At 42.3% G+C, this 144,179-nt stretch overlaps 4 protein-coding genes across 6 annotated transcripts; all 4 read left to right on the top strand.

Annotated features, from left to right (window-relative positions):
• The first annotated feature begins 1,426 nt into the window (after positions 1–1,426).
• Positions 1,427–65,395, top strand: LOC149340421 (uncharacterized). The gene is made up of 4 exons (XM_089551124.1): positions 1,427–1,558; positions 6,850–6,945; positions 64,218–64,313; positions 65,304–65,395. The coding sequence occupies exons 1-4, from the start codon at positions 1,471–1,473 to the stop codon at positions 65,393–65,395; spliced, it is 372 nt and encodes a 123-aa protein (XP_089407250.1). The 5' UTR covers positions 1,427–1,470.
• Positions 21,771–25,794, top strand: LOC149340422 (uncharacterized). The gene is made up of 3 exons (XM_089550025.1): positions 21,771–22,550; positions 24,055–24,150; positions 25,652–25,794. Exons 1-3 carry the CDS (start codon positions 22,442–22,444, stop codon positions 25,792–25,794), a joined length of 348 nt encoding a protein of 115 aa, XP_089406151.1. The 5' UTR covers positions 21,771–22,441.
• Positions 41,550–56,836, top strand: LOC149340423 (uncharacterized). Of its 2 annotated transcripts, none has more exons than XM_089551246.1 (3): positions 41,550–42,275; positions 45,375–45,470; positions 56,570–56,836. In XM_089551246.1, exons 1-3 carry the CDS (start codon positions 42,167–42,169, stop codon positions 56,734–56,736), a joined length of 372 nt encoding a protein of 123 aa, XP_089407372.1. In that variant the 5' UTR covers positions 41,550–42,166; the 3' UTR covers positions 56,737–56,836. The 2 variants fall into 2 exon arrangements, with proteins under 2 accessions (XP_089407372.1, XP_089407371.1); XM_089551245.1 differs by lacking the exon at positions 41,550–42,275 and adding an exon at positions 42,997–43,873.
• A 31,025-nt stretch (positions 65,396–96,420) lies between the features above and the next one.
• On the top strand, positions 96,421–132,288 carry LOC149340424 (uncharacterized). 2 transcript variants are annotated; one of them, XM_089549193.1, is made up of 16 exons: positions 96,421–96,544; positions 99,397–99,492; positions 102,420–102,515; positions 105,918–106,007; positions 109,052–109,141; positions 114,888–115,013; positions 115,742–115,848; positions 118,614–118,660; positions 120,499–120,641; positions 121,504–121,668; positions 124,850–124,960; positions 125,402–125,483; positions 127,411–127,466; positions 129,098–129,185; positions 130,172–130,211; positions 131,869–132,288. In XM_089549193.1, exons 1-16 carry the CDS (start codon positions 96,436–96,438, stop codon positions 131,968–131,970), a joined length of 1,548 nt encoding a protein of 515 aa, XP_089405319.1. In that variant the 5' UTR covers positions 96,421–96,435; the 3' UTR covers positions 131,971–132,288. The 2 variants fall into 2 exon arrangements, with proteins under 2 accessions (XP_089405319.1, XP_089405320.1); XM_089549194.1 differs by lacking the exon at positions 102,420–102,515.
• The last annotated feature ends 11,891 nt before the right edge of the window (positions 132,289–144,179 follow it).

Genomic DNA, 144,179 nt, shown 5'->3' on the forward strand with positions numbered 1-144,179 from the left:
TGTCTTGAAGCGGGCGTAAGCAGGCTGATGAAGAACAGTTATACAATACTTTAAATTAAGATATTTCTATGGCTACTGTTAGAATTGATACACAGCATATTCATCAAGCTACAATATCGAAAAAACAGCGCAAAGGTGCCCTATAGTTTCAACGTTTTGAGCTCAAGCCTTGAAAGTGAAGAAATTTTGCAATCAAACGAAAATAACTAGTCTCTGCTTTTCCGGTGGCACATTACGTTTTTGGTATTATCTCTCGTGCAATGAACCCACACGTCCTTCCCAAAAGCTGGCATAATATGATATGGCATAGTATGGTACGGTATGGTGTGGTATGGTATGGTTGGTATAGTATGGTATGGTATGGTATGGTATGGTATGGTATGGTATGGTATGGTATGGTATGGTATGGTATGGTATGGTAAAGTATGGTATGATATGGTGTGGTAAGGTATGGTAAGGTATGGTAAGGTATGGTATGATATGATATGGTGTGGTACATAGGGTTCAGCGTGTCAAGTGGCACTCGGGTTAGACGCCATAATGAAGGGCTGGGCATTAATTTTGTACCGCCTGGGGTTCTTTAACTGTGCGCTGACGTCTCATAGCACACAGGTGTTTTTGTCTCATGCTTCCGTCGATATGAGGCCTCCACAGCCGAGAGTCAGTCCACTGTCCTTGGAATCTACTTGAGAGTGGGTACCAAGCCTTGGGAGTGACTAATACACCACGGCAGGTTCGTAAAATAAAGATGGCTGGTGTTACACTAACTATACAGGGTGATCGTAACTTTGGTGAACGAGAACCGCGTGTCCTTCAGATGCTTCATAATTTCGGTAAATAGTTGAGTCGGATCTCATGAAGTATGGGCTTGTAAGTGCGATGACAAAAATAGCCGCCCAAATTCTCTGATTATTTGAGAACACTCCTCAGAATATAGTAAACTGGTGGCGAAGTCTATCGCCTTAGGTACAGACTATATTCATGAATAGTGGACTCCTGGAAAACAAGACGTTCTAAATTTTCAACTCAAGAGAAGATATCTTCCAGTCCCATCACTAAATTACAAGTTATAGTCAAGAGGGCACATAAAAAAATCGCACAAAAAATTCCAATTTGCGCCCCCACCTCCCTTCCAAGAGATTTGAAGGTATTTATGCAGAACAGCAACTTTGCTGAAATAGCCATTTAAGGATCCATTAATAATTTACAAACAAATTTATTCAGTGCTTCGTGGTTATACATCTAAACATTAAATATTTAAGGCTACCTTACCCCCTTATGTGCATTAAAAGCACTGATGTGAAGACCGCGGTTATTTCTGATAAGAATGTGCTTCCCGAGAACCTATATAATGCTAGCAGCCTCGGTCGCTTAACGCACGACACAGATAAGGAATCTTCGGTGATATCAGCTGGACTTCGCCTATATGTGAGTGGTGCGGGCGGCAGTCGACCGCTCGTAGCCTACGCGATGGGACCGCTGTGTCGCTGCGCGCTTTTCTGCGCGCTTGTGCTGCTGATCGCGAAAGCACAGTGTAGTGCTCCACTACTACCAAATGGTAAGTCACATATCTTCCCAAGATCTCGATAGGCTAACAGATGCTTTGTATTTGTGAGCATCCTGACGATTTTTTTGTGCTACAATTTTAGCGCATCTCATTGGTCTCAAATGTGACTTCACACTTAGTGAAGTGCGCGGAACTCAAAAACTGAAGTTGTGAAGGTGTAGGTTGCGCAACCACGGGACAAACCACGAAGAAAAGACACAGAGACACAGACAAGCGCAACATCATGTACCAATTAGGCCCAACCCAAGTTTTACCAAAAACTGAAGTTGCATGCCAAAAAACCACATCGGATAAGCTGTAGCATAACATGAACAACACAGCGAACAGCTCTCTCTAGGGTGGCGTTCCTGCTGCTCTTCGACTATGTGAGCGCGCGGTTCATAGCCACCGCTATTAGCAGCCGGTGGCTGTGAGCAGGTGGCGGCTACGTGGACGGAGCGGGCACGGCCGAGGGGGCAGCCAGGCCCCATGTTTCCTCCCACTTCTGTGATGCTACCGAACATATGCTGCGTTCATCTGACGACAATGTTTGGGTCACCGCGTGGCCTAGTGGCTTCGCTTTTTTGCATCACGTACGCTTGGATTTTAGCGTGCTCGACGGTTTTTTTTAATGCTCTCGAACAAGCCAAATCTCGGCTGCTAACTACGGCTGATCCTATGATCCCGCGTCTGTCATGGCGAAGGGCTTACGCCTTATGCGCGACTGCCGTTCTGAGCCGCAAAGACGACAAAAGTGCCCCCGGCATGTGAACGACGACGCGTAGCTCGCTATTTCATGCATCTAGCTATCCTGTGACGGATGGCGTGATGTCCATTGCGGGTGGCCTCTCTAAACAGCATTTTCGTTGTAAAACAAACGTCATTCCCGGATGAAGACAGAACACAACATGACTAGAGGCCGCAAGGCTATGTAACACTGACGCGCGTTCATAATTAATGAAAATAAATATTGCCGTGCGATGGCACTTCTGAAGCGCTCTGAATTTGATGATAATTTTACGTCTACCCATTCAACCGCAGCGGTAGCTGAGTGGTTAGCGTGCTCGGCTGCTGACCTGAAGGACGCGAATTCGATCCTAGCCGCGGCGGTCGCATTTCGATGGAGGCGAAGTTCTAAAGGCCTGTGTAATGTGCGATATCAGTGCGGTTAAAAAACATGCGGCGTCCACTGCGGCGTCCCTCATAGCCTCAGTCACTTTTATACGTTAAACCCGGTAAACCAAACCGTAAACCAAATCATGTCTACCCATCCCTTCTTGATCATTGCCAATACTTTTAGGAAAACGCGCGCTGATGTGAATAATAAAACATTTCCCTTCCTGTTCCGACATACGAGTACTTGCACAGCTTCACTTCGCTTAATTATAAGAACAAGGCAAGTCCCCTTTCGTTCTGATGCCGCTGCGTTTCAAGAGCCACGAGCCTCGCCAGGGATTTTGTCTGTTGACGTGAGTAAATACGTCTGACGTACCAAAGTATTGGTTATTTGTACAGGAGTGCTGCAGGCGCGTGGCGCAGTATGGGTGACAGCAGAATTAAACCAACGCTTAACCGTCGGCGTCCTGTTCGAGAAGGTCCCTCGCGCTTCACCGTGGGAGCCTTGTTCCTGTGTCCGCGGAACACTTTTTGTAGTCAGCTTCAATTACTTCCCCACAGCTCTTCACCACAAATCAACTCCTAGGCGAGGCATTCGTGTTGAAATCCTCGCCAGTTGTCTCCTCTGAGTCGCCAACTAATCCTGTACACACTTGTTCTCCGCTTGTTCTCCTGGGAGACATTCTATCTCAGACCGCAAAATCCCCAGGACGAGGTGACAGTGGTCAAGGCACCGCTCCAGCAATACCACAAGTGCGTTGCTGTCTCCACGGAGGAACAAGCTGCATGGCAGCATCACATGGACACGGAAAGCTGGGAACGCATTCAGAACTAGCCTCGTCGAGTGGCGGCATCGGAACGCAGAGCAATCCAAAAACATATGTTGGATATGCAGCAGAACCGCATTGGTTCTCCATTTCGTTGCCCTTGGTCTTCGCCCGTCGTATCGTAAAAAAGAAGACTAATTGCTATATTTTCGGTCGCTACCGACGACTGAACAACACAACTGGTCGTTAATCGTACCCGTTGCCTCGCCGTGAAGGTGCCTTGCGCGACCCTATAGGGAAGCATTATTTCACAATGCTGTGCCCAATATATCGGTACTAGCAAGTGTCAGTGGACCCTCCCAACGAAAAGATGAACGCGTTCGTCACACCTGACCACATATTCCAGTTCAAACTCCACCCGTTTTGCCTCTGAAATGCTTTGGCCACGTTTCAGCGCCTAGTGGATCGGGTGTCTGGGCATCTAAACCAGTAAGATACTGATTCTTGATGTGCTGGATTTTGCATGCGTACGCTTTAAACCGATGAGGTTTGTTGGCTTTGATGAAGCGACCTGCCTTGGTCACGTTGTCAACACGAACTCATACGTTCTAACCCAGACAAACAGTGTGCTCAGCCTGAATACGGCGCTCCCAGCACGGCGAAGGCTCGCGTCGTTATTTCACCGTTTTGCTTCAGGCTTCGCCACACGCAGTACACGGTTGACCATTATCCTAAGAAGGATACCTCGTGAGTACAGGGAACGAACCAGCAATTATCCTTCGCTTATATAAAAGGAGCGTTTTCACAGCTGCCGGTGGTGGCTCACGTTGACGATGATTTCTTTCAAGAAGAGTTCTCGGTGCCACGCTATTGCACGAATATTCCTCTCCGCGAGCAGCGTGTTCCCTCCTATGTCCTTCGTCAGCTTTCCTAAACTAATAAACACTACCATTCACGGAACTAGAGTGCTGGCGGTGGTCTAGTTTCGTACCTACATGTACCGCCGCTCTCTCATGTCTATTTGTCCCGCACCAAACTCCGCCGTTTCACCGCTGACGCTGCTATCGCTATCAACACGGCCAAGCAAAACAGGACACAAGCGACACCTCTCTCTCGTCTACAGAGGCTCTCCATCCCCCCCCCCCCCCCTTTGGAGTGCCATCTGGCCTTTTGCGGCCACGCCCCGTCGACTCCCTGTACCTATTTGCCCAACGCTCGCTCATCGATGCCAGGCGTCACCCACTCTACGCCCAACCTCAGGCTGTGGCACCTTTTAATGTTCTTGCCAAATGGCTCCGAATCTCCAGCCTGGCGACCTTGTGCTGGTACGACGCACTGTGTAACCTATGTGACAGCTCAGGTAGAGCACTTGACAAATAAACCGGAGAAAGCCGAAGTTCATGAAACAAGCCCTGTCGTGCGCGTTGAAGGAAGGCAAGCTTATGGAGCGCACGGTTATCATACGTCTGACAAGATAAAACAGAGCGCCGCCTGGTTCCCGTTTAGCCTAAACCACAGAGTAAGCAAAATAGACAGAAGACCCATCTCCGTTAATAAGAGGGGATCAGTTCTGCTACATCGTAGAAAGCTCAGTGTGGCATATGATAGGTGGCGGCTGGAATTGCCTTTGACGCCGATAGAACGCTTGAGCCGCACCACCCCTAGTATTGTTAGGAGAAAGGGCCAATAGAGCCTACCCCGATCACCTCTCTGTAAACATTTATTGCACGATAAATGTTTTTCACCACCACCACCTCCAATAAACCAACTCTAGGGCGAAAGCGGCGGCGACGCTCGAATTTAAACCCTGTCTGCTTTTTATAACCGCGTGCGACAGCCACTATGGTACTCCGCTCATGGTGCCCGGCATTCCCCAAACGCCATAATCCATATTTAGCGTCAATTACAGAGAACTGACCTGCGAACTTGGACCAGCAAGGCCACTCCGTGGCCGCGCATAGTATGTACCAAAGCAATCCGTGTAGTTCTGCTGCTGCGTGATTACTTTATGAGGCGTGTTGGATTTTTTCGGCAGCCGAATGGGCGCCTTGTTCGCAATCAAAAACGTATTGTTTTTATTTTAGCGCGGCATTTACACTTTGACGTTATTATGATTTACTCCGACGAAAAGAGTGTTCGTCCAACGCTCGATTTCATTTAAAATATTCATAAGTACGACAGTAACTTTAAAATTTGATTACTTTCTGCTGATAAAGAATGCAGAAAGAGCAAAAATAACCAGAAACCTCTGTCATTTCATTTTTCATCGACGTCTACATTTGGCCGATATGATTTACCCCGCGCAGACGTTTTCGTTCAACTCTAGACTTTAATTAAAATATCTATAAGTGTGACACACAGTTTAAAATATAATACTTGCTGCAGATCAAAAGTGTTGAAAGAGCAAAAATAAGCATTCAGAAAATCGAACCACATGGGTCTCTGAATATTTTTGGTCGTAATCTTGGCTCATGCCAAAAATGATGCTTTTTTGTGACCACCATTCCTCAAGAATACCCGAATTACTTCTTGTTTTGTTTCTATGGAATTTTGCTTAGCTGAAGTTAAGTTCCGTTAACCTTGAATGTCTATAAACATCCTAGTCTAGAAAACAAATTTCTGATATAAAACTATTTTCCAAAAATTTAGCACCAACATTCATCTCAAATAAACAATGAAATTTCAAATAAATCATAAAATGTCCAATAGAATTTGTGTGCCTTTTGCAGTTTCTATTTCAAGATCCGTAGTAAAGCCTTCGGAAAAAACATGGATGCGCTCTGATCTGCTGTGTTAACTGCGGCATCAACCTCTACGAGGTGTCGAGCTCACTCCTCATTCTCAGCAATGCAAGATTGTACAATTAAGATTTCAGGAAACAAATATAAGTCCCCACGGCTCCCCGACCGCAGCGAGAATCTTATGAACAAATTGTCTTCCACCAAGAAAATACTAATCGAAAAATAACATGAATCGCGTCTGGTTCTAAAGAACTGACATACTGGAAATCACGTGCGTTTTAGCAACGATAATACTTCTAAGCAAACCCTACGATTCACGAGAAATGGTCATGCGTAAAGTTTACGGTTTAGGGGGGCTTAACGTCCGAACGCGAATTCGGTTATGTGGATCGCCATAGGGCTCCGTGAATTATGACCACCCGTGTTTCTTTAACCTGCACTGATATCGCATAGTAAACGGGCCTCTAGCATTTCGCTTCCAATGCAATTCTACCGCCGCATCCGCGATCCAACCCACCGTTTATAAAGCTATAAACGATGATCCAACCGGTGTCTTTCAGGTCAGCAGCCGCTCGTCAGAGCCGCTTAGCAACCGTGGCGGCTTTCATGCTCAAATTATCTTAAATATTTCGCAAAATTTCCAGCTGATTCATTCTTTCTTTTCCTATGCCTCAATTAGCTGCAGAGCTCCCCGAAACCAACTGCACCGAGCAACAGAAAACAGCCTGCACAAATAAAGGACAAGTGTGTGACGAAGCAACTGGACAATGCAAAGGTGAGCACTGTAGCTCACTGCCAATAGGGATTCACATTCCTCTCTTTTTCAGGCCGATTAGCCTTCCTTAACTTACTCAGTGCACTTCCTCAAATTAAAACTTCTTTATATCGAGAAATGGTTGGTTTATGGGGTTTAACGTCCCAAAGCGACTAAGGCTATGAGAGACGCCGTAGTGGAGGGCTCCGGAAATTTCGACCACCTGGGGTTCTTTAACGTGCACTGACATCGCACAGTACACGGGCCTCTAGAATTTCTCCTCCAAAGAAATTCGACCGCCGCGGCCGGGATCGAACCCGCGTCTTTCGGGTCAGCAGCCGAGCATCATAACCACTGAGCCACCGCGGCGGCTTATATCGAGAAATCGTAAACGTTGATGAAAACCAACGCGTTTCGGCAGCCGTATGGGCGCCTTGTTCACAATCAAAAACATATTGTTTTATGCGAAGCATATTAACGTAGGCTTCGGGCCTTCCCGCGACGCCCGGCGGTGGCCACTATTGACCTTGAAGTGAGATCACATGATGTGACGTCACGTGATGACGTCACACCGGCTGCAGATGGGGCCTCATATCGCGCCGTCGGACGTCGCCCGGCGGAGGCCTCCACGCTTCGGTTCGCGCCGTCGCGCGCGACGCGGCGGCGGCGCCACCATCGCTGCATCACGTGATATGTGACGTCACGCCAAGGATGAAGCGGCGCGCGCCCGCCGTCGCGTCAGTCTCTGTGCCCGCAACCGCGCCAGCGTCTTCGCGCTGGGCGTGTATGCGGTCAAGATGCCTCCAAACGCTAAGGACGTTAATAATAAGAATGCAAAACGAAGGCTGCTTCGCATCCACTGGGCTTAACCTTGATAAGCCTCCAACTTTTTTATTTTAGCGCGGCATTAACACTTTGACGTTATTATGATTTACCTCGACGAAACGAGTGTTCGTCCAACTCTCGAATTCATTTAAAATATTCATAAGTACGCAGTAACTTTAAAATTGGTTACTTGCTGCTGATAAAGATTGCAGAAAGAGGAAAAATAATTAGAAACCTCTGTCATTTTATATTTTCTCAACGTCTACATTTGCACGATATGATTTACCCTGCGCAGACGTTTTCGTTCAACTCTAGACTTTAATTAAAATATCTATAGGTCTGACACGAACTTGATAATATAATAATTGGTCAAAATCAAAATCGTTGAAAGAGAAAAAATAAAGATTCAGAAAACCGAACCACATGGGTCTCTGAATATTTTTGGTCGTAATTTTAGTTGCTGCCAAAAATGATGCTTTTTTGTGACCACCATTCCTCAAAAATACCGGAATTACTTCTTGTTTTGTGACTATGGAATTTTGCTTTGCTGAAGTTAAGTTCCGTTAACCTTGAATGTCTATAAACATCCTAGTCTAGAAAACAAATTTCTGATATAAAACTATTTTCCAAAAATTCAGCACCAACATTCATCTCAAATAATCATTGAAAATTTCGAATAAATCGAATAATAGCTCTCCTAGAACATTTGTGCCTTTTACAGTTTCTATTTCAAGATCCGTAGTGCAGCCATCGGCGAAAACATGGATGCATTCTAATCTCCTCTATTCACTGCGGCATCAATCTCTACGAGGTGTCGAGCTCACTCCTCATTCTCAGTAATGCAACATTGTGCAATTAAAATTTCAGGAAACAAATTTAAGTCCACGCGGCTCGGCGACCGCAGCGAGAATATTATGAACATTGTCTTACACCCAGCAAATACTCATCGAAAAATAACATGAATCGCGTCCATTTCTAAAGAACTGATATAGAGGAAAGCACGTGCATTTTAGCAACGATTATATTTCTATGCAAATCCTACGATTCACGAGAGATGGTCATGCGTAAAGCTCATGGTTTAGGGGGGCTTAACGTCCGAAAGCGACTTCGGTTATGAGGATCGTCGTAGGGCTCCGCGAATTTCGACCACCCGGGTTTCTTTTACCTGCACTTGACATCGCACAGTACACGGGCCACTAGAAACTCGCATCCATTGGAATTCGACCGCCCCATCCGCGATCCAACCGGCGTCTTTCAGGTCATCAGCTGCTCGTCAGAGCCGCTTTGCAACCGTGGCGGCTTTCAAGCTCAAATTATCTTAAATATTTCGCAAAATTTCCAGCTCATTCATTTTCTTTTTCTATGCCTGAATTAGCTGCAGAGCCCCCCGAAACCAAGTGCACCGAGCAACAGAAAACAGCCTGCACAAAGAAAGGACAAGTGTGTGACGAAGCAACTGGAAAATGCAAAGGTGAGCACTGTAGCTCACTGCCAATAGGGATTCCCATTCCTTCCTATTTCAGGCCGATTAGGCTTCCTTAAGTTACTCAATGCACTTCCTCAAATTAAAACTTCTTTATATCCAGAAATTGTAAACGTTGATGAAAAGCAATGCGTTTCGGCAGCTGTATGGGCGGCTTGTTCAAAATCAAAAACGTATTGTTTTTATTTTAGTTCGGCATTTACATATTGACGTTATTATGATTTACCCCGACGAAACGAGTGTTCGTCCAACTCTCGACTTCATTTAAAATATTGATAAGTACGACAGTAACTTTAAAATTGTTACTTACTGCTGATAAAGAATGCAGAAACAGCAAAAATAACCAGAAACCTCGGTCATTTTATCTTTTCTCAACGTCTACATTTACCCGTTATGATATACCCTGCGCAGACGTTTTCGTTCAACTCTAGACTAAAGGGTAAGCTGGTCTCAGGTTACCGTCTCCCCTGCTCAAAACAATACTAATACATGCCAGGATTGCAAACAGCTAGAAAATACTAACAAACAACTCACAGCAAAAATAGCGGAGCAAAACCAACGCATACAAAGGTTAGAGGAAAAGGTCAACCAACTTCTTAGCTCTCGCTCAGCAGCACCTAGCCCAGTACAAGCATTACCAGCCCCAGCAAGTATGGAAACTGAAGACCTTAGCAATCTACGGCCTCAGACGCAGAACACAACTCCCCAAGCCTCTGTTCAATGCCCTCCCCCTGACACAAATGTTGAAAAACCAACTCTCCAACAAATTATGGTCCAAATCCAGGCTCAGATGCAAGCTCTGCAACAACAAATGCAACAACAATCCCTCCAGATGCAACAGCAAATTTCCGCTGTGCAAGAAGAATTCAATTCTAAAATCCAAGTCGTCACGCAGGGAGTCAGGAAACGCGCAGGACTGACTGACAACCCCCGGGCCAAAGTCAACAGAAGACACACAAGCGTGGCTGACGTCAGCGATTGTGAATCCGTTGCTAGCAGTCAAGATGGCCCCTCCCCTAAACAAGCACAAAACCACTTAGAAATCTGGCAATGGCATTGTAGAACTTTCAAAAATAAGGACAGTTCCTTGCTTATGTTCATTCAAAAGTCTCCTATACCCCCGGATATAATCTGTCTCCAGGAAACCCGCGTGGCTCCTTATCTTCGTGGATATTATACAATGGCACCTACGGACTCGCTGAGAGTAGCTACTCTTGTGGCAAAATCAGTTACGAGAGTCCCACATCAACTCCCCTTCATAGATATTAACCATGTTCTAGTTGAAGTTCTGCCGCAAAAGAGGGGAAAGCAGAGCATCTTTATCCTAAATATCTACAGCCCTCCAAGCCGCAAGAAGGAAGATTTTCTGCCTATACTAACAGAATGCACCAGAATAGACCAGGACAACCCCTTGGTGGTTCTGGGAGACATGAATGCAAGACACAGCTCCTGGGACTACATAAGCTACTCTCAAAAAGGTGCTAATCTACTTGAAGCCGTGGAAATGCTAGGTTTAGGGCTCGTCACTGATATTACCTCTCCTACCAGAACAGGGAACAGTATTAGCCGAGATACCTGCCCAGACCTCACCTTCATTAAGAACATTAATCACGCAACCTGGACTAATCTAGGGGAATCCTTGGGCAGCGACCACAACATCATAAGTCTCTCTATAACAACTGCCAGAATCAGAAGAGCTCTGGGAAATGTACACATCACGGACTGGACAAAATTCAGAGACTGCCCGCCGCCAGAAGGAGGCATTAAAAATATTCAAGAGTGGACTCAACTAATCAAAAATGCCCACTCAAGCAACACTCGAACCATCCAACGGACCGTAGAAGCCCCGGACGTAGATCGCCACCTATTGCATCTATGGGAGGCTCGAAAAGGCCTCACTAAACGCTGGAAAAAGCGGCGTCTCAATAGAAAACTAAAACTACGAATTGCTAAGATTACACAGCAAGCGCAAGCATATGCTATACAACTATGTAGACAAAACTGGTCTGAGTTTTGTGCTTCCCTGAAAGACACTCTAAGCACAGCCCAGACATGGACCATCTTAAGATGCATGCTCGACCCGAATAAGGCCAAATCAGTTACCAGCCGAGCTCTCCAAGCAGTTGCCCATACGTTTCAAGGCACAGACCAAGGCCTCATAACAGCCATGCATCGCAAGTACATAGGAGACCACACCCCTCCATGCACCCTGACCTATGAAGGACAACAAAATCCAAGCTTAGACGCCTCCATAACGGTATCTGAAGTTTATGCTGCAGCAAGAATAGCTCAGCGGAACACAGCACCGGGCGGAGACAAGGTTACCAACTCTATAATTCGAAACCTCAGCAACGACCATCTGAAAGACCTAACAGAATACATTAACAAGAAATTATGGGAGAAAAGCCAGGTTCCAGCTAAGTGGCGCCATGCGGACATCATTATGATTCCAAAGGCCAGGAAACCCCCGGCAGTAGAGTCCCTCCGCCCAATCTCCTTAACCTCCTGTCTGAGCAAACTGTATGAAAGAATCATACACACCAGACTCCAGAACTATATCGAAGATAACAACTTTTACCCCTACCCTATGGTGGGATTCCGAAAAGGTCCCTGTACTTAAGATGCCTTCCTAAGGATTAGCGAAGAAGTGATTAATACAATACCCACCCACGGAGAAAACCTTCTTTTAGCCCTGGATTTAAAAGGAGCCTTTGACAACGTCTCCCATCAGGCTATCCTAGAGGAGCTGAGTGGTCTAAACTGTGGAGAGAGGATATTTAACTACATCAAGGCTTTCCTCTCCAACAGAACCGCCACCATAGGCATTGGTGAAGTCCGTTCTCATCCCTTCCCCATGCCTAACAAGGGTACTCCTCAAGGGGCTATAATATCCCCCCTCCTCTTCAATATTGCCATGCTAAAGCTAGAAAGAAAGCTTCAAACGCAGCCCGACATAGGCTACACGCTCTATGCCGATGATATAACTCTATGGGCCACACACGGCTCCTTAGCCCAAAAAGAAGAAGCCCTACAAGAAGCCATAATCAGGGTTGAAGAATTTGCTGCGGAAAGTGGTCTGGAGTGTGCCCCGGAGAAGTCTGAGGTCATTAGACTCCACAAACTCCCTTACACATCCCCAGGAGAAGTTGAGCTTTACCTGGGTGGACGCAAGATTAATGAAGTGGACAAGATCCGGATACTGGGGCTTTGGCTTCAAAGTAACCTCAGATCCGACCATATGATCAGAACCATCAAAACAACAGTTAATCAAATCTCAAGAATGATCCGCCGCATTACCTGGCACCGCAAGGGTATGAGAGAAGAGGACACCCTTAGACTCGCCCAGGCCCTAGTTCTGAGCAGGATAACATACGGCCTCCCTTACCAAAAACTGGGCACTGTGGAAACCAGAGCTATCGATACAATCATAAAAGGGGCTTACAAAACTGCCCTCAATCTTCCAATAGCCACTTCTACAGAACGACTCCTAGAGCTTGGTCTGCACAACACTTTTACCGAGCTCCAAGAAGCCCTCTTGGAAAGCCAAAAAGAAAGCCTTCTCAAAAACAAGTGCGGGAAGGACGATCCTGACTAAATTAGGGACATGGCCGGGGCTGGAGACAAGAGGCAGTAAAACCTCTCTTCCACTCCAAACCCGAAAAAAGATCACCGTTAGTCTAATCCCACGTCACATGCATCATGCTCATCAGCAAGGCAGACGACAAGCGCGAGCAAAGGCACTTCAGAAACACCTAGAAAGCGACCGTAAAACCGTTTACGTAGACATTGGGGCCTACCCCACGCCGGGAAAGTTCTCAGTCGCTGCGATTGACCACCAACTAAAACCGGCTCTCCAAGCTTCTATATATGCAGAAAACCCCTCCTCTGCAGAGGCTCTGGCAATAGCTATCGCCATCAAACATAAAGACCAAAGAGGAGAGTCCTCCCACGTTATAAAAGACTCCCAACAAGCCTGCCGAGACTTTCCTAATGGCAGGCTTCCCTCAAGAGCAACACAGCTACTTGGCAATCTCAACCAAACACACAGACTAACATGGACACCTGGTCACGAAGGACTAGCTGGAAATGAGGTAGCCAACGATCTAGCCCGAGATTTAACCAACCGGGCGGATCCTCATCCCTACCCCACGCCCATGCCTAGCACCTATGGTGACAGATTAGAACATATTCGGCTGGAGCGCAGAAAATACCCACCCCCTCACATAAAACTAGACTTCTCCGCAGCCATAGACAGGAGGAAAATTCAGACCAACACTTTCCCTAACTTGTTTATCCTACACAAGATTAGCCCCACTCAATATCAGAATACATGCCCTTGGTGTGGAGCTTGCCCTACGCTCTACCACATATCGTGGGAATGCACAACGAAACCAAAACACTTAACTGTATCCAACCCGATGTATGAGCAGTGGGAGGTGACCCTGACCAGCGAGACCCTGGATCAGCAACTTAAGTTGGTTCAGCAAGTCCGTCAGTCAGCTAAAGCGAGTGGCGCCTTGGACTAGGGGTGCCACCCAAGTTGCTCGAGCAACCTTCCTCATTTTCAATAAAAGTTTTCTCTCTCTCTCTCTCTCTCAATTAAAATATCTACAAGTATGACACGCAGTTTAAAATATAATACTTGCTGCAGATCAAAACTGTTGAAAGAGCAAAAATAAACATTCAGAAAACCGAACTACATGGTTCTCTGAATATTTTTGGTCGTAATCTTAGTTCATGCCAAAAATGATGCTTTTCTGTGTCCACCTTTCCTCTAGATTAACGGAATTACATCTTGTTTTGTGTGACATAGAATGTTACGTTGCTGAAATAACGTTGTGTTAACCTTGAAAGTTAATAGGCATCCTTGTCTAGAAAACAATGTTCTGATATTAAAACTATTTTCATAAAATTTAGCACCAACATTCATCTCGAATAATCATTAAAATTTCGAATAAATCCAATAATAAGTCTCCTAGAATTTTTGTGCCTTCTACAGTTTCTATTTCAAGATCCGTAGTGAAGCCATCGGCAAAAACATGGATGCAATCTAATCTCCTCTATTCACGGCGCTATCAATCTCTACGGGGTGTCGAGCTGACTCCGCATCCTCAGTAATGCAAGGATGATCAATTAAATTTCAGGACACAAATATAAGTCCCCACGGCTTGGAGACCGCAGCGAGAATCTTATGAACATTATGTCTTACGCCAAGCAAATACTCATCGAAAAATAACATGAATCGCGTCGGGTTCTAAATTACTGACATAGTGGAGATCACGTGCGTTTTAGCAACGATAAAATTTCTATGCAAACCATACGATTCGCGAGAAATGGTCATGCGTAAAGTTTATGGTTTAGGGGGGCTTAACGTCCGAATGCGACTTCGGTTATGTGGATCGTCGTAGGGCTCCGCTAATTTCGACCAACCGTGTTTCTTTAACCTGCACTGACATCGCACAGTACACGGGCCTCTAGAATTTCGCTTCAATTGCAATTCTACCGCCGCATCCGCGATCCAACCGGCCTCTTTCAGGTCAGCAGCCGCTCGTCAGCGCCGCTTAGCAACCGTGGCGGCTTTCAAGCTCAAATTATCTTAAATATTTCGCAAAATTTCTAGCTCGTTCATTCTTTCTTTTTCTACGCTTGAATTAGCTGCAGAGCCCCCCGAAACCAAGTGCATCTCCTCTATTCACTGCGGTATCAATCTCTACGAGGTGTCGCGCTCGCTCCTCATTCTCAGTAATGCAAGGATGATCAATTAAATTTCAGGACACAAATATAAGTCCCCACGGCTTGGAGACCGCAACGAGAATCTGATGAACATTATGTCTTACACCAAGCAAATACTCATCGAAAAATAACATGAATCGCGTCTGGTTCTGAATTACTGACATAGTGGAAATAACGTGCGTTTAAGACGCGATAAAATTTCTATGCAAACCCTCAGATTCGCGAGAAATGATCATGCGTAAAATTTATGGCTTAAGAGGGCTTAACGTCTAAACGCGACTTCGATTATGTGGATCGTCGTAGGGCTCCGCGAATTTCGACCACCCGTGTTTTTTTAACCTACACTGGCATCGCACAGTACACGGGCCTCTAAAATTTCGCTTCCATTGCAATTCAACCGCCGCATCCGTGATCCAACCGGCGTCTTTCATGCCAGCAGCCGCTCGTCAGAGCCGCTTAGCAACCGTGGCGGCTTTCAAGCTCAAATTATCTTAAATATTTCGCAAAATTTCCAGCTCATTCATTCTTTCTTTTTCTATGCCTCAATTAGCTGCAGAGCCCCCCGAAACCAAGTGCACCGAGCAACAGAAAACAGCCTGCACAAATAAAGGACAAGTCTGTGACGAAGCAACAGGAGAATGCAGAGGTGAGCACTGTAGCTCACTGCCAATAGGGAATCACTTTCCTTCCTATTTCAGGCCGATTAGGCTTCCTTAACTTACTCAATGCACTTCCTCAAATTAAAACTTCTTTATATCGAGAAATTGCAAACATTGATGAACAGCAATGCGTTTCGCCAGCTGTATGGGCGCCTTGTTCACAATCAAAAACATAATTTTTATTTTAGCGCGGCATTTACACTTTGACGTTATTATTATTTACCCCGACGAAACGAGTGTTCGTCCAACTATCGACTTCATTTAAAATATTGATGAGTACGACGGTAATTTTCAAAATTGGTTACTTGCTGCTGATATAAATGCAGAAAGAGCAAAAATAACCAGAAACCTCTGTCATTTTATCTTTTCTCAACGTCTACATTTGCTCGTTATGATTTACCCTGCGCAGATGTTTTCGTTCAACTCTACACTTTAATTAAAATATCTATAGGTGTGACACGAACTTGAAAATATAATAATTGGTGAAAATCAAACTCGTTGAAAGAGAAAAATAAAGATTCGGAAAACCGAACCACGTGGGTCTCTGAATATTTTAGGTCGTAATTTTAGTTCATGCCAAAAATGATGCTTTTTTGTGACCACCATTCCTTAAGAATACCGGAATTACTTCTTGTTTTGTTTCTATGGAATTTTGCTTAGCTGAACTTAAGTTCCGTTAACCTTGAATGTCTATAAACAACCTAGTCTAGAAATCAAATTTCTGGTATAAAACTATTTTCCAAAAATTTAGCACCAACATTCATCTCAAATAATCATTGAAATTTCGAATAAATCGAATAATAGCTCTCCTAGATCTTTTGTGCCTTTTACAGTTTCTATTTCAATATCCGTAGTGCAGCCATCGGCAAAAACATGGATGCATTCTAATCTCCTCTATTCACTGCGGCATCAATCTCTACGAGGTGTCGAGCTCACTCCTCATTCTATGTAATGCAACGTTCTGCAATTAAAATTTCAGGAAACAAATATAAATCCACGCGGCTCGCCGACCGCAGCGAGAATGTTATGAACATTATGTCTTACACCCAGCAAATACTCATCGAAAAATAACATGAATCGCGTCCATTTCTAAAGAACTGATATGGAGGAAAGCACGTGCATTTTAGCAACGATTATATTTCTATGCAAATCCTACGATTCACGAGAAATGGTCATGCGTAAAGTTCATGGTTTAGGGGGCTTAACGTCTGAACGCGACTTCGGTTATGTGGATTGTCATAGGGCTCCGCGAATTTCGACCACCCGGGTTTCTTTAACCTGCACTGGCATCGCACAGTACACGGGCCACTAGAATTTCGCTTCCATTGCAATTCGACCGCCGCATCCGCGATCCAATCGGCGTCTTTCAGGTCAGCAGCCGCTCGTCAGAGCCGCTTAGCAACCGTGGCGGCTTTCAAGCTCAAGTTATCTTAAATATTTCGCAGAATTTCCAGCCCGTTCATTCTTTCTTTTTCTATGCCTGAATTAGCTGCAGAGCCCCCCGAAACCAAGTGCACCGAGCAACAGAAAACAGCCTGCACAAAGAAAGGACAAGTCTGTGACGAAGCAACTGGAGAATGCAAAGGTGAGCACTGTAGCTCACTGCCAATAGGGATTCCCATTCCTCTCTATTTCAGGCCGATCAGGCTTCCTTAACTTACTCAATGCACTTCCTCCAATTAAAACTTCTTTATATCCAGAAATTGTAAACCTTGATGAAAAGCAATGCGTTTCGGCAGCTGTATGGGTGCCTTGTGCAGAGTCAAAAACGTATAGTGTTTATTTTAGCGCGGCATTTACACTTTGACGTTATTAAGATTTACCACGATGAAACGAGTGTTCGTCCAACTCTCGACTTCATTTAAAATATTGATAAGTACGACAGTAATTTTCAAATTGGTTACTTGCTGCTGATACAGAAGGCAGAAAGAGCAAAAATAACCAGAAACCTCTTTCATTTTATCTTTTCTCAACGTCTACATTTGCCCGTTATGATATACCCAGCGCAGACGTTTTCGTTCAACTCTAGACTTCAATTAAAATATCTATAAGTGTGACACGCACTTTAAAATATAATACTTGCTGTAGATCAAAAATGTTGAAAGAGCAAAAATAAACGTTCAGAAAACCGAACCACGTGGACCTCTGAATATTTTTGGTCGTAATCTTAGTTCATGCCAAAATTGATGCTTTTCTGTGTCCACCTTTCCTCTAGATTACCGGAATTACTTCTTGTTTTGTGTGACATAGAATTTTAATTTCCTAAAATAACGTTGCGTTAACCTTGAAAGTTAATAGGCATCCTTGTCTAGAAAACAATGTTCTGATATTAAAACTATTTTCATAAAAATTAGCACCAACATTCATCTCGAATAATCATTGAAATTTCGAATAAATCGAATAATAGCTCTCCTAGAACTTTTGTGCCTTTTACAGTTTCTATTTCAATATCCGTAGTGCAGCCATCGGCAAAAACATGGATACATTCTAATCTCCTCTATTCACTGCGGCATCAATCTCTACGAGGTCTCGAGCTCACTCCTCATTCTCAGTAATGCAACATTGTGCAATTAAAATTTCAGGAAACAAATATAAGTCCACGCCGCTCGGCGAACGCAGCGAGAATGTTATGAACATTATGTCTTACACCAAGCAAATACTCATCGAAAAATAACATGAATCGCGTCCATTTCTAAAGAACTGATATTGAGGAAAGCACGTGCATTTTAGCAACGATTATATTTCTATGCAAATCCTACGATTCACGAGAAAAGGTCATGCTTAAAGTTCATGGTTTAGGCGGCCTTAACGTCCGAAGGCGACTTCGGTTATGTGGATCGTCGTAGGGCTCCGCGAATTTCGACCACCCGGGTTTCTTTAACCTGTACTGACATCGCACACTACACTTGCCTCTAGAATTTCGCTTCCATTGCAACTCGACCGCCGCATCCGCGCTCCAACCGGTGTCTTTCAGGTCAGCAGCCGCTCGACAGAGCCGCTTTGCAACCGTGGCGGCTTTCAAGCTCAAATTATCTTAAATATTTCGCAAAATTTCCAGCTCATTCATTCTTTCTTTTTCTATGCCTGAATTAGCTGCAGAGCCCCCCGAAACCAAGTGCACCGAGCAACAGAAAACAGCCTGCACAAAGAAAGGACAAGTGTGTGACGAAGCAACTGGAAAATGCAAAGGTGAGCACTGTAGCTCACTGCCAATAGGGATTCCCATTCCTTCCTATTTCAGGCCGATTAGGCTTCCTTAAGTTACTCAATGCACTTCCTCAAATTAAAACTTCTTTATATTCAGAAATTGTAAACGTTGATGAAAAGCAATGCGTTTCGGCAGCCGTATGGGCGCCTTGTACAGAGTCAAAAACGTATAGCTTTTATTTTAGCGCGGCATTTACACTTTGACGTTGTTATCCTTTACCCCGACGAAACGAGTGTTCGTCCAACTCTCGACTTCATTTAAAATATTGACAAGTACGACAGTAACTTTAAAATTGGTTACTTACTGCTGATAAAAAATGCAGAAAGAAAAAAAAACCAGAAACCTCGGTCATTTTATCTTTTCTCAAAGTCTACATTTGCCCGTTAAGATTTACCCTGCGCAGACGTTTTCGTTCAACTGTAGTCTTTAATTAAAATATCTATAGGTGTGACACGAATTTGAAAATATAATAATTGGTGAAAATCAAGATCGTTGAAAGAGAAAAAATAAAGATTTGAAAAACCGAACCACGTGGGTCTCTGAATATTTTTGGTCGTAATTTTAGTTCATACCAAAAATGATCCTTTTGTGACCACCATTCCTCAAGAATAACGGAATTACTTCTTGTTTTGTTACTATGGAATTTTGCTTTGCTGAAGTTAAGTTCCGTTAACCTTGAATGTCTATAAACATCCTAGTCTAGAAAACAAATTTCTGATATGAAACTATTTTCCAAAAATTTAGCACCAAAATTCATCTCAAGTAACCATTGAAATTTCGAATAAATCGAATAATAGCTCTCCTAGAACTTTTGTGCCTTTTACAGTTTCTATTTCAATATCCGTAGTGCAGCCATTGGCAAAAACATGGATGCAATCTAATCTCCTCTATTCACTGCGGTATCAATCTCTACGATGTGTCGAGCTCACTCATCATTCTCAGTAATGCGAGGATGATCAATTAAATTTCAGGACACAAATATAAGTCCCCACGGCTTGGAGACCGCAACGAGAATCTGATGAACATTATGTCTTACACCAAGCAAATACTCATCGAAAAATAACATGAATCGCGTCTGGTTCTAAATTACTGACATAGTGGAAATAACGTGCGTTTAAGCAACGATAAAATTTATATGCAAACCCTAAGATTCGCGAGAAATGATCATGCGTAAAGTTTATGGTTTAGGAGGGCTTAACGTTTAAACGCGACTTCGATTATGTGGATCGTCGTAGGGCTCCGCGAATTTCGACCACCCGTGTTTCTTTAACCTGCACTGACATCGCACAGTACACGTGCCTCTAGAATTCCGCTTCCATTGGAATTCGACCGCCGCATCCGCGATCCAACCAGCGTCTTTCAGGTCAGCAGCCGGTCGTCACGGCCGCTTACCAACTGTGGCGGCTTTCAAGCTCAAATTATTTTAAATATTTCGCAAATATTCCAGCTCATTCATTCTTTCTTTTTCTTTGCCTGAATTAGCTGCAGAGCCCCCCGAAACCAAGTGCACCGAGCAACAGAAAACAGCCTGCACAAAGAAAGGACAAGTGTGTGACGAAGCAACTGGAGAATGCAAAGGTGAGCACTGTAGCTCACTGCCAATAGGGATTCACATTCCTCCATATTTAAGGCCGATTGGGCTTCCTTAACATGCTCAATGCACTTCCTCAAATTAAAACTTCTTTATATCGAGAAATTGTAAACGTTTATGAAAAGCAATGCGTTTCGGCAGCTGTATGGGCGCTTTGTTCACAGTCAAAACCGTTTTTTCTTTATTTTAGCGCGGCATTTACACTTTGACGTTATTATGATTTACCCCGACGAAACGAGTGTTCGTCCAACTCTTGACTTCATTTAAAATATTCATAAGTATGGCAGTAATTTTAAAATTGGTTACTTACTGCTGATAAAGAATGCAGAAAGAGGAAGAATAACCATAAATCTCTGTCTTTTTATTTTTATTTGACGTCTACATTTGGTCGATATGATTTACCCCGCGCAGACGTTTTATGCGAAGCATATTACTAGAGCTACACTACAGCCCGTCGAGCGCGGCGGCGGATCTACCATTGACCTTTAGCGTGAACACGTGACACCAAGTGACAACATGACGTCACAGCAGAGGAGAGATGGGCTCCCGGCTCGCGCGGTCGCCCGCGGCGGTGGAGGCTCCACATCAGAGGCGCGGCGGCTGACCACGTGACCACATGACGTCACAGCAGACAAGAGATGCGCTGCCGGCTCGCGCGGTCGGCCGCGGCGGTGGATGCTCTACATCAGAGGCGCTGCAGCTGACCACGTGACGCTACAGCAGCGGTATAAAGCTGAGCTTGCCTCGCTCTCCGGGCACTTACGAGGCGGCCAGGTGTTGGGATGCCGCCTAGAAGCAGTACTGATTTGAACGAGAAGCGAAAGCTTCAGCGTGCCACAGAGACCGATGAAGAGCGGGATGAACTTCAACCAAGGAAAGCCATGTATTACCAAGCCTAGCTATCAATATGCTTCGCATCTGACTAGGCTTAGCCTTAGCTAAGCCTCAGCCATTTTCGTTCAACTCTAGACTTCAATTAAAATATATATAAGTGTGACACGCACTTTAAAATATAATACTTCCTGCCGATCAAAAATGATGAAAGAGAAAAAATAAACATTCAAAAAACCGAACCACATGGGTCTCTGAATATTTTTGGTCGTAATCTTAGCTCATGCCAAAACTGATGCTTTTTTGTGTCAACCATTCCTCTAGAATACCGGAATTACTTCTTGTTTTGTGACTATGGAATTTCACTTTGCTGAAATAAAGTTGCGTTAACCTTGAAAGTTTATAGGCATCCTTGTGTAGAAAATATATTTCTGACATGAAATCTTTTTTCCTAAAATTTAGCACCAACATTCACCTCGTATAATCATTTAAATTTCGAATAAATCAAATAATATGTCTCCTAGAATTTTTGTGACTTTTACAGTTTCTATTCCAAGATCTGTAGTGAAGCCATCGGCAAAAACATGGATGCATTCTAATCTCCTCTATTCACGGCGCTATCAATCACTACGAGGTGTCGAGCGGACTCCGCATACTCAGTAATGCAATGCTGATCAATTAATTTTAAGGACACAAATTTAGGTCCCCACGGCTCGGCGACCGCAGCGAGAATCTTATGAATATTATGTCTTACGCCAAGCAAATACTCATCGAAAAATAACATGAATCGCGTCTGGTTCTAAATTACTGACATAGTGGAAATCACGTGCGTTTTAGCAACGATAAAATTTCTATGCAAACCCTACGATTCACGAGAAATGGTCATGCGTAAAGTTCATGGTTTAGGGGGGCTTAACATCCGAACGCGACTTCGGTTATGTGGATCGTCGTAGGGCTCCGCGAATTTCGACCACCCGTGTTTCTTTAACCTCCACTGGCATCGCACAGTACACGGGCCACTAGAATTTCGCTTCCATTGCAATTCGACCGCCGCATCCGCGATCCAAACGGTGTCTTTCAGGTCAGCAGCCGCTCGTCAGAGCCGCTTTGCAACCGTGGCGGCTTTCAACCTCAAATTATCTTAAATATTTCGCAAAATTTCCAGCTCATTCATTCTTTCTTTTTCTATGCCTGAATTAGCTGCAGAGCCCCCCGAAACCAAGTGCACCGAGCAACAGAAAACAGCCTGCACAAAGAAAGGACAAGTGTGTGACGAAGCAACTGGAGAATGCAAAGGTGAGCACTGTAGCTCACTGCCAATAGGGATTCCCATTCCTCCCTCTTTCAGGCCGATTAGGCTTCCTTAAGTTACTCAATGCACTTCCTCAAATTAAAACTTCTCTATATCCAGAAATTGTAAACGTTGATGAAAAGCAATGCGTTTTGGCAGCTGTATGGGCGGCTTGTCCAAAATCAAAAACGTATTGTTTTTATTTTAGCGCGGCATTTACATATTGACGTTAGTATGATTTACCCCGACGAAACGAGTGTTCGTCCAAATCTCGACTTCATTTAAAATATTGATAAGTACGACAGTAACTTTAAAATTCGTTACTTACTGCTGATAAAGAATGCAGAAACATCAAAAATAACCAGAAACCTCGCTCATTTCATCTTTTCTCAAATTCTACATTTGCCCGTTATGATATACCCTGCTCAGACGTTTTCGTTCAACTCTAGACTTCAATTAAATTATCTATAAGTATGACACGCAGTTTAAGATATAATACTTGCTGCAGATCAAAACTGTTCAAAGAGCAAAAATAAACATTCAGAAAACCGAACCAGTGGTTCTCTGAATATTTTTGGTCGTAATCTTAGTTCATGCCAAAAATGATGCTTTTTTGTGTCCACCTTTCCTCTAGATTAACGGAATTACATCTTGTTTTGTGTGACATAGAATTTTACTTTGCTGAAATAACGTTGTGTTAACCTTGAAAGTTTATAGGCATCCTTGTCTAGAAAACAATGTTCTGATATTAAAACTATTTTCATAAAATTTAGCACCACATTCATCTCGAATAATCATTGAAATTTCGAATAAATCCAATAACAAGTCTCCTAGAAATTTTGTGCATGTTACAGTTTCTATTTCAAGATCCGTAGTGAAGCCATCGGCAAAAACATGGATGCAATCTACTCTCCTCTATTCACGGCGCTATTAATCTCTACGAGGTGTCGAGCTGACTCCGCATTCTCAGTAATGCAAGGATACTCAATTAAATTTCAGGACACAAATATAAGTCCCCACGGCTCGGCGACCGCAGCGAGAATCTTATGAACATTATGTCTTACGCCAAGCGAATACTCATCGAAAAATAACATGAATCGCGTCTGGTTCTAAATTACTGACATAGTGGAAATCACGTGCGTTTTAGCAAAAATAAAATTTCTATGCAAACCCTTCGATTCGCGAGAAATGGTCATGCGTAAAGTTTATGGTTTAGGGGGCTTAACATCCGAACGCGACTTCGGTTATGTGGATCGTCGTAGGGCTCCGCTAATTTCGACCAACCCTGTTTATTTAACCTGCACTGACATCGCACAGTACTCGGGCCTCTTGAATTTTGCTTCAATTGCAATTTCACCGCCGCATCCGCGATCGAACCGGCCTCTTTCACGTCAGCAGCCAATCATCAGAGCCGCTTAGCAACTGTGCCGTCTTTCAAGTTCAAAGTATCTTAAATATTTCGCAAAATTTCCAGCTCATTCATTTTTTCTTTTTCTATGCCTGAATTAGCTTCAGAGCCCCCCGAAACCAAGTGCACCGAGCAACAGAAAACAGCCTGCACAAAGAAAGGACAAGTGTGTGACGAAGCAACTGGAGAATGCAACGGTGAGCACTGTAGCTCACTGCCAATAGGGATTCCCATTCCTCCATATTTAAGGCCGATTGGGCTTCCTTATTTTACTCAATGCTCTTCCTCAAATTAAAACTTCTTTATGTCGAGAAATTGTAAACGTTGATCAAATGCAATGCGTTTCGGCAGCCGTATGGGCGCCTTGTACAGAGTCAAAAACGAATAGTTTTTATTTTAGCGCGGCATTTACACTTTGACGTTACTATCATTTACTCCGACGAAACGAGTGTTCGTCCAACTCTCGACTTCATTTAAAATATTGACAAGTACGACAGTAACTTTAAAATTGGTTACTTACTGCTGATAAAAAATCCAGATAGAAAAAAAACAGAAATCTCTGTCATTTTATCTTTTCTCAACGTCTACATTTGTCCGTTATGATTTACCCTGCGCAGACGTTTTCGTTCAACTGTAGACTTTAATTAAAATATCTATATGTGTGACACGAACTTGAAAATATAATAATTGGTGAAAATCAAAACCGTTGAAAGAGAAAAAATAAAGATTTGGAAAACCGAACCACGTGGGTCTCTGAATAATTTTGGTCGTAATTTTAGTTCATGCCAAAAATGATGCTTTTTTGTGACCACCATTCCTCAAGAATAAAGGAATTACTTCTTGTTTTGTTACTATGGAATTTTCCTTCGCTGAAGTTACGTTCCGTTAACCTTGAATGTCTGTAAACATCCTAGTCTAGAAAACAAATTTCTGATACAAAACTATTTTCCAAAAATTTAGCACCAACATTCATCTCAAATAATCATTGAAATTTCGAATAAATCGAATAATACCTCTCCTAGAACTTTTGTGCCTTTTACAGTTTCTATTTCAATATCCGTTGTGCAGCCATCGGCAAAAACATGGATGCAATCTAATCTCCTCTATTCACAGCGCTATCAATCTCTACGGGGTGTCGAGCTGACTCCGCATCCTTAGTAATGCAAGGATGATCAATTAAATTTCAGGACACAAATATAAGTCCCCACGGCTTGGCGACCGCAACGAGAATCTGATGAACATTATGTCTTACACCAAGCAAATACTCATCGAAAAATAACATGAACCGCGTCTGGTTCTAAGTTACTGACATAGTGGAAATAACGTGCGTTTTAGCAACGATAAAATTTCTATGCAAACCCTAAGATTCGCGAGAAATGATCATGCGTAAAGTTTACGGTTTAGGAGGGCTTAACGTTTAAACGCGACTTCGATTATGTGGATCGTCGTAGGGCTCCGCGAATTTCGACCACCCGTGTTTCTTTAACCTGCACTGACATCGCACAGTACACGGGCCTCTAGAATTCCGCTTCCATTGGAATTCGACCGCCGCATCCGCGATCCAACCGGCGTCTTTCAGGTCAGCAGCCGGTCGTCAGGGCCGCTTAGCAACCGTGGCGGCTTTCAAGCTCAAATTATCCTAAATATTTCGCAAAACTTCCAGCTCATTCATTCTTTCTTTTTCTATGCCTGAATTAGCGGCAGAGCCACCCGAAACCAAGTGCACCGAGCAACTGAAAACAGAATGCACAAAGAAAGGACAAGTGTGTGACGAAGCAACTGGAGAATGCAAAGGTGAGCACTGTAGCTCACTGCCAATAGGGATTCACTTTCCTTCCTAATTCAGGCCGATTAGGCTTCCTTAACTTACTCAATGCACTTCCTCAAATTAAAGCTTCTTTATATCGAGAAATTGTAAACGTTGATGAAAAGCAATGCGTTTCGGCAGCCGTATGGGCGCCTTGTACAGAGTCAAAAACGTATAGTTTTTATTTTAGCGCGGCATTTACACTTTGACGTTACTATCATTTACTCCGACGAAACGAGTGTTCGTCCAACTCTTGACTTCATTTAAAATATTCATAAGTATGGCAGTAATTTTAAAATTGGTTACTTACTGCTGATAAAGAATGCAGAAAGAGGAAGAATAACCATAAATCTCTGTCTTTTTATTTTTATTTGACGTCTACATTTGGTCGATATGATTTACCCCGCGCAGACGTTTTATGCGAAGCATATTACTAGAGCTACACTACAGCCCGTCGAGCGCGGCGGCGGATCTACCATTGACCTTTAGCGTGAACACGTGACACCAAGTGACAACATGACGTCACAGCAGAGGAGAGATGGGCTCCCGGCTCGCGCGGTCGCCCGCGGCGGTGGAGGCTCCACATCAGAGGCGCGGCGGCTGACCACGTGACCACATGACGTCACAGCAGACAAGAGATGCGCTGCCGGCTCGCGCGGTCGGCCGCGGCGGTGGATGCTCTACATCAGAGGCGCTGCAGCTGACCACGTGACGCTACAGCAGCGGTATAAAGCTGAGCTTGCCTCGCTCTCCGGGCACTTACGAGGCGGCCAGGTGTTGGGATGCCGCCTAGAAGCAGTACTGATTTGAACGAGAAGCGAAAGCTTCAGCGTGCCACAGAGACCGATGAAGAGCGGGATGAACTTCAACCAAGGAAAGCCATGTATTACCAAGCCTAGCTATCAATATGCTTCGCATCTGACTAGGCTTAGCCTTAGCTAAGCCTCAGCCATTTTCGTTCAACTCTAGACTTCAATTAAAATATATATAAGTGTGACACGCACTTTAAAATATAATACTTCCTGCCGATCAAAAATGATGAAAGAGAAAAAATAAACATTCAAAAAACCGAACCACATGGGTCTCTGAATATTTTTGGTCGTAATCTTAGCTCATGCCAAAACTGATGCTTTTTTGTGTCAACCATTCCTCTAGAATACCGGAATTACTTCTTGTTTTGTGACTATGGAATTTCACTTTGCTGAAATAAAGTTGCGTTAACCTTGAAAGTTTATAGGCATCCTTGTGTAGAAAATATATTTCTGACATGAAATCTTTTTTCCTAAAATTTAGCACCAACATTCACCTCGTATAATCATTGAAATTTCGAATAAATCAAATAATATGTCTCCTAGAATTTTTGTGACTTTTACAGTTTCTATTCCAAGATCTGTAGTGAAGCCATCGGCAAAAACATGGATGCATTCTAATCTCCTCTATTCACGGCGCTATCAATCACTACGAGGTGTCGAGCGGACTCCGCATACTCAGTAATGCAATGCTGATCAATTAATTTTAAGGACACAAATTTAGGTCCCCACGGCTCGGCGACCGCAGCGAGAATCTTATGAATATTATGTCTTACGCCAAGCAAATACTCATCGAAAAATAACATGAATCGCGTCTGGTTCTAAATTACTGACATAGTGGAAATCACGTGCGTTTTAGCAACGATAAAATTTCTATGCAAACCCTACGATTCACGAGAAATGGTCATGCGTAAAGTTCATGGTTTAGGGGGGCTTAACATCCGAACGCGACTTCGGTTATGTGGATCGTCGTAGGGCTCCGCGAATTTCGACCACCCGTGTTTCTTTAACCTCCACTGGCATCGCACAGTACACGGGCCACTAGAATTTCGCTTCCATTGCAATTCGACCGCCGCATCCGCGATCCAAACGGTGTCTTTCAGGTCAGCAGCCGCTCGTCAGAGCCGCTTTGCAACCGTGGCGGCTTTCAACCTCAAATTATCTTAAATATTTCGCAAAATTTCCAGCTCATTCATTCTTTCTTTTTCTATGCCTGAATTAGCTGCAGAGCCCCCCGAAACCAAGTGCACCGAGCAACAGAAAACAGCCTGCACAAAGAAAGGACAAGTGTGTGACGAAGCAACTGGAGAATGCAAAGGTGAGCACTGTAGCTCACTGCCAATAGGGATTCCCATTCCTCCCTCTTTCAGGCCGATTAGGCTTCCTTAAGTTACTCAATGCACTTCCTCAAATTAAAACTTCTCTATATCCAGAAATTGTAAACGTTGATGAAAAGCAATGCGTTTTGGCAGCTGTATGGGCGGCTTGTCCAAAATCAAAAACGTATTGTTTTTATTTTAGCGCGGCATTTACATATTGACGTTAGTATGATTTACCCCGACGAAACGAGTGTTCGTCCAAATCTCGACTTCATTTAAAATATTGATAAGTACGACAGTAACTTTAAAATTCGTTACTTACTGCTGATAAAGAATGCAGAAACATCAAAAATAACCAGAAACCTCGCTCATTTCATCTTTTCTCAAATTCTACATTTGCCCGTTATGATATACCCTGCTCAGACGTTTTCGTTCAACTCTAGACTTCAATTAAATTATCTATAAGTATGACACGCAGTTTAAGATATAATACTTGCTGCAGATCAAAACTGTTCAAAGAGCAAAAATAAACATTCAGAAAACCGAACCAGTGGTTCTCTGAATATTTTTGGTCGTAATCTTAGTTCATGCCAAAAATGATGCTTTTTTGTGTCCACCTTTCCTCTAGATTAACGGAATTACATCTTGTTTTGTGTGACATAGAATTTTACTTTGCTGAAATAACGTTGTGTTAACCTTGAAAGTTTATAGGCATCCTTGTCTAGAAAACAATGTTCTGATATTAAAACTATTTTCATAAAATTTAGCACCACATTCATCTCGAATAATCATTGAAATTTCGAATAAATCCAATAACAAGTCTCCTAGAAATTTTGTGCATGTTACAGTTTCTATTTCAAGATCCGTAGTGAAGCCATCGGCAAAAACATGGATGCAATCTACTCTCCTCTATTCACGGCGCTATTAATCTCTACGAGGTGTCGAGCTGACTCCGCATTCTCAGTAATGCAAGGATACTCAATTAAATTTCAGGACACAAATATAAGTCCCCACGGCTCGGCGACCGCAGCGAGAATCTTATGAACATTATGTCTTACGCCAAGCGAATACTCATCGAAAAATAACATGAATCGCGTCTGGTTCTAAATTACTGACATAGTGGAAATCACGTGCGTTTTAGCAAAAATAAAATTTCTATGCAAACCCTTCGATTCGCGAGAAATGGTCATGCGTAAAGTTTATGGTTTAGGGGGCTTAACATCCGAACGCGACTTCGGTTATGTGGATCGTCGTAGGGCTCCGCTAATTTCGACCAACCCTGTTTATTTAACCTGCACTGACATCGCACAGTACTCGGGCCTCTTGAATTTTGCTTCAATTGCAATTTCACCGCCGCATCCGCGATCGAACCGGCCTCTTTCACGTCAGCAGCCAATCATCAGAGCCGCTTAGCAACTGTGCCGTCTTTCAAGTTCAAAGTATCTTAAATATTTCGCAAAATTTCCAGCTCATTCATTTTTTCTTTTTCTATGCCTGAATTAGCTTCAGAGCCCCCCGAAACCAAGTGCACCGAGCAACAGAAAACAGCCTGCACAAAGAAAGGACAAGTGTGTGACGAAGCAACTGGAGAATGCGACGGTGAGCACTGTAGCTCACTGCCAATAGGGATTCCCATTCCTCCATATTTAAGGCCGATTGGGCTTCCTTATTTTACTCAATGCTCTTCCTCAAATTAAAACTTCTTTATGTCGAGAAATTGTAAACGTTGATCAAATGCAATGCGTTTCGGCAGCCGTATGGGCGCCTTGTACAGAGTCAAAAACGAATAGTTTTTATTTTAGCGCGGCATTTACACTTTGACGTTACTATCATTTACTCCGACGAAACGAGTGTTCGTCCAACTCTCGACTTCATTTAAAATATTGACAAGTACGACAGTAACTTTAAAATTGGTTACTTACTGCTGATAAAAAATCCAGATAGAAAAAAAACAGAAATCTCTGTCATTTTATCTTTTCTCACCGTCTACATTTGTCCGTTATGATTTACCCTGCGCAGACGTTTTCGTTCAACTGTAGACTTTAATTAAAATATCTATATGTGTGACACGAACTTGAAAATATAATAATTGGTGAAAATCAAAACCGTTGAAAGAGAAAAAATAAAGATTTGGAAAACCGAACCACGTGGGTCTCTGAATAATTTTGGTCGTAATTTTAGTTCATGCCAAAAATGATGCTTTTTTGTGACCACCATTCCTCAAGAATAAAGGAATTACTTCTTGTTTTGTTACTATGGAATTTTCCTTTGCTGAAGTTACGTTCCGTTAACCTTGAATGTCTGTAAACATCCTAGTCTAGAAAACAAATTTCTGATACAAAACTATTTTCCAAAAATTTAGCACCAACATTCATCTCAAATAATCATTGAAATTTCGAATAAATCGAATAATACCTCTCCTAGAACTTTTGTGCCTTTTACAGTTTCTATTTCAATATCCGTTGTGCAGCCATCGGCAAAAACATGGATGCAATCTAATCTCCTCTATTCACAGCGCTATCAATCTCTACGGGGTGTCGAGCTGACTCCGCATCCTTAGTAATGCAAGGATGATCAATTAAATTTCAGGACACAAATATAAGTCCCCACGGCTTGGCGACCGCAACGAGAATCTGATGAACATTATGTCTTACACCAAGCAAATACTCATCGAAAAATAACATGAACCGCGTCTGGTTCTAAGTTACTGACATAGTGGAAATAACGTGCGTTTTAGCAACGATAAAATTTCTATGCAAACCCTAAGATTCGCGAGAAATGATCATGCGTAAAGTTTACGGTTTAGGAGGGCTTAACGTTTAAACGCGACTTCGATTATGTGGATCGTCGTAGGGCTCCGCGAATTTCGACCACCCGTGTTTCTTTAACCTGCACTGACATCGCACAGTACACGGGCCTCTAGAATTCCGCTTCCATTGGAATTCGACCGCCGCATCCGCGATCCAACCGGCGTCTTTCAGGTCAGCAGCCGGTCGTCAGGGCCGCTTAGCAACCGTGGCGGCTTTCAAGCTCAAATTATCCTAAATATTTCGCAAAACTTCCAGCTCATTCATTCTTTCTTTTTCTATGCCTGAATTAGCGGCAGAGCCACCCGAAACCAAGTGCACCGAGCAACTGAAAACAGAATGCACAAAGAAAGGACAAGTGTGTGACGAAGCAACTGGAGAATGCAAAGGTGAGCACTGTAGCTCACTGCCAATAGGGATTCACATTCCTCCATATTTAAGGCCGATTGGGCTTCCTTAACTTACTCAATGCACTTCCTCAAATTAAAACTTCTTTATATCGAGAAATTGTAAACGTTGATGAAAAGCAATGCGTTTTGGCAGCTGTATGGACGCCTTGTTCACAGTCAAAACCTTATTGTTTTTATTTTAGCGCGGCATTTACACTTTGACGTTACTATCATTTACTCCGACGAAACGAGAGTTCGTCCAACTCTCGACTTCATTTAAAATATTGACAAGTACGACAGTAACTTTAAAATTGGTTACTTACTGCTGATAAAAAATGCAGAAAGAAAAAAAACCAGAAATCTCTGTCATTTTATCTTTTCTAAACGTCTACATTTGCCCGTTATGATTTATCCTGCGCAGACGTTTTCGTTCAACTGCAGACTTTAATTAAAATATCTATAGGTGTGACACGAACTTGAAAATATAATAATTGGTGAGAATCAAAATCGTTGAAAGAGAAAAAATAAAGATTTGGAAAACCGAACCACGTGGGTCTCTGAATATTTTTGGTCGTAATTTTAGTTCATGCCAAAAATGATGCTTTTTTGTGACCACCATTCCTCAAGAATAACGGAATGACGTCTTGTTTTGTTACTATGGAATTTTGCTTAGCTGAAGTTAAGTTCCGTTAACCTTGAATGTCTATAAACATCCTAGTCTGGAAAACAAATTTCTGATAGAAAACTATTTTCCAAAAATTTAGCACCAACATTCATCTCCAATAATCATTGAAATCTCGAATAAATCGAATAATAGCTCTCCTAAAACTTTTGTGCCTTTTACAGTTTCTATTTCAATATCCGTAGTGCAGCCATCGGCCACAACATGGATGCAATCTAATCTCCTCTATTCACTGCGGTATCAATCTCTACGAGGTGTCGCGCTCACTCCTCATTCTCAGTAATGCAAGGATGATCAATTAAATTTCAGGACACAAATATAAGTCCCCACGGCATGGAGACCGCAACGAGAATCTGATGAACATTATGTCTTACACCAAGCAAATACTCATCGAAAAATAACATGAATCGCGTCTGGTTATAAATTACTGACATAGGGGAAATAACGTTCTTTTAAGACGCGATAAAATTTCTATGCAAACCCTAAGATTCGCGATAAATGATCATGCGTAAAATTTATGGTTTAAGAGGGCTTAACGTCTAAACGCGACTTCGATTATGTGGATCGTCGTAGGGCTCCGCGAATTTCGACCACCCGTGTTTTTTTAACCTACACTGGCATTGCACAGTACACGGGCCTCTAGAATTTCGCTTCCATTGCAATTAAACCGCCGCATCCGTGATCCAACCGGCGTCTTCAAGGTCAGCAGCCGCTCGTCAGAGCCGCTTAGCAACCGTGGCGGCTTTGAAGCTCAAATTATCTTAAATATTTCGCAAAATTTCCAGCTCATTCATTCTTTCTTTTTCTATGCCTCAATTAGCTGCAGAGCCCCCCGAAACCAAGTGCACCGAGCAACAGAAAACAGCCTGCACAAATAAAGGACAAGTCTGTGACGAAGCAACAGGAGAATGCAGAGGTGAGCACTGTAGCTCACTGCCAATAGGGATTCACTTTCCTTCCTAATTCAGGCCGATTAGGCTTCCTTAACTTACTCAATGCACTTCCTCAAATTAAAGCTTCTTTATATCGAGAAATTGTAAACGTTGATGAAAAGCAATGCGTTTCGGCAGCTGTATGGGCGCCTTGTTCACAGTCAAAACCGTATTGTTTTTATTTTAGCGCGGCATTTACACTTTGACGTTACTATCATTTACTCCGACGAAACGAGTGTTCGTCCAACTCTCGACTTCATTTAAAATATTGACAAGTACGACAGTAACTTTAAAATTGGTTACTTACTGCTGATGAAAAATGCAGAAAGAAAAAAAAAACCAGAAATCTCTGTCATTTTATCTTTTCTCAACGTCTACATTTGCCCGTTATGATTTACCCTGCACAGACGTTTTCGTTCAACTGTAGACTTTAATTAAAATATCTATAGGTGTGACACGAACTTGAAAATATATTAATTGGTGAGAATCAAAATCGTTGAAAGAGAAAAAATAAAGATTTGGAAAACCGAACCACGTGGGTCTCTGAATATTTTTGGTCGTAATTTTCGTTCATGCCTAAACTGATGCTTTTTTGTGACCACCATTCCTCAAGAATAACGGAATTACGTCTTGTTTTGTTACTATGGAATTTTGCTTAGCTGAAGTTAAGTTCCGTTAACCTTGAATGTCTATAAACATCCTAGTCTAGAAAACAAATTTCTGATAGAAAACTATTTTCCAAAAATTTAGCACCAACATTCCTCTCAAATAATCATTGAAATTTCGAATCAATCTAATAATAGCTCTCCTAAAACTTTTGTGCCTTTTACAGTTTCTATTTCAATATCCGTAGTGCAGCCATCGGCAAAAACATGGATGCAATCTAATCTCCTCTATTCACTGCGATATCAATCTCTACGAGGTGTCGCGCTCACTCCGCATTCTCAGTAATGCAAGGATGATCAATTCAATTTCAGGACACAAATATAAGTCCCCACGGCTTTGAGACCGCAACGAGAATCTGATGAACATTATGTCTTACACCAAGCAAATACTCATCGAAAAATAACATGAATCGCGTCTGGTTCTAAATTACTGACATAGGGGAAATAACGTGCTTTTAAGACGCGATAAAATTTCTATGCAAACCCTAAGATTCGCGATAAATGATCATGCGTAAAATTTATGGTTTAAGAGGGCTTAACGTCTAAACGCGACTTCGATTATGTGGATCGTCGTAGGGCTCCGCGAATTTCGACCACCCGTGTTTTTTTTAACCTACACTGGCATTGCACAGTACACGGGCCTCTAGAATTTCGCTTCCATTGCAATTCAACCGCCGCATCCGTGATCCAACCGGCGTCTTCAAGGTCAGCAGCCGCTCGTCAGAGCCGCTTAGCAACCGTGGCGGCTTTGAAGCTCAAATTATCTTAAATATTTCGCAAAATTTCCAGCTCATTCATTCTTTCTTTTTCTATGCCTCAATTAGCTGCAGAGCCCCCCGAAACCAAGTGCACCGAGCAACAGAAAACAGCCTGCACAAATAAAGGACAAGTCTGTGACGAAGCAACAGGAGAATGCAGAGGTGAGCACTGTAGCTCACTGCCAATAGGGATTCACTTTCCTTCCTAATTCAGGCCGATTAGGCTTCCTTAACTTACTCAATGCACTTCCTCAAATTAAAGCTTCTTTATATCGAGAAATTGTAAACGTTGATGAAAAGCAATGCGTTTCGGCAGCTGTATGGGCGCCTTGTTCACAGTCAAAACCGTATTGTTTTTATTTTAGCGCGGCATTTACACTTTGACGTTACTATCATTTACTCCGACGAAACGAGTGTTCGTCCAACTCTCGACTTCATTTAAAATATTGACAAGTACGACAGTAACTTTAAAATTGGTTACTTACTGCTGATGAAAAATGCAGAAAGAAAAAAAAACCAGAAATCTCTGTCATTTTATCTTTTCTCAACGTCTACATTTGCCCGTTATGATTTACCCTGCGCAGACGTTTTCGTTCAACTGTAGACTTTAATTAAAATATCTATAGGTGTGACACGAACTTGAAAATATATTAATTGGTGAGAATCAAAATCGTTGAAAGAGAAAAAATAAAGATTTGGAAAACCGAACCACGTGGGTCTCTGAATATTTTTGGTCGTAATTTTCGTTCATGCCTAAAATGATGCTTTTTTGTGACCACCATTCCTCAAGAATAACGGAATTACGTCTTGTTTTGTTACTATGGAATTTTGCTTAGCTGAAGTTAAGTTCCGTTAACCTTGAATGTCTATAAACATCCTAGTCTAGAAAACAAATTTCTGATAGAAAACTATTTTCCAAAAATTTAGCACCAATATTCATCTCAAATAATCATTGAAATTTCGAATAAATCGAATAATAGCTCTCCTAAAACTTTTGTGCCTTTTACAGTTTCTATTTCATATCCGTAGTGCAGCCATCGGCCACAACATGGATGCAATATAATCTCCTCTATTCACTGCGGTATCAATCTCTACGAGGTGTCGCGCTCACTCCTCATTCTCAGTAATGCAAGGATGATCAATTAAATTTCAGGACACAAATATAAGTCCTCACGGCTTGGCGACCGCAACGAGAATCTGATGAACATTATGCCTTACACCAAGCAAATACTCATCGAAAAATAACATGAACCGCGTCTGGTTCTAAGTTACTGACATAGTGGAAATAACGTGCGTTTTAGCAACGATAAAATTTCTATGCAAACCCTAAGATTCGCGAGAAATGATCATGCGTAAAGTTTATGGTTTAGGAGGGCTTAACGTTTAAACGAGACTTCGATTATGTGGATCGTCGTAGGGCTCCGCGAATTTTGACCACCCGTGTTTCTTTAACCTGCACTGACATCGCACAGTACACGGGCCTCTAGAATTCCGCTTCCATTGGAATTCGACCGCCGCATCCGCGATCCAACCGGCGTCTTCCAGGTCAGCAGCCGGTCGTCAGGGCCGCTTAGCAACTGTGGCGGCTTTCAAGCTCAAATTATCTTAAATATTTTGTAAAATTTCCAGCTCATTCATTCTTTCTTTTTCTATGCCTGAATTAGCTGCAGAGCCCCCCGAAACCAAGTGCACCGAGCAACAGAAAACAGCCTGCACAAAGAAAGGACAAGTGTGTGACGAAGCAACTGGAGAATGCAACGGTGAGCACTGTAGCTCACTGCCAATAGGGATTCCCATTCCTCCATATTTAAGGCCGATTGGGCTTCCTTATTTTACTCAATGCTCTTCCTCAAATTAAAACTTCTTTATGTCGAGAAATTGTAAACGTTGATCAAATGCAATGCGTTTCGGCAGCCGTATGGGCGCCTTGTACAGAGTCAAAAACGAATAGTTTTTATTTTAGCGCGGCATTTACACTTTGACGTTACTATCATTTACTCCGACGAAACGAGTGTTCGTCCAACTCTCGACTTCATTTAAAATATTGACAAGTACGACAGTAACTTTAAAATTGGTTACTTACTGCTGATAAAAAATCCAGATAGAAAAAAAACAGAAATCTCTGTCATTTTATCTTTTCTCAACGTCTACATTTGTCCGTTATGATTTACCCTGCGCAGACGTTTTCGTTCAACTGTAGACTTTAATTAAAATATCTATAGGTGTGACACGAACTTGAAAATATATTAATTGGTGAGAATCAAAATCGTTGAAAGAGAAAAAATAAAGATTTGGAAAACCGAACCACGTGGGTCTCTGAATATTTTTGGTCGTAATTTTCGTTCATGCCTAAAATGATGCTTTTTTGTGACCACCATTCCTCAAGAATAACGGAATTACGTCTTGTTTTGTTACTATGGAATTTTGCTTAGCTGAAGTTAAGTTCCGTTAACCTTGAATGTCTATAAACATCCTAGTCTGGAAAACAAATTTCTGATAGAAAACTATTTTCCAAAAATTTAGCACCAACATTCATCTCCAATAATCATTGAAATCTCGAATAAATCGAATAATAGCTCTCCTAAAACTTTTGTGCCTTTTACAGTTTCTATTTCAATATCCGTAGTGCAGCCATCGGCCACAACATGGATGCAATCTAATCTCCTCTATTCACTGCGGTATCAATCTCTACGAGGTGTCGCGCTCACTCCTCATTCTCAGTAATGCAAGGATGATCAATTAAATTTCAGGACACAAATATAAGTCCCCACGGCATGGAGACCGCAACGAGAATCTGATGAACATTATGTCTTACACCAAGCAAATACTCATCGAAAAATAACATGAATCGCGTCTGGTTATAAATTACTGACATAGGGGAAATAACGTTCTTTTAAGACGCGATAAAATTTCTATGCAAACCCTAAGATTCGCGATAAATGATCATGCGTAAAATTTATGGTTTAAGAGGGCTTAACGTCTAAACGCGACTTCGATTATGTGGATCGTCGTAGGGCTCCGCGAATTTCGACCACCCGTGTTTTTTTAACCTACACTGGCATTGCACAGTACACGGGCCTCTAGAATTTCGCTTCCATTGCAATTAAACCGCCGCATCCGTGATCCAACCGGCGTCTTCAAGGTCAGCAGCCGCTCGTCAGAGCCGCTTAGCAACCGTGGCGGCTTTGAAGCTCAAATTATCTTAAATATTTCGCAAAATTTCCAGCTCATTCATTCTTTCTTTTTCTATGCCTCAATTAGCTGCAGAGCCCCCCGAAACCAAGTGCACCGAGCAACAGAAAACAGCCTGCACAAATAAAGGACAAGTCTGTGACGAAGCAACAGGAGAATGCAGAGGTGAGCACTGTAGCTCACTGCCAATAGGGATTCACTTTCCTTCCTAATTCAGGCCGATTAGGCTTCCTTAACTTACTCAATGCACTTCCTCAAATTAAAGCTTCTTTATATCGAGAAATTGTAAACGTTGATGAAAAGCAATGCGTTTCGGCAGCTGTATGGGCGCCTTGTTCACAGTCAAAACCGTATTGTTTTTATTTTAGCGCGGCATTTACACTTTGACGTTACTATCATTTACTCCGACGAAACGAGTGTTCGTCCAACTCTCGACTTCATTTAAAATATTGACAAGTACGACAGTAACTTTAAAATTGGTTACTTACTGCTGATGAAAAATGCAGAAAGAAAAAAAAAACCAGAAATCTCTGTCATTTTATCTTTTCTCAACGTCTACATTTGCCCGTTATGATTTACCCTGCACAGACGTTTTCGTTCAACTGTAGACTTTAATTAAAATATCTATAGGTGTGACACGAACTTGAAAATATATTAATTGGTGAGAATCAAAATCGTTGAAAGAGAAAAAATAAAGATTTGGAAAACCGAACCACGTGGGTCTCTGAATATTTTTGGTCGTAATTTTCGTTCATGCCTAAACTGATGCTTTTTTGTGACCACCATTCCTCAAGAATAACGGAATTACGTCTTGTTTTGTTACTATGGAATTTTGCTTAGCTGAAGTTAAGTTCCGTTAACCTTGAATGTCTATAAACATCCTAGTCTAGAAAACAAATTTCTGATAGAAAACTATTTTCCAAAAATTTAGCACCAATATTCATCTCAAATAATCATTGAAATTTCGAATAAATCGAATAATAGCTCTCCTAAAACTTTTGTGCCTTTTACAGTTTCTATTTCATATCCGTAGTGCAGCCATCGGCCACAACATGGATGCAATATAATCTCCTCTATTCACTGCGGTATCAATCTCTACGAGGTGTCGCGCTCACTCCTCATTCTCAGTAATGCAAGGATGATCAATTAAATTTCAGGACACAAATATAAGTCCTCACGGCTTGGCGACCGCAACGAGAATCTGATGAACATTATGCCTTACACCAAGCAAATACTCATCGAAAAATAACATGAACCGCGTCTGGTTCTAAGTTACTGACATAGTGGAAATAACGTGCGTTTTAGCAACGATAAAATTTCTATGCAAACCCTAAGATTCGCGAGAAATGATCATGCGTAAAGTTTATGGTTTAGGAGGGCTTAACGTTTAAACGAGACTTCGATTATGTGGATCGTCGTAGGGCTCCGCGAATTTTGACCACCCGTGTTTCTTTAACCTGCACTGACATCGCACAGTACACGGGCCTCTAGAATTCCGCTTCCATTGGAATTCGACCGCCGCATCCGCGATCCAACCGGCGTCTTCCAGGTCAGCAGCCGGTCGTCAGGGCCGCTTAGCAACTGTGGCGGCTTTCAAGCTCAAATTATCTTAAATATTTTGTAAAATTTCCAGCTCATTCATTCTTTCTTTTTCTATGCCTGAATTAGCTGCAGAGCCCCCCGAAACCAAGTGCACCGAGCAACAGAAAACAGCCTGCACAAAGAAAGGACAAGTGTGTGACGAAGCAACTGGAGAATGCAACGGTGAGCACTGTAGCTCACTGCCAATAGGGATTCCCATTCCTCCATATTTAAGGCCGATTGGGCTTCCTTATTTTACTCAATGCTCTTCCTCAAATTAAAACTTCTTTATGTCGAGAAATTGTAAACGTTGATCAAATGCAATGCGTTTCGGCAGCCGTATGGGCGCCTTGTACAGAGTCAAAAACGAATAGTTTTTATTTTAGCGCGGCATTTACACTTTGACGTTACTATCATTTACTCCGACGAAACGAGTGTTCGTCCAACTCTCGACTTCATTTAAAATATTGACAAGTACGACAGTAACTTTAAAATTGGTTACTTACTGCTGATAAAAAATCCAGATAGAAAAAAAACAGAAATCTCTGTCATTTTATCTTTTCTCAACGTCTACATTTGTCCGTTATGATTTACCCTGCGCAGACGTTTTCGTTCAACTGTAGACTTTAATTAAAATATCTATAGGTGTGACACGAACTTGAAAATATATTAATTGGTGAGAATCAAAATCGTTGAAAGAGAAAAAATAAAGATTTGGAAAACCGAACCACGTGGGTCTCTGAATATTTTTGGTCGTAATTTTCGTTCATGCCTAAAATGATGCTTTTTTGTGACCACCATTCCTCAAGAATAACGGAATTACGTCTTGTTTTGTTACTATGGAATTTTGCTTAGCTGAAGTTAAGTTCCGTTAACCTTGAATGTCTATAAACATCCTAGTCTGGAAAACAAATTTCTGATAGAAAACTATTTTCCAAAAATTTAGCACCAACATTCATCTCCAATAATCATTGAAATCTCGAATAAATCGAATAATAGCTCTCCTAAAACTTTTGTGCCTTTTACAGTTTCTATTTCAATATCCGTAGTGCAGCCATCGGCCACAACATGGATGCAATCTAATCTCCTCTATTCACTGCGGTATCAATCTCTACGAGGTGTCGCGCTCACTCCTCATTCTCAGTAATGCAAGGATGATCAATTAAATTTCAGGACACAAATATAAGTCCCCACGGCATGGAGACCGCAACGAGAATCTGATGAACATTATGTCTTACACCAAGCAAATACTCATCGAAAAATAACATGAATCGCGTCTGGTTATAAATTACTGACATAGGGGAAATAACGTTCTTTTAAGACGCGATAAAATTTCTATGCAAACCCTAAGATTCGCGATAAATGATCATGCGTAAAATTTATGGTTTAAGAGGGCTTAACGTCTAAACGCGACTTCGATTATGTGGATCGTCGTAGGGCTCCGCGAATTTCGACCACCCGTGTTTTTTTAACCTACACTGGCATTGCACAGTACACGGGCCTCTAGAATTTCGCTTCCATTGCAATTAAACCGCCGCATCCGTGATCCAACCGGCGTCTTCAAGGTCAGCAGCCGCTCGTCAGAGCCGCTTAGCAACCGTGGCGGCTTTGAAGCTCAAATTATCTTAAATATTTCGCAAAATTTCCAGCTCATTCATTCTTTCTTTTTCTATGCCTCAATTAGCTGCAGAGCCCCCCGAAACCAAGTGCACCGAGCAACAGAAAACAGCCTGCACAAATAAAGGACAAGTCTGTGACGAAGCAACAGGAGAATGCAGAGGTGAGCACTGTAGCTCACTGCCAATAGGGATTCACTTTCCTTCCTAATTCAGGCCGATTAGGCTTCCTTAACTTACTCAATGCACTTCCTCAAATTAAAGCTTCTTTATATCGAGAAATTGTAAACGTTGATGAAAAGCAATGCGTTTCGGCAGCTGTATGGGCGCCTTGTTCACAGTCAAAACCGTATTGTTTTTATTTTAGCGCGGCATTTACACTTTGACGTTACTATCATTTACTCCGACGAAACGAGTGTTCGTCCAACTCTCGACTTCATTTAAAATATTGACAAGTACGACAGTAACTTTAAAATTGGTTACTTACTGCTGATGAAAAATGCAGAAAGAAAAAAAAAACCAGAAATCTCTGTCATTTTATCTTTTCTCAACGTCTACATTTGCCCGTTATGATTTACCCTGCACAGACGTTTTCGTTCAACTGTAGACTTTAATTAAAATATCTATAGGTGTGACACGAACTTGAAAATATATTAATTGGTGAGAATCAAAATCGTTGAAAGAGAAAAAATAAAGATTTGGAAAACCGAACCACGTGGGTCTCTGAATATTTTTGGTCGTAATTTTCGTTCATGCCTAAACTGATGCTTTTTTGTGACCACCATTCCTCAAGAATAACGGAATTACGTCTTGTTTTGTTACTATGGAATTTTGCTTAGCTGAAGTTAAGTTCCGTTAACCTTGAATGTCTATAAACATCCTAGTCTAGAAAACAAATTTCTGATAGAAAACTATTTTCCAAAAATTTAGCACCAACCTTCCTCTCAAATAATCATTGAAATTTCGAATCAATCTAATAATAGCTCTCCTAAAACTTTTGTGCCTTTTACAGTTTCTATTTCAATATCCGTAGTGCAGCCATCGGCAAAAACATGGATGCAATCTAATCTCCTCTATTCACTGCGATATCAATCTCTACGAGGTGTCGCGCTCACTCCGCATTCTCAGTAATGCAAGGATGATCAATTCAATTTCAGGACACAAATATAAGTCCCCACGGCTTTGAGACCGCAACGAGAATCTGATGAACATTATGTCTTACACCAAGCAAATACTCATCGAAAAATAACATGAATCGCGTCTGGTTCTAAATTACTGACATAGGGGAAATAACGTGCTTTTAAGACGCGATAAAATTTCTATGCAAACCCTAAGATTCGCGATAAATGATCATGCGTAAAATTTATGGTTTAAGAGGGCTTAACGTCTAAACGCGACTTCGATTATGTGGATCGTCGTAGGGCTCCGCGAATTTCGACCACCCGTGTTTTTTTTAACCTACACTGGCATTGCACAGTACACGGGCCTCTAGAATTTCGCTTCCATTGCAATTCAACCGCCGCATCCGTGATCCAACCGGCGTCTTCAAGGTCAGCAGCCGCTCGTCAGAGCCGCTTAGCAACCGTGGCGGCTTTGAAGCTCAAATTATCTTAAATATTTCGCAAAATTTCCAGCTCATTCATTCTTTCTTTTTCTATGCCTCAATTAGCTGCAGAGCCCCCCGAAACCAAGTGCACCGAGCAACAGAAAACAGCCTGCACAAATAAAGGACAAGTCTGTGACGAAGCAACAGGAGAATGCAGAGGTGAGCACTGTAGCTCACTGCCAATAGGGATTCACTTTCCTTCCTAATTCAGGCCGATTAGGCTTCCTTAACTTACTCAATGCACTTCCTCAAATTAAAGCTTCTTTATATCGAGAAATTGTAAACGTTGATGAAAAGCAATGCGTTTCGGCAGCTGTATGGGCGCCTTGTTCACAGTCAAAACCGTATTGTTTTTATTTTAGCGCGGCATTTACACTTTGACGTTACTATCATTTACTCCGACGAAACGAGTGTTCGTCCAACTCTCGACTTCATTTAAAATATTGACAAGTACGACAGTAACTTTAAAATTGGTTACTTACTGCTGATGAAAAATGCAGAAAGAAAAAAAAACCAGAAATCTCTGTCATTTTATCTTTTCTCAACGTCTACATTTGCCCGTTATGATTTACCCTGCGCAGACGTTTTCGTTCAACTGTAGACTTTAATTAAAATATCTATAGGTGTGACACGAACTTGAAAATATATTAATTGGTGAGAATCAAAATCGTTGAAAGAGAAAAAATAAAGATTTGGAAAACCGAACCACGTGGGTCTCTGAATATTTTTGGTCGTAATTTTCGTTCATGCCTAAAATGATGCTTTTTTGTGACCACCATTCCTCAAGAATAACGGAATTACGTCTTGTTTTGTTACTATGGAATTTTGCTTAGCTGAAGTTAAGTTCCGTTAACCTTGAATGTCTATAAACATCCTAGTCTAGAAAACAAATTTCTGATAGAAAACTATTTTCCAAAAATTTAGCACCAATATTCATCTCAAATAATCATTGAAATTTCGAATAAATCGAATAATAGCTCTCCTAAAACTTTTGTGCCTTTTACAGTTTCTATTTCATATCCGTAGTGCAGCCATCGGCCACAACATGGATGCAATATAATCTCCTCTATTCACTGCGGTATCAATCTCTACGAGGTGTCGCGCTCACTCCTCATTCTCAGTAATGCAAGGATGATCAATTAAATTTCAGGACACAAATATAAGTCCTCACGGCTTGGCGACCGCAACGAGAATCTGATGAACATTATGCCTTACACCAAGCAAATACTCATCGAAAAATAACATGAACCGCGTCTGGTTCTAAGTTACTGACATAGTGGAAATAACGTGCGTTTTAGCAACGATAAAATTTCTATGCAAACCCTAAGATTCGCGAGAAATGATCATGCGTAAAGTTTATGGTTTAGGAGGGCTTAACGTTTAAACGAGACTTCGATTATGTGGATCGTCGTAGGGCTCCGCGAATTTTGACCACCCGTGTTTCTTTAACCTGCACTGACATCGCACAGTACACGGGCCTCTAGAATTCCGCTTCCATTGGAATTCGACCGCCGCATCCGCGATCCAACCGGCGTCTTCCAGGTCAGCAGCCGGTCGTCAGGGCCGCTTAGCAACTGTGGCGGCTTTCAAGCTCAAATTATCTTAAATATTTTGTAAAATTTCCAGCTCATTCATTCTTTCTTTTTCTATGCCTGAATTAGCTGCAGAGCCCCCCGAAACCAAGTGCACCGAGCAACAGAAAACAGCCTGCACAAAGAAAGGACAAGTGTGTGACGAAGCAACTGGAGAATGCAACGGTGAGCACTGTAGCTCACTGCCAATAGGGATTCCCATTCCTCCATATTTAAGGCCGATTGGGCTTCCTTATTTTACTCAATGCTCTTCCTCAAATTAAAACTTCTTTATGTCGAGAAATTGTAAACGTTGATCAAATGCAATGCGTTTCGGCAGCCGTATGGGCGCCTTGTACAGAGTCAAAAACGAATAGTTTTTATTTTAGCGCGGCATTTACACTTTGACGTTACTATCATTTACTCCGACGAAACGAGTGTTCGTCCAACTCTCGACTTCATTTAAAATATTGACAAGTACGACAGTAACTTTAAAATTGGTTACTTACTGCTGATAAAAAATCCAGATAGAAAAAAAACAGAAATCTCTGTCATTTTATCTTTTCTCAACGTCTACATTTGTCCGTTATGATTTACCCTGCGCAGACGTTTTCGTTCAACTGTAGACTTTAATTAAAATATCTATAGGTGTGACACGAACTTGAAAATATATTAATTGGTGAGAATCAAAATCGTTGAAAGAGAAAAAATAAAGATTTGGAAAACCGAACCACGTGGGTCTCTGAATATTTTTGGTCGTAATTTTCGTTCATGCCTAAAATGATGCTTTTTTGTGACCACCATTCCTCAAGAATAACGGAATTACGTCTTGTTTTGTTACTATGGAATTTTCCTTTGCTGAAGTTACGTTCCGTTAACCTTGAATGTCTGTAAACATCCTAGTCTAGAAAACAAATTTCTGATACAAAACTATTTTCCAAAAATTTAGCACCAACATTCATCTCAAATAATCATTGAAATTTCGAATAAATCGAATAATACCTCTCCTAGAACTTTTGTGCCTTTTACAGTTTCTATTTCAATATCCGTTGTGCAGCCATCGGCAAAAACATGGATGCAATCTAATCTCCTCTATTCACAGCGCTATCAATCTCTACGGGGTGTCGAGCTGACTCCGCATCCTTAGTAATGCAAGGATGATCAATTAAATTTCAGGACACAAATATAAGTCCCCACGGCTTGGCGACCGCAACGAGAATCTGATGAACATTATGTCTTACACCAAGCAAATACTCATCGAAAAATAACATGAACCGCGTCTGGTTCTAAGTTACTGACATAGTGGAAATAACGTGCGTTTTAGCAACGATAAAATTTCTATGCAAACCCTAAGATTCGCGAGAAATGATCATGCGTAAAGTTTACGGTTTAGGAGGGCTTAACGTTTAAACGCGACTTCGATTATGTGGATCGTCGTAGGGCTCCGCGAATTTCGACCACCCGTGTTTCTTTAACCTGCACTGACATCGCACAGTACACGGGCCTCTAGAATTCCGCTTCCATTGGAATTCGACCGCCGCATCCGCGATCCAACCGGCGTCTTTCAGGTCAGCAGCCGGTCGTCAGGGCCGCTTAGCAACCGTGGCGGCTTTCAAGCTCAAATTATCCTAAATATTTCGCAAAACTTCCAGCTCATTCATTCTTTCTTTTTCTATGCCTGAATTAGCGGCAGAGCCACCCGAAACCAAGTGCACCGAGCAACTGAAAACAGAATGCACAAAGAAAGGACAAGTGTGTGACGAAGCAACTGGAGAATGCAAAGGTGAGCACTGTAGCTCACTGCCAATAGGGATTCACATTCCTCCATATTTAAGGCCGATTGGGCTTCCTTAACTTACTCAATGCACTTCCTCAAATTAAAACTTCTTTATATCGAGAAATTGTAAACGTTGATGAAAAGCAATGCGTTTTGGCAGCTGTATGGACGCCTTGTTCACAGTCAAAACCTTATTGTTTTTATTTTAGCGCGGCATTTACACTTTGACGTTACTATCATTTACTCCGACGAAACGAGAGTTCGTCCAACTCTCGACTTCATTTAAAATATTGACAAGTACGACAGTAACTTTAAAATTGGTTACTTACTGCTGATAAAAAATGCAGAAAGAAAAAAAACCAGAAATCTCTGTCATTTTATCTTTTCTAAACGTCTACATTTGCCCGTTATGATTTATCCTGCGCAGACGTTTTCGTTCAACTGCAGACTTTAATTAAAATATCTATAGGTGTGACACGAACTTGAAAATATAATAATTGGTGAGAATCAAAATCGTTGCAAGAGAAAAAATAAAGATTTGGAAAACCGAACCACGTGGGTCTCTGAATATTTTTGGTCGTAATTTTAGTTCATGCCAAAAATGATGCTTTTTTGTGACCACCATTCCTCAAGAATAACGGAATGACGTCTTGTTTTGTTACTATGGAATTTTGCTTAGCTGAAGTTAAGTTCCGTTAACCTTGAATGTCTATAAACATCCTAGTCTGGAAAACAAATTTCTGATAGAAAACTATTTTCCAAAAATTTAGCACCAACATTCATCTCCAATAATCATTGAAATCTCGAATAAATCGAATAATAGCTCTCCTAAAACTTTTGTGCCTTTTACAGTTTCTATTTCAATATCCATAGTGCAGCCATCGGCCACAACATGGATGCAATCTAATCTCCTCTATTCACTGCGGTATCAATCTCTACGAGGTGTCGCGCTCACTCCTCATTCTCAGTAATGCAAGGATGATCAATTAAATTTCAGGACACAAATATAAGTCCCCACGGCATGGAGACCGCAACGAGAATCTGATGAACATTATGTCTTACACCAAGCAAATACTCATCGAAAAATAACATGAATCGCGTCTGGTTATAAATTACTGACATAGGGGAAATAACGTTCTTTTAAGACGCGATAAAATTTCTATGCAAACCCTAAGATTCGCGATAAATGATCATGCGTAAAATTTATGGTTTAAGAGGGCTTAACGTCTAAACGCGACTTCGATTATGTGGATCGTCGTAGGGCTCCGCGAATTTCGACCACCCGTGTTTTTTTTAACCTACACTGGCATTGCACAGTACACGGGCCTCTAGAATTTCGCTTCCATTGCAATTAAACCGCCGCATCCGTGATCCAACCGGCGTCTTCAAGGTCAGCAGCCGCTCGTCAGAGCCGCTTAGCAACCGTGGCGGCTTTGAAGCTCAAATTATCTTAAATATTTCGCAAAATTTCCAGCTCATTCATTCTTTCTTTTTCTATGCCTCAATTAGCTGCAGAGCCCCCCGAAACCAAGTGCACCGAGCAACAGAAAACAGCCTGCACAAATAAAGGACAAGTCTGTGACGAAGCAACAGGAGAATGCAGAGGTGAGCACTGTAGCTCACTGCCAATAGGGATTCACTTTCCTTCCTAATTCAGGCCGATTAGGCTTCCTTAACTTACTCAATGCACTTCCTCAAATTAAAGCTTCTTTATATCGAGAAATTGTAAACGTTGATGAAAAGCAATGCGTTTCGGCAGCTGTATGGGCGCCTTGTTCACAGTCAAAACCGTATTGTTTTTATTTTAGCGCGGCATTTACACTTTGACGTTACTATCATTTACTCCGACGAAACGAGTGTTCGTCCAACTCTCGACTTCATTTAAAATATTGACAAGTACGACAGTAACTTTAAAATTGGTTACTTACTGCTGATGAAAAATGCAGAAAGAAAAAAAAAACCAGAAATCTCTGTCATTTTATCTTTTCTCAACGTCTACATTTGCCCGTTATGATTTACCCTGCACAGACGTTTTCGTTCAACTGTAGACTTTAATTAAAATATCTATAGGTGTGACACGAACTTGAAAATATATTAATTGGTGAGAATCAAAATCGTTGAAAGAGAAAAAATAAAGATTTGGAAAACCGAACCACGTGGGTCTCTGAATATTTTTGGTCGTAATTTTCGTTCATGCCTAAACTGATGCTTTTTTGTGACCACCATTCCTCAAGAATAACGGAATTACGTCTTGTTTTGTTACTATGGAATTTTGCTTAGCTGAAGTTAAGTTCCGTTAACCTTGAATGTCTATAAACATCCTAGTCTAGAAAACAAATTTCTGATAGAAAACTATTTTCCAAAAATTTAGCACCAACATTCCTCTCAAATAATCATTGAAATTTCGAATCAATCTAATAATAGCTCTCCTAAAACTTTTGTGCCTTTTACAGTTTCTATTTCAATATCCGTAGTGCAGCCATCGGCAAAAACATGGATGCAATCTAATCTCCTCTATTCACTGCGATATCAATCTCTACGAGGTGTCGCGCTCACTCCGCATTCTCAGTAATGCAAGGATGATCAATTCAATTTCAGGACACAAATATAAGTCCCCACGGCTTTGAGACCGCAACGAGAATCTGATGAACATTATGTCTTACACCAAGCAAATACTCATCGAAAAATAACATGAATCGCGTCTGGTTCTAAATTACTGACATAGGGGAAATAACGTGCTTTTAAGACGCGATAAAATTTCTATGCAAACCCTAAGATTCGCGATAAATGATCATGCGTAAAATTTATGGTTTAAGAGGGCTTAACGTCTAAACGCGACTTCGATTATGTGGATCGTCGTAGGGCTCCGCGAATTTCGACCACCCGTGTTTTTTTTAACCTACACTGGCATTGCACAGTACACGGGCCTCTAGAATTTCGCTTCCATTGCAATTCAACCGCCGCATCCGTGATCCAACCGGCGTCTTCAAGGTCAGCAGCCGCTCGTCAGAGCCGCTTAGCAACCGTGGCGGCTTTGAAGCTCAAATTATCTTAAATATTTCGCAAAATTTCCAGCTCATTCATTCTTTCTTTTTCTATGCCTCAATTAGCTGCAGAGCCCCCCGAAACCAAGTGCACCGAGCAACAGAAAACAGCCTGCACAAATAAAGGACAAGTCTGTGACGAAGCAACAGGAGAATGCAGAGGTGAGCACTGTAGCTCACTGCCAATAGGGATTCACTTTCCTTCCTATTTCAGGCCGATTAGGCTTCCTTAACTTACTCACTGCACTTCCTCAAATTAAAGCTTCTTTATATATAGAAATTGTAAACGTTGATCAAATGCAATGCGTTTCGGCAGCCGTATGGGCGCCTTGTACAGAGTCAAAAACGAATAGTTTTTATTTTAGCGCGGCATTTACACTTTGACGTTACTATCATTTACTCCGACGAAACGAGTGTTCGTCCAACTCTCGACTTCATTTAAAATATTGACAAGTACGACAGTAACTTTAAAATTGGTTACTTACTGCTGATGAAAAATGCAGAAAGAAAAAAAAACCAGAAATCTCTGTCATTTTATCTTTTCTCAACGTCTACATTTGCCCGTTATGATTTACCCTGCGCAGACGTTTTCGTTCAACTGTAGACTTTAATTAAAATATCTATAGGTGTGACACGAACTTGAAAATATATTAATTGGTGAGAATCAAAATCGTTGAAAGAGAAAAAATAAAGATTTGGAAAACCGAACCACGTGGGTCTCTGAATATTTTTGGTCGTAATTTTCGTTCATGCCTAAAATGATGCTTTTTTGTGACCACCATTCCTCAAGAATAACGGAATTACGTCTTGTTTTGTTACTATGGAATTTTCCTTTGCTGAAGTTACGTTCCGTTAACCTTGAATGTCTGTAAACATCCTAGTCTAGAAAACAAATTTCTGATACAAAACTATTTTCCAAAAATTTAGCACCAACATTCCTCTCAAATAATCATTGAAATTTCGAATCAATCTAATAATAGCTCTCCTAAAACTTTTGTGCCTTTTACAGTTTCTATTTCATATCCGTAGTGCAGCCATCGGCCACAACATGGATGCAATATAATCTCCTCTATTCACTGCGGTATCAATCTCTACGAGGTGTCGCGCTCACTCCTCATTCTCAGTAATGCAAGGATGATCAATTAAATTTCAGGACACAAATATAAGTCCTCACGGCTTGGCGACCGCAACGAGAATCTGATGAACATTATGCCTTACACCAAGCAAATACTCATCGAAAAATAACATGAACCGCGTCTGGTTCTAAGTTACTGACATAGTGGAAATAACGTGCGTTTTAGCAACGATAAAATTTCTATGCAAACCCTAAGATTCGCGAGAAATGATCATGCGTAAAGTTTATGGTTTAGGAGGGCTTAACGTTTAAACGAGACTTCGATTATGTGGATCGTCGTAGGGCTCCGCGAATTTTGACCACCCGTGTTTCTTTAACCTGCACTGACATCGCACAGTACACGGGCCTCTAGAATTCCGCTTCCATTGGAATTCGACCGCCGCATCCGCGATCCAACCGGCGTCTTCCAGGTCAGCAGCCGGTCGTCAGGGCCGCTTAGCAACTGTGGCGGCTTTCAAGCTCAAATTATCTTAAATATTTTGTAAAATTTCCAGCTCATTCATTCTTTCTTTTTCTATGCCTGAATTAGCTGCAGAGCCCCCCGAAACCAAGTGCACCGAGCAACAGAAAACAGCCTGCACAAAGAAAGGACAAGTGTGTGACGAAGCAACTGGAGAATGCAAAGGTGAGCACTGTAGCTCACTGCCAATAGGGATTCACTTTCCTTCCTATTTCAGGCCGATTAGGCTTCCTTAACTTACTCACTGCACTTCCTCAAATTAAAGCTTCTTTATATATAGAAATTGTAAACGTTGATCAAATGCAATGCGTTTCGGCAGCCGTATGGGCGCCTTGTACAGAGTCAAAAACGAATAGTTTTTATTTTAGCGCGGCATTTACACTTTGACGTTACTATCATTTACTCCGACGAAACGAGTGTTCGTCCAACTCTCGACTTCATTTAAAATATTGACAAGTACGACAGTAACTTTAAAATTGGTTACTTACTGCTGATAAAAAATGCAGAAAGAAAAAAAACCAGAAATCTCTGTCATTTTATCTTTTCTAAACGTCTACATTTGCCCGTTATGATTTATCCTGCGCAGACGTTTTCGTTCAACTGCAGACTTTAATTAAAATATCTATAGGTGTGACACGAACTTGAAAATATAATAATTGGTGAGAATCAAAATCGTTGAAAGAGAAAAAATAAAGATTTGGAAAACCGAACCACGTGGGTCTCTGAATATTTTTGGTCGTAATTTTAGTTCATGCCAAAAATGATGCTTTTTTGTGACCACCATTCCTCAAGAATAACGGAATGACGTCTTGTTTTGTTACTATGGAATTTTGCTTAGCTGAAGTTAAGTTCCGTTAACCTTGAATGTCTATAAACATCCTAGTCTGGAAAACAAATTTCTGATAGAAAACTATTTTCCAAAAATTTAGCACCAACATTCATCTCCAATAATCATTGAAATCTCGAATAAATCGAATAATAGCTCTCCTAAAACTTTTGTGCCTTTTACAGTTTCTATTTCAATATCCGTAGTGCAGCCATCGGCCACAACATGGATGCAATCTAATCTCCTCTATTCACTGCGGTATCAATCTCTACGAGGTGTCGCGCTCACTCCTCATTCTCAGTAATGCAAGGATGATCAATTAAATTTCAGGACACAAATATAAGTCCCCACGGCATGGAGACCGCAACGAGAATCTGATGAACATTATGTCTTACACCAAGCAAATACTCATCGAAAAATAACATGAATCGCGTCTGGTTATAAATTACTGACATAGGGGAAATAACGTTCTTTTAAGACGCGATAAAATTTCTATGCAAACCCTAAGATTCGCGATAAATGATCATGCGTAAAATTTATGGTTTAAGAGGGCTTAACGTCTAAACGCGACTTCGATTATGTGGATCGTCGTAGGGCTCCGCGAATTTCGACCACCCGTGTTTTTTTTAACCTACACTGGCATTGCACAGTACACGGGCCTCTAGAATTTCGCTTCCATTGCAATTAAACCGCCGCATCCGTGATCCAACCGGCGTCTTCAAGGTCAGCAGCCGCTCGTCAGAGCCGCTTAGCAACCGTGGCGGCTTTGAAGCTCAAATTATCTTAAATATTTCGCAAAATTTCCAGCTCATTCATTCTTTCTTTTTCTATGCCTCAATTAGCTGCAGAGCCCCCCGAAACCAAGTGCACCGAGCAACAGAAAACAGCCTGCACAAATAAAGGACAAGTCTGTGACGAAGCAACAGGAGAATGCAGAGGTGAGCACTGTAGCTCACTGCCAATAGGGATTCACTTTCCTTCCTAATTCAGGCCGATTAGGCTTCCTTAACTTACTCAATGCACTTCCTCAAATTAAAGCTTCTTTATATCGAGAAATTGTAAACGTTGATGAAAAGCAATGCGTTTCGGCAGCTGTATGGGCGCCTTGTTCACAGTCAAAACCGTATTGTTTTTATTTTAGCGCGGCATTTACACTTTGACGTTACTATCATTTACTCCGACGAAACGAGTGTTCGTCCAACTCTCGACTTCATTTAAAATATTGACAAGTACGACAGTAACTTTAAAATTGGTTACTTACTGCTGATGAAAAATGCAGAAAGAAAAAAAAAACCAGAAATCTCTGTCATTTTATCTTTTCTCAACGTCTACATTTGCCCGTTATGATTTACCCTGCACAGACGTTTTCGTTCAACTGTAGACTTTAATTAAAATATCTATAGGTGTGACACGAACTTGAAAATATATTAATTGGTGAGAATCAAAACCGTTGAAAGAGAAAAAATAAAGATTTGGAAAACCGAACCACGTGGGTCTCTGAATATTTTTGGTCGTAATTTTCGTTCATGCCTAAACTGATGCTTTTTTGTGACCACCATTCCTCAAGAATAACGGAATTACGTCTTGTTTTGTTACTATGGAATTTTGCTTAGCTGAAGTTAAGTTCCGTTAACCTTGAATGTCTATAAACATCCTAGTCTAGAAAACAAATTTCTGATAGAAAACTATTTTCCAAAAATTTAGCACCAACATTCCTCTCAAATAATCATTGAAATTTCGAATCAATCTAATAATAGCTCTCCTAAAACTTTTGTGCCTTTTACAGTTTCTATTTCAATATCCGTAGTGCAGCCATCGGCAAAAACATGGATGCAATCTAATCTCCTCTATTCACTGCGATATCAATCTCTACGAGGTGTCGCGCTCACTCCGCATTCTCAGTAATGCAAGGATGATCAATTCAATTTCAGGACACAAATATAAGTCCCCACGGCTTTGAGACCGCAACGAGAATCTGATGAACATTATGTCTTACACCAAGCAAATACTCATCGAAAAATAACATGAATCGCGTCTGGTTCTAAATTACTGACATAGGGGAAATAACGTGCTTTTAAGACGCGATAAAATTTCTATGCAAACCCTAAGATTCGCGATAAATGATCATGCGTAAAATTTATGGTTTAAGAGGGCTTAACGTCTAAACGCGACTTCGATTATGTGGATCGTCGTAGGGCTCCGCGAATTTCGACCACCCGTGTTTTTTTTAACCTACACTGGCATTGCACAGTACACGGGCCTCTAGAATTTCGCTTCCATTGCAATTCAACCGCCGCATCCGTGATCCAACCGGCGTCTTCAAGGTCAGCAGCCGCTCGTCAGAGCCGCTTAGCAACCGTGGCGGCTTTGAAGCTCAAATTATCTTAAATATTTCGCAAAATTTCCAGCTCATTCATTCTTTCTTTTTCTATGCCTCAATTAGCTGCAGAGCCCCCCGAAACCAAGTGCACCGAGCAACAGAAAACAGCCTGCACAAATAAAGGACAAGTCTGTGACGAAGCAACAGGAGAATGCAGAGGTGAGCACTGTAGCTCACTGCCAATAGGGATTCACTTTCCTTCCTATTTCAGGCCGATTAGGCTTCCTTAACTTACTCACTGCACTTCCTCAAATTAAAGCTTCTTTATATATAGAAATTGTAAACGTTGATCAAATGCAATGCGTTTCGGCAGCCGTATGGGCGCCTTGTACAGAGTCAAAAACGAATAGTTTTTATTTTAGCGCGGCATTTACACTTTGACGTTACTATCATTTACTCCGACGAAACGAGTGTTCGTCCAACTCTCGACTTCATTTAAAATATTGACAAGTACGACAGTAACTTTAAAATTGGTTACTTACTGCTGATGAAAAATGCAGAAAGAAAAAAAAACCAGAAATCTCTGTCATTTTATCTTTTCTCAACGTCTACATTTGCCCGTTATGATTTACCCTGCGCAGACGTTTTCGTTCAACTGTAGACTTTAATTAAAATATCTATAGGTGTGACACGAACTTGAAAATATATTAATTGGTGAGAATCAAAATCGTTGAAAGAGAAAAAATAAAGATTTGGAAAACCGAACCACGTGGGTCTCTGAATATTTTTGGTCGTAATTTTCGTTCATGCCTAAAATGATGCTTTTTTGTGACCACCATTCCTCAAGAATAACGGAATTACGTCTTGTTTTGTTACTATGGAATTTTCCTTTGCTGAAGTTACGTTCCGTTAACCTTGAATGTCTGTAAACATCCTAGTCTAGAAAACAAATTTCTGATACAAAACTATTTTCCAAAAATTTAGCACCAACATTCCTCTCAAATAATCATTGAAATTTCGAATCAATCTAATAATAGCTCTCCTAAAACTTTTGTGCCTTTTACAGTTTCTATTTCATATCCGTAGTGCAGCCATCGGCCACAACATGGATGCAATATAATCTCCTCTATTCACTGCGGTATCAATCTCTACGAGGTGTCGCGCTCACTCCTCATTCTCAGTAATGCAAGGATGATCAATTAAATTTCAGGACACAAATATAAGTCCTCACGGCTTGGCGACCACAACGAGAATCTGATGAACATTATGCCTTACACCAAGCAAATACTCATCGAAAAATAACATGAACCGCGTCTGGTTCTAAGTTACTGACATAGTGGAAATAACGTGCGTTTTAGCAACGATAAAATTTCTATGCAAACCCTAAGATTCGCGAGAAATGATCATGCGTAAAGTTTATGGTTTAGGAGGGCTTAACGTTTAAACGAGACTTCGATTATGTGGATCGTCGTAGGGCTCCGCGAATTTTGACCACCCGTGTTTCTTTAACCTGCACTGACATCGCACAGTACACGGGCCTCTAGAATTCCGCTTCCATTGGAATTCGACCGCCGCATCCGCGATCCAACCGGCGTCTTCCAGGTCAGCAGCCGGTCGTCAGGGCCGCTTAGCAACTGTGGCGGCTTTCAAGCTCAAATTATCTTAAATATTTTGTAAAATTTCCAGCTCATTCATTCTTTCTTTTTCTATGCCTGAATTAGCTGCAGAGCCCCCCGAAACCAAGTGCACCGAGCAACAGAAAACAGCCTGCACAAAGAAAGGACAAGTGTGTGACGAAGCAACTGGAGAATGCAAAGGTGAGCACTGTAGCTCACTGCCAATAGGGATTCACTTTCCTTCCTATTTCAGGCCGATTAGGCTTCCTTAACTTACTCACTGCACTTCCTCAAATTAAAGCTTCTTTATATATAGAAATTGTAAACGTTGATCAAATGCAATGCGTTTCGGCAGCCGTATGGGCGCCTTGTACAGAGTCAAAAACGAATAGTTTTTATTTTAGCGCGGCATTTACACTTTGACGTTACTATCATTTACTCCGACGTAACGAGTGTTCGTCCAACTCTCGACTTCATTTAAAATATTGACAAGTACGACAGTAACTTTAAAATTGGTTACTTACTGCTGATGAAAAATGCAGAAAGAAAAAAAAACCAGAAATCTCTGTCATTTTATCTTTTCTCAACGTCTACATTTGCCCGTTATGATTTACCCTGCGCAGACGTTTTCGTTCAACTGTAGACTTTAATTAAAATATCTATAGGTGTGACACGAACTTGAAAATATATTAATTGGTGAGAATCAAAATCGTTGAAAGAGAAAAAATAAAGATTTGGAAAACCGAACCACGTGGGTCTCTGAATATTTTTGGTCGTAATTTTCGTTCATGCCTAAAATGATGCTTTTTTGTGACCACCATTCCTCAAGAATAACGGAATTACGTCTTGTTTTGTTACTAAGGAATTTTCCTTTGCTGAAGTTACGTTCCGTTAACCTTGAATGTCTGTAAACATCCTAGTCTAGAAAACAAATTTCTGATACAAAACTATTTTCCAAAAATTTAGCACCAACATTCATCTCAAATAATCATTGAAATTTCGAATAAATCGAATAATACCTCTCCTAGAACTTTTGTGCCTTTTACAGTTTCTATTTCAATATCCGTTGTGCAGCCATCGGCAAAAACATGGATGCAATCTAATCTCCTCTATTCACAGCGCTATCAATCTCTACGGGGTGTCGAGCTGACTCCGCATCCTTAGTAATGCAAGGATGATCAATTAAATTTCAGGACACAAATATAAGTCCCCACGGCTTGGCGACCGCAACGAGAATCTGATGAACATTATGTCTTACACCAAGCAAATACTCATCGAAAAATAACATGAACCGCGTCTGGTTCTAAGTTACTGACATAGTGGAAATAACGTGCGTTTTAGCAACGATAAAATTTCTATGCAAACCCTAAGATTCGCGAGAAATGATCATGCGTAAAGTTTACGGTTTAGGAGGGCTTAACGTTTAAACGCGACTTCGATTATGTGGATCGTCGTAGGGCTCCGCGAATTTCGACCACCCGTGTTTCTTTAACCTGCACTGACATCGCACAGTACACGGGCCTCTAGAATTCCGCTTCCATTGGAATTCGACCGCCGCATCCGCGATCCAACCGGCGTCTTTCAGGTCAGCAGCCGGTCGTCAGGGCCGCTTAGCAACCGTGGCGGCTTTCAAGCTCAAATTATCCTAAATATTTCGCAAAACTTCCAGCTCATTCATTCTTTCTTTTTCTATGCCTGAATTAGCGGCAGAGCCACCCGAAACCAAGTGCACCGAGCAACTGAAAACAGAATGCACAAAGAAAGGACAAGTGTGTGACGAAGCAACTGGAGAATGCAAAGGTGAGCACTGTAGCTCACTGCCAATAGGGATTCACATTCCTCCATATTTAAGGCCGATTGGGCTTCCTTAACTTACTCAATGCACTTCCTCAAATTAAAACTTCTTTATATCGAGAAATTGTAAACGTTGATGAAAAGCAATGCGTTTTGGCAGCTGTATGGACGCCTTGTTCACAGTCAAAACCTTATTGTTTTTATTTTAGCGCGGCATTTACACTTTGACGTTACTATCATTTACTCCGACGAAACGAGAGTTCGTCCAACTCTCGACTTCATTTAAAATATTGACAAGTACGACAGTAACTTTAAAATTGGTTACTTACTGCTGATAAAAAATGCAGAAAGAAAAAAAAACAGAAATCTCTGTCATTTTATCTTTTCTAAACGTCTACATTTGCCCGTTATGATTTATCCTGCGCAGACGTTTTCGTTCAACTGCTGACTTTAATTAAAATATCTATAGGTGTGACACGAACTTGAAAATATAATAATTGGTGAGAATCAAAATCGTTGAAAGAGAAAAAATAAAGATTTGGAAAACCGAACCACGTGGGTCTCTGAATATTTTTGGTCGTAATTTTAGTTCATGCCAAAAATGATGCTTTTTTGTGACCACCATTCCTCAAGAATAACGGAATGACGTCTTGTTTTGTTACTATGGAATTTTGCTTAGCTGAAGTTAAGTTCCGTTAACCTTGAATGTCTATAAACATCCTAGTCTGGAAAACAAATTTCTGATAGAAAACTATTTTCCAAAAATTTAGCACCAACATTCATCTCCAATAATCATTGAAACTCGAATAAATCGAATAATAGCTCTCCTAAAACTTTTGTGCCTTTTACAGTTTCTATTTCAATATCCGTAGTGCAGCCATCGGCCACAACATGGATGCAATCTAATCTCCTCTATTCACTGCGGTATCAATCTCTACGAGGTGTCGCGCTCACTCCTCATTCTCAGTAATGCAAGGATGATCAATTAAATTTCAGGACACAAATATAAGTCCCCACGGCATGGAGACCGCAACGAGAATCTGATGAACATTATGTCTTACACCAAGCAAATACTCATCGAAAAATAACATGAATCGCGTCTGGTTCTAAATTACTGACATAGTGGAAATAACGTGCGTTTAAGCAACGATAAAATTTCTAAGCAAACCCTAAGATTCGCGAGAAATGATCATGCGTAAAATTTATGGTTTAGGAGGGCTTAACGTCTAAACGCGACTTCGATTATGTGGATCGTCGTAGGCCTCCGCAAATTTCGACCACCCGTGTTTCTTTAACCTACACTGGCATCGCACAGTACACGGGCCTCTAGAATTTCGCTTCCATTGCAATTCGACCGCCGCATCCGTGATCCAACCGGCGTCTTTCAGGTCAGCAGCCCCTCGTCATAGCCGCTTAGCAACCGTGGCGGCTTTCAAGCTCAAATTATCTTAAATATTTTGTAAAATTTCCAGCTCATTCATTCTTTCTTTTTCTATGCCTGAATTAGCTGCAGAGCCCCCCGAAACCAAGTGCACCGAGCAACAGAAAACAGCCTGCACAAAGAAAGGACAAGTGTGTGACGAAGCAACTGGAGAATGCAAAGGTGAGCACTGTAGCTCACTGCCAATAGGGATTCACTTTCCTTCCTATTTCAGGCCGATTAGGCTTCCTTAACTTACTCACTGCACTTCCTCAAATTAAAGCTTCTTTATATCGAGAAATTTAAACGTTGATGAAAAGCAATGCGTTTCGGCAGCTGTATGGGCGCCTTGTTCACAGTCAAAACCGCATTGTTTTTATTTTAGCGCGGCATTTACACTTTGACGTTATTATGATTTACCCCGACGAAACGAGTGTTCGTCCAACTCTCGACTTCATTTAAAATATTGACAAGTACGACAGTAACTTTAAAATTGGTTACTTACTGCTGATGAAAAATGCAGAAAGAAAAAAAAACCAGAAATCTCTGTCATTTTATCTTTTCTCAACGTCTACATTTGCCCGTTATGATTTACCCTGCACAGACGTTTTCGTTCAACTGTAGACTTTAATTAAAATATCTATAGGTGTGACACGAACTTGAAAATATATTAATTGGTGAGAATCAAAATCGTTGAAAGAGAAAAAATAAAGATTTGGAAAACCGAACCACGTGGGTCTCTGAATATTTTTGGTCGTAATTTTCGTTCATGCCTAAACTGATGCTTTTTTGTGACCACCATTCCTCAAGAATAACGGAATTACGTCTTGTTTTGTTACTATGGAATTTTCCTTAGCTGAAGTTAAGTTCCGTTAACCTTGAATGTCTATAAACATCCTAGTCTAGAAAACAAATTTCTGATAGAAAACTATTTTCCAAAAATTTAGCACCAACATTCCTCTCAAATAATCATTGAAATTTCGAATCAATCTAATAATAGCTCTCCTAAAACTTTTGTGCCTTTTACAGTTTCTATTTCAATATCCGTAGTGCAGCCATCGGCAAAAACATGGATGCAATCTAATCTCCTCTATTCACTGCGATATCAATCTCTACGAGGTGTCGCGCTCACTCCGCATTCTCAGTAATGCCAGGATGATCAATTCAATTTCAGGACACAAATATAAGTCCCCACGGCTTTGAGACCGCAACGAGAATCTGATGAACATTATGTCTTACACCAAGCAAATACTCATCGAAAAATAACATGAATCGCGTCTGGTTCTAAATTACTGACATAGGGGAAATAACGTGCTTTTAAGACGCGATAAAATTTCTATGCAAACCCTAAGATTAGCGATAAATGATCATGCGTAAAATTTATGGTTTAAGAGGGCTTAACGTCTAAACGCGACTTCGATTATGTGGATCGTCGTAGGGCTCCGCGAATTTCGACCACCCGTGTTTTTTTTAACCCACACTGGCATTGCACAGTACACGGGCCTCTAGAATTTCGCTTCCATTGCAATTCAACCGCCGCATCCGTGATCCAACCGGCGTCTTCAAGGTCAGCAGCCGCTCGTCAGAGCCGCTTAGCAACCGTGGCGGCTTTGAAGCTCAAATTATCTTAAATATTTCGCAAAATTTCCAGCTCATTCATTCTTTCTTTTTCTATGCCTCAATTAGCTGCAGAGCCCCCCGAAACCAAGTGCACCGAGCAACAGAAAACAGCCTGCACAAATAAAGGACAAGTCTGTGACGAAGCAACAGGAGAATGCAGAGGTGAGCACTGTAGCTCACTGCCAATAGGGATTCACTTTCCTTCCTAATTCAGGCCGATTAGGCTTCCTTAACTTACTCAATGCACTTCCTCAAATTAAAGCTTCTTTATATCGAGAAATTGTAAACGTTGATGAAAAGCAATGCGTTTGGGCAGCTGTATGGGCGCCTTGTTCACAGTCAAAACCGTATTGTTTTTATTTTAGCGCGGCATTTACACTTTGACGTTACTATCATTTACTCCGACGAAACGAGTGTTCGTCCAACTCTCGACTTCATTTAAAATATTGACAAGTACGACAGTAACTTTAAAATTGGTTACTTACTGCTGATGAAAAATGCAGAAAGAAAAAAAAAACAGAAATCTCTGTCACTTTATCTTTTCTCAACGTCTACATTTGCCCGTTATGATTTACCCTGCGCAGACGTTTTCGTTCAACTGTAGACTTTAATTAAAATATCTATAGGTGTGACACGAACTTGAAAATATATTAATTGGTGAGAATCAAAATCGTTGAAAGAGAAAAAATAAAGATTTGGAAAACCGAACCACGTGGGTCTCTGAATATTTTTGGTCGTAATTTTCGTTCATGCCTAAAATGATGCTTTTTTGTGACCACCATTCCTCAAGAATAACGGAATTACGTCTTGTTTTGTTACTATGGAATTTTGCTTACCTGAAGTTAAGTTCCGTTAACCTTGAATGTCTATAAACATCCTAGTCTAGAAAACAAATTTCTGATAGAAAACTATTTTCCAAAAATTTAGCACCAACATTCCTCTCAAATAATCATTGAAATTTCGAATCAATCTAATAATAGCTCTCCTAAAACTTTTGTGCCTTTTACAGTTTCTATTTCAATATCCGTAGTGCAGCCATCGGCAAAAACATGGATGCAATCTAATCTCCTCTATTCACTGCGATATCAATCTCTACGAGGTGTCGCGCTCACTCCGCATTCTCAGTAATGCGGAGTGAATTTCTAGAATTTCGCTTCCATTGCAATTCAACCGCCGCATCCGTGATCCAACCGGCGTCTTCAAGGTCAGCAGCCGCTCGTCAGAGCCGCTTAGCAACCGTGGCGGCTTTGAAGCTCAAATTATCTTAAATATTTCGCAAAATTTCCAGCTCATTCATTCTTTCTTTTTCTATGCCTCAATTAGCTGCAGAGCCCCCCGAAACCAAGTGCACCGAGCAACAGAAAACAGCCTGCACAAATAAAGGACAAGTCTGTGACGAAGCAACAGGAGAATGCAGAGGTGAGCACTGTAGCTCACTGCCAATAGGGATTCACTTTCCTTCCTAATTCAGGCCGATTAGGCTTCCTTAACTTACTCAATGCACTTCCTCAAATTAAAGCTTCTTTATATCGAGAAATTGTAAACGTTGATGAAAAGCAATGCGTTTGGGCAGCTGTATGGGCGCCTTGTTCACAGTCAAAACCGTATTGTTTTTATTTTAGCGCGGCATTTACACTTTGACGTTACTATCATTTACTCCGACGAAACGAGTGTTCGTCCAACTCTCGACTTCATTTAAAATATTGACAAGTACGACAGTAACTTTAAAATTGGTTACTTACTGCTGATGAAAAATGCAGAAAGAAAAAAAAACCAGAAATCTCTGTCACTTTATCTTTTCTCAACGTCTACATTTGCCCGTTATGATTTACCCTGCGCAGACGTTTTCGTTCAACTGTAGACTTTAATTAAAATATCTATAGGTGTGACACGAACTTGAAAATATATTAATTGGTGAGAATCAAAATCGTTGAAAGAGAAAAAATAAAGATTTGGAAAACCGAACCACGTGGGTCTCTGAATATTTTTGGTCGTAATTTTCGTTCATGCCTAAAATGATGCTTTTTTGTGACCACCATTCCTCAAGAATAACGGAATTACGTCTTGTTTTGTTACTATGGAATTTTGCTTACCTGAAGTTAAGTTCCGTTAACCTTGAATGTCTATAAACATCCTAGTCTAGAAAACAAATTTCTGATAGAAAACTATTTTCCAAAAATTTAGCACCAATATTCATCTCAAATAATCATTGAAATTTCGAATAAATCGAATAATAGCTCTCCTAAAACTTTTGTGCCTTTTACAGTTTCTATTTCATATCCGTAGTGCAGCCATCGGCCACAACATGGATGCAATATAATCTCCTCTATTCACTGCGGTATCAATCTCTACGAGGTGTCGCGCTCACTCCTCATTCTCAGTAATGCAAGGATGATCAATTAAATTTCAGGACACAAATATAAGTCCTCACGGCTTGGCGACCGCAACGAGAATCTGATGAACATTATGCCTTACACCAAGCAAATACTCATCGAAAAATAACATGAACCGCGTCTGGTTCTAAGTTACTGACATAGTGGAAATAACGTGCGTTTTAGCAACGATAAAATTTCTATGCAAACCCTAAGATTCGCGAGAAATGATCATGCGTAAAGTTTATGGTTTAGGAGGGCTTAACGTTTAAACGCGACTTCGATTATGTGGATCGTCGTAGGGCTCCGCGAATTTTGACCACCCGTGTTTCTTTAACCTGCACTGACATCGCACAGTACACGGGCCTCTAGAATTCCGCTTCCATTGGAATTCGACCGCCGCATCCGCGATCCAACCGGCGTCTTCCAGGTCAGCAGCCGGTCGTCAGGGCCGCTTAGCAACTGTGGCGGCTTTCAAGCTCAAATTATCCTAAATATTTCGCAAAACTTCCAGCTCATTCATTCTTTCTTTTTCTATGCCTGAATTAGCTGCAGAGCCCCCCGAAACCAAGTGCACCGAGCAACAGAAAACAGCCTGCACAAATAAAGGACAAGTCTGTGACGAAGCAACTGGAGAATGCAAAGGTGAGCACTGCAGCTCACTGCCAATAGGGATTCACATTCCTCCATATTTAAGGCCGATTGGGCTTCCTTAACATGCTCAATGCACTTCCTCAAATTAAAACTTCTTTATATCGAGAAATTGTAAACGTTGATGAAAAGCAATGCGTTTCGGCAGCTGTATGGGCGCCTTGTTCACAGTCAAAACCGTATTGTTTTTATTTTAGCGCGGCATTTACACTTTGACGTTATTATCATTTACCCCGACGACACGAGTGTTCGTCCAACTCTCGACTTCATTTAAAATATTCATAAGTACGACAGTGACTTTAAAATTGGTTGATACTGATAAAGAATGCACAGAGGGGAAAAATAACCAGAAAATTCGGTCATTTCATTTTTCCTCGACGTCTACATTTGGCCGATATGATTTACCCCGCGCAGACGTTTTCGTTCAACTCTAGACTTCAATTAAAATATCTATAAGTGTGACACGCACTTTAAAATATAATACTTCCTGCAGATCAAAAATGTTGAAACAGCAAAAATAAACATTCAGAAAACCGAACCACGTGGTTCTCTGAATATTTTTGGTCGTAATCTTAGTTCATGCCAAAAATGATGCTTTTCTGTGTCCACCTTTCCTCTAGATTACCGGAATTACTTCTTGTTTTGTGTGACATACAATTTTATTTTCCTAAAGTAACGTTGCGTTAACCTTGAAAGTTAATAGGCATCCTTATCTAGAAAACAATGTTCTGATATTAAAACTATTTGCATAAAATTTAGCACCAACATTCATCTCGAATAATCATTGAAATTTCGAATAAATCAAAAATTATGTCTCCTAGAATTTTTGTGCCTTTTTCAGTTTCTATTCCAAGATCTGTAGTGAAGCCATCGGGAAAAACATCGATGCATTCTAATCTCCTCTATCACGGCGCTATCAATCACTACGAGGTGTCGAGCTGACTCCGCATACTCAGTAATGCAGTGCTGATCAATAAATTTTCAGGACACAAATTTAGGTTGCCACGGCTTGGTGACCGCAGCGAGAATCGGATGAACATTATGTCTTACAGCAAGCAAATACTCATCGAAAAATAACATGAATCGCGTCTGGTTCTAAAGAACTGACATAGTGGAAGTCACGTGCGTTTTAGCAACGATAAAATTTCTATGCAAACCCTACGATTCGCGAGAAATGATCATGCGTAAAGTTTATGGTTTAGGGGGCTTAACATCCGAATGCGACTTCGGTTATGTGGATCGTCGTAGAGCTCCGCTAATTTCGACCAACCCTGTTTCTTTAACCTGCACTGACATCGCACAGTACACGGGCCTCTAGAATTTCGCTTCAATTGCAATTCCACCGCCGCATCCGCGATCGAACCGGCCTCTTTCTGGTCAGCAGCCCATCGTCAGAGCCGCTTAGCAACTGTGGCGGCTTTCAAGCTCAAATTATCTTAAATATTTCGCAAAATTTCCAGCTCATTCATTTTTCCTTTTTCTATGCCTGAATTAGCTGCAGAGCCCCCTGAAACCAAGTGCACCGAGCAACAGAAAACAGCCTGCACAAAGAAAGGACAAGTGTGTGACGAAGCAACTGGAGAATGCAAAGGTGAGCACTGTAGCTCACTGCCAATAGGGATTCACATTCCTCCATATTTAAGGCCGATTGGGCTTCCTTAACTTACTCAATGCACTTCATCAAATTAAAACTTCTTTATATCGAGAAATTGTAAACGTTGATGAAAAGCAATGCGTTTTGGCAGCTGTATGGGCGCCTTGTTCACAGTCAAAACCTTATTGTTTTTATTTTAGTGCGGCATTTACACTTTGACGTTACTATCATTTACTCCGACGAAACGAGTGTTCGTCCAACTCTCGACTTCATTTAAAATATTGACAAGTACGACAGTAACTTTAAAATTGGTTACTTACTGCTGATAAAAAATGCAGAAAGAAAAAAAACAGAAATCTCTGTCATTTTATCTTTTCTCAACGTCTACATTTGCCCGTTATGATTTACCCTGCGCAGACGTTTTCGTTCAACTGTAGACTTTAATTAAAATATCTATAGGTGTGACACGAACTTGAAAATATAATAATTGGTGAGAATCAAAATCGTTGAAAGAGAAAAAATAAAGATTTGGAAAACCGAACCACGTGGGTCTCTGAATATTTTTGTTCGTAATTTTAGTTCATGCCAAAAATGATGCTTTTTTGTGACCACCATTCCTCAAGAATAACGGAATTACTTCTTGTTTTGTTACTATGGAATTTTGCTTAGCTGAAGTTAAGTTCCGTTAACCTTGAATGTCTATAAACATCCTAGTCTAGAAAACAAATTTCTGATAGAAAATTATTTTCCAAAAATTTAGCACCAACATTCCTCTCAAATAATCATTGAAATTTCGAATAAATTGAATAATAGCTCTCCTAAAACTTTTGTGCCTTTTACAGTTTCTATTTCAATATCCGTAGTGCAGCCATCGGCCACAACATGGATGCAATCTAATCTCCTCTATTCACTGCGGTATCAATCTCTACGAGGTGTCGCGCTCACTCCTCATTCTCAGTAATGCAAGGATGATCAATTAAATTTCAGGACACAAATATAAGTCCCCACGGCTTGGAGACCGCAACGAGAATCTGATGAACATTATGTCTTACACCAAGCAAATACTCAACGAAAAATAACATGAATCGCGTCTGGTTCTAAATTACTGACATAGTGGAAATAACGTGCGTATAAGCAACGATAAAATTTCTATGCAAACCCTAAGATTCGCGAGAAATGATCATGCGTAAAATTTATGGTTTAGGAGGGCTTAACGTCTAAACGCGACTTCGATTATGTGGATCGTCGTAGGGCTCCGCGAATTTCGACCACCCGTGTTTTTTTTAACCTACACTGGCATTGCACAGTACACGGGCCTCTAGAATTTCGCTTCCATTGCAATTCAACCGCCGCATCCGTGATCCAACCGGCGTCTTCAAGGTCAGCAGCCGCTCGTCAGAGCCGCTTAGCAACCGTGGCGGCTTTGAAGCTCAAATTATCTTAAATATTTCGCAAAATTTCCAGCTCATTCATTCTTTCTTTTTCTATGCCTCAATTAGCTGCAGAGCCCCCCGAAACCAAGTGCACCGAGCAACAGAAAACAGCCTGCACAAATAAAGGACAAGTCTGTGACGAAGCAACAGGAGAATGCAGAGGTGAGCACTGTAGCTCACTGCCAATAGGGATTCACTTTCCTTCCTAATTCAGGCCGATTAGGCTTCCTTAACTTACTCAATGCACTTCCTCAAATTAAAGCTTCTTTATATCGAGAAATTGTAAACGTTGATGAAAAGCAATGCGTTTCGGCAGCTGTATGGGCGCCTTGTTCACAGTCAAAACCGTATTGTTTTTATTTTAGCGCGGCATTTACACTTTGACGTTACTATCATTTACTCCGACGAAACGAGTGTTCGTCCAACTCTCGACTTCATTTAAAATATTGACAAGTACGACAGTAACTTTAAAATTGGTTACTTACTGCTGATGAAAAATGCAGAAAGAAAAAAAAACCAGAAATCTCTGTCATTTTATCTTTTCTCAACGTCTACATTTGCCCGTTATGATTTACCCTGCGCAGACGTTTTCGTTCAACTGTAGACTTTAATTAAAATATCTATAGGTGTGACACGAACTTGAAAATATATTAATTGGTGAGAATCAAAATCGTTGAAAGAGAAAAAATAAAGATTTGGAAAACCGAACCACGTGGGTCTCTGAATATTTTTGGTCGTAATTTTCGTTCATGCCTAAAATGATGCTTTTTTGTGACCACCATTCCTCAAGAATAACGGAATTACGTCTTGTTTTGTTACTATGGAATTTTGCTTAGCTGAAGTTAAGTTCCGTTAACCTTGAATGTCTATAAACATCCTAGTCTAGAAAACAAATTTCTGATAGAAAACTATTTTCCAAAAATTTAGCACCAATATTCATCTCAAATAATCATTGAAATTTCGAATAAATCGAATAATAGCTCTCCTAAAGCTTTTGTGCCTTTTACAGTTTCTATTTTATATCCGTAGTGCAGCCATCGGCCACAACATGGATGCAATATAATCTCCTCTATTCACTGCGGTATCAATCTCTACGAGGTGTCGCGCTCACTCCTCATTCTCAGTAATGCAAGGATGATCAATTAAATTTCAGGACACAAATATAAGTCCTCACGGCTTGGCGACCGCAACGAGAATCTGATGAACATTATGCCTTACACCAAGCAAATACTCATCGAAAAATAACATGAACCGCGTCTGGTTCTAAGTTACTGACATAGTGGAAATAACGTGCGTTTTAGCAACGATAAAATTTCTATGCAAACCCTAAGATTCGCGAGAAATGATCATGCGTAAAGTTTATGGTTTAGGAGGGCTTAACGTTTAAACGCGACTTCGATTATGTGGATCGTCGTAGGGCTCCGCGAATTTTGACCACCCGTGTTTCTTTAACCTGCACTGACATCGCACAGTACACGGGCCTCTAGAATTCCGCTTCCATTGGAATTCGACCGCCGCATCCGCGATCCAACCGGCGTCTTCCAGGTCAGCAGCCGGTCGTCAGGGCCGCTTAGCAACTGTGGCGGCTTTCAAGCTCAAATTATCCTAAATATTTCGCAAAACTTCCAGCTCATTCATTCTTTCTTTTTCTATGCCTGAATTAGCTGCAGAGCCCCCCGAAACCAAGTGCACCGAGCAACAGAAAACAGCCTGCACAAATAAAGGACAAGTCTGTGACGAAGCAACTGGAGAATGCAAAGGTGAGCACTGCAGCTCACTGCCAATAGGGATTCACATTCCTCCATATTTAAGGCCGATTGGGCTTCCTTAACATGCTCAATGCACTTCCTCAAATTAAAACTTCTTTATATCGAGAAATTGTAAACGTTGATGAAAAGCAATGCGTTTCGGCAGCTGTATGGGCGCCTTGTTCACAGTCAAAACCGTATTGTTTTTATTTTAGCGCGGCATTTACACTTTGACGTTATTATCATTTACCCCGACGACACGAGTGTTCGTCCAACTCTCGACTTCATTTAAAATATTCATAAGTACGACAGTGACTTTAAAATTGGTTGATACTGATAAAGAATGCACAGAGGGGAAAAATAACCAGAAAATTCGGTCATTTCATTTTTCCTCGACGTCTACATTTGGCCGATATGATTTACCCCGCGCAGACGTTTTCGTTCAACTCTAGACTTCAATTAAAATATCTATAAGTGTGACACGCACTTTAAAATATAATACTTCCTGCAGATCAAAAATGTTGAAACAGCAAAAATAAACATTCAGAAAACCGAACCACGTGGTTCTCTGAATATTTTTGGTCGTAATCTTAGTTCATGCCAAAAATGATGCTTTTCTGTGTCCACCTTTCCTCTAGATTACCGGAATTACTTCTTGTTTTGTGTGACATACAATTTTATTTTCCTAAAGTAACGTTGCGTTAACCTTGAAAGTTAATAGGCATCCTTATCTAGAAAACAATGTTCTGATATTAAAACTATTTGCATAAAATTTAGCACCAACATTCATCTCGAATAATCATTGAAATTTCGAATAAATCAAAAATTATGTCTCCTAGAATTTTTGTGCCTTTTTCAGTTTCTATTCCAAGATCTGTAGTGAAGCCATCGGGAAAAACATCGATGCATTCTAATCTCCTCTATCACGGCGCTATCAATCACTACGAGGTGTCGAGCTGACTCCGCATACTCAGTAATGCAGTGCTGATCAATAAATTTTCAGGACACAAATTTAGGTTGCCACGGCTTGGTGACCGCAGCGAGAATCGGATGAACATTATGTCTTACAGCAAGCAAATACTCATCGAAAAATAACATGAATCGCGTCTGGTTCTAAAGAACTGACATAGTGGAAGTCACGTGCGTTTTAGCAACGATAAAATTTCTATGCAAACCCTACGATTCGCGAGAAATGATCATGCGTAAAGTTTATGGTTTAGGGGGCTTAACATCCGAATGCGACTTCGGTTATGTGGATCGTCGTAGAGCTCCGCTAATTTCGACCAACCCTGTTTCTTTAACCTGCACTGACATCGCACAGTACACGGGCCTCTAGAATTTCGCTTCAATTGCAATTCCACCGCCGCATCCGCGATCGAACCGGCCTCTTTCTGGTCAGCAGCCCATCGTCAGAGCCGCTTAGCAACTGTGGCGGCTTTCAAGCTCAAATTATCTTAAATATTTCGGAAAATTTCCAGCTCATTCATTTTTCCTTTTTCTATGCCTGAATTAGCTGCAGAGCCCCCTGAAACCAAGTGCACCGAGCAACAGAAAACAGCCTGCACAAAGAAAGGACAAGTGTGTGACGAAGCAACTGGAGAATGCAAAGGTGAGCACTGTAGCTCACTGCCAATAGGGATTCACATTCCTCCATATTTAAGGCCGATTGGGCTTCCTTAACTTACTCAATGCACTTCATCAAATTAAAACTTCTTTATATCGAGAAATTGTAAACGTTGATGAAAAGCAATGCGTTTTGGCAGCTGTATGGGCGCCTTGTTCACAGTCAAAACCTTATTGTTTTTATTTTAGTGCGGCATTTACACTTTGACGTTACTATCATTTACTCCGACGAAACGAGTGTTCGTCCAACTCTCGACTACATTTAAAATATTGACAAGTACGACAGTAACTTTAAAATTGGTTACTTACTGCTGATAAAAAATGCAGAAAGAAAAAAAAACAGAAATCTCTGTCATTTTATCTTTTCTCAACGTCTACATTTGCCCGTTATGATTTACCCTGCGCAGACGTTTTCGTTCAACTGTAGACTTTAATTAAAATATCTATAGGTGTGACACGAACTTGAAAATATAATAATTGGTGAGAATCAAAATCGTTGAAAGAGAAAAAATAAAGATTTGGAAAACCGAACCACGTGGGTCTCTGAATATTTTTGTTCGTAATTTTAGTTCATGCCAAAAATGATGCTTTTTTGTGACCACCATTCCTCAAGAATAAAGGAATTACTTCTTGTTTTGTTACTATGGAATTTTGCTTTGCTGAAGTTACGTTCCGTTAACCTTGAATGTCTGTAAACATCCTAGTCTAGAAAACAAATTTCTGATACAAAACTATTTTCCAAAAATTTAGCACCAACATTCATCTCAAATAATCATTGAAATTTCGAATAAATCGAATAATACCTCTCCTAGAACTTTTGTGCCTTTTACAGTTTCTATTTCAATATCCGTAGTGCAGCCATCGGCAAAAACATGGATGCAATCTAATCTCCTCTATTCACAGCGCTATCAATCTCTACGGGGTGTCGAGCTGACTCCGCATCCTTAATAATGCAAGGATGATCAATTAAATTTCAGGACACAAATATAAGTTCCCACGGCTCGGCGACCGCAACGAGAATCTGATGAACATTATGTCTTACACCAAGCAAATACTCATCGAAAAATAACATGAACCGCGTCTGGTTCTAAGTTACTGACATAGTGGAAATACCGTGCGTTTTAGCAACGATAAAATTTCTATGCAAACCCTAAGATTCGCGAGAAATGATCATGCGTAAAGTTTATGGTTTAGGAGGGCTTAACGTTTAAACGCGACTTCGATTATGTGGATCGTCGTAGGGCTCCGCGAATTTCGACCACCCGTGTTTCTTTAACCTGCACTGACATCGCACAGTACACGGGCCTCTAGAATTCCGCTTCCATTGGAATTCGACCGCCGCATCCGCGATCCAACCGGCGTCTTTCAGGTCAGCAGCCGGTCGTCAGGGCCGCTCAGCAACTGTGGCGGCTTTCAAGCTCAAATTATCCTAAATATTTCGCAAAACTTCCAGCTCATTCATTCTTTCTTTTTCTATGCCTGAATTAGCTGCAGAGCCCCCCGAAACCAAGTGCACCGAGCAACAGAAAACAGCCTGCACAAATAAAGGACAAGTCTGTGACGAAGCAACAGGAGAATGCAGAGGTGAGCACTGTAGCTCACTGTCAATAGCGATTCACATTCCTCCATATTTAAGGCCGATTAGGCTTCCTTAACTTATTCAATTCATTCTCTCAAATTAAAACTTCTTTATATCGAGAAATTGTAAACGTTGATGAAAAGCAATGCGTTTCGGCAGCTGTATGGGCGCCTTGTTCACAGTCAAAAGCGTATTGTTTTTATTTTAGCGCGGCATTTACACTTTGACGTTATTATCATTTACCCCGACGACACGAGTGTTCGTCCAACTCTCGACTTCATTTAAAATATTCATAAGTACGACAGTGACTTTAAAATTGGTTGATACTGATAAAGAATGCACAGAGGGGAAAAATAACCAGAAAATTCGGTCATTTCATTTTTCCTCGACGTCTACATTTGGCCGATATGATTTACCCCGCGCAGACGTGTTGGTTCAACTCTAGACTTCAATTAAAATATCTATAAGTGTGACACGCACTTTAAAATATAATACTTCCTGCAGATCAAAAATGTTGAAACAGCAAAAAATAAACATTCAGAAAACCGAACCACGTGGTTCTCTGAATATTTTTGGTCGTAATCTTAGTTCATGCCAAAAATGATGCTTTTCTGTGTCCACCTTTCCTCTAGATTACCGGAATTACTTCTTGTTTTGTGTGACATACAATTTTATTTTCCTAAAGTAACGTTGCGTTAACCTTGAAAGTTAATAGGCATCCTTATCTAGAAAACAATGTTCTGATATTAAAACTATTTGCATAAAATTTAGCACCAACATTCATCTCGAATAATCATTGAAATTTCGAATAAATCAAAAATTATGTCTCCTAGAATTTTTGTGCCTTTTACAGTTTCTATTCCAAGATCTGTAGTGAAGCCATCGGGAAAAACATCGATGCATTCTAATCTCCTCTATCACGGCGCTATCAATCACTACGAGGTGTCGAGCTGACTCCGCATACTCAGTAGTGCAGTGCTGATCAATAAATTTTCAGGACACAAATTTAGGTTGCCACGGCTTGGTGACCGCAGCGAGAATCGGATGAACATTATGTCTTACAGCCAGGGTGTCGAACCGGAACCGAACCCGAACCCGAAACCGGAACCGAACCCGCATTTTCGCCCGGAACCGGAACCGAACCGAACCCATATTTTTTTCGCCATCTTGGAACTGAACCCGAACCGGAACGATTCAAAGGAACCGTTCCGAACCGGTTCGGGACCCGGTTCAGCCCCACTTTTTTGCATCCCGGCATACTTCATGTTTGCGCACAAAATGAGATGATCTAGCGCATAGATTTACCCATCCGTAGCTCTCTGCACTGGGAAGTGCGAAAATGGTACCCAGTATATGCGACAGCCAACTTACAGGAAGTCTGGTGCCTGGGAAGAAGCCTAATTGACGTTTCTGTAATGTACTACCGCCAATTCTAAAGACTTGTACGTCAGGATTATGTGAAATCTTGAGTTATTACTCCTCACCTTTTACATATTTGCGTAAATATTTAATCAGGTTGTTAGGACTGCTCGAACTGAATAAAGTACTATAGACAACAAATGTTTCCTTGCGTGGTTTCGTCTTTCAAACGATGCGTTAGACATTGGGGTACATGGAGCACCCCGTGGTATCCACCAAAGACATAATAAATAAATTATATTTGAATTTCTCTTTGACCCTGTTTCGGTTTCACCAACATAACGGTGGCTGTGACGTGTAGTGGAAATTTGGTGGCGTGAGGGGAAATAAAACAGCAATATAACTGCTGATACGTCGTTCGTTGTAATTATAGGTCTTGGAGCCGCCGGCTTATTAAAGTGGTATAGTGAGTCTAAACAACGTATCAGCGTTTGTATTAGTTTTCCCGTGCCTCTCATGACCTAATGTTGAACTCACGTCACAGCCATCATTCGGTTGATAAAACCGAAACAACATGCGAGAAAAAATTATTTTCTAAATTATTTATTGGCAGTAGGGGAATACCACACGGTGAACTGCATGTATTCTAAATACTATGGCGTCATTTGAAAGGAGAAAACACGCAACAAAATTGGGTGTCTACAGTCATTTCAGCACCGATTGAGAATGCCTTCCTTTTCTTTGCGTCATTTCCCACATATAGATGAAATATTAGCGCAAGGACCCAACAACGTTGTGATGGTGGTTTTTTGAGGAAAGGAAATGGCGCAGTAACTGTCTCACTTCTTGATGGACACCTGACCCATGGGTGAGAGTGAAAGAAGAAATAGAAACAGGCGCAGTAGGGAGGGCTCAGCAATAATTTCTACCAGCTGGGGATCCTTGACGTGCACTGACATCGCACAGCACACGGTACCTTTTGCGTTTTGCCTCCATCGAAACGTGGCCCCCGGGTCCGGGTTCGAACCCGGGTACACCGAATAAGTAACCGAGTGCCCTAACCACTGAGCCAGCGCCGTTGGTAGTGCAACATTTACTTTTGTAAGCGCTCATTGTCTCAGACAGCAGGTTCTAAATAAAACCCCTCACGATGGGTCTATAGGGCAATAAAGGGAAAAAAATTGGCTCAATGGCTGTGGAGCTCGGCTGCTGATTCCAAAAATATAAAAACCAATGTGTTCTGTCGCACGTTGCAAATCCCCAGCTGGTGTCGTCAATCTGGAGCCCGCCATAACACCGTCTATCCTATAGCCCCAATGTCTACTCGACACGTTAAACCCAAAATATTGCTACTAGTGTTAACAAAAGGAGAATGTATAAATTGGTGCAGTTTCTTTTTTTATATAATCCGCATATTCTTGTTTGTGCGCGACGGAAATATGCAACGAAAGGCGGGCCCTTGGCAACGGTGGAGATGTACTAATAAGAAAAAAATTACATACCGATTGCACAAAAGGGCAATGCGGAAATACATGCGCTCGCTGGCATGCGATAGTGATTACGCCTAGAAAGATGTTGCGATGAAATGTAACTGCGATGAAGTGATTTCGTTATGCCGATTCGCTGAAATCGTTCTGCTTCTAAGAAAAAATATCTGCCAGTCGCCAGCGCGCGGCTCAAAGCCTCATGCCAGCATAACTCCCTTTCTCCGCCCGCATATGGAAATTCCAGACGGCGCACACGTCAAGAAAGGGGAACCAGTCAGGAGGTTGAACTTGCGCAGCATATTCCTCCTGCATTAAAGTGCACTGTTATCTGTACAGTGACCTCGTTGGACGCGGCGGTTCTGCGTGTTCATCCATCATGCGGGTTTTCCACACGCTAAACAGTCCTATGAACACGAAGAGTTCGCACGGAATTCCGAAGTTTTTCATCGCAGCCACAAATGTTATAATGAAATGCATGATCTCAATGGTTTTTTTAAGAGACTGCTTAAGTATGTCCTAAAAGAACACAGCATCGCGGCAAAAATATCATTTTATTGCTCAAATTGATCCTCGTTGCTCGCACAGGTGGAAATGCACTGACCACGGCACAAACGTCCATTTGGCGTGAAGGTAATGTCTGTTGCAAAAGTTTACAGCCCACCACACCATTAAAATAAACGGCGCGGTGGGCTGTAAACTTTTGCAACTGACGGTACGTCCTAACATGTAAGGCCCATGTCTGAAGCGTGAAAAAGGTTTTTGTGGGCGATTGAATCTACAGTCGAGCCCACTTCTAACGAACCTGACGGTCACGCGAGTTCAGTTCGTTATATCTGATGTTCTTAATAGCAAGTTGATTCTTCTTACAGCAGCCAAAAACACTAAAGCCGCTAAAAGTGGCGTTTATTATAAAACTGCGGCCTACTTGTGCAAAGGAGAGCCTGTCGCAGCTCTTTCCAGGCTATCTAGGGCGGTCATTTAATCCTCGTCGAGACCTTGCTGCCAACTATCAAATTCAGGGACGGGGTATCACTAATCATGGATGAAGTGGGCATGGAAGCTGGTTGCAGGTCGGCCACATAATTGAGATTCCTGGCAGTAGGGAGAGCTCGCGCTTGGTGTTGAACGTCTCCGTCAGAGCAGGAGCTTCTGCGATTTTGTGGTCCGCAGGAACGTAGTTATCCGAGGAACTATCTGGTCGGCTATGGATCCACGAAGCGCGTTGCCACAAATATGCATGTTCCTGGTCACACGTGTTTTCGAGCTTCTTCTACCGTACTTGGGTTGATGCAGCGACGAAGTAGCGCAGCGCTTGTGGCGCAGAATGCATCCGTTGCACTGTCCGCTGTATGACAATGCCTGCACATAGTAGCGGCGCTAAAGATGGAGACGACTGGGCAGGCCATGCTTGCCACGTGACTGGCATAGCCAGCAAGGATTTCAGAATTGTGAAATCGTTGTTGTTAGTTGATCCGCGACCATGGTCAGCAGCTTCGCTTTCGACGATGCCCCTTTCTCACGCGCACCGCGCTTTTTCCATTCGGGATGCTTTGCCCAGCAACACGTAGGCAATGATTGCACTCGTAGGCCATCGACGCGGGTTTGGCCGGCGGTTACTTACTATTTCAATAGAGAGTTATAGCATATCGTTACCGTGTTTACTTCACCGTTTACAGTGTTACCGGATGCCGGACTTTCCGGTTAGCGCTGCGCACGCCAGTGCCGCCTTTTAATTCCATGTCTGGGTTGACATGTTCTTTCCGGGGCGGTGTCCTGAAGGTTGAGAGGCGCTATTTCATCTGCGTGCTTAGCGGAAGAACTACCTCTACACCTCGTTCGCTGTAACCCAGTGGTGTGGCCAGAGTTGTTCGCTGTATCTGCGACGAATTTGCGTTGCCCTTGTGCATATTTTCACAGGAGCACCACACCCGCTCGTAATAAGCGAGCGTTCGTTATATGTACAGCCATTAAAATGGGCTGCACAGTACATCCGCTGATGATACACTAGTATCAAGAAAGTCTAGGTAAGGCTGTATATGTAAGGGTAGAGGAAGTAATGACCGATCGCAACATTTGCCATCTGCCTTATGGAGAGGCCGTACAGGTAAGTAAATGCGAAGAGTGAGCAAAGCGAATGAATCAGCACAAAGCTTTGTCGCGAGCATGTCCCGGAAATACAGGCGTGCACTTAGTCGCCTATTAAGCCCAGCTGCCAGAAAGGGGTTGTTTGTAGCTTTGAAAATAAATGGCTGAAACAAGTTGGTAGAAAAATGGTGCAGGCCAGATTAACCACTCTTTATACATCCATCAAGGGCGCCAAAAATTCTGTTGGCACAAAGGTTGCCTTTGATAGCGCCCCAGGAAAAGTCACAAACATTCTATGTAATGCAAGTATATCTACTTCCTCGCACAATGCTGCACTTGAAAGAATGTTGCAGCTCAACGTCGCAATGAAGATGTTGCCAATTTGTGTCTGTGCAAAAACGAAGCTTTCTCAACCCATTCAAGCGTGTGTTTTTTTATCATACACTTTTTATCAGAAAAAAAGAGGTTGACGTCACCATATTAAGGCAATGTCGTAATTTCTTATTGCATTATAGTGAGAAGCCACGATTAGCTGTGTTTTTGAAGATACTGAGCTATAGAGGCTCGGGATATATAACGTGAGTCACAAAGGTGATGTCGAATAGGTGATTTAAATAAAATATATTTGATAAGTTCTGGATGTTAGGGAGAGCTAGTGCTCCCATGAGGCTCTCGTTGGGCGGCGGATGGGCGGTGGAGGGGCTCTCGCACATTTTTTTACCATGCTATAGTGAAGGAGGGTGGGACTGGCAAGTCGGTTTCGGGGCGACGGAAAGGTGTCCGTCTGTATGTAGGTGCCGCTACATGACAGTTTCGTTTCTCAGTAGTGCGCGGGAACATACAGGGCGCGTGCGGCGGCAATTTTGGGGCCCTGTAAGTACACTGCGAACAATAAGGTCCCAACTGACTCAAGCTTCAGGGGAAACCTATTACTCGCGCTACGGGGTCTTCCAAACTACTCAAGCAGGAGGACTTTGTAGATGCAAAATCCACCGGCTTTTCGCATTGCACCTCATAAGGTGGATTATAGCGTATACATAGCCGATTTTCATTAATTTCGAGTTCATTTCATTTTCCGGTTGTTGCCGTAAATTCATCTTTTTGCTGCGGACAACAAAATGAAATGGGTAAATTAAGAACATCTCGCATTAAACAACTAAGCAAAAGGAAGACGGGAGACGACACGAGCGCTGACTAACAACTGGTTATTTTTTCTGGGAGAAGCATATAAAGGCGCAGGACCAAGGGAACAACCCCAAAAAACAAAAGAAAAAGGGTTAAAACTTAAAAACCATACTGCGCATGCACATCACAGTCGAGTCATGATGTCTTTTTCAACGAAATTCGAAGACTGTCTTCCATAGTAGACGGCACTCTCCTATCTCCTGAACCTCACACAATTGCCAAGAAAGCCTGACTCCTTATCTACAATATTGACAGATGATGGAGCTCCACACTCATCTGCTTCCTTCCTGATCATAAAGGCCTCGACAAACTCCCTACAAATGCAAACAGGGTTATTAAACAGGACACTTGTCTTCTTTACTGAAGGAGGAAATTGTGGCACTCGCGGCAGTGCAAAGCCAAGTTGTACGACACCGCTACTTTTTTCACCTATTTGTGATGTTCGAACAATTGCCCACTGCTTCCCCACTTAGAAAGACAAGCCTTCTGTTTAATCACCCTGATCGAAATTGTAGGGAGATGGTGGAGGCCTTTATGATCAGGAAGAAAGGAGATGAGCGTGTTGCTTCACCATCCATCAATTTCGTAGATAAGGAGTCAGGCTTTCGTGGCATCTGTGTGAGGTCCAGGCGATAGAGGAGTGCCGTCTACTATGGAATATAGTTTTCAAATTTTGTTGAAAATTATGTCATGACTCGACTATGATGTGCATGCGCACTATGGTTTTTTAGTTTTAATCTTCGTTCTTCTGTTTTTTGGATTGTTCACTGTGGCCTGCGCCTTCATATAATTTTCCGAGAATGTAATAACCAGTTGTTAGTCAGCGTCTGTGTCGTCTCCAGACTTTCTTTTGTCCTGTTTACTGCGCTGCTTAAGCAACGCAGTAAACAGGCCCAGTTTTATGTTCTCGTAAACAAATCTTTGCATTTTTTTATTTTGTATACCGATGTGCCAGAAAAAAGAAAACGCATAGCAAGGTTGACTGAAACCCATCTGCGTTCTAATTTTTTTTGCCCTGAACCCTTTTGAACCCGTTTGAACCGGTTCGAGACGTCAGAACCGGTTCGAACCGGAACGGAACGGCTCTCTGGAGCCGAACCCGGAACTGAACCCGAAAGGCGTGAACCCGAACCCGAACCGAACCCGAAAAAATGCCGGTTCGACACCCTGCTTACAGCAAGCAAATACTCATCGAAAAATAACATGAATCGCGTCTGGTTCTAAAGAACTGACATAGTGGAAGTCACGTGCGTTTTAGCAACGATAAAATTTCTATGCAAACCCTACGATTCGCGAGAAATAATCATGCGTAAAGTTTATGGTTTAGGGGGCTTAACATCCGAATGCGACTTCGGTTATGTGGATCGTCGTAGAGCTCCGCTAATTTCGACCAACCCTGTTTCTTTAACCTGCACTGACATCGCACAGTACACGGGCCTCTAGAATTTCGCTTCAATTGCAATTCCACCGCCGCATCCGCGATCGAACCGGCCTCTTTCAGGTCAGCAGCCGATCATCAGAGCCGCTTAGCAACTGTGGCGTCTTTCAAGCTCAAAGTATCTTAAATATTTCGCAAAATTTCCAGCTCATTCATTTTTTCTTTTTCTATGCCTGAATTAGCTGCAGAGCCCCCCGAAACCAAGTGCACCGAGCAACAGAAAACAGCCTGCACAAAGAAAGGACAAGTGTGTGACGAAGCAACTGGAGAATGCAAAGGTGAGCACTGTAGCTCACTGCCAATAGGGATTCACATTCCTCCATATTTAAGGCCGATTGGGCTTCCATAACTTACTCAATGCTCTTCCTCAAATTAAAACATCTTTATGTCGAGAAATTGTAAACGTTGATCAAATGCAATGCGTATCGGCAGCCGTATGGGCGCCTTGTACAGAGTCAAAAACGTATAGTTTTTATTTTAGCGCGGCATTTACACCTTGACGTTACTATCATTTACTCCGACGAAACGAGTGTTCGTCCAACTCTCGACTTCATTTAAAATATTGACAAGTACGACAGTAACTTTAAAATTGGTTACTTACTGCTGATAAAAAATGCAGAAAGAAAAAAAAACCAGAAATTTCTGTCATTTTATCTTTTCTCAACGTCTACATTTGCCCGTTATGATTTACCCTGCGCAGACGTTTTCGTTCAACTGTAGACTTTAATTAAAATATCTATATGTGTGACACGAACTTGAAAATATAATAATTGGTGAAAATCAAAATCGTTGAAAGAGGAAAAATAAAGATTTGGAAAACCGAACCACGTGGGTCTCTGAATATTTTTGGTCGTAATTTTAGTTCATGCCAAAAATGATGCTTTTTTGTGACCACCATTCCTCAAGAATAAAGGAATTACTTCTTGTTTTGTTGCTATGGAATTTTGCTTTGCTGAAGTTACGTTCCGTTAACCTTGAATGTCTTTAAACATCCTAGTCTAGAAAACAAATTTCTGATACAAAACTATTTTCCAAAAATTTAGCACCAACATTCATCTCAAATAATCATTGAAATTTCGAATAAATCGAATAATACCTCTCCTAGAACTTTTGTGCCTTTTACAGTTTCTATTTCAATATCCGTAGTGCAGCCATCGGCAAAAACATGGATGCAATCTAATCTCCTCTATTCACAGCGCTATCAATCTCTACGGGGTGTCGAGCTGACTCCGCATCCTTAATAATGCAAGGATGATCAATTAAATTTCAGGACACAAATATAAGTCCCCACGGCTCGGCGACCGCAACGAGAATCTGATGAACATTATGTCTTACACCAAGCAAATACATATCGAAAAATAACATGAACCGCGTCTGGTTCTAAGTTACTGACATAGTGGAAATAACGTGCGTTTTAGCAACGACAAAATTTCTATGCAAACTCTAAGATTCGCGAGAAATGATCATGCGTAAAGTTTATGGTTTAGGAGGGCTTAACGTTTAAACGCGACTTCGATTATGTGAATCGTCGTAGGGCTCCGCGAATTTCGACCACCCGTGTTTCTTTAACCTGCACTGACATCGCACAGTACACGGGCCTCTAGAATTCCGCTTCCATTGGAATTCGACAGCCGCATCCGCGATCCAACCGGCGTCTTTCAGGTCAGCAGCCGGTCGTCAGGGCCGCTTAGCAACTGTGGCGGCTTTCAAGCTCAAATTATCCTAAATATTTCGCAAAACTTCCAGCCCATTCATTCTTTCTTTTTCTATGCCTGAATTAGCTGCAGAGCCCCCCGAAACAAAGTGCACCGAGCAACAGAAAACAGCCTGCACAACTAAAGGACAAGTCTGTGACGAAGCAACAGGAGAATGCAGAGGTGAGCACTGTAGCTCACTGCCAATAGCGATTCACATTCCTCCATATTTAAGGCCGATTGGGCTTCCTTAACTTATTCAATTCATTCCCTCAAATTAAAACTTCTTTATATCGAGAAATTGTAAACGTTGATGAAAAGCAATGCGTTTCGGCAGCTGTATGGGCGCCTTGTTCACAGTCAAAACCGTATTGTTTTTATTTTAGCGCGGCATTTACACTTTGACGTTATTATCATTTACCCCGACGACACGAGTGTTCGTCCAACTCTCGACTTCATTTAAAATATTCATAAGTACGACAGTGACTTTAAAATTGGTTGATACTGATAAAGAATGCACAGAGGGGAAAAATAACCAGAAAATTCGGTCATTTCATTTTTCCTCGACGTCTACATTTGGCCGATATGATTTACCCCGCGCAGACGTTTTCGTTCAACTCTAGACTTCAATTAAAATATCTATAAGTGTGACACGCACTTTAAAATATAATACTTCCTGCAGATCAAAAATGTTGAAACAGCAAAAATAAACATTCAGAAAACCGAACCACGTGGTTCTCTGAATATTTTTTGTCGTAATCTTAGTTCATGCCAAAATGATGCTTTTCTGTGTCCACCTTTCCTCTAGATTACCGGAATTACTTCTTGTTTTGTGTGACATACAATTTTATTTTCCTAAAGTAACGTTGCGTTAACCTTGAAAGTTAATAGGCATCCTTATCTAGAAAACAATGTTCTGATATTATAACTATTTGCATAAAATTTAGCACCAACATTCATCTCGAATAATCATTGAAATTTCGAATAAATCAAAAATTATGTCTCCTAGAATTTTTGTGCCTTTTACAGTTTCTATTCCAAGATCTTTAGTGAAGCCATCGGGAAAAACATCGATGCATTCTAATCTCCTCTATCACGGCGCTATCAATCACTACGAGGTGTCGAGCTGACTCCGCATACTCAGTAATGCAGTGCTGATCAATAAATTTTCAGGACACAAATTTAGGTTGCCACGGCTTGGTGACTGCAGCGAGAATCGGATGAACATTATGTCTTACAGCAAGCAAATACTCATCGAAAAATAACATGAATCGCGTCTGGTTCTAAAGAACTGACATAGTGGAAGTCACGTGCGTTTTAGCAACGATAAAATTTCTATGCAAACCCTACGATTCGCGAGAAATGATCATGCGTAAAGTTTATGGTTTAGGGGGCTTAACATCCGAATGCGACTTCGGTTATGTGGATCGTCGTAGAGCTCCGCTAATTTCGACCAACCCTGTTTCTTTAACCTGCACTGACATCGCACAGTACACGGGCCTCTAGAATTTCGCTTCAATTGCAATTCCACCGCCGCATCCGCGATCGAACCGGCCTCTTTCTGGTCAGCAGCCCATCGTCAGAGCCGCTTAGCAACTGTGGCGGCTTTCAAGCTCAAAGTATCTTAAATATTTCGCAAAATTTCCAGCTCATTCATTTTTTCTTTTTCTATGCCTGAATTAGCTGCAGAGCCCCCCGAAACCAAGTGCACCGAGCAACAGAAAACAGCCTGCACAAAGAAAGGACAAGTGTGTGACGAAGCAACTGGAGAATGCAAAGGTGAGCACTGTAGCTCACTGCCAATAGGGATTCACATTCCTCCATATTTAAGGCCGATTGGGCTTCCATAACTTACTCAATGCTCTTCCTCAAATTAAAACATCTTTATGTCGAGAAATTGTAAACGTTGATCAAATGCAATGCGTTTCGGCAGCCGTATGGGCGCCTTGTACAGAGTCAAAAACGTATAGTTTTTATTTTAGCGCGGCATTTACACTTTGACGTTACTATCATTTACTCCGACGAAACGAGTGTTCGTCCAACTCTCGACTTCATTTAAAATATTGACAAGTACGACAGTAACTTTAAAATTGGTTACTTACTGCTGATAAAAAATGCAGAAAGAAAAAAAAAACCAGAAATTTCTGTCATTTTATCTTTTCTCAACGTCTACATTTGCCCGTTATGATTTACCCTGCGCAGACGTTTTCGTTCAACTGTAGACTTTAATTAAAATATCTATATGTGTGACACGAACTTGAAAATATAATAATTGGTGAAAATCAAAATCGTTGAAAGAGGAAAAATAAAGATTTGGAAAATCGAACCACGTGGGTCTCTGAATATTTTTGGTCGTAATTTTAGTTCATGCCAAAAATGATGCTTTTTTGTGACCACCATTCCTCAAGAATAAAGGAATTACTTCTTGTTTTGTTGCTATGGAATTTTGCTTTGCTGAAGTTACGTTCCGTTAACCTTGAATGTCTTTAAACATCCTAGTCTAGAAAACAAATTTCTGATACAAAACTATTTTCCAAAAATTTAGCACCAACATTCATCTCAAATAATCATTGAAATTTCGAATAAATCGAATAATACCTCTCCTAGAACTTTTGTGCCTTTTACAGTTTCTATTTCAATATCCGTAGTGCAGCCATCGGCAAAAACATGGATGCAATCTAATCTCCTCTACTCACAGCGCTATCAATCTCTACGGGGTGTCGAGCTGACTCCGCATCCTTAATAATGCAAGGATGATCAATTAAATTTCAGGACACAAATATAAGTCCCCACGGCTCGGCGACCGCAACGAGAATCTGATGAACATTATGTCTTACACCAAGCAAATACATATCGAAAAATAACATGAACCGCGTCTGGTTCTAAGTTACTGACATAGTGGAAATAACGTGCGTTTTAGCAACGACAAAATTTCTATGCAAACTCTAAGATTCGCGAGAAATGATCATGCGTAAAGTTTATGGTTTAGGAGGGCTTAACGTTTAAACGCGACTTCGATTATGTGAATCGTCGTAGGGCTCCGCGAATTTCGACCACCCGTGTTTCTTTAACCTGCACAGACATCGCACAGTACACGGGCCTCTAGAATTCCGCTTCCATTGGAATTCTACAGCCGCATCCGCGATCCAACCGGCGTCTTTCAGGTCAGCAGCCGGTCGTCAGGGCCGCTTAGCAACTGTGGCGGCTTTCAAGCTCAAATTATCCTAAATATTTCGCAAAACTTCCAGCTCATTCATTTTTTCTTTTTCTATGCCTGAATTAGCTGCAGAGCCCCCCGAAACCAAGTGCACCGAGCAACAGAAAACAGCCTGCACAAAGAAAGGACAAGTGTGTGACGAAGCAACTGGAGAATGCAAAGGTGAGCACTGTAGCTCACTGCCAATAGGGATTCACATTCCTCCATATTTAAGGCCGATTGGGCTTCCTTAACTTACTCAATGCACTTCATCAAATTAAAACTTCTTTATATCGAGAAATTGTAAACGTTGATGAAAAGCAATGCGTTTTGGCAGCTGTATGGGCGCCTTGTTCACAGTCAAAACCTTATTGTTTTTATTTAAGTGCGGCATTTACACTTTGACGTTACTATCATTTACTCCGACGAAACGAGTGTTCGTCCAACTCTCGACTTCATTTAAAATATTGACAAGTACGACAGTAACTTTAAAATTGGTTACTTACTGCTGATAAAAAATGCAGAAAGAAAAAAAAAACAGAAATCTCTGTCATTTTATCTTTTCTCAACGTCTACATTTGCCCGTTATGATTTACCCTGCGCAGACGTTTTCGTTCAACTGTAGACTTTAATTAAAATATCTATAGGTGTGACACGAACTTGAAAATATAATAATTGGTGAGAATCAAAATCGTTGAAAGAGAAAAAATAAAGATTTGGAAAACCGAACCACGTGGCTCTCTGAATATTTTTGGTCGTAATTTCAGTTCATGCCAAAAATGATGCTTTTTTGTGACCCCCATTCCTCAAGAATAACGGAATTACGTCTTGTTTTGTTACTATGGAATTTTGCTTAGCTGAAGTTAAGTTCCGTTAACCTTGAATGTCTTTAAACATCCTAGTCTAGAAAACAAATTTCTGATAGAAAACTATTTTCCAAAAATTTAGCACCAACATTCATCTCAAATAATCATTGAAATTTCGAATAAATCGAATAATAGCTCTCCTAAAACTTTTGTGCCTTTTACAGTTTCTATTTCAATATCCGTAGTGCAGCCATCGGCCACAACATGGATGCAATCTAATCTCCTCTATTCACTGCGGTATCAATCTCTACGAGGTGTCGCGCTCACTCCTCATTCTCAGTAATGCAAGGATGATCAATTAAATTTCAGGACACAAATATAAGTCCCCACGGCTTGGAGACCGCAACGAGAATCTGATGAACATTATGTCTTACACCAAGCAAATACTCATCGAAAAATAACATGAATCGCGTCTGGTTCTAAATTACTGACATAGTGGAAATAACGTGCGTATAAGCAACGATAAAATTTCTATGCAAACCCTAAGATTCGCGAGAAATGATCATGCGTAAAATTTATGGTTTAGGAGAGCTTAACGTCTAAACGCGACTTCGATTATGTGGATCGTCGTAGGGCTCCGCGAATTTCGACCACCCGTGTTTCTTTAACCTACACTGGCATCGCACAGTACACGGGCCTCTAAAATTTTGCTTCCATTGCAATTCGACCGCCGCATCCGTGATCCAACCGGCGTCTTTCAGGTCAGCAGCCCCTCGTCAGAGCCGCTTAGCAACCGTGGCGGCTTTCAAGCTCAAATTATCTTAAATATTTCGTAAAATTTCCAGCTCATTCATTCTTTCTTTTTCTATGCCTGAATTAGCTGCAGAGCCCCCCGAAACCAAGTGCACCGAGCAACAGAAAACAGCCTGCACAAAGAAAGGACAAGTGTGTGACGAAGCAACTGGAGAATGCAAAGGTGAGCACTGTAGCTCACTGCCAATAGGGATTCACTTTCCTTCCTATTTCAGGCCGATTAGGCTTCCTTAACTTACTCACTGCACTTCCTCAAATTAAAGCTTATTTATATCGAGAAATTTAAACGTTGATGAAAAGCAATGCGTTTCGGCAGCTGTATGGGCGCCTTGTTCACACTCAAAACCGTATTGTTTTTATTTTAGCGCGGCATTTACACTTTGACGTTATTATGATTTACCCCGACGAAACGAGTGTTCGTCCAACTCTCGACTTCATTTAAAATATTCATAAGTACGACAGTAATTTTAAAATTGGTTACTTACTGCTGATAAAGAATGCAGAAAGAGCAAAAATAACCAGAGACCTCTGTCATTTTATCTTTTCTCAACGTCTACATTTGCCCGTTATGATTTACCCTGCGCAGACGTTTTCGTTCAACTGTAGACTTTAATTAAAATATCTATAGGTGTGACACGAACTTGAAAATATAATAATTGGTGAGAATCAAAATCGTTGAAAGAGAAAAAATAAAGATTTGGAAAACCGAACCACGTGGGTCTCTGAATATTTTTGTTCGTAATTTTAGTTCATGCCAAAAATGATGCTTTTTTGTGACCACCATTCCTCAAGAATAACGGAATTACTTCTTGTTTTGTTACTATGGAATTTTGCTTAGCTGAAGTTAAGTTCCGTTAACCTTGAATGTCTATAAACATCCTAGTCTAGAAAACAAATTTCTGATAGAAAACTATTTTCCAAAAATTTAGCACCAACATTCCTCTCAAATAATCATTGAAATTTCGAATCAATCTAATAATAGCTCTCCTAAAACTTTTGTGCCTTTTACAGTTTCTATTTCAATATCCGTAGTGCAGCCATCGGCAAAAACATGGATGCAATCTAATCTCCTCTATTCACTGCGGTATCAATCTCTACGAGGTGTCGCGCTCACTCCTCATTCTCAGTAATGCAAGGATGATCAATTCAATTTCAGGACACAAATATAAGTCCCCACGGCTTGGAGACCGCAACGAGAATCTGATGAACATTATGTCTTACACCAAGCAAATACTCATCGAAAAATAACATGAATCGCGTCTGGTTCTAAATTACTGACATAGGGGAAATAACGTGCGTTTAAGACGCGATAAAATTTCTATGCAAACCCTAAGATTCGCGATAAATGATCATGCGTAAAATTTATGGTTTAAGAGGGCTTAACGTCTAAACGCGACTTCGATTATGTGGATCGTCGTAAGGCTCCGCGAATTTCGACCACCCGTGTTTTTTTAACCTACACTGGCATTGCACAGTACACGGGCCTCTAGAATTTCGCTTCCATTGCAATTCAACCGCCGCATTCGTGATCCAACCGGCGTCTTTCAGGTCAGCAGCCGCTCGTCAGAGCCGCTTTGCAACCGTGGCGGCTTTGAAGCTCAAATTATCTTAAATATTTCGCAAAATTTCCAGCTCATTCATTCTTTCTTTTTCTATGCCTCAATTAGCTGCAGAGCCCCCCGAAACCAAGTGCACCGAGCAACAGAAAACAGCCTGCACAAATAAAGGACAAGTCTGTGACGAAGCAACAGGAGAATGCAGAGGTGAGCACTGTAGCTCACTGCCAATAGGGATTCACTTTCCTTCCTAATTCAGGCCGATTAGGCTTCCTTAACTTACTCAATGCACTTCCTCAAATTAAAGCTTCTTTATATCGAGAAATTGTAAGCGTTGATGAAAAGCAATGCGTTTCGGCAGCTGTATGGGCGCCTTGTTCACAGTCAAAACCGTATTGTTTTTATTTTAGCGCGGCATTAACACTTTGACGTTACTATCATTTACTCCGACGAAACGAGTGTTCGTCCAACTCTCGACTTCATTTAAAATATTGACAAGTACGACAGTAACTTTAAAATTGGTTACTTACTGCTGATGAAAAATGCAGAAAGAAAAAAAAACCAGAAATCTCTGTCATTTTATCTTTTCTCAACGTCTACATTTGCCCGTTATGATTTACCCTGCGCAGACGTTTTCGTTCAACTGTAGACTTTAATTAAAATATCTATAGGTGTGACACGAACTTGAAAATATATTAATTGGTGAGAATCAAAATCGTTGAAAGAGAAAAAATAAAGATTTGGAAAACCGAACCACGTAGGTCTCTGAATATTTTTGGTCGTAATTTTCGTTCATGCCTAAAATGATGCTTTTTTGTGACCACCATTCCTCAAGAATAACGGAATTACGTCTTGTTTTGTTACTATGGAATTTTGCTTAGCTGAAGTTAAGTTCCGTTAACCTTGAATATCTATAAACATCCTAGTCTAGAAAACAAATTTCTGATAGAAAACTATTTTCCAAAAATTTAGCACCAATATTCATCTCAAATAATCATTGAAATTTCGAATAAATCGAATAATAGCTCTCCTAAAACTTTTGTGCCTTTTACAGTTTCTATTTCATATCCGTAGTGCAGCCATCGGCCACAACATGGATGCAATCTAATCTCCTCTATTCACTGCGGTATCAATCTCTACGAGGTGTCGCGCTCACTCCTCATTCTCAGTAATGCAAGGATGATCAATTAAATTTCAGGACACAAATATAAGTCCTCACGGCTTGGCGACCGCAACGAGAATCTGATGAACATTGTCTTACACCAAGCAAATACTCATCGAAAAATAACATGAACCGCGTCTGGTTCTAAGTTACTGACATAGTGGAAATAACGTGCGTTTTAGCAACGATAAAATTTCTATGCAAACCCTAAGATTCGCGAGAAATGATCATGCGTAAAGTTTATGGTTTAGGAGGGCTTAACGTTTAAACGCGACTTCGATTATGTGGATCGTCGTAGGGCTCCGCGAATTTCGACCACCCGTGTTTCTTTAACCTGCACTGACATCGCACAGTACACGGGCCTCTAGAATTCCGCTTCCATTGGAATTCGACCGCCGCATCCGCGATCCAGCCGGCGTCTTTCAGGTCAGCAGCCGGTCGTCAGGGCCGCTTAGCAACTGTGGTGGCTTTCAAGCTCAAATTATCCTAAATATTTCGCAAAACTTCCAGCTCATTCATTCTTTCTTTTTCTATGCCTGAATTAGCTGCAGAGCCCCCCGAAACCAAGTGCACCGAGCAACAGAAAACAGCCTGCACAAATAAAGGACAAGTCTGTGACGAAGCAACAGGAGAATGCAGAGGTGAGCACTGTAGCTCACTGCCAATAGCGATTCACATTCCTCCATATTTAAGGCCGATTGGGCTTCCTTAACTTATTCAATTCATTCCCTCAAATTAAAACTTCTTTATATCGAGAAATTGTAAACGTTGATGAAAAGCAATGCGTTTCGGCAGCTGTATGGGCGCCTTGTTCACAGTCAAAACCGTATTGTTTTTATTTTAGCGCGGCATTTACACTTTGACGTTTTTATGATTTACCCCGACGAAACGAGTGTTCGTCCAACTCTTGACTTCATTTAAAATATTCATAAGTACGGCAGTAATTTTAAAATTGGTTACTTACTGCTGATAAAGAATGCAGAAAGAGGAAGAATAACCATAAATCTGTCTTTTTATTTTTCCTTGACGTCTACATTTGGCCGATATGATTTACCCCGCGCAGACGTTTTATGCGAAGCATATTACTAGAGCTACACTACAGCCCGTCGAGCGCGGCGGCGGATCAACCATTGACCTTTAGCGTGAACACGTGACACCAAGTGACAACACGACCTCACAGCAGAGGAGAGATAGGCTGCCGGCTCGCGCGGTCGCCCGCGGCGGTGGAGGCTCCACATCAGAGGCGCTGCAGCTGACCACGTGACGCTACAGCAGCGGTATAAAGCTGAGCTTGCCTCGCTCTCCGGGCACTTACGAGGCGGCCAGGTGTTGGGATGCCGCCTAGAAGCAGCGCTGATATGAACGAGAAGCGAAAGCTTCAGCGTGCCACAGAGACCGATGAAGAGCGGGATGAACTTCAGTCAAGGAAAGCCATGTATTACCAAGCCTAGCCATCAATATGCTTCGCATCTGACTAGGCTTAGCCTTAGCTAACCCTCAGCCATTTTCGTTCAACTCTAAACTTCAATTAAAATATCTATAAGTGTGACACGCACTTTAAAATATATTACTTACTGCCGATCAAAAATGATGAAAGAGAAAAAATAAACATTCAAAAAACCGAACCACATGGGTCTCTGAATATTTTTGGTCGTAATCTTAGCTCAATACAAAACTAATGCTTTTTTGTGTCAACCTTTCCTCTAGAATACCGGAATTACTTCTTGTTTTGTGACTATGGAATTTTACGTTGCTGAAATAAAGTTGCGTTAACCTTGAAAGTTTATAGGCATCCTTGTGTAGAAAATATATTTCTGACATGAAATCTTTTTTCCTAAAATTTAGCTCCAACATTCACCTCGAATAATCATTGAAATTTCGAATAAATCCAATAACAAGTCTCCTAGAAATTTTGTGCATGATACAGTTTCTATTTCAAGATCCGTAGTGAAGCCATCGGCAGAAGCATGGATGCAATCTAATCTCCTCTATTCACGGCGCTATTAATCTCTACGAGGTGTCGAGCTGACTCCGCATTCTCAGTAATGCAAGGATGATCAATTAAATTTCAGGACACAAATATAAGTCCCCACGGCTCGGAGTCCGCAGCGAGAATCTTATGAACATTATGTCTTACGCCAAGCGAATACTCATCGAAAAATAACATGAATCGCGTCTGGTTCTAAATTACTGACATAGTGGAAATCACGTGCGTTTTAGCAACAATAAAATTTCTATGCAAACCCTTCGATTCGCGAGAAATGGTCATGCGTAAAGTTTATGGTTTAGGGGGCTTAACATCCGAACGCGACTTCGGTTATGTGGATCGTCGTAGGGCTCCACTAACTTCGACCAACCCTGTTTATTTAACCTGCACTGACATCGCACAGTACACGCGCCTCTAGAATTTCGCTTCAATTGCAATTCCACCGCCGCATCCGCGATCGAACCGGCCTCTTTCAGGTCAGCAGCCGATCATCAGAGCCGCTTAGCAACTGTGGCGTCTTTCAAGCTCAGAGTATCTTAAATATTTCGCAAAATTTCCAGCTCATTCATTTTTTCTTTTTCTATGCCTGAATTAGCTGCAGAGCCCCCCGAAACCAAGTGCACCGAGCAACAGAAAACAGCCTGCACAAAGAAAGGACAAGTGTGTGACGAAGCAACTGGAGAATGCAACGGTGAGCACTGTAGCTCACTGCCAATAGGGATTCCCATTCCTCCATATTTAAGGCCGATTGGGCTTCCATAACTTACTCAATGCTCTTCCTCAAATTAAAACATCTTTATGTCGAGAAATTGTAAACGTTGATCAAATGCAATGCGTTTCGGCAGCCGTATGGGCGCCTTGTACAGAGTCAAAAACGTATAGTTTTTATTTTAGCGCGGCATTTACACTTTGACGTTACTATCATTTACTCCGACGAAACGAGTGTTCGTCCAACTCTCGACTTCATTTAAAATATTGACAAGTACGACAGTAACTTTAAAATTGGTTACTTACTGCTGATAAAAAATGCAGAAAGAAAAAAAACCAGAAATCTCTGTCATTTTATCTTTTCTCAACGTCTACATTTTCCCGTTATGATTTACCCTGCGCAGACGTTTTCGTTCAACTGTAGACTTTAATTAAAATATCTATATGTGTGACACGAACTTGAAAATATAATAATTGGTGAAAATCAAAATCGTTGAAAGAGAAAAAATAAAGATTTGGAAAACCGAACCACGTGGGTCTCTGAATATTTTTGGTCGTAATTTTAGTTCATGCCAAAAATGATGCTTTTTTGTGACCACCATTCCTCAAGAATAAAGGAATTACTTCTTGTTTTGTTACTATGGAATTTTGCTTTGCTGAAGTTACGTTCCGTTAACCTTGAATGTCTGTAAACATCCTAGTCTAGAAAACAAATTTCTGATACAAAACTATTTTCCAAAAATTTAGCACCAACATTCATCTCAAATAATCATTGAAATTTCGAATAAATCGAATAATACCTCTCCTAGAACTTTTGTGCCTTTTACAGTTTCTATTTCAATATCCGTAGTGCAGCCATCGGCAAAAACATGGATGCAATCTAATCTCCTCTATTCACAGCGCTATCAATCTCTACGGGGTGTCGAGCTGACTCCGCATCCTTAATAATGCAAGGATGATCAATTAAATTTCAGGACACAAATATAAGTTCCCACGGCTCGGCGACCGCAACGAGAATCTGATGAACATTATGTCTTACACCAAGCAAATACTCATCGAAAAATAACATGAACCGCGTCTGGTTCTAAGTTACTGACATAGTGGAAATACCGTGCGTTTTAGCAACGATAAAATTTCTATGCAAACCCTAAGATTCGCGAGAAATGATCATGCGTAAAGTTTATGGTTTAGGAGGGCTTAACGTTTAAACGCGACTTCGATTATGTGGATCGTCGTAGGGCTCCGCGAATTTCGACCACCCGTGTTTCTTTAACCTGCACTGACATCGCACAGTACACGGGCCTCTAGAATTCCGCTTCCATTGGAATTCGACCGCCGCATCCGCGATCCAACCGGCGTCTTTCAGGTCAGCAGCCGGTCGTCAGGGCCGCTCAGCAACTGTGGCGGCTTTCAAGCTCAAATTATCCTAAATATTTCGCAAAACTTCCAGCTCATTCATTCTTTCTTTTTCTATGCCTGAATTAGCTGCAGAGCTCCCCGAAACCAAGTGCACCGAGCAACAGAAAACAGCCTGCACAAATAAAGGACAAGTCTGTGACGAAGCAACAGGAGAATGCAGAGGTGAGCACTGTAGCTCACTGCCAATAGCGATTCACATTCCTCCATATTTAAGGCCGATTAGGCTTCCTTAACTTATTCAATTCATTCTCTCAAATTAAAACTTCTTTATATCGAGAAATTGTAAACGTTGATGAAAAGCAATGCGTTTCGGCAGCTGTATGGGCGCCTTGTTCTCAGTCAAAAGCGTATTGTTTTTATTTTAGCGCGGCATTTACACTTTGACGTTATTATCATTTACCCCGACGACACGAGTGTTCGTCCAACTCTCGACTTCATTTAAAATATTCATAAGTACGACAGTGACTTTAAAATTGGTTGATACTGATAAAGAATGCACAGAGGGGAAAAATAACCAGAAAATTCGGTCATTTCATTTTTCCTCGACGTCTACATTTGGCCGATATGATTTACCCCGCGCAGACGTGTTGGTTCAACTCTAGACTTCAATTAAAATATCTATAAGTGTGACACGCACTTTAAAATATAATACTTCCTGCAGATCAAAAATGTTGAAAGAGCAAAAATAAACATTCAGAAAACCGAACCACGTGGTTCTCTGAATATTTTTGGTCGTAATCTTAGTTCATGCCAAAAATGATGCTTTTCTGTGTCCACCTTTCCTCTAGATTACCGGAATTACTTCTTGTTTTGTGTGACATACAATTTTATTTTCCTAAAGTAACGTTGCGTTAACCTTGAAAGTTAATAGGCATCCTTATCTAGAAAACAATGTTCTGATATTAAAACTATTTGCATAAAATTTAGCACCAACATTCATCTCGAATAATCATTGAAATTTCGAATAAATCAAAAATTATGTCTCCTAGAATTTTTGTGCCTTTTACAGTTTCTATTCCAAGATCTGTAGTGAAGCCATCGGGAAAAACATCGATGCATTCTAATCTCCTCTATCACGGCGCTATCAATCACTACGAGGTGTCGAGCTGACTCCGCATACTCAGTAATGCAGTGCTGATCAATAAATTTTCAGGACACAAATTTAGGTTGCCACGGCTTGGTGACCGCAGCGAGAATCGGATGAACATTATGTCTTACAGCAAGCAAATACTCATCGAAAAATAACATGAATCGCGTCTGGTTCTAAAGAACTGACATAGTGGAAGTCACGTGCGTTTTAGCAACGATAAAATTTCTATGCAAACCCTACGATTCGCGAGAAATGATCATGCGTAAAGTTTATGGTTTAGGGGGCTTAACATCCGAATGCGACTTCGGTTATGTGGATCGTCGTAGAGCTCCGCTAATTTCGACCACCCGTGTTTTTTTAACCTACACTGGCATCGCACAGTACACGGGCCTCTAGAATTTCGCTTCAATTGCAATTCCACCGCCGCATCCGCGATCGAACCGGCCTCTTTCAGGTCAGCAGCCGATCATCAGAGCCGCTTAGCAACTGTGGCGTCTTTCAAGCTCAAAGTATCTTAAATATTTCGCAAAATTTCCAGCTCATTCATTTTTTCTTTTTCTATGCCTGAATTAGCTGCAGAGCCCCCCGAAACCAAGTGCACCGAGCAACAGAAAACAGCCTGCACAAAGAAAGGACAAGTGTGTGACGAAGCAACTGGAGAATGCAAAGGTGAGCACTGTAGCTCACTCCCAATAGGGATTCACATTCCTCCATATTTAAGGCCGATTGGGCTTCCTTAACTTACTCAATGCACTTCATCAAATTAAAACTTCTTTATATCGAGAAATTGTAAACGTTGATGAAAAGCAATGCGTTTTGGCAGCTGTATGGGCGCCTTGTTCACAGTCAAAACCTTATTGTTTTTATTTTAGTGCGGCATTTACACTTTGACGTTACTATCATTTACTCCGACGAAACGAGTGTTCGTCCAACTCTCGACTTCATTTAAAATATTGACAAGTACGACAGTAACTTTAAAATTGGTTTCTTACTGCTGATAAAAAATGCAGAAAGAAAAAAACCAGAAATCTCTGTCATTTTATCTTTTCTCAACGTCTACATTTGCTCGTTATGATTTACCCTGCGCAGATGTTTTCGTTCAACTCTACACTTTAATTAAAATATCTATAGGTGTGACACGAACTTGAAAATATAATAATTGGTGAGAATCAAAATCGTTGAAAGAGAAAAAATAAAGATTTGGAAAACCGAACCACGTGGGTCTCTGAATATTTTTGGTCGTAATTTTAGTTCATGCCAAAAATGATGCTTTTTTGTGACCACCATTCCTCAAGAATAACGGAATTACGTCTTGTTTTGTTACTATGGAATTTTGCTTAGCTGAAGTTAAGTTCCGTTAACCTTGAATGTCTATAAACATCCTAGTCTAGAAAACAAATTTCTGATAGAAAACTATTTTCCAAAAATTTAGCACCAACATTCATCTCAAATAATCATTGAAATCTCGAATAAATCGAATAATAGCTCTCCTAAAACTTTTGTGCCTTTTATAGTTTCTATTTCAATATCCGTAGTGCAGCCATCGGCCACAACATGGATGCAATCTAATCTCTATTCACTGCGGTATCAATCTCTACGAGGTGTCGCGCTCACTCCTCATTCTCAGTAATGCAAGGATGATCAATTAAATTTCAGGACACAAATATAAGTCCCCACGGCTTGGAGACCGCAACGAGAATCTGATGAACATTATGTCTTACACCAAGCAAATACTCATCGAAAAATAAGATGAATCGCGTCTGGTTCTAAATTACTGACATAGCGGAAATAACGTTTTGTTTAAGCAACGATAAAATTTCTATGCAAACCCTAAGATTCGCGAGAAATGATCATGCGTAAAATTTATGGTTTAGGAGGGCTTAACGTCTAAACGCGACTTCGATTATGTGGATCGTCGTAGGGCTCCGCGAATTTCGACCACCCGTGTTTCTTTAACCTACACTGGCATCGCACAGTACACGGGCCTCTAGAATTTCGCTTCGATTGCAATTCGACCGCCGCATCCGTGATCCAACCGGCGTCTTTCAGGTCAGCAGCCGCTCGTCAGAGCCGCTTAGCAACCGTGGCGGCTTTCAAGCTCAAATTATCTTAAATATTTCGCAAAATTTCCAGCTCATTCATTCTTTCTTTTTCTATGCCTGAATTAGCTGCAGAGCCCCCCGAAACCAAGTGCACCGAGCAACAGAAAACAGCCTGCACAAATAAAGGACAAGTGTGTGACGAAGCAACTGGAGAATGCAAAGGTGAGCACTGTAGCTCACTGCCAATAGGGATTCACTTTCCTTCCTATTTCAGGCCGATTAGGCTTCCCTAACTTACTCACTGCACTTCCTCAAATTAAAGCTTCTTTATATCGAGAAATTTAAAGTTGATGAAAAGCAATGCGTTTCGGCAGCTGTATGGGCGCCTTGTTCGCAGTCAAAACCGTATTGTTTTTATTTTAGCGCGGCATTTACACTTTGACATTATTATGATTTACCCCGACGAAACGAGTGTTCGTCCAGCTCTCGACTTCATTTAAAATATTCATAAGTACGACAGTAATTTTAAAATTGGTTACTTACTGCTGATAAAGAATGCAGAAAGAGCAAAAATAACCAGAGGAGACTGTCATTTTATCTTTTCTCAACGTCTACATTTTCCCGTTATGATTTACCCTGCGCAGACGTTTTCGTTCAACTCTTGACTTCAATTGAAATATCTATAACTGTGACACGCAGTTTAAAATATAATATTTGCTGCAGATCAAAAATGTTGAAAGAGCAAAAATAAACATTCATAAAACCGAACCACGTGGGTCTGTGAATATTGATGGTCGTAATCTTATCTCATCCCAAAACTGATGCTTTTTTGTGTCAACCTTTCCTCTAGAATACCGGAATTACTTCTTGTTTTGTGACTATGGAATTTTACTTTGCTGAAATAAAGTTGCGTTAACCTTGAAAGTTTATAGGCATCCTTGTGTAGCAATTATATTTCTGACATGAAATCTTTTTTCCTAAAATTTAGCACCAACATTCATCTCGAATAATCATTGAAATTTCGAATAAATCAAATATGTCTGCTAGAATTTTTGTGCCTTTTACAGTTTCTATCCCAAGATCTGTAGTGAAGCCATCGGCAAAAACATGGATGCATTCTAATCTCCTCTATTCACGGCGCTATCAATCACTACGAGGTGTCGAGCGGACTCCGCATACTCAGTAATGCAATGCTGGTCAATTAATTTTCAGGACACAAATTAGGTCCCCACGGCTTGGTGACCGCAGCGAGAATCTGATGAACATTATGTCTTACACCAAGCAAATACTCATCGAAAAAAAACATGAATCGCGTCTGGTTCTAAAGAACTGACATAGTGGAAATCACGTGCGTTTTAGCAACGATAAAATTTCTATGCAAACCCTAAGATTCGCGGGAAATGGTCATGCGTAAAGTTTATGGTTTAGGAGGGCTTAACGTCTAAACGCGACTTCGATTATGTGGATCGTCGTAGGGCTCCGCGAATTTCGACCACCCGTGTTTTTTTAACCTACACTGGCATCGCACAGTACACGGGCCTCTAGAATTTCGCTTCCATTGCAATTCAACCGCCGCATCCGTGATCCAACCGGCGTCTTTCAGGTCAGCAGCCGCTCGTCAGAGCCGCTTAGCAACCGTGGCGGCTTTCAAGCTCAAATTATCTTAAATATTTCGCAAAATTTCCAGCTCATTCATTCTTTCTTTTTCTATGCCTCAATTAGCTGCAGAGCCCCCCGAAACCAAGTGCACCGAGCAACAGAAAACAGCCTGCACAAATAAAGGACAAGTGTGTGACGAAGCAACTGGAGAATGCAAAGGTGAGCACTGTAGCTCACTGCCAATAGGGATTCACATTCCTCCAAATTTAAGGCCGATTGGGCTTCCTTAACTTACTCAATGCACTTCCTCAAATTAAAACTTCTTTATATCGAGAAATTGTAAACGTTGATGAAAAGCAATGCGTTTCGGCAGCTGTATGGGCGCCTTGTTCACAGTCAAAACTGTTTTGTCCTTATTTTAGCGCGGCATTTACACTTTGACGTTATTATGATTTACCCCGACGAAACGAGTGTTCGTCCAACTCTCGACTTCATTTAAAATATTCATAAGTACGGCAGTAATTTTAAAATTGGTTACTTACTGCTTATAAAGAATGCAGAAAGAGGAAAAATAACCAGAAATCTGTCTTTTTATTTTTCCTTGACGTCTACATTTGGCCGATATGATTTACCCCGCGCAGACGTTTTATGCGAAGCATATTACTAGAGCTTGATATGTTTTGCCGTGCTAGTAGCGTGTCCCACCAGGCATCGGGTCCAGGATCACCGCCGCATTGCCGAAGGAGGAAGGAAACGTGGGCCGGAGACGGGGAGTAGGGGAAGTGAAGGAAAAACTGTATTTACATTATATACATAGAGCGGGACTGAGAATGGCTCTCAGTGGAAGGGGAACGTCTTAGTCAACCGTAGTCGACTGGAGCTAGCAGGCTTCTCTCGACCACACTCACGGCCGAGTTAAATATCATTCGGTTTCCCCAGATCCCTGGCTGGGGAATAATGGTCGACGAGCACTGTCCAATCGGATGGACCGAAGGGGACATTCTTGTTACCACCCACGGCTGGGCAGGTGCGAGCTTTTCCACTCCCTCGCAGCTGGGTCGATGAGAGGAGGAGATGCCGACTCAACCAGCCCTGCGGGAAAGGAATCTCCCGAAGTCTTCCAGCAGGGGAATGAACTTGCCTCCCCGCCGATTGCCCAGAACGCGAGTCGGGGACACAGAATTCTTCAATTATCCGCCAGCGTGACCGGCGCCGGCCCGTCGCCTCCTCTGTGGTCGCTCGGACAATACCTCCGGCGCGTCCCCGGCTTTCGCCGCCATAGTGGTCATCTCCGCTGTGGTCCCTGGGGTTACTGCTGACAATTGCCCTCGACATTCTTGCTACACTAATCCGCTGAGGCTCGGAGGGGCATTCCAAGCTTCCCACTTCCCATGGTCGTCGCGAGGTTGTCGACCTTGGTAATTGTTCACGGTAGCTGCTTGATCGGGCCCACGGGGTCCGAAGTACGGTTACAACAAGCTACACTACAGCCCGTCGAGCGCGGCGGTGGATCTACCATTGACCTTTAGCGTGAACACGTGACACCACGTGACAACATGACGTCACAGCAGAGGAGAGATGGGCTGCCGGCTCGCGCGGTCGCCCGCGGCGGTGGAGGCTCCACATCAGAGGCGCGGCGGCTGACCACGTGACAACATGACGTCACAGCAGAGAAGAGATGCGCTGCCGGCTCGCGCGGTCGGCCGCGGCGGTGGATGCTCCACATCAGAGGCGCTGCAGCTGACCACGTGACGCTACAGCAGCGGTATAAAGCGGAGCTTGCCTCGCTCTCCGGGCACTTACGAGGCGGCCAGGTGTTGGGATGCCGCCTAGAAGCAGGGCTGATTTGAACGAGAAGCGAAAGCTTCAGCGTGCCACAGAGACCGATGAAGAGCGGGTTGAACTTCAATCAAGGAAAGCCATGTATTACCAAGCCTAGCCATCAATATGCTTCGCATCTGACTAGGCTTAACCTTAGCTAACCCTCAGCCGTTTTCGTTCAACTCTAGACTTCAATTAAAATAACTATAAGTGTGACACGCACTTTAAAATATAATACTTCCTGCAGATCAAAAATGTTGAAAGGGAAAAAATAAACATTCAAAAAACCGAACCACATGGGTCTCTCAATATTTTTGGTCGTAATCTTAGCTCATGCCAAAACTGATGCTTTTTTGTGTCCACCTTTCCTCTAGAATACCGGAATTACTTCTTGTTTTGTCACTATGGAATTTTACTTTGCTGAAGTAATGTTGCGTTAACCTTGAAACCTTATAGGCATCCTTGTGTAGAAAACAATGTAATGATATTAAAACTATTTTCATAAAGTTTAACACCAACATTCATCTCGAATAATCATTGAAATTTCGAATAAATCGAATAATAAGTCTCCTAGAATTTTTGTGCCTTTTACAGTTTCTATTTCAAGATCCGTAGTGAAGCCATCGGCAAAAACATGGATGCATTCTAATCTCCTCTATTCACGGCGCTATAAATCACTACGAGGTGTCGAGCGGACTCCGCATACTCAGTAATGCAATGCTGATCAATTAATTTTAAGGACACAAATTTAGGGCCCCACGGCTCGGCGACCGCAGCGAGAATCTTATGAACATTATGTCTTACGCCAAGCAAATACTCATCGAAAAATAACATGAATCGCGTCTGGTTCTAAATTACTGACATACTGGAAATAACGTGCGTTTTAGCAACGATAAAATTTCTATGCAAACCCTACGATTCGCGAGAAATGGTCATGCGTAAAGTTTATGGTTTAGGGGGGCTTAACGTCCGAACGCTACTTCGGTTATGTGGATCGTCGTAGGTTTCCGCGAATTTCGACCACCCGTCTTTCTTTAACCTGCACTGACATCGCACAGGACACGGGCCTCTAGAATTTCGCTTCCATTGCAATTCGACCGCCGCATCCGCAATCCAACCGGCGTCTTTCAGGTCAGCAGCCGATCGTCAGAGCCGCTTTGCAACTGTGGCGGCTTTCAAGCTCAAATTATCTTAAATATTTCGCAGAATTTCCAGCTCATTCATTCTTTCTTTTTCTATGCCTGAATTAGCTGCAGAGCCCCTCGAAACCAACTGCACCGAGCAAGAGAAAACAGCCTGCACAAATAAAGGACAAGTGTGTGACGAAGCAACTGGAAAATGCAAAGGTGAGCACTGTAGCTCACTGCCAATAGGGATTCACATTCCTCCATATTTAAGGCCGATTGGGCTTCCTTAACTTACTCAATGCACTTCCTCAAATTAAAACTTCTTTATGAAGAGAAATCATAAACGTCAATAAAAAACAATGCATTTCGGCAGCCATACGGGCGCCTTGTTCACAATCAAAGACGTATTGTTGATGTCTTTGTTGTCTTCTAAACAGTTTGTTTTTGCTCTGCTTTTACACTTCGTCTTTGTTACGATTTACCCCGACGAAACGAGTGTTCGTCCAACTCTCGACTTCATTTAAAATATTCATATGTACGACAGTAACTTTAAAATTGGTTACTTGCTGCTGATAAAGAATGAAGAAAGAGGAAAAATAACCAGAAACCTATGTCATTTTATTTTTCCTCGACGTCTACATTTGCTCGATATGATTTACCCCGCGCAGACGTTTTCATTCAACTCTAGACTGCAATTAAAATATCTATAAGTGTGGCACGCACTTTTAAATATAATACTTGCTGCAGATCAAAAAAGTTGAAAGAGCAAAAATACAGATTCAGAAAACCGAACCACGTGGGTCTCTGAATATTTTTGGTCGTAATCTTAGTTCATGAAAAATGACGCGTTTTTGTGACCACCATAACTCTAGAATACCGGAATTACTTCATGTTTTGTGCCTAAAAACTTTTAATTTGCTGAAATGAAGTTGCGTTATCCTTGGATGTTTATAAGCATCCTTGGGTGGAAAATAAATTTCTGATATGAAAAATATTTTCGAAAAATAAGCAGTAACATTCATCTCAAATAATCAATGAAATTTCGAATAAATCAGATAATATGTCCCCTAGAATTTTTCTGCCTTTTACACTTTCTTTTTTGAGATCCGTAGTATACCCACCGGGAAATACATGGATGCACTCTGATCTGCTGTGTTGACTGCGGCATTGATCTGTACGACCCGTCAAGCTGACTCCTCTTTCTGAGTATTATCAATATTGTACAATTAAAATTTCATGACACAAATATAAGTCCTCGCGGCTCGGCGTCCGCAGCGAGAATGTTATGAATATTATTTCTTACACCCAGCAAATACTCAACGAAAAATAACATCAATCGCGTCTAGTTCTAAAGAACTGCTATAGTGGAAATGACATGAGTTTTAGCAACAATAATATTTCTGTGCAAACCCTACGATTCATGTGAAAATTTGCGGTTTATGGGGGCTTAACGTCTCAAACCGACTTAAGTTATGTGGATCGTCGTAGTGAAGGGCTCCGCGAATTTCGACCACCTGTCTAAATTCGAGATACGAAATAAGGAGAAATTTTAAACGTCGCTAAAAACAATACGTTTCGGAAACCGTAGGGCACTTTGTCCACAATCAGGAACGTATTGTTTTTGTTTTGGCTCTGCGTTTACACTTTGACGTTATTGACGTTATTATGATTTACCCTGAGGACACGAGTTTTCGTCCAACTCTCGACTTCAATTAAAATATCTACAAGTATGACACTAACTTTAAAAAAGATTACTTTCTGCTGATAAAGAATGCAGGAAGTGCAAAAAGCACCGGAAACCTCTGTAACCTTATTTTTCTTCGACGTCTACAATAGCGCGATATTTTTAACCCGCGCATACATTTTCGTTCAACTCTAGACTTCAATTAAAATATAGATAATTGTAACACGAACTTTAAAATATGGTACTTGCTCGTTGATTACTTGATTGCTTTCTGCTAATAAAGAATGCAGAAAGTTCAAAAAGAACTTGAAACCTCTGTAGCTTTGTTTTTGCTCGATGTCTACAATAGCACGATATATTTACCCTGCGCTGACGTTTTCGTTCACCTCTAGACCTCAGTTAAAATATCTAGAATTGTCACATGAACTTTCAAATATGATATTTGCTGCAGATCAAAAATGTAGAAAGAGAAAAAATAAATATTCAGAAAACGGTACCACGTGGGTCTCTGAATATTTTTGGTCATAATCTTATTTCCTGCCAAAGGTAAAGCTTTATTTAAGCGCCCTTCCTCTCGAATACCGGAAAAAACTTTTTGTTTTAGTGGCTATAAGTTTTTAGTTCTCTGCAGGTAAATGGCGATAGCCTTAAATGTTTATAACAACCGTTTAGTTAAAAAAATTTCTGATATTCAAATTATGTTTCGAAACATAGCACCTACATTCTTCTCAAAAAATCAATAAAATTTCAAATTATGTCTATAATATATCCCCTACAATTTTTTCGCATTTTAAAGTTTCTATTTCAAGATCCGCAGTGCAGCAATAGGCAAAAAAATACCTGCAATCTAATCTGCAGTGTTGACTCGGCATCAATCTGTACGAGGTTTCGAGGTGACTCCGGATTCCCAGTAATGCAAAGTTATAAAAATAAAATTTCAGGACTCAAATACAAGACCCGGCTTTTAGGAAACCCCCCGGAGTGTGCAGCGAGAATCTTATGAACATTATCTCTTGCGCGAAGCAAAGCCTCATCGAAAAATAACGTTAATATCATCTATACCTCAAGAAATCATATGATGGAAAGCACGTGCAGTTCAGCAGCTATACTCTTTCTCAGAAAACCCAACCATTCAAGAAAGTTGATCATGCTCAAAGATTATGGGGGCTTAACGTCCCAAAGTGACTTAGTCTATGTGGGTCGTGGTAGTGAAAGGCTCCGTGAGTTTCGACCACCTAGGGGTTCTTTAACCTGCACTGACATCGCGCAGTACACGGCCCAATAGAATTTCGCTTCCATTGCAATTCGACCGCCGCATCCGCGATCCAACCGGCGTCTTTCAGGTCAGCAGCCGCTCGTCAGAGCCGCTTAGCAACCGTGGCGGCTTTCAAGCTCAAATTATCTTAAATATTTCGCAAAATTTCCAGCTCATTCATTCTTTCTTTTTCTATGCCTGAATTAGCTGCAGAGCCCCCTGAAACCAAGTGCACCGAGCAACAGAAAACAGCCTGCCAAAATAAAGGAGAAGTGTGTGACGAAGCAACTGGAGAATGCAAAGGTGAGCACTGTAGCTCACTGCCAATAGGGATTCACATTCCTCTCTTTTTCAGGCCGATTAGCCTTCCTTAACTTGCTCAATGCACTTTCTCAAATTAAAACATCAAAACAACGAGACATTTTCGATGCTGACGAAAGAAAAAAAAACGATTCGGCAGGCGTATGGGAGCCTTGTTCACGATGAAAAACAACGTTTTTTTTTTTGCTTAAAGGCTTACTTGACCGAAACTTTACTTCGGCTAATTTTGCGCTCGATATAGTGTGCATGTTATTAACAATATTTATATTTAATATTAGGGCTTGTGGAGCGTCTAGAATTTTAGTTAGAAGCGTTCAAAAACCTCTGTAGCAGACGGCGCAGACCCCTAGCGGTGTGCTGAACAACTAACAAACCTGACCGGAAATGACGCACATTTGAGACACCGCCATCGCCGGCTCGCTAGTTTCAGGCGTTCCGAAGTGAGTGCGCGCCCCTTGTACGCTCTTCTTCTGGCGCGTTTCTGGCTGTTTTCACCGCGAAGCTCGATGGTATCCGAGAAAAATAAACTGATGGCATCATGTAGACGAAGTGCATGGCCGCGGAAGGGAATACGAGGAATGCGGAAAGCACCATGTATACCTCTCGGCCACTGCCCATCGCCCCCGATCTCGAAAGCTGGTGTCAGCTGTCTGGAGCTCAGGTTTTAACGTGAATTCCCCTCTCTTCTTCAAAAAAGATAATGGTGGGTGACTGACGCTTCTGCCTCGCGCTAACCCCTATTGTGGGTTGGGCTTTGTCAATAGACCTGTCCCGGTCTACATCATGCATCAGAGCACCTACGTCTTTCTGGCCCGATCGGCAAAGCATGCCACGAACCGAAGGCTTCGAGGCGTCTCTAATCGGGAGAATAAAGAGGAGGGGGGAATCGCTTGTCACAAGCTAGCTAAGCCGGTCCAGAAGTTAAAGTGGACGGCTTTGCTCATCGAGCAATGCCCTTTTTACGGCACGTTATTTACACCAGGCAGAAGTCTAGGAGAGGTCTGCTTCGTCTGAAAAGGAATCAACATATGCGCACCCGTTTATTGCAAGTACAGCTCTGCCCAATGCGCAATAATGCCGTCGTGCGCCGAGTGTATCTGCTGCCTCGAAGATTTGCAGGCCGGGCTGAGAATCCTGGAAGGCCACACAAGCGTTACTGAAAACATCGACTTTCTTACTGGCTCACGCCATTCACACTTGAGGTCGATTACAGGAAGCTTCAGCGTTGCCATTCGAGACGCGTCTCCAAGACCCCAGAGAACTGCACGCATGTTATTTGAATGATAATCTTTTCAAAGAATTTTGATTTTATTCAGTAGGGTAAGGGTGCGGGCTAGTTGGTGATCCATAACATATAAATACCATAACATATAAATATCAAATTTATATGTTTGGTTAGAGACACGTACGGTAATTTGCGCGGTGGGTGTATACGGTCGACTGGGGTTCGGCAACCAAGTCGTTCTGCCCAGCTGTGTGGTTTGAAAAGATTAGAAAAACCTTTCCGTCCCTGCAGTACACGGGCTTTAAGTGGTTCTAGATAAATACTGTAATGACCGCAACGCATAAGTTTCTGTTCATTTGAATCGACATGTATATCGCAACGTGCAGTGGCTTGCCCGACCGAGGCGCGCAAAGATGAACCAGCCCACCATCGGCACCGCACTGATGCCACGGTCCTCGAAGAGAAAAATATATATTTATTTTGCAACGCAAATTTTGCTTCTGGCATATTCTTTCGCTTAACGCAGCACTTAATTCTCTTCAGCTCTCTTTTTACACATCCATCTGGTTTTATTGATTTAACTGGCGTTCACAGCACCTGTTCCAAATTTCTGTGCACAGGCAGGAATACCTTTCGACGGGGGAGAAAAATGAGAAGGAAAAGGAGAAGGCAGGTCATTTTTTTTATCAAGACAACAACCATATTGCACGCACAACAGAGCGCATATGTGCTGATGGCACGCGCGTGCCCGCTCAAAAAAGCCGACTTTATAATACAAGCACTTCTACTTGGCCTCGATTTGAATATGCTTCCTTCCTCCGCTATATCCGAACTTTGCACAAGCTGTAGTCGAATACTGCCAGGCAAACAGCGCTCACAAGCATTGCGGCGCGATCATCTTGACTGAGGTTGAGCCAGGACTTTTCTAGACTACTACAGCAAATAAAACACGTTTAAAACTTTTTCTAGGGCGTTTCATCCGTTTCAAGATGTGTGTTTTCACATATAACCAGTATTTATCGCACAAAGTGCTGCACGCGCTACCGCTACCAGCGCTTTGCTCGAGCCGCAACGAGCAGACGCTCCGAACCCATCCGGAGTACAGTCTCAAACATACGTCACTTCCGGCGGGCGGCAATGGCGCCCGTTTTTCCAGTTTCGGTATTGAAAACTCCGATTTTTGCGTGCCTTTTTCACCGTAACTGCTTGAAACTGGAGCGTAATGTTTTGTGGGTAGCATAATACGGGGGTATACTATGAAAAAACAACCTTTTTACGGTTTGAAAAATTTCGGTCAAGTAGGCCTTTAACGTTTGCGATGAGACGTTATTATTATTCACTCCGGCCGGACGGTTTTTCGTCCAACTCTAGACTTCAGTTAAAATGTCCATAAGCGTAACCCGAACATTAAAATATATTACATGCTGCAGATCAAAATGTATAAACAGCAAAATTAGACATTCAGAAAACATAAACACGATGGGTTTACGAATATACTTGAACGCAATCTTAGTTCATGCCAAAGATAATGCATTTTTGTAAGCACCATTTCCTCTAGAATACAGGAATTACTTCATGTTCTTGTGCCTACAGAACATAGCTTTGCTCCAATAAGGTTCCGTTAACCTTGAAAGTTTATAACAATCCTTGAGTATCAAATAAGTTTCTGATATAAATATTACTTTCAAAAATATAGCACGTACATTCATCTCAAAAAATCAACAAAACTTCAAGTAATTTTTATATCATGTCCCCTAGAATTTTTGTGTTCTTTATACATACGCAGTGAAGCAATAGGCAAAAACATGGATGCATTCTAACCTTCTCTGTTCACTGCGAGATTGGTCTGTGCGAAGTGTCGAGTGGACTCCTCATTCCCAGTAATACAACGTTACACAATTCAAAATTCGGTACTCATATATAAGACCCGATTTTGCACTGACGTGCACTGACGTCGCACAGTACACTGGCCTCTAGAATTTCGCCTCTCTTGAAATTCGATCCCGCCTCCGAGATCGAACCCGCATTTTTCAGGTCTGCAACCATGCGCCATAACCGCTTTGCAATCGTGGCGGCTTTCATGCTCAAATTTTCTGAAATATTCCCCAAAAGTTCCAGCTCAATCGTTCTTTCTTTTTTTATGCCTCAATTCGTTTCAGAGTCTCCAAAAACCAAGTGCACCGACGAACAAAAAGAAGCCTGCAGAGATAAAGGACAATTGTGTGACGAAGCAACTGGACAATGCAAAGGTGAGTATTCTTGCTTACTGCAAATATGGACTCAGATTCCTCTTCTTTTCAGGCCGATTAGCTTTCCTTAACTTGCTCAATGCACTTTCTCAAATTAAAAAGTCTTAATAACTTGAAATTGAAGATGTCGACCAAAAACACGTTTCGCCAGCCGTATGGGAACCTTGCTCACAATCAAAAACGTCTTATGTTCTTGCTCGGCGTTTACATTTTGACGTTATTATGATTTACCCCGACCAGACGAGTATTCGTCCAACTCTTCCCTTCAGTTAAAATAATGACAATGATTTTAATGTTTAATACTTGGTGCCGATAAAGAATGCAGAACGTCCAAAAATATACAGATACTTCTAGTATTTTGTTCTTAATCGGTGCTTACGTTACTATTATTTACACCGATGAGGCGTTTTCGTCAAACTCTCGACTTCAATTAAAATATGCATAAGCTGAAACGAAATTTAAACTTTAATTCTTGCTGCAGATGAACAATACAGAAAGAGCAAAAATGAACATTCAGAAAAACGAACCCCGTGCGTACCTCTATAATTTTGGTCGCAATCTTAGTTCATGCCAAAAATAAGGCCTTTTTTTGAGCACCACTCCACTGGAATAGTGCAATTGCTTCTTGTTTTATTGGCTATAAAATTTTCCTTTGCATCTACTACGTTGCATTAACCTTTTGTGTGAACATCCATTCTTGAGTATAAAATAAATTTCTGATATAAAATTTTTCTAATATATATGCAACAAATACATTCCAAAAATTCAAAAGGTTTCAAATATTGTTGATCTTATATTTCCGAGATTCTTTTGCCTCTGTTGGTCTCTATTTCAAGATCCGGAGTGCAGCAATACGTGAAAACATGGATGTATTTTAATCAGCAGTGTTGACTGCAGGATTAGTCTGTGCGAAGTGTCGAGTTGACCCCTCTTTCTCACCAATGCAACGTTTGAGAATTGCAATTTCAGGAGACAAATAGTCCCGATTTTAGGAAGCTGCACGGCGCTGGCAGCAAGGAACTTCTTCAAAGACGCAATAACCTTTCCTGTTGTTATATAACTTACGTGTCTTGGGCCTTTTTAGCGGTTTCTGCTTCCTAAATCCAGATCAGGCGCGCACAATAAAAACAAAGAATAATGCATTCGAAAACAAAATTGTGCTGACTTGCGCGGATTCGATTAGTATGAAGGGTCAAGTTTTATCTCCACTTCCAGTAATGAGCCGTTGTGAAACGTCAAATTCTGTTCTGGAATATTTGTTCCAAATCTTTAGAACAACTTAACGGTCGCAGCAAAGAAGTCGTGCACTTTTTTTGTAATGCCAAACAATGAGTTTTTTTTTAATATATGTTTTAGGTTGACTGGTAAAAATTGTTGATGAAAATTAAGAACATAGGTTCCAAGCAGTTTTGCCTGCACAACTACAAATCAATTTCAAATTAGTTGTCATGCTCAATATACCAGTACTGTTTCATAAAATAGTTCTCTGTCAATCCTTTCGTCATTTTATATTTAAATATTTTAAGCCATCTCCAGGCTACAAGTGCAGAAAAGATAGACTGTGCAAGGCCAAGGATAAATAGGACATGATAGTCTCATCATTCATGTGATTTCAGTGTAAATGGTCATTTCAGAGCATAAAGAGCATAAGAGATATGAATGCAGTCCCTTGAAACAAGTAATATATTTTTCAACCCTTATAAATCATTCGAGCACTACATCTGTTTCGCGTTTTCTTTCTTCTATTTCAAGACCTTAAGTCTGCGAATAAAAATAAAGAAGGATGCATTCGAATATAGGAAGTGTGTCGTGACTCGGGTGTTTTCGCCAAATGCGAAAGGGTGGAGTTATATGGTCACTTCCACTAATGCCCTTTTATAGATCGTCAATTCAGGAAAAAATAACATGACCACATTTAAGCGCTAGTACAGAACGCCGGCCAGAAGGAAACTGTGAACGTTATTTTTAATACCAAATAGGGGTTGGCAGCAGCCGGGGTGTCTAAGTGGTTATGGCGCTTGGCTGCTGACCCGAAAGACGTGGGTTTGGTCCCGGCCGCGGAGGTCGAAATTCGATGGAAGCGAAATTCTAGAGGCTCGTGTATGGTGCGATGTCAGTGCACGATAAAGAATCACAGTTGGTCGAAATTTCCGGAGCTCTTGACTACGGCGTTCCCCATAACCTGAGTCGCTTTGGGACGTTAAACCCCCATAAATCGTAAACCAAATAAGGATTCTGCTTCATATCCGCTGGTTAATATATTTTATGCTGCAAATAGATGGCGAACAGCTTGTTCAAGTATATGTCTAGAGAACAAAAAATTTCGGAATAGCTATGCTCGAAACATGGACACCGTTTCGTAAAGAACCTGTGATTGATTCCTTCCTTTACTGTAAATTTCATATTTATGTGCTATCTCTAGACTACAAGTGCACAAAGCTGAGGAAAGACGGCTTCAAAGCCTAAAAAAACGATTGCGAGAAAGGAAGCTTCCCTAACATTCATGCAGAAGGGTGATTCGGAACTCGCGCTATTGTTTTACAGAGATTAAAGCATGAGCAAGTGTGAGCCTAAAAGGGAAAAATGACTATTTGCGTGTAGCAGAAACCTTGAAAATCAAGTATGAAGGAAGAGCGTATCTAATGCTGCACTCACTGTTTCAGATGAACATATCTAGTCTTGGTAGTTAGTTTTGTTTTAACGAAAGCACAGATGCTCCTAATTTATAGTATTTGATCATGCTTTATTCCCTACACGTTTTCGTTTGCAGCTAACATCATGCACTTGACTTCAGCGTGAATACCATTCTAATATAAGTTTATGGTCGAGCCTAACTACCATAAACTACCATAAAAATGTCAGTAATGAACTTCCCTTTCTCTGAAGTTGGATCTTAACTTTTATATGCCAAGAATTTAGGTGGGACAAGAGGCATAAGAATGTCCACAGGATTTGAATTTCACAATTCTCTCTACAAGCCTTTCTGACAGTGCGAAACGCATTTTGAGTTTGTTTTTTTTTTTTTGCTGGTGCATCGTGCGCAGACCTCAAGAAGTGTAAAGATGGGATGGACGCCGAATGCAGAGCCTCTAACAAATCATGCGATGATTCCAGTGGCATTCCGATGTGTGTAGGTGGGTGCAGATTTCATTGCATTGTGTGTCTCGTCTTTTCTGCCTGCAAAACTTTGCCCTGGATTCTCCTAAACCTAATATAAAATTCCCATTTCCGAATATATACTCGAATAACTTAATAATCTGAGCCTTTAGGCGGCGGAATAGACGCAAGTCGCTCCCCTATACTTGGATTTCAAAATCGTCTCCACGTCTATTGCTAAGAGCTTTTGTGAGTACACATCATTCCGACTCTCCGTGCTTGCGCAGAAGCAGCCGCAGCTGTTGTGATAAAATCGCAGGCGGCAACGTGGAACTTGAGTAGTGTTGCAGGCTGTGCTTGGTTGCAACCTTGGCGGAGTGTCGTGCCCTGAACGCTCCTTACATGCGGCAGGAAGTTCATCAACGTGCTGCGAGTGGAATATAAGACGAATGATCGCGACGCTTACCGCAAACACACTGCCCGATGAGATTATCAACTCGAAACCAGCACATCTCTCACATCACAAAGCACTCTTCGTAGCCCTGCCAAAATCAAAGCACGATCGTCTGCCACTCATACGCTGATCATCTGCAGGGACGTTAGTGAGAGCACCATTAATTTTCTTTTCATTTTTGAAGCCGCAGTGCCACCTGGGTCATTGCAATTATCAGCCAGTAACTTGAGCTGCAAACGTGGCAGTGAAATATTTTTTTTTATTTCCCTTGACTGTCATATCGTGCGCAAATCTTGAGCATGTGGACGTATCTTATTGTAGGCGAAAAATCTTGAAGCAGTCAGGCGCGATTTTTAAGACGACATTGTTCGCATTCCCATCGCCGCTCGCCATTTTCCTATGAGCTTCGCATCTAAATACCTACGTTATGTTCTGCTTGACAGCATGGAATATGTTTAGGGAACGTAACGACTCGATTAAAAAAATGATGACAGGTCGTGCTCTGCAAGCGAAAGACTTGCGCTAGCAAGCAGTGCACCACATTAATGCCTGCTTGGCTGTTTTTCAAACCACTGCAAACACCTTTTGTTGGCCATTGCAAACATCTTGTTTTCACCTTCTTAACGTTTCAGCTGAACCACTGCCACCACCGCCTGGTTCACACTGCATCCGTCTTCTTTTTTTCTTTTATTTGCGACAGTCACGTGCTTGAGACACTGTTTAAGACAAATCAAGGCATTGTCCATTTTGCATGGTCTATATGCGCGAGACTGATGCGACTGGGCGACGCGCGGAGGTTTTATAGGCGAGTGCGTGGTAGGTTTCAATGATTTCGACAGAGGCGGAGTTTGCATACATCATCCACCTTATGTTCACTCAAGCCATTTAGGATGACGTCATGGAAGGTTCCTCTGCTGCCTTGCTGCACAGGCTATGTTCAGTTCTATCCATCAAGTAATACAGCACTCGTCGTGGCTATGATAACAAGATGTGAGACCTGCTCGAATTTACTTTAGTGAAAGTATGCATTCGTTTGTCACAATCCAAAAAAAAAGCGGCGAAACCTCCCGATTGGCTTCTCAAGAGTAGAGTCCTTGTTACATCTGCGCCAATTTTAATGACGAAGCCAATCTGTGGCTGGCTGATCACAACGTCCCCAGATGTACTTTGCGTACATATATGTACATTGTGTGCCGCGTGCTCTTTTCGTTTTTCCCTGTTGCTATGTACTCTCCGTTGTTTTTGTGAAATTTCGTGCTACGCCGAAGCCTGGTAATCAAGATAAAAAAAAATGCATCATGGCTATGAGGTTGCGTACTCCTTTCTCATAACGAAATCCTGGGTTAGAATCCGAGCGGTGGGACATTTTTTTCTTTGGATCTTTTTTGTTTCTGTGACGCAGGAGCATCACGCATAAATCTCTGAATCGCTCACCGTGGCCAGTAATGCTAGGGCTTGAAAAGCGTTACACTCATTGAGGATAGAGCCAGCAGTAATTTTCTTCTTCACCCGCGCATTGACGACATAGCCTCCTCTGCGCTCACGTCACCGAGATCAAATTTACAGTACATGCAGAACATTTTTTTCGGTCACTTTTTGGTAGATTATGAAGCTGTTGTCAACGGCCGAGATCAATGCATAGAATATTGTTTTATTTCCTTGGTGCTGCCGAAGCCAGCACTGCGGCTACGTCCTAAACGGCGAGTCTGGTAGTACAGATACGGTTCCGCAACTTGCGAATCATTGTCACACTGAGTGCTTTGCATGTTGTCTAAAAGATCGCGGTATTCTCAATCCGCACAATCTACACTGTATCAACTGATGTAGGACAGCATCAGTTGCAATGTACCACTACATTGATGTGTTCATGTACGACTGCACTAATTTCAGCTCCCGCGGAATTCCTGCCTTGCGACGGCATATTCGTGTTCAACAGTGGCAGCGAGAAAACCGTTTTGTGCCCCTAAATATTCGTGAAACTCCTGGACAAATATTCTGGCGTGAAAACTACTGCCCACGAACGAGAAGCTATCACTGTACCTCAATCTGTTCTTACCTATTTATTGGAAACATTTTTCCAGTGGTCGCCGGTTGAAAGGATACTCGCACTCTGGCATTTCTCCCATCGGACAGCGATGACAACGCGAAGGTAGCGGTGCATTTCAGTCACACACAATATCAGCGCCCAATGCTCTTCATCCCAGATATCACGCAGTGGCGGGCAACTGATGGCGGTTTGGTGCTGACCGCAAGATTGCAGACACCAGACTCTTAATTGTTAATTAAACATGACTTTTGGAGACACAGATGTTCTCACCGAGAGTAATGAGCACTTTCCGTGGTCGTCAGTCCTCCATTCGCACCACAGCGCATCGTTCGTCGCCGCTGAATTGAGCGAGCAAACATTCTGCTTCCTTATTTGTTTCATGCGGTAGCTTTGAGGTTCATTTCTGAATTGTACCATTTTATCACTCCTGAGACTGCACGGATTGGTGGCGGACATTCATTTAGATTATTACACAGCTTCTCGATAGGGCGAATGATTAAAGTGTCCATCGATAATTTAATCCATGACACTCATGCTGCGAATCATTTTTTAGGCCTCTTTCTTCGTTCTTCTTCCACTCCCTCCTTTATTCCTTTCCCTACGGCGCGGTTCATTTGTCCTCCAATATGTGAGACAGATACTTCGCCATTTCCTTTCCCCAAAAACCAAAAACCAATTGGATCCATGAGCAGTATTCTGAAACTGCACTTTATCTGCGCTCTTGCCAGCCTTCAAAGCCTAGGGAGATTGCCAATAGTCTGTGACCCACAAAATAAGTCGTTGTATTTGCCTGTGGCTGAGTTTTTGCCGACAAGTTTCTCTTTCCAGCTTGAAAAGCGTGCCTTCAAGCGGCATCGCAGTGCGCTTTAGTCATTTCCGAAACACATTAGAAGACGCGAACCTGTATCGATAGCTTGCAAAAGGTATACTGCCATAGCTTGTTACAGAGGGACTTCTGAGTGACGATGTACTGTTGAACCACCCATAAACTGAGGGGAAGAAAATAACGTCAGTACAACAGCATCACTGCGGAAATATCATCCTAGATAATTGCACCACACGGCTGCTTGAAGTGAATTTAAAGCAGCGCATGTCTTTGCTTCAAATTCAAACATGCAGCCGCCCTCAATGCAGTAGGGTGAGGGTGCAACCAGATTACACCCCTGTAATTTCTTCGGACAGAAATTCTTCATTACGTCTTTCATAATCTCCTGCTAAATGTGTTGTCTGGCCATGCTTATTGGCTAAAACAGGACACTCGTGTCTTTATTCGGCTCATTCGTCGACTTTGCTTGTCGAAAAATGGCAGCTACCTTCCATGCCTGGGGAAACTGCACATTACTAAACATTTCGATGGAGTCGTTGACAGAAGAGACAGGCCCTCTGGCAGTCTTGTTCACTTATGGTAAGGGTGGGGTGGGGTGGTGTTTTGCAACAGGGTTGTTGGCATGACAAGTGAGACAGCGACCAGCTGTAGCTTTATGAACATGCTGCCCCCCCCCATGACGTCCAGTTCGACGGTGCCTCAACAAGTATGAAATGCACGTGTCCGGGAATAAGCCACTCATACACGTTTTTCATATCAGGTGCCTATCAGTCTAGGGTGAAACTTCCTCTACATTATGTTTCTCATCAAGATCAAAACCGCAAGCCATTTGCATGTCATCCCCCCCCCCCCCCCGCTCATAGATGAACGGCCAATAGCTAGTACCGACGCCCTAACGCGCATGTATTTAAAACTAACAGTACACAAATATGCTATTCTTCTTGACACATGCGTGGCATTTAGCCATTTACAAGGAGCTGGTAATGACAGAAACAGATCAAGGCGCCCAAATCATTTGTTTTATTCTGACTCAATACTTTGAAAAGGCCGTGTTCTTTCTTCCATTTCATCAATGACGTTGCTGCCACAGCTTGCTGTCATAGATTGTCACAGCCCAGAAGAAATCCGCTACCATGCATAAGCTACACTAATTTTCCCGTTTCAACACATGCAGGTCTCAACAACGGTATTTTTATAGAGTTAAACTGTGAACACATTTTAACCTTCAGAGCCTTCAGAGCATCTTTTCTGCACACCGTAATCATGTGAGCACTGGGGCACCATCAAAGGTCACATTCTTTGGGTACGGTTTCTCATCTGCAACTTCTTCCCTATAGACGCGGCTTCTTTCTGGTGTGCTGCAGCTATTTATACCTTTTATTTTTCGCGCAATAGGGTAAGACCTTTCGACGTCCTAGCTTTATTATGTTGCTTATGTTCTTGCTTTATCACCGACAAGTCTATGGAAAGTACATCATACATGCGTTCCTGTAAAACATTCTAATATCCGCAATCCTGCGAGTAGCAAAGCATTATAAGGCTAGTGGAGGACCTATTCAGAATCCTTCTGTGTGGCGCGCCTGACATGTTTTCTAAATCAATAACATGCAAGAAATGGGTTCCTAAATGTTACTTTCGCAGTAAAAAGTTGCATTCCTTGGTAGAGTGCTCAGTGGTTGGTTGATGTCGAAACAAGCGGGAAACTTCACATTGAAGTTTCCCGCTTGTTTCTGTAATAGAAAGGAAAAAATAAAGAGAAAGAGAAAGAGAAACACTTCATAAATGCTCGCTCATTGACATTATACACAACATGCATTCCGACGCCTTTAAATACCCAGTCGAAAAACACTACAGAAAAAGTTCTGTCATCTCTGCCCTTGCAACAGATTTTTCTTTATTGTTTTTGACCAAAAATTGTGGAAACAGAAGAAATATTTGTAGCAGCAACAACGTTTTGCGTAGTTGCTACAAAAAAGTAGCACAGAACTATACACCACAGAAAAGTAGTAAAGAAAATACTAGACCACCACTGCAAAACAGCACAAAACAACGGCAAAATCGTTCGTTATGACAGCACTACAAATTATTCTGTCGTATTTATGACAAGGTCCCGTCGTTCTTTTTTTTCGAGTGGGTATTTGAAAATTACTTAGTGAACTTTTTATGTTTCTTAATATATATGTGAACAATATATTGTTAAGGGCAAACGGGTGAGCCCAGAGAGAACCACACAAGGTCATATATCTATGGTTCGTGCCCCATGTCTCCACAATGCTGCTTCATCATTTTTTCCTCTTTGTCGTCAGAAACTGCAGTTGCAATGTCACTGCGTAATTGTTACGGACACTTGTGTGAGCTGACTCGACGTTCCGCTCTAAGGTCTTGGTTATAAATCATATGCAGAAAGCACATAGCGTTTTCATTTTCTGTACCACTCCATGCGTATTTTTCTTCTAGCTACCTGCGATCCAGATTTCTTCAAATGCGAAAAAGGCCCTTACAAAGAATGTGTGATACAAAACGAAAAGGCAAAGTGTGTTTGCAAGAAGGGGCTAATGGAAATTAATGACGAGTGCAAGATAGGTAAGTACTCTTCTCTCTCAGATTCATTCATTCGAAACGCCGGTAAATAGCCAAAAAGCTGTAGAGCTGCTTAATAACCTCTATTGTTCTACAGAACGATCTCGTTAAGGAACATATTAGGGTAGTCTGTATACAACTGAGCCTATTTGTACAGCTAGCACATGATTGTCCAGTCGCTTATTCGCCATCAAACCCCATAATTAAAACCTGTGTGTTAAAGAACACTCTGTTCGTTGTAACCACACTGGAAAATGTCGTTTTCATGTCATGTTTCGCCCCTATTCAACTGAAAGAATGGAGAGTTTTCGAACTGAAATTGCGAACCTAGTTGCCATATTTGTAGCGTTAAAATTTTTGCTCAGGTATGTGCGGTTACACACGAAGCTAGACACAGTAATCGCCGGGCCGTCCACGTTCGATCACGTCCTGGATGGCACTTGCGGGATAAAAGGACGTTCCACGTTCGCCACCATGGTTGGTGGTAGGCAGAACGCCTTTAATCTTAGCCGACGCACAACGCGAATACACTATGATACCACCAAACAGGGCATGTGTCTTTAAACAATGAACAGCCAAATCACGATGGCAGAGATGCACGAGCGCTAGTTTAGACCCTCCTTGGGTCATCGTGGAGGACACGAAATTCTGTCGTCGTTCAGACGACGGAAACGCTAAAGGCCATGTGAGTTTTGCCTGTCTCATCATTTTCAAATCATTTTTCTCCACAGCAAGGAAAGTGAAAATTACCATCCAAATCAACAAAGGCCGCCGGTTTGATAGCTACAGCAATGAGGCCTGTACCGCTGGTGCAACACTGGAAGCAATTAAGAAAGCTGTGAGTTTACGTGGCGAGTGCTGTTTTTCCTCTCGTTGTCAGAAAACCTTCAGCTGCCCTTTTCTACCTCTAATTGAATATTTTAGCCCCAGGACACGACTCAACCACCCTTCATGAGTGTTCAATGAGACGCGTTTGAAAAACCTCGTATGCCGCGCACAGACCACCACCAAACACGTCACTGCAGAAGCACAGAATATCTTCCTGAAGGCTGCGTGCTGCCAGCCTGCAGGTAGTGTCAGCCATTCTCACCGCATATGCAGACATCCAAGGCCTCACCAAACCCTTAATTACTTTAAAACTTCGCAGTCCAAAGACTGCATAGTGCAACAAGCTGACAGCGTAGAGTTGCTTTATATTACAGCCAAATATGTCGCGCATTTAGTTGCCCTGTTTATATATTCCTAATCCTAACACTTATTTGCCTTGACAGCCGTAACTGTAATATGCTTCCCATCTTTCTTTTTCCCATCTTTACGCATTGTTTATGCCAGCGATACGGGCGACTGTTCTGACACCGTGTTTCAATGTATGTTCGATAAAAGAACAGCCAACAAAAAAGCTTGTTCAGTAAAGGCAACCAAAATATTCAGCTGTCTTTCATGTATTGAACGTAATAGCTTTGTCGATCTGAAACGTTTTGTTGACGATGACGGATTTTATGGCGTCAGGGCATCTGTGGCCAAAGAGTGCCATGGCAGTAGGTATTTTTCTTCTAGTCAAGGTGGAGTGAAAGACCCATTTCCCAAGCGTCTCGCCCTAAATAAGCCGAGCACCAGAGCAGGAGAAAGCTTGCACCCATTGTATCACTCGTGGGTACCCGGTGGCACTGGGGATCGAACTCCGCACCTCCCGCACGCGAGGCGGAAGCTCAGACCACTAGGCCACCGCTGCGGTCTGAAACGTTTTGTGTCGTGTTATAATATTAAGTTTTTAAAAGACCCGTTTTAAAAGAGATGTTTCCTAGTGCTGGAAACATCGTGCTAGTATTTCAGCAATGCCTGCTTTGGTCTACAACGAATGTAAATCGTAGTCTGTGGTAGAAATTGCGGTTGTTCACTCCACTAAATACTTTTTAGGTCAGGTGGCAGAAACAAGCTCCTATTATAAGAGTGAGGGGCGGTGGCCTTGCAGACTGTTATACCACAAAAGTAGGAACGATGAGCATTCATCATTTTTCGCTTCCTAACGCATGAGCATGACTAGAAGAAATTTTGTATGAAAAGAATCAGAATTTATTTCAAGCGCTCTAGTTTCTTGAACGCCCAGGGAAATGAAATAACACGACGAGGAATTTTGTATTTTACTACCATCAAAACACGGCCGTCATGGCTGATATTCAGCACGTGACATCTTTCTCGGTAGCAGAACAAACGCTTAATAAATAAGCATTAGGATTCAGCTACTGCACCTGTTTACTAATCCTGACTGCTTGTTACTACTATGTATACAAAATCGTTACTACACTCTAGCACTAGGAGGTGGCTATTTTTTCTTACCCTGGCTGACCATTACTATATTTTTAGGAATAGTTCATTTAACAAATAAAAAGTAAATTATAGAATATAACTAATAAAGAGAGTGGTGTAAGCAACATATCTTTCTAAATGCATACATATATAGCATCGTGCGCTCAGGTACAGTTATTAGGTAAATAGTAATGCATACCTTGTTAGGGTTGAACTTTCAACAATTATTTCACATATAATTCATTATAAGTTATCAGCCAAAAGGTAGTGCCTCCAACAAGTTTGGCTGAGACGGTTTATTCCTGTTACTATTTTCAAGCGCTATCAAATGACACAACAGTCTTTACTACTAACAGTAGACAAGTCGGTAACATATATGTCAAACAATTCCTACTTAATTTCTTAGTAGGATGTCTATTTTTTTTCTCAGTGTACATAACCACTTTGGCACTGCGGTGGATGCATCAAAAAGTGTACCTACGCATGACAAAAGTACAAGACTTCTAAAATTAACTTCAAGGGTGTTTAACGTCCCAAAGCAACTCAGGCTATGAGGGAGGGAGGCCCTAGTGAAGGTCTCCGGAAATTTCGACCACCCGGAGTTCTTTAACGTAGACTGACATCGCACAGTATAAGGCCTCTAGAATTTCGCCTCCATCGAAATTCACGTCTTTTAGGTCAGCAGCTGAGCGCCGTAACCACTGAGCCACTGCGACGGCTTAAGACGTATAAATATATCAGACACGAAAGACATCCGTCTCTGTCACAGGTTCATAAATTAGAGAAGCAACTTTCTGCAGAAATTGTTAAGCATTACAGTAATACTGGGAGGATTTTTTGCTCTATTCCTCGATATACTGAGCACAGATAGTTCTTAAAGAATTATAGACCTCATAATTTTTATACATCGAGGTTTTAGATACAAATACGCATTAAAGCCGAATGAAGGAAGCCTGAAACGGTCTTTGATTGCCCGGCGTACACGAGAAAGAGAATATGGTTCCAAACACATTTTGCAAAGCCTATCAGGTAAAACAGTATCTGAAGTTGAATGTGAGGTCCTTCATGAAGGACGGAATATTTCAGGGTTGCTTCGATGACTCTTCAGGGCAACGGAGGAGCAGAGGCGTGTGTGCTTCCTGTTTTTCTACTTCATGAGCAAAAAAAAGCAGCATTTTTTTTTTAATGTTCACTCCTTCCAAGGTTTCAAACAACCTTGTTCGTCTCTTTCCACGCCCACCTTTATGGAAGTGTACTCTTGTCTGTCGTAAGTTTAAGTCAGTTCTTTTATTTCAGGTTAAGGAGCAGGTTCAAAATGTCGATGAAACTACCATCACATGCAAGTAAGTTCAGTTTCATATTCTTCAGATTAAAGAGGGCAATCACTGAGGCTTCAAGCAAAAGGTTGTAGCAAGAACGTTTAATAATGGCGACTGCGTGCTGCTATCCTGTTTTCAAAACGTGAACTGCATGTCAACTTCTTCATTACTGAAATGTCACTACAAGGGCACATCACATGAAAGGCGGTGGAACTGGTGGCAAGAATTAAATAAGTTGGAATATGCCACATAATTCTGCGAAGATTCTGTTACTTTGTGCTCCGGCGTAACAATACCTGCTCACAATCTTCTCAGTGCTAAGACAACACTATTTCTTGGCTTGGTATGCACATTTGTTTATTCATCAAGGTATATGGGTATACGGAAAACAACTTTCATAACTATTATGTTCTCGGTCTCCTCTGACGAGAGCCGAAATGCAGGCGATTAACACAGGTGCTAAATCTAGGTCGTCGAGCAACAAATATAAGTTTTGACCCTCCTCCTTCCACGGTAGTCATCCTTCAGTTCCGCAACCCTCCGTTCTTTCAATACCATTTTCCTTCCATGCTAGTCAGCCTCCAATTATGCATTCCTCCACTCTCGATATACTTTCCTCCTTCCACGGTAATCACCCTCCAACTGTTTCACTTGGCAACACCCCCCCCTCCCCCCCCCCCCCCCCCCCGGGTACGCACTACTACCCCTTCTACGAAGACGACGCGAAACTAAGGGAACAGGCCTTCAACAGCTGTCGCTGTAAAAAGAAACGTAATACAGAAGAGGCAAAGCTATGCCAAATCGAAAGCAGTAATAAAGCTAGGGTGTCAGGAAGTGTTGAGAGGAATTCAGGCCTAATAGAGTATTCACGGCCTCTAGCACCGTCTTATGCATCAAGTGAAATATTTATTTCCACTTTGGATAGCACTTTGTGTTCTCATCAGCGATTGCAGTTAGCTCCAGTCATTGTTCTAGAGGGAATACATTCCGCAGAGAACTGTTCAGCCATGTCACTGAATTTCATTAGCCTTTCAGTGTATCTGACCAAGTCCAGTACAACTCTGCTTCCAGGCAATGTTGGTGCTTCTAATGTATTAATAGCTCTTATTTTTATCACTCCTTACAAGAAAAAAAATGACGCTACTAGAATAAAACATCCGCTTGTGGAGTTTCAGCTTCAGCCATATGTTGCAGTCGAAGGTTTCAGCCGACTGAGCCACGTTGGCAAGTTGACTCGGCTGTCTATTTTTTACGATAGAACCCATGACTCGTATTTCCCATTGCTCCAGATGCCTTCAAGACTTCTGATTCACCCCTTCTCTGCAGCACGAAATATGACGCGGAGTAAAAGGGCGATGTGCATCACATTTAAAATATGCTGCAGTGGCCTCTCGTAAATTCGAACATCCGTTTTATATAAACACCCTTTTGTCAAGCCAGCATCAAGATATAAAAACGCTCTTCTTAATTTGACCTCCGCATCTATCGATCAATTTTTCGGTACCGTTTGACTGTGAGTTATCGAGAGTCGACTGCTATTAATCCAAATACCATGCCAACTTGGTAGAAAGAAGCTGCCGATGCCCGCTGAAAGGCCGGTATCCATGGAAAGCCTAAGCTCCTAAAAAACGACACCTCCAACCCTCCACCCCCTAAAATCAGGTCATCTCCTCAACTCCAATTCGCTCGGTATTGCTCTTTCTGGCCATGGACCAGCAAGCACCTATTCCTTGATCCCACTCCCCCAATCATCCGATTCAAGAAGATATTATCTCTGCCCCTGCCATTACCCCACCCGCCTCTTCAGAAAAATAAATCAGGCTACAGGCTTTCCCTCTGAAGTGGTTTTTGTTTTCTTTCAGGGGCGATCAGATTTCTTTTGAAGTCTACGATATGACCAATGAAAGTGACGAGAAGATAAAAGAAAATTTGTTCAACTGTACAGGAGACACAAGCCGCTGTGAGATTCTCCCCGGTGTGTCCGTCAACATTGACTCGGCAAAGAGTAAGTAGTCGACACTGCGGCCATGAAGTGAAACGGACTTGGTGATGGATAGAAACTAGTTAATCAAATTGAAAGCCGCATGATCTACCTCATTCTGTTCTTCACGCGTCACATCATAGCCACTGCAGAACATGGTCAGTGTAGGTATCTTTCCATATATAGTCTAGCCCTGACTTCAAACAACCGCATTTCAAGGACATAGTCATGCGGTGTGACCCGCGTAACGTGAAAAACCTAACAGGGTTAAAATAAAATCCTTCATTTGCATGAATGAAACTGAGGCGCTTTTCCTGGCGGTTTTCTACAACTAGCAGACGCTTTGAGTCATTTGAGTTACTACTTTCATTCCTTTCATTACTTACTGTTGGTTACACATCCCTTGTACGACGCGATCTCCATCCCTGAGAGCAGTATGTTCGAAGTAAATCAAAGATCACCTAATTTTTTAATGGCCGTTTCAGTCCGGGAGAATCTTCACAGGACTGAGCAGAGTGCGGAGACTCCGCAATGTTAGCGAAAAGAAGGCGCGTTCTAAGAATTTAGTAGCTGAAAGCACTCTCTTACTGGCCGCAGATGGCGTCGCTATCAATTTATTCTAGCTGCATCGGTCTCGTATCCACCATGCTTAAGGATTATTAGAATAGCTCACTTTTGTTGGGTAAAAAAATGAGTTTACCTTCAGTTCACGCCAAACTCAGTCGAACACTACCCCTAATCATGGAATTGTTCACTCTGAAATCAGTGGTCGTTCACAGTCAAGGCGCTGAATAAAACCAGATGCTCAGTAGTGCATTTTTAAGTAAACGCTAGAGAACTGTGACGAAAACTGGCATTCATTAGTTAATGCATTTCACTGTTTCAGTCACCTTCGTGGACCAGTGCAAAGAGTTCAAATTTCTCGAGAAAGACTTCGACATGAAATGTGATTACAACGAGAAGACGGGCACTGCATTTATATGCGACACCAGTAAAACTGAAAGTGTTGGTTCAACACAGCTCAACGGTGTCGCATTTGAAATTTGCAAGCGTAAGTACCAACCTAAGAAAGCTTGTTCATCACGTGGACAGACGCAAAATTATTTATTGCTTTGGTCTTGCGATAACCCGGTGATGTGTGAGAAATCCTTGACATCCTGAGATTGCACAGGCCTGCTTAAGAAACACGAGGTTTTTTTTTGCTACCAGAAGAAGAAAGTGATCGCATCAGAGGTATGTCGCATTCGGGGATTGCTACCATCATGACAAAAAACTTTCTCTGTTTGAATAAGCAATGAAAACAGCTGTTCACTTATAATGTTTTCATAAAACAGCTTATAGAATACATCGCCTTCTCTTTTTTTTTTTCTTCACTGAATCTACTTATCATTTTTCATCTAGTGTAAAAGTACGCCATTATTTGTTTGTTATTTTACTTTTCTCAGCATGTGACCAGCAGGCATGGTTTTATGTGTAAAAATGTTTTGCTTATCTCTCACGTTTCTTTCGACAATAACATGACGTTTTGGTCGCTTGTAGAGCTCTTGCTATATTTGTTTTAATTCTTGCGCTAGCATGCACAGTACACCAATCTAATCAAGAGCACTACAGTAAGAATGTTTAAACATAATAAGCGTATCCGTTTGGCCTCGTGTACTGAGGTCAGTGAATGCGATTATGGGCTGCCTCGTCCTGTGAGACAGTAAAATATTACTCGCAGCAATGACGTGAAGCGTTTGCTCCACGGTACCGATCTTCCTTCTGATCGATACAATGGCTGCGAGACGTCACTTTGTTGCGGTTCACAGTTTGAGCTCAGCATAGCCTCTCAGCGGCCCCAAGCGGCTACACCAAGTAGCCGTCATTACGCAGTCAAGTTTTTTTAGGACACAGACACTTACGCTGACACTCGAGGAAGAGTTATCATGACTTTTCAAGGCCCTGCAACACGTACTCCTGCTCCTGAACATTTCTTTTCGTAAAACAATAAACTTGAAAGAAGTACAGCATAGATGCAAATATAATTCCAGTATCTATATCATAAATCTTAACCATGGTCCTAGTGGTCACTTATACGCGAGGTATAGCGGTCACTCATAAGGCTACTTTTATTTTTTCGTGCAATTTACGAAGCACGCTTTATGACTGAAACACACCTGATGCTTTGAAATAGGCTTCGTTTTTTTCACAGCTATTAGCATGAGCTCCACTGTTTATTTTTTATCTCTGCCTCTGAGTTCTCTTGGTAATTTCTCAGGAAATGATCACCAAAGAGCAAGCCAAACTCGCATCTCTTTTTAACTTTCAACAGCTGATGTAATGCTAGAAAGTAAAGGTCGATGGCTAAATACAGGATATATAATCCAGAGTCTATTTAACTTGCTCAATTTACTTTAAAAGCGACCTTGAAACTCGTTTTTATTTCCTTCAAACTTCGTTTATTTGCTAACTCACTCGTCACCCGTCTGTATAATAATCGGGCTTCAACCTTTCGGTTGGCGTTTACATTTCTGCATCAGCTTCCCTTCACACGAACGTGTTCTTCAGCCAGCGATACCCGCCTCTTTTTTATTTTATTTTATTTATTTATAAATACTGCTGTCTCTGAGGAGAGACATAGCAGGAGTGGGTAAATACATGAGTAAAAACAAATAACATGGGTAGCATAGAAATAGATAACACAGAAATATTAAAAACAGATCAACAGATTTTCTTCGCGACGATCTTTATGTATGATCTAATAATCTTCACTTACTCTAGCGTCGAGTTTCTGAGGCTGTGTGTGTTTTCGGGGAATTACGTCAACAAAAAGGTGCGTGTTCAGGGAATTTCTAGGCAGTGGCAAACAAAAAACTATATGGCTACGTGGCTCACCTTTAGTCAGGTTGCTTTGAGTGTTTTATCACAAAACAAAAGCTGGTGCTAAATGGCGCATATAGAGAGAACAGGCAGAACTTCTGTGTTTTTTTAAGAGACCATGCTATTTTGGTTTCGCTTTTTTTCTAATTCTTTATGCTCGTGTTCTGATTTTATTTTTGAGGGTTTATCGTCCCAAAACAACTCACTAAGAGGGACGCCGTAGCGGAGGGCGCTCCGGAATAATTTCGACCACCTGGGGTTCTTTAACGTGCACTGACATCGCACAGTACACGGGCCTCTAGAATTTCTTTCCATCGAAATCCGACCGCCGCGGTCGGGATCGAACCCCCGCCTTTCTGATCAGCAGCCGAGCGCCATAACCACTGAGCCACCGCGGCGGCTATGCTCGTGTTCTGTTCTGCCGAATATTAATCACTGTATTGCCGAATGAACAAGTAAGTGGTAAGCCGCCGGGGTGGCTCAGAAGTTATGGTGCTCGGCTGCTCATCCGAAAGATGAGAGTTCGATCCCGACCGCGGCGGTCGGATTTTGATGGAGGCGAAATGAATCGCGCCGCGGCAGCCGCGTGTTGAAAGAGGCGAAAAGCAGTAGGCGTCTGTCTGCTGTGCGATATCAGTGCGCGTTCGAGATCCCCAGGTGGTCCGGAAGTTATTCCGGAGCCCTCCACTATGGCACCTTTTTTTTTTCCTATCTTCTTTCACTCCCTCCTTTACCCCTTCCCTCATGGCGCGGTTCAGACGTCCACCGAAATGCGAGACAATTACTGCGCCATTTCCTTTTCTTAAAAACTTCAATTTTCAATTTCAAATGCCAGAGGCCCGTGTACTGTGCCGTGTCAGTTCACGTTAAAGAACCCCAGGTGGTCGAAATTTTTCGGAGCCCTCCACGGTGGCGTCCCTCATAACCTGAGTCGCTTTGCGGCGTTAAACCCCATAAACAAAAACCAAACAAATTAATGGCGCTCCATCAACGCAGCTTCAGCCACACGCATTCAGAACTTAAGTTTTGAAATACAGCTACATAAAGTTTAAAATTGTAACTTGTGGGGTTTAAATTCTGAAGCGACACATAGGCTACGAGGAACACCGTAATGGAGGACTCCGGATTAACTTACGCCATCTGTGGCTCTTTAACGTGCACTGACATCGCACGTCACAGCGTACGGTTGTTTCTATATTTCGGCTCCGTCGAAATAAATCAACGTAGAGTGTATCGAACCCATTACCTTAGGATCAGCAGCCGAACGTCAAAGCCACTGAGCCACCGCGGCGAACACAATACAAAACGTATTCAACAATATTACCCAGTGATATTCATACACGTGGATATTAATCGGCAGTCTTCATTTTCAGGAAGACCATGCAATGAGACTTGCGTAGGTGACGAACGAAGACACTGTGTCAATGAGGCTTGTATTTGCAAACCACAGTACAAGTTCAGCATCGAGGAGAACAAATGCGTCGGTGAGTATCGCTTCAAAAGGCACGCTCTGTCCATTTCACCATAACAATTTATTTTCAATAAAAGGTTTTTTGCGGTGCAACTGCTACCACAAGCTTCAGTAATGCATCGTAGCAAAGGCAAGCAGTCAAAATTTAACTCTCACTCAATTATAGCAATCACAAAACAGATCGCCTGCCAGATCCATATTGCAAATTGCAGCAAAGCGGCTTCTGCTTTTATACATTTACCCAATCTTATAAAGGAGGTTTGGATGAAACCGCAGCTGCACTGTTAATGCCTAATTACAAAGTTATTTGGTTTCTTTCTCCCAAAGGTTCAATTCTGAGATATTGAAGAAAAAAGCTTGTTTATATGCCTACAATAAAAAGTGTGCTGAAGCTTAATTTTTTTAGACGTCTGACCTGACTAAAATGGCTAATTCCTACCTCTATATTACGTAGGCATTTGCGAAAGCAAGACCCCTGTCTGTCATCGTGAAGCAACCTGCGAACAAGGCAAAGATTACCATAGCTTCTATTGCAAGTAAGTCCTGAAATACTTCTTAAAACACTTCTGAAGCGCGCGCATGCCCTTTGAACAAACTTCCTTTTTTTTACGAATTTAGAAAAGCTTACCGTGCAATAAAAGTTTTGCAAATTATATTACAAGATAGTTCGATGAAAATCTGTTATGGTGCCCCTCGCACCGCTCCCTCACTTTCTATCCCCTCATCTCTCTTCCCCTTTGAAGGGTAGCCAATCAGAACACCCTTCTTATTAACATCCCTGCCTTCCTTCTTCCTCTTTCTCTCTCTCCCTTATACCAGTAATTTTCGCTGTGTCTTGGCCACACCCCGTAGTGGGTATGTGCCATTTTACTTGAGGCCAACCAACCAATTTTCGAGTTGTTGGACATGGATCACAGTACACAACGCGCCCTGGATGCAGTGGAACATTCCTGGCTTAGGGGTGGCCCTTTTTAAAGCAAAAAAAAATTGCAAATATTATGCCCCTTAAGCGAATATTGCAAGAGCATCTAGGGTAGGTCGAATGTTTAGGGGAAACCACCAAGGTGGAGTAGATTTGTAATAAGGGAGTAATTACTCATTGGCATCCACCGAAGCGCAGCCATACGGCTACAAAGGAAAGCTATACAACTTTCTCAGAAACTTAGTAGTTACGAAAAATTCGTCCTGGTCCGGAGTTCAAACCCGGGACCGCCGCTTCACCGGAGCAGTCTCTCTACCAATTGAGGTAACCGGGCCGGCAAGCTTTTGGTAGGGCGAGAGCGAATTGATCGGTAACTCGAAGTGGGAACTTTGTTGGTCAAATTTTCCCCTAAACGCCTGACCAACACAGTTTAATACCAACCAGTTAATACCAGTTGACCAACTCATTTTTAATAAATAATTTTTTAATCATTAATGTTAGGCGCCTAGTTGCAATCAGAGTTTTGTGCCAGTCGCTAGTAATAGCCATACCAGTTTTTAGAATTTATAAAACCCGACCGACAAAATTTGGCTGTTTTGACTAGTTACGTGCACTGGAAAGGTTGCTTTGCCTGCATGCTTTTTGAAGTAGGTACATGTATTTTGCACGATGTAGCCAAACTTTGTCGAGTAACAACGCTGAGGATAATCGCGTTTTAGAAATTCTAAAAACTCATACGGCTACTACTAACGACCAATTACAAATATCTAATTGCAACTAGGCGCCTAACTATTATAGCTAAAAATTCATTAAAAATTAGCTTTCGTACTATTCACAGCGATTCACCGCTTTTCTGGTGTCCGCCAACACTGGTAATACTATGCGACAGAAGCCATATTTTACTCAAAAAAGGTTATTTTTGAAAATTACTTAAAATCTTCCCTTAAACATCTGGTATATAAAAATAAAAATTCATGGACTCATCAAATGATCCATCAATCAATCCACGAATCTATCGTGGATTATTTTTACTTATTTGATTGATTGATTGATTGATTGATTGATTGATTGATTGATTGATTGATTGATTGATTGATTGATTGATTGATTGATTGATTGATTGATTGATTGATTGATTGATTGATTGATTGATTGATTGATTGATTGATTGAAAGCATTCAATAGATAAAGGTCCTGAAGCAGCAAGATCCAGAGGAACTGTAGTGCTGGCAACATAATACACATGCGCTTTGCCTGCTATCACCTACGTTTAAACGCTTCCACTTGTTCGGCACAGTTTTGGAATTTTGGACGATACTCGGGGCCACTAGTTTTCAGTGCATTTTTTACTCAACGGGACATATTCACGTGGTTTTCCCACAATGGGTTCCTGATCTCTTTTTATAGCTTCAATATTTTTTTCCTTCATACTCTCATGTTTAGCAGCCAAGACGGCTCACAGTTTTCTCGATATTCTCAGTGTAGTGGTCTTCAACACGCTCACATATTAACATTGCCTTCTCACTCACTAATGGTTCCAGTTGCCCACCAAAGTTGACGGGTCCTCTTTGCCAGCGTGAAAACAAGCCCTTGCAGTGTAAGTCCTTGTCAACTGTTCTAAGTTATATATCCAGTGTGAACACCGCGTACCGATTTTATTTATAGTGCCGCGAGAACAAAACTGCTTGTCATATTGGTATATGTAACACTTTTGCAGTGCTTTTTATTATTGCGTTCCAGCAACCTATGCATCTAAGTGAGACCATCTAACTACGTTATAATGGCCGGTAACCCATCTTTGCGATTTCTTCAAGCCTTTGCTTAAACTGCGGTCATATTTCATTTCGTTAGCAGGCAACTGTCTCGTTGCATAGGATGCGATAAATATTTATTTATTTTGTTATTAATTAACTTTTATTCATTCATTTAATAAATCCTCAGTGCAGGGCTTTTACATGGGGGGGTGGTTTAAATTTGACTTCTTTTTTTCAGTGAGTGAGGTATTCGTTGCGCTTTAAAACAGCCATCATCAACACTTTCATGTACTGACAGTTGGTACCGCGCACAAATGTTCTGAAAGTACATTCAGGACTAGGGTCGAATAGCGTACTTGTGGTGCAACACCTAATGAACTCTGTTTCGTAAGTGGTAATGTCCACTCAAAACATGAGCTTGAAGAAAACCAAGGAAAATCTTCATTACGCGCTGCACACATAAAGCCAAACTGAAAGTCACAGTTCTTGGGGTGTAGCATTACCGCGGCAACAGTATCCCGCGTGCAAATGGGCTTCCTATTCACGGGAGATCTGCATGTAGACTTTAGAATAAAAATAATTATTTGCGAAAAATTCGGCCTGCGTGCAAAATGATATCCGCAAAAGGCGTGACGCATCAATTTTTTGTTCGTAAGCGCGATCCACAGTGAGCGAATGAATGCGAAGTTGTCAAGTCAAGGCCTCTTGTTCTCGCTTCAGCCAGCGCTTCCATGGTCTGAACGCTGGAAACGGCAACCTAGTGACAGCTACAGATAAACCTTCTCTTGATTTTAGTCGCGGGGTACGTTTGCTCTGTGAGTAGAATTGCCCCTGTAGACATATACTGGCCGCTTTGTAAATATGTCCTACGCATGTAACACTCTTTCGCTGCTAATGCATAAAACTTAAGAGAAACTTTAACGGCACTGAGCAGAAAGCAAGCTTGGCTTCCAGCCACAAGTCCCGCAGTTGCTCCCATAGTTGTTGTTTTATTTGATGAACTTTCTTGTTGAGCATTTAATCGACAGCCGACTTCTGTCAAGAACGTGCTGAGGGTAGGATCTATATGTGCTTAGCAACTAGGAAATATTTACTGGTGTCAGATAAGATTAGCAAAGCTGTGTAATGTGTTCACTGATAGCATTGACATTTTTTATATTCTCAAAAGTCACGTAGCGTTCAGAAGTGCACATCTGGACTCTGTGCAGGTTTAAGGCACCTATGCACACTTGGTCAGAGTTAGAATTTATTGCTAATGCCATCTTGAAATCTTCAGCCCTAAACATATTTCCTCTTTGCAGTTACATTACGCAGCACCCCTCTGTGCACATAAACACCTCATCACTTAATTCAAACGCGAATTTGGACACACGATACAAGCACTAAGCGGCAGTAACCCATTTGCTTAATCTTAATAATCCTGTGCATTTCTCGATTTCCTTCAAATGAGCTACAGCTTACCTGTCTATTTCAGCTGCTAAGCTCAACATCGTCATCGTGGGCGTCGTATTGTCGTCTTTGCTGCTGCTGTGCTTTGTTGTTTCAGCAAGCATCATCTCAAGGTAAAAAGCAATTTTCGCTGGCAAGGTAAAAGAGACGCGTGTTTTGAACGATGAGTGTCCGTTCAGCATAAAATGTCACTAGTGGCTGACATAGCAACGTCATAAAAGCAACATTGTGAAGTTCTTGTTCTTTAAGTTACCCCTAAAGTGGATGCGACATTCTAAAAATATCAGACAGAATAAAACAGTTGCCAACAGTGCGGTTAAATCCAGCGCGGTTTCCTCATGTAATACCATTTTAAATAAAAGGCTCATAGTGGGTCCTTTGAACCTTATTGCCAAAATTACGTCGCGCACACTGCAAAATTTTTATTAACGTTCGATAAGACCAAAGTTCGTTCAAATCTTTGAACGACTACGCACAGCAATGTCCATAATTAAAAAAGGCGCTTACTGTACCAAGCGAAGAGTATTACAAAGAATTTGTATTCTCATTTAGAAAATGCGGTAATTTGCTATATCTGTTATTATAATAATGGTGCTTACGCCTCGGATGAGTGAAAAGTTTTGCCAGTACCAGCACTCCAAAAGAGTTATGAAGTGCTGATACAAAAAGTTCGCCATGGAACTTTTTTTTTCGACAAAAAAAGTCCTCACGTTATATCCAGCTTTAAAAATCGATGTAGTATGACGCTGGGAGTGAAAATAACCTCCTAAGATGTCACCTCTAAGCGTATACCAAGTTCTTATAATTTAAGTTAATGTATACAAGGAGAAAAACTTCTTTAAGACTATGTGCGATATGCAGCCGTAAAATTAGGTACTAAATCAACAGGTTTTTTTCTATGTTTGTAATAACCTCCTAAAGGACTCAAAAGAAAACGTGTCTGCATCAGAGGCCAGCCGAACGTGCAAAGCTGATGGTGGTCAACTTATTATTTCCACAAAGGCTTATTGCCACAAAGACCTTTCCAGTGCTCATTCCTCTTGTACTGGACACTTACACGACGAAATCATGTGAACATTTTATGTCCTGACTTCTTTAGGTTGAAGAAGAAAGCTCAAGGCCCCAGCTTCAATAAAGATGTGAGTTGAAAGGCTTTCTATTGTTTGCAGAAGCATTTGCTCCCCGAATAAGGCACGGAGATCCTGCAACAAAACACTGCTTAAAATTTTAACTTTGGCACAAATCTCAGTGACGCATCAGTTCATTCGAAGGCGTCTAGCGTATTGTTTCTGTTCATTTTTGTTTGTACTCAAGTTTTTGTTAATATTAGACTGATTTTTGCTCAGATTAGACTGACTGAAGGGACATTTAGGACTACTCAATCCACTTTTTTGGCCTCGGTAAAAATTGATTTAACGGCTCTTTCAGGCTAACTTGATTATGTTGCTGATGCTTTGATAATATTGCTGAAAAAATTCCATTTCAAAATTGAACCCATTTTCTTTGCCACTCGCCTAAACTCGAGACGTCGAGGCAAAAAAGGACTCGTTGATCATCGTTTGGAAGTGAAAGGCGGTGTAGTCTTCTCTCATAGATTCACTCAGTAAAATGGTCTTCTCGTCACCGCATTTTCCTTGTGAAAACGGCTCCATTTTTAGAGCGCAGCTCTTTGGTGTCCGTTCCTGGGTTTCGCGTCGTCGTCGGCGTTGTCGTCGGCGTCGGCCTCGTAACCAGCTCCGCCCCCCTTTCATCCGCAGCTGGGGTTGACTCACCATCGGCGTCAGCGGCATCAGTCAGTCGCTGCTATCTCTTCCCTCCTCCCTTTATCGTGTTGTCCGCTTGCTGCGCGCGCTTCTGCCCCCATCGTTTGCCGCTGGGTGTACACGCCGCCCCCCTCCCCCCTCTTCCTGCGAGTCTCCGGTTGTCAAAGCGCCGGCTCGAACTTAATTCCTTTCTTCGCTCCTCCTCCAATGCAACCCCTGTGCGGTGGCAATCAGAGAGCCAGATCGGTGGCGGCGGATCTGTATATGTGCACCGCCCGAGCCGAAATTGCCGCTGCCGTTCGCCTTGTGCGGTGGCAATCAGAGAGCCAGATCGGTGGCGGCGGATCTGTATATGTGCACCGCCCGAGCCGAAATTGCCGCTGCCGTTCGCCACTGCGAAATTATCTGCCAGTTCTTTCTGAGCCATGAGCGAGACGACCGATGGAAGTCCTCCGTCTGCTAAAAAAAAATTCTGTGATAGCGCATACATGTGTTGCTCGATTTCTTTGCCTCAATCTATCGATAAGGTGAAACAGCTTAAAACAGCTTATTTGCTGCGCTAAAATTTCGCATTAGGAAGTAACGTAATCGTCGGTAATTTTTTTCGTCTTCCAAGGGTATAAAAGTTGTTTTTTTTTCAGTGGGAGTGGGGTCTTTGTCCTTATAGATGGTAAACTTCCAATACTGGCTAACTCTAATTTATTCTGTCTCTCTTTAAACTTCGAAGCCTTCCACAGGAGGTGCGCTTTTCACACAGGTGTAGTCTATAGCTTGAATCCTTAAAATATAAGCTGTTTCTCGGCATCAGGCACCAAGATAGTGCTGAAGATCTGAAACATTTAAATAACTGTAACATTGGGTAATATCACAGTAACATCGCCATAACTGAGCACAAAGTTCTATGAACTTCTTGAACGGGCTACGCGTATACATGGGAAGTCAAATAAGGTGCGCAGTCTGTAGTGCACTTCCAACTGGTTGCCCTTAGTGCACAGACCTTGCGTGAACTCCTCCTCTCTTTGTAATTGTGCAGGCAGAGCGGCGGCCACCCCGCGAGCTCCGGGGCTACGATGGACCGTACAGAGCTTCGGATCCAGCATCCCTGCAGCGAGAGAGGGACTACACATCTCTATAAAAACATTCACTACTCATAATCTTCTTTATTTCTAAATATTTCAAAGTTTCTCATCAGTGATGATTATTGACGGTCAGCTCATTTCAGTTGTTCATGTGCTCTCATAAATCTCAGAAATGTGAATGCAGCTATAATGTGACGAAGAATCGACTTGAGAAACATGAGTGAGTTCTATGGGGAAGAGGTCTTCAGTATAGCAGAACCGGCAAGAGTCCTAGAGTTAATTTCTTCTGTTTGCTGCATAACTCTTAAATTTTTGTTCTTTTCTAGCTGCGAAAAGCTGAGATCAAGTGAAAGCAAAATAAATGTGATTGATTACTTGTGGTATGTTATTTATTTACAAACACTTGTTTTAAAGCACCAACAACATTACACTTATTGTATCCCTCAATCAGCTCCATAGCACTTAGTCGAAGCGTGATCTGCAAGGAATAAACAGAACTGGCACTCAGTTTTTAACGACCCTGCGTCGTCCCTTCTCGCCGAGTGACGCACTGTATTACTTTCTTCCAGTATAATGACTTTCCTTTCTCTCATAGTTTGAATTTACCTCAGCACCATCTGTTCATAATGTCCTGCATCAGTGTTTCGTGGCCAGGAAAGATAAATATGCCAAATAAGAGGCGCAGTAACCGCGAGGCCACTTCTTCCAGGTGTCTACTTCTAGCAATCGCCTCTCAAAGTTTTTATTGCTACAGAACCGCACTCACCGATAGTCTTAGGTGCGAGATATACCAGGTGTCCCAGCTAAATGTAACCAAGCTTTTAAAAAACACGGGGTGTCCTAGCCGTCTCAAACCAAATGAGGGTTGTTTAGAGTCGCGTGACCTAGTCTGCAGTATTTTTTCGTTCTTCAAGGTTGACTAATCAGTTAAGCTTAATTAACAAACTTTTTAATTATTGACTTGAGGAACAAAGTGTCAATGGAAAAGTTGTAGACCGCTTTGAGAAACAGCTTACTGAGACATTTGCAGCAAAGTAATATTTACGTAAAGTAGTTTTTTTACCGGCCTTTAACCATAACCCGCAAAATAAGAAAAAGCTTCCACATGACAATTGTGCCACTTCAACGTCTCAAGACGGGCCTTCAAGAATAAAATCCATTATTTCCGAAGTCCTCTCCTCAATGAGACTTTGGGTGCACATTGGGCCAGAGAAGTGAGCGAGCAGCTGGTCACGTGACAACTTTCTTTTAAGGCCAATAAATGAAGCTACGTAAATCGTAACTTGACGGAAACAGCACTACTAGCGGTTTTTCGAGGTGATCTAAAACTTTTGCCTTGACACTTTCTTCCTGAAGTTAATAATTAAAAAGTTAGCTAATTAAACTTAAATAATTAATTGACTTTGAAGAGCGAAAAAAATACTCAAAACTAGGCCACGCGACTATGAACAAGCTTGAGTTGGTTTCACTGGACTAGGACACTTCGCCTTTTTTAAAAGTTTGGTTACATTTAGCTGGGACACCCGGTATATTAGTTAGCTTTCTTTAAGCGTCTTCTTTTTTCTAAGCATGTTTTGTGCCGCCGACATCATGAAACCACATACGAAATTCAATGCAGGTGCTCCTTACGCCACTCTTCAGCAGATATACGTCAATAAAATCGATGTCACAACTTCACTTCAGAGGACTCTTCGGCCAAACGAAGCGTGATTGCATTATGTAGAGCGAAACAATTTTAGTATTTTCGACGTAGCAAGAAAACTTATAATAAACTACATACGCTTTCATGGAATCAGCCAGTTCAGGCACAACAGGTCTTACTCCCGTTCTCGTACACCCATCTCAAAAACCCTTGCCATGTTTACTCACTAAAATTATTCCCTAACAACTCTGAATTTCAAGTCTTCTTGATTGAGTAAAATCTAAAATTGAGTTGTGGAAACCTTCAGGAATGCCAATTTCCTATGCACTTCTACCAAAGGGGGGAGATGGCAATCGTCTAGTACTTCCGTCGCAATCACGCCATTGCATCATATGCATCGCCGTAAAAGACAGCCCGTGCAGGTCGCGGGTCTCAACGTCTCGTCTTAGCACATTGCCGGAATGCATATTCCGTTGTGTCCCCATAGAGGTTGACCAATGAGGATAAATAAAATTTAATGGCTACAATGTAAATAGTGAGAAAATTAGCACCCCGCGCGAATCACTACATTACTCATGGCAAAGACCTGCTTAGTGCATCTCACTAGTTTTAGGTGCGACAACCTCAATTCTATCATTCGGACCACTTCAGAGTAGTCTTTTTTTTTTTTTTCAGAGTAGTCCATGGGGTCTCATCTATAATTTCGAGCTGGTACGGTGGAAATGGTGCAATCACAAAAATAACCGCGAGAGAAAAAGAGAGCAATCCTTTATTGAACAAATAGAGAGGATGAGCCGGCACAGGTGGTGAATGCCGGCACCATCTTGGTATGCGTCCCTAGTCCGGGATGCCACAAGATCCCACCCCCTGGCGAGCCCGGCGTGCGACGACAGCTTGTGCTGTCGCACATGTATCGGTATGAAATATGCAAAAAGTTTGGTAGGGGCAAAGTACGGATCATATTTTAGCGCGGCCCTGCAGGCGAGCAGTGCCATTCGTAAAGACGTAGTCTAGCGAATTGGGCTCGGTTGGCCCTTAAGCAATCTTTACAACGTGACCAAAGCACTAACATATGTCTCGGGTGAAATGATGGTAAGCTATCCGGTGCGGAATATGTTTGGCTGTGTTGGTTCATAGCTACACAGAAAGCTTGACGCGGTAACTACACAGGACAAGCGCTTGTCTTGTCCTCGCCTCGTCCTCTGCACTTACCGCGCTATACTTTCTGTGTAACTATTGGGTGGTGTTTCAAGAAAGAACATCAGGCTGTGAAAAAGTGCCGGAATTCAAACTCGGGGGCGCACTTCGTGACGTGTGCCACAAGCACATCATATTCGGATACCCACCTGCTTCGAATGCCTTGGCTAGAGTAAAGGTATACGGGGGCCGCCGCGGTGGCTCAGTGGCTATGGTGCTCGGCTGCTGGCCCAAAAGACGCGGGTTCGATCCCGGCCGCGGCGGCTAGAATTTCTTTGGAGGAGAAGTTCTAGAGGCCCGTGTGCTGTGCGATGTCAGTGCACGTTAAAGAACCCCAGGTGGTCGAAATTTCCGGAGCCCTTCACTACGGCGTCTCTCATAGCCTTAGTCGCTTTGGGACGTTAAACCCCACAAAAACAAAACCAAACTAAAGGTATACGGCCACGGACGACTGACTCGTATGCGGCGCTGCTGTCTCGACGCCTGATGTGCAATGTAGCGGCGAGTCTCGCCAGTGCCATGCCCATTAATGTTTGGATGCGTAAAACTCTGCGTGGCAAGGTGCTGCATTACACGTCTTACGGCATGGTCAGAAAACTGAATGGCGATTACACAAATTGAAAGGCAGAAAATCAACGCTAGCTGGCATGCGATAATTATTAGGCGCAGAAAGATGCAGCGCGTGCGAAGCGTCCTGGTAGGTCACCGTCCCTTCCCCTTGTTCTCTGCCCCTCTCCTCTCGGTCATTCTCGGTTGGCATGGGTGCGAAATGACTACAAACAAAAACGTGTCTTTCCCGGGGACCTGCATTCCGTTTATTTTTGAGAATTTAGCGCGAGGTACGGACTATGTCCCTGTAGCCAACAAGTGATCGAGCCCCCCTGGGATGACAGCGCGTGCGGGCTGCCCAAGTCTTCCTACAATTATTAGGGTATATCTGATTTCATTACCAGCAAACACTCGCTGATGAATACCTCAGAGGAAGTAAAGCACGACGAGCGACTGCCGGTGCATAACGAATGACAGACGCTGCACACAAATAGCCCGACTTCACGGACACAAATAACCACGAGATCCTTGATCAAGATAACAGTGAGCGTGGCCTCGAGTTCAGCTGCAACGATATGAGCTAAATCTCTCTTGGTCAGGAGTGCTGGGAACGATGTCGAGGATGTGAGTCGCAGCGAGCTCCAGAAGCAGCGATGTAGTCCGCGCCATGCTGCTCGCGATGTGAGGTGCGTGGCAAAGTTTAGGTGCATCGGCATTACCTACCGACTAGCCCCCAGTTACAGATTTCTTCTCCTGCTTGTGCAATCGAACAACGCGTCAGCGTGACGATGGCCGAGCCGAACTCTCCTGAGCTCGAGAATATACACAAACACACTACGAAGAATCGTAAGCAAGACGATGGGATCAATATGACCTTTGCCCTACAAGGTACCAAGACACCTAACACCATCCGTGTTGCATTGCTGAAGGCAACAACAAGAAAAATGGTAAGTTTGCCCTGTTAACAACTAAGGTGGATGACAACGATCAGACTCCAACGAAATAAAGCGCACAGTCATCATCGATCTGCACAGGGCGATAGTTGACAGGCACATCTACAATGATGGTCGCAGAGGACGTGAAACCCTGATTACACGGTTAGAGAATGTCGCGCTAAATTCAGTGACAGCTCACAGTCGGTATGTACTGAGATCGGCGTACGCAAATTCCTCTTGCAGTGGTGAATGAGTCAAGTATAGTAATGTCTTGAGGTCGTTGCGAAACGACAGATCATCACACACAGATCAACACCGAGGAAAAGCATTATCCCAGAATCTCTGGGAAACGCCTATGCATCATGCTTGTTTAAGCTTGAACAGAACGCACTGGGGCCTTGAGGTTGAAGCCGCCTCGACTCAGTTTCGGGAGCACGCTCCACAGGGTCTTAAGGTCGCATCCTGTGTACTGCGCCTACGGAGGCACACACTGCTGGCTCTGACCCATGTAGAACCAAGTGGGTTATGAACTGGGAACTGGGGGCCCCTGTTGGTCTTATGTGGGTAACCCACATGAGCCCATATGCAACCAATATGGGTTGCTAACGGGGCCCCCGTCAGTCCCCAGAGGGCTGCCACGAACACCCCGACCGGTAGCTGGCATTTAGGACCAATGTTCGCTGCCCATGTCAGGCTGCCCGCATTCGGCCAGCGGCCCATTGCGGGCAGCCAACTTATCTACTCGCATCTGTCCTACTTTGGACAGAGGAGGGCAGCCCTGAGTACAAACCTTTGTTTTAATGCGAGAGCATTTAAGTTGTAGTCATACAGTTTCAGGTTTCTCCATAACGAAATTCCCTGCCAGGTTAATTGAGGTCACATGACCCTGATGACATCACCAGGGGAGCAATTAGAAAGCACCGGTAAATATGAAATTCCTGGATCGGTCCTTTCAAGGATGACGTCATCGGGGTCACGTGTCCCCAAAGGAACCAATCAGAGAGCACGGCCAAATTTTCACTTACCTACGATTGGTCGCTAAAGGTCACGCGGCTTAGCCACCATGGCACGTGGCAACCTGCCTCCTGTGTTGTGAGCTACTTGCCCCCGGCGGCATGTGGCAATGAAAATAATTCAAATAAATGCACCTGCCACCTACCCACCTTGGCACAGCGCATGAGCCTTACAGGAGCTCGGGAAGAGCCGCCTGGGACTCACAGGCCAGTAGCCCTATGCACAATCCCCACCGGTGCGTGTTTCAAGCAGCCACCTCCCGGGGTGGTGGCGCAGTTCCTCACCGCCGCCCTACTGTGTCAGTACGGGTATGAGGACTACACAGGATCTGTGAATGCGACTGAGCAGATCGTAACGTCATCACGACACGTGACCACCAGTGTACTTATCGTATGGCACCGTCAAATTTGAAAATCTGAGGACCCCGAAGGTTTGGAATTCGATCCATCATGGTAGTAACAGTAACATCAAATCTTTGTGCTGTTATATATACCTAAGAATATTTATTTCTTCTAATCTCTCTTGGAAGACGCGCGTAGGTTATTTAACCAACCGCGCTAATAGCATGATGGGCTGCATACGACGCAACATTTATCTTTCTTGTGGCCCTATAAAATTACTTCTTTAGAAATCTTTAGTTTTTTAGTAAACTGGCATATGCTGCATCTGTTTGGGGCCCCAGTCAAGAGGCGCTCATCTATCAGCTGAAATCTGCCCAGAACCGGGCGGCTCGTTTCATTCGTTCGAATTATCACCGCAATTTCAGCGTCACTGCTGTGAAAGCAAGCTTACCACTAACCCTGCTGTCATAACATAGAAAAATATTCCGTCCTTGCCTATTCGATGAGATTTATCATGACAACCTCATCCTCAAGAATAAAATGATAGTACCATCTTGTCATGTTTTACATCGCATCGACCATCGTCATAAGGTTGGTATCCCTTCATGCTAAACCAACCATTTTTACAATTCATTTAGCCCAAGTACGTCAATCAGTTGGAATCACCTTCCCTGATCTATCGTCGAATTTTCGGATAATTCTGCGTTCAAGTCTGCATTGTCTAACCTGCTGCAGTCATAAACCCAAGAAACTGCAGCATTGTCATTTTTTTTCTGGTTAAATCCCTGATACAGCCAATCTTTTTTAAAACGGTTGTTCTCGTTGTTCTGTATACTCGCATGTTAATGCATTTTGAGCGTAGTGTCTCTTGTCATCTTCTTTTTTTTTCATGTTTACAGAAGCTATCGTTATACCTCGTGTGCTTTTCTGATTTTTCTACTCTGTCCTATTTGCTATTAATTAGTTTCAATGTTTTGATGTAATGTTTCCTTTCTTTTTGCTTCTGTGAATCTCATTAATATTTCGATTTATATGAGTACATACTGCTATATTTTTGTTCAACTTTCGTACGTAACCGACTCCCCTCTGCAATGCCCTCAGGCCTAGAGGTTAATTAAATAAAAAAAATAGTTCCAAAGACTCCCAAAATTTTAGAAGTAGGCCCATCCCAAAAACGAATTAAGGTGGATTAGCGGGGATTGGTTGATGGATTAAGGTTATGTCGTGTCCGGTCGCTGTGTTGAATGCAGCGAAAGACGCACACGGTACTTTAGACTTCGTTTATTTAAAGCCGATGAGGGTGCGACCAGCGTCGACCGAGGCAGGAGCCGAACTGGCCGCCCGAAGAAAGGCGGGAGTGGAGAAGCGTCCACGGCAGGGAGTGGCTTCCCAGAACAGGAGGAGGGTGCGGGGGCGCACCGTGGGGGGGCATCCGGCGACAGCGTGCGACGAGGGGCAAGCGGTCGTTAGGAGGAGGATGCGAGTGGTCGTTAGGAGGAGGATTGAGTGGTCGTTAGGAGGAGGATGCGAACTGTCGTTAGGAGGAGGACGCGGGGGCGCACACACACAAAAGCAATAAGGGGACACAACACTTCCTTCCCCCTTAGAAAGTTGCCTGGTATCGTGCAGGGGGTCGGCGCTCACGCGTGGAGGCGCGCTGGCTTTGTGCGCTCGGGGGAGAAACACTTGTAGGCTGGCTGTTGTTCGCTGTGTCTCCTGGGTCTGTCCTGGGCGAAGTCTCTTCTTCCGGGAAGAGGTGCCAGGCTATGTGGGAAAATGGTGCACGTGTTCTCTCCGCTGGCGGACAGCTCTCAGACGGCGTCGTAAATCTACGCAGCTGGTTGAGATGTCGGCGTGCTACTGTGCCATGTATGTTGACGAGCCAAGAGCGCAGGCCTATGCGTCTGACAATTGTAGCTTCCTCCCAGCGTGGCTTTTTCAGAAACTGACGGGCGAGGACGCGCTGCCCCTCATTAAGCGTGCCGCAGCGCGGAATTGCTTTTTCTTCCCGGAACGTCTCTGCCTTTGGCTCGGGGAGGATGGCTGTGAGCTGGGTTCGCATTTCACGCTCGAACATCATTTTCGAGGGGGTCTCGCCTGTTGTGCTCTGAACCGTCGTGTGCTGCTTGAAGAGAAAGCGCGCAAGGCGGCGCTGCAGCGAGCCTGTCTGATCTCTTTCAAGGGCGCGTTTTAGCTCGGCTACGTAGCGCTCGGCTTGTCCGTTTGTCGCTGGGTGGTAGGGGGCCGATGTAACTGATGAGATCCCGTTGTCGCGATAAAACTTGAGGATCTCCGCAGACACAAACGGTGTTCCGTTGTCCGACACTACCTTGCGCGGCAGGCCGAACGTTGCAAATAGTGATCGGAGGTTGTCAATGACTGCTGCCGAAGTCGTCTGTCCCATTTGCCTTATCTCAAGCCACTTTGTGTAGGCATCTACGACCACAAGGAAAGTGCAGCCCTCAATTGGTCCTGCAAAATCAATGTGCAATGTGTGCCATGGTGTGTCTGGCTTTTCCCATTCTGGGACAGGAGCTTTCGGCGGGGCGCTCCGGCTGCTCTGGCAAGGCTTGCATTCTCGCACCACTGTTTCGATGTCGTTGTCAATGCCAGGCCACCACATGTAGCTTCTGGCACACTTTTTCATTGCAACGATGCCCCGATGTCCGGCGTGGATGAGAGACATAGCTTGTTCGCGTAGTTCTCTCGGCATCACAACTCGGGACCCAAATATGATGCAGCCGCGATGGGTGCTCAACTCTGTAGCTCGCCTGCGGTAAGCGTCGAAGTTGTCCCCTTTGAGTTTATGCACGTTGCCTTGTTGAACAGCTGTGTAAACTAGCCGGAGAGCTGCGCACTTCTGCGTAGATGCTGCAACTGTGCCTGCTGTAAGCGGAGGTTCTGGCAGTGCTTCGAACATCAGAACGTCTCCTGGTGGAAATGGTTCGTCAACAGTTGCGTCTAGTGGCTGACGGCTTAGCGCATCGGCGTTTTGATGTTTGCCGCATATCATCACGCCTAGTGGAGAAAACCAGTTTCTCCCTAGAAGGCTTGATCCTGTGCCCTTCACAACAAGCAGAGGTAGCGTATGGGTCTGGCCGTTGTAGTTAACCTGCACGTTGGCAGAGCCCAATAGTGGCAGATTCTGTCCTGACCACGTTCGCAGGTGCGTGTCGTCTTGTTGCAGGGCGGGTGCGTCAGATGGCCATGAAGTTCGGAACGTGTCCTCACTGATCAGAGTACAGGCTGCGCCGGAGTCCACCTCGAACTTAATCAGCTGGTGATGTACGCTTACTTCTGTAAAAATCTTCGGTCGCGTGCCGAGATTCATGGTGTTCAGGTCGTACAACACAGATGGTGTTGCTGATGTTGTTCCATGGAGATCAGATAGCGGCGTATTCTCTGAGGCGTTGACGCTGTGATTAGGCTGGGAAGGTGACTTTATCTTGGCAAGTCTCCGTTTCGTAATGCATGCTCTTTCGATATGCCCTCGCTTGTGGCAAAAATTACACGTGGCTGACTGGAATCGACATCCCTGGGGGTTGTGTTGGTCGTCACACCGCCAGCAGCGTTGTGCCTTTTTGACCGATTTTACAACAACAGAAGGCTTGCGCACCTGGTTGCTTGTCTGGTGTACCGGCTCGGTGTTCCGGCGAATCCCTCTCTGCTGGTGACCGGCGCTCTCCGCTCGAACGGCGATGTCGTAAGCTTTGCTGAATGTGAGGTCCTTCTCAGCGAACAGGCGCTGCTGCAGTGACTCGTCACTCAGTCCGCACACAAATCTGTCGCGTAACATCACGTCCAAGGGAAGCATGGTGGTGTTAGCAGAAGAAGCTGCGTCTCCCTCCTGCCCGGTAGCTGTTGTCGACAGCGTTCCAAAATTGCAGTCGGCAGCGAGCTTCGTGAGCGCGGCTACGTAGGCGCTCACAGTTTCTCCTCCCAGTTGATCTCGTCGTTGGAAGCGAGCCCGGCTGTAGACCTCGGATGGCCTTGGGTCGTAGTGCTTTTGCAGCGCTTTTACGATGTCGTCGTAAGACACTGCCGCTGGTGTGCTTGGCTGAATAAGGGCGCAGACAGTATCGTAGGTCTGCTCCCCGCACAGCGTCAGCAGGTTGGCCCTCTTCAAGGCTGGGTCTGTGATGTTGTTAGCTTCAAAGTAGAACTGAAGGCGTCCAACCCACGATGACCACGATGAGCCGTTGAACTCTGGTATCTGATTGGGAAACCCTCGCGTAGCCATGGCTTGTCAATAGCGTTGCGTAGCGCGGGTCGAATCCACTTTCTCGTCGCCACTGTCGTGTCCGGTCGCTGTGTTGAATGCAGCGAAAGACGCACACGGTACTTTAGACTTCGTTTATTTAAAGCCGATGAGGGTGCGACCAGCGTCGACCGAGGCAGGAGCCGAACTGGCCGCCCGAAGAAAGGCGGGAGTGGAGAAGCGTCCACGGCAGGGAGTGGCTTCCCAGAACAGGAGGAGGGTGCGGGGGCGCACCGTGGGGGGGCATCCGGCGACAGCGTGCGACGAGGGGCAAGCGGTCGTTAGGAGGAGGATGCGAGTGGTCGTTAGGAGGAGGATTGAGTGGTCGTTAGGAGGAGGATGCGAACTGTCGTTAGGAGGAGGACGCGGGGGCGCACACACACAAAAGCAATAAGGGGACACAACAGGTTAATTAGCTGGTCGAATTAGTATAACTCCAAACGGTTATCTAATAGAAGGTACGTGAACATTCCAGAAGGCTAATACCATATACGGGCTATGCAACAGGTTACGATCAAAATTTTGCAGAGAAAATCTCAAGAACATTACACATTGACTGCAACCATCTTAGCAGGCAACCTAAATGCTGTCACATTTTCTTGTTTTATAATCTGATTAAGAGGACCCTATGTTCTTTCATCACCATCCGCCTTACTATACCCACTGCAAGGCAAGGGCTTCTCCCTTCTCTCTGCAATTAATCCGGTCTCGCAATAGATGATACAACGGTATTGCCGCGAACATCCTAATCTCATCCGCTCACCAAACCTTCTGCCGCCCCCTGCTACACTTGCCTTCTCTTGGACTGTAGTCTGTTACCCTTAATGATCATCGGTTGTCTTCCTATTACGTGTCCTACTCATGCCTATTTCTTTAAACTCTCGTTTCTTCCCTGACTCACTCTGCGCTCTTCCTGTCCCTTAATTTTACACCTGTAATTTTTCCTTCTACAACTCACTGTGTAGTCTTAATCCTTTTCGTTAGCCTCCACATTTCTGCCCGATAGGTTTATACAGCTGTTATGTACTTTTCTCTGCAAGGATACAGGTAAACTGCCATGATCTCTGAGTACCGGCCAGTAAAGTTTCACAGGTTCTTTATCTTCTTTCCTCTCACCAGAGGTGCCCCGTCAGAGACGGTTTGTTCCAACTGGAAGACTGAAGCTTCTTCGCACCAGGGGTGCCCCGTCAGAGACGGTCTTGTGTTCAGTTGAGACGCAGGGGTAAGGCGAACACTTCAAATTTTATGTACAGTATTTACAATAGATACAAGTTAAGGCACTAGAGACAAATTAAAACAGCAAAGGACAAACAACAAAAAGGTGGAACTGGCTAATACTAGGGGAGGCCCCTACTCGGCGTGGCCGAAGATGCGTAGCATCTCACCTTAGCGCAGAACAAACAACAAAAAGTGGATCTGGCTAACACTAGGGGAGGCCCCTACTCGGCATAGCCGAAGATGCATAGCATCTCACCTTAGCTCAGAACCCAGCTTCCAGCTCCGGGGCCCGGTTTTAAAGACCTAAAGGCCCTGCCCACATTTGGTGGCTTCCAATCATGTTACACTCCTCACATGATTGGTTTACCGAGAGCATGGCCAGCCCTTCAGCTTCCGTAGGGCAAAACGCCCTTTCCATAGCACAATAAAAGTGAAAAACAAAGACAAATACACTTTCGCGCCAGCACGTGCGCGAAACGGTACCGCGGGGCGGGGACACCCGTAGTTCCCAGCGCGTTCGCGAGCGGCCGCGTTCAAAGGAAGGAGACGCTTCGCTTTGAGCGCTCCCAGCCGCGTTCCGGTAGCCCCGCGTACACTAACGATCCCTTACACGGCCAAATGCGCTAACCCCCATTTTATTATTCTTTTTTGCTTTACACTCACGGTCCTAATCAGAGATCACTACCTACCCTAAAAAGATGTAGTCTTTTACCACTTCCAACGCCTCACTAGATACCGTAGACTGCTGTTCCCTTCCGAGACCGTCGAACATTACTTTATTTTTCTGTATGTTAATTTTTATACCCGCCTTTCTGATTTACCTGTCTCGGTCATTGGTCATGCTTCGCAATTCGTTCCCTGAGTTACTTAGCAAAGTAATGTCATCAGCAAATCGTAGATTGCTATAAGTATTCTCCATTAACACTTATCCCCAACTATCCCCAGTCCAGCTCTCTGAACACATCCTGTAGATAAGCGGTGAATAGCTCTGGAGAGACCGTGTCTTGCTGCCCCGCGTCCTTCGTTGTAAGGATTTTATTACTTCCTTTATGGAGGACTATGGTGGATGTGCAGCCGCTATAGATATGCTTCAGTATATTTTCATATGGCT

Source organism: Amblyomma mixtum, chromosome 6, assembly GCF_055824585.1.
Source record: "Amblyomma mixtum isolate Tamu chromosome 6, ASM5582458v1, whole genome shotgun sequence".
NCBI lineage: Eukaryota > Metazoa > Arthropoda > Arachnida > Ixodida > Ixodidae > Amblyomma > Amblyomma mixtum.

Bases quoted from the DNA above. Each gene is read 5' to 3' on its own strand.
- LOC149340421 (XM_089551124.1), top strand. From the start codon at position 1,471: ATGGGACCGCTGTGTCGCTGCGCGCTTTTCTGCGCGCTTGTGCTGCTG. The intron at 6,946-64,217 runs GTGAGCACTGTA...TGCCTGAATTAG, and splicing joins AGCAACTGGACAATGCAAAG to CTGCAGAGCCCCCTGAAACC. The intron at 64,314-65,303 runs GTGAGCACTGTA...ATTAAATTTCAG, and splicing joins AGCAACTGGAGAATGCAAAG to GACACAAATATAAGTCCCCA.
- LOC149340422 (XM_089550025.1), top strand. From the start codon at position 22,442: ATGCCTGAATTAGCTGCAGAGCCCCCCGAAACCAAGTGCACCGAGCAA. The intron at 22,551-24,054 runs GTGAGCACTGTA...TGCCTGAATTAG, and splicing joins AGCAACTGGAGAATGCAAAG to CTTCAGAGCCCCCCGAAACC. The intron at 24,151-25,651 runs GTGAGCACTGTA...TGCCTGAATTAG, and splicing joins AGCAACTGGAGAATGCAACG to CGGCAGAGCCACCCGAAACC.
- LOC149340423 (XM_089551246.1), top strand. From the start codon at position 42,167: ATGCCTCAATTAGCTGCAGAGCCCCCCGAAACCAAGTGCACCGAGCAA. The intron at 42,276-45,374 runs GTGAGCACTGTA...TGCCTGAATTAG, and splicing joins AGCAACAGGAGAATGCAGAG to CGGCAGAGCCACCCGAAACC. The intron at 45,471-56,569 runs GTGAGCACTGTA...TGCCTGAATTAG, and splicing joins AGCAACTGGAGAATGCAAAG to CGGCAGAGCCACCCGAAACC.
- LOC149340424 (XM_089549193.1), top strand. From the start codon at position 96,436: ATGCCTCAATTAGCTGCAGAGCCCCCCGAAACCAAGTGCACCGAGCAA. The intron at 129,186-130,171 runs GTAAAAAGCAAT...TGACTTCTTTAG, and splicing joins TCAGCAAGCATCATCTCAAG to GTTGAAGAAGAAAGCTCAAG. The intron at 130,212-131,868 runs GTGAGTTGAAAG...GTAATTGTGCAG, and splicing joins GCCCCAGCTTCAATAAAGAT to GCAGAGCGGCGGCCACCCCG.